Here is a 121,896-nt window from a genome sequence, read left to right on the forward strand (position 1 = left end):
GAAATTGAGCTCAGGTGCATCCTGTTTACATTTATCATCCTTGAGATGTTTCTACAACTTGATTGGAGTCCAACTGTGGTAAATTCAATTGATTGGACATGATTTGGAAAGGGACACACCTGTCTATATAAGGTCCCACAGTTGACAGTGCATGTCAGAGCAAAATCCAAGCCATGAGGTCGATCGAATTGTCCATAGAGCAGGAATGTATCGAGGCACAGATCTGGGGAAGGATAGCAAAAAAATTCTGCAGCATTGAAGGTCCCCAAGAACACAGTAGCCTCCATCATTCTTAAATGGAAGAAGTTTGGAACCACAAAGACTCTACCTAGAGCTGGCTGCCCGGCAAAACTGAGCAATCGGTGGAAAAGGGCCTTGGTCAGGGAGGTGACGAAGAACCCGATGGTCACTCTGACAGAGCTCTAGAGTTCCTCTGTGGAGAACCTTCCAGAAGGACAACCATCTCTGCAGCATTCCACCAATCAGGCCTTTATGGTAGAGTGGCCAGACGGAAGCCACTCCTCAGTAAAAGGCACGTGACACCCCGCTTGGAGTTTGCCAAAAGGCACCTAAAGGACTCTCAGACAATGAGAAACAAGATTCTCTGGTCTGATGAAACCAAGATTGAACTATTTGGCCTGAATGCCATGCGTCACGTCTGGAGGAAACCTGGCACCATCCCTACGGTGAAGCATGGTGGTGGCAGCATCATGCTGTGGGGATGTTTTTCAGCGGCAGGGACTGGGAGACTAGTCAGGATCGAGGGAAAGATTAACAGAGCAAAGTACAGAGATCCTTGTTGAAAACCTGCTTCAGTGCATTCAGGACCTCAGACTGGGGCAAAGGTTCACCTTCCAACAGGACAACGACCCTAAGCACACAGCCAAGACAACGCAGGAGTGGCTTCTGTCACGGTTCAGACAGACGACCAGAGGACCACAATTGCGTCACACCAGAAAGTTTATTAAAACTTAAGGGAAATGGGAAGTAGGGAGTGAATGAAGGCTCCAGGGGTAACAGGGATCCCGTCCAATGTGCTGGGTCTGTGCCCCCCCCCAGTGGCAGCGATGCGTCCTATGAAGCCGGTGGTGGGTGGTCCAGAAGTCCTGGGGGGGGGAGACACAGACACAACAGGGCGGAATGAAACAAGGCAGCAGTACAGTTCAAGGGAAATCCAAAATACGTAGTAGCAAGGCAGAAGGCTGGTCAGAGTTACCGGGATTGAAGAGTAGTCAGGAGTCGTTATAGCAGAAGCAGGTCTGGATCTCCTGGGGCAGAAGAGTATCCAAAAATCAGGCAGGTCCGGGGTCACAAAACCAGGGTGAGCCAGAAGCGCGAGCAAACAGGTTCCGGGTGTGAGCTTTGCAGACGATCTGACACCGGAGAGCTGAAAGACAGGGCCTTAAATACTGGGAGAGGTAGTGGGTAATGCAGCGCAGCTGGCAGAGTAATTAGAGCAGAGCAGAGCAGGGACAGGTGGAGCTAGTTAGGCTGAGTAGAGAGAGTGGTGAGCAGAGTGGAAGAAAATTAAGGTGGTAACCCGGTGGAGTGAGAGGCTCATGACAGAACCCCCCCCCCAAGGGACGGCCCCAGAAGTCCCAAGAGCAACACCACGCCGGGCGGGAGGAGGGGAGCCGGAGGAGGGCTAGAACTCCTCCGAACGGTCCGAGTGAACGTCCTCATCCTCGGAGGAAGCCGGAGGGCCGTGGTCGGGAGATGGGACAGGTCCCGAGACAGGATCAGGCACAGGACAGGAAGCCGAGCGGGCAGGACGGTTAGGGACCCCTCTGGGGCGGCCCCTACGGATTGCAGGTTGATCAGGATGCCGTTGGTGGAAAGCGGTGATGAGAGTCCTATCCACAATCCGACTAGCTGGCACCCAGGTCCTTTCCTCAGGTCCATAGCCCTCCCAGTCAATGAGGTACTGGAGACCCCTACCCCTCCGTCTGGACCGAAGCAGGCGGCGGACGGTGTAAACCAGACCACCATCGACGAGCCGTGGAGGAGGAGGACAAGGCGCAGCAGGGACCAGCGGACTCTCATGGATGGGCTTAATCTTAGACACATGGAAAGTGGGGTGCACCCTCAGGGAATTAGGCAGTTGGAGCCGGACAGCAGTTGGGCTAATCCCTCTTATGATAGGGAATGGGCCAATGAACCGAGGTGCCAGCTTCTGCGACTCCACCCTGAGTGGCAGGTTCTTCGATGACAACCACACCCTTTGACCAACATGGTAGGTGGGAGCAGGAATTCTCCGACGGTTGGCCCCGGTAGTGTAGCTGGCAACGGATCTGAGGAGTGTGGCTCGGGCTTGTGACCAGGTGCGGCGACATCGACGGGCAAAAGCAAGTGCAGATGGGCAAGTAACCTCCTCTTCCTGGCTGGCAAATAGAGGAGGCTGGTATCCATAAACACATTGGAAAGGGGACATACCGATGGCAGAGCAGGTCAGAGAATTGTGTGCGTACTCCACCCATGTCAATTGCTGCGACCAGGAGTGGGGGTTGCGTGAAGTCATGCATCGCAGTGCCTTCTCGAGCTCCTGATTAGCCCGCTCTGACTGCCCATTGGATTGGGGATGGAATCCGGAAGTCAGACTGACTGTGGCTCCCAGCAGGTGACAGAACTCCTTCCAAAAAGCGGAGGAGAATTGTGGACCACGGTCAGAAACTACATCCTTTGGCAGTCCGTGGATCCGGAAGACGTGTTCCAGGACCACCTGGGCGGTCTCCTTGGCGGTTGGGAGCTTGGGGAGGGGAATGAAGTGTGCCATCTTGCTGAAACGGTCAACTATGGTGAGAATGACGGTCATGCCACTTGAAGGGGGCAGCCCCGTGACAAAGTCAAGGGCGATGTGAGACCAGGGACGTCTGGGCACAGGCAGGGGCTGCAGCAATCCGGCTGGGGGCTGGCAGGACGACTTGTGTTGGTTGCAGATGGGGCAGGCTTGGACGAATTCCCGTACATCCTTTCTCAGAGAGGGCCACCAGAACCTCTGGGCGAGCAGGTTGTAAGTGCGGGTGGAGCCAGGGTGACAAGCTAGGCGGGAGTCATGTCCCCACTGAACGACCTGGGACCTCAGGTCTTCGGGGACAAAAAGGCGGTCAGCTGGGCAAGTGCTGGGACCTGGCTGGTTACGGAGAGCCTCCAGCACCTGTTCCTCAACAGCCCAGGTCAGAGCTGCAACGATGCAGGGACTTGGCAGAATCGACACAGGGTCCTTGGAGGGGGTGTCATCCTTCTGGAATTGACGGGAGAGGGCGTCTGGCTTGGTGTTGCGTGATCCAGGCCGGTATGACAGAGTGAAATTAAACCTGGTGAAGAACAGGGCCCAGCGGGACTGCCTGGAGTTCAACCGTTTGGCCGTGCGGATGTACTCCAAGTTCTTATGATCGGTCCAAACGAGAAATGGAATGGTGGACCCCTCCAGCCAGTGACGCCACTCCTCCAAGGCAAGCTTCACAGCCAGCAGCTCACGGTTCCCTATGTCGTAATTGCACTCAGAGGGGGACAACCGACGTGAGAAAAAGGCACAGGGATGGAGCTTCCTATCCTCCGCAGCCCACTGAGAAATCACAGCACCAACTCCCACATCCGAGGCGTCCACCTCCACAATGAATTGCCGGTCCACATCAGGCATCTGGAGGATGGGAGCGGAGGTGAACCTCACCTTGAGGGTACTGAAGGCTTTGTCGGCTGCTGGGGTCCAGGTGAAGGGTTGCTTGGTGCTGGTTAGAGCAGTGAGAGGGGCAGCAACGGTACTGTAGTTCCGGATAAACTTTCTATAGAAGTTAGCAAACCCCAGAAACTGTTGCAGCTTCTTTCTGTTCTCCGGAACTGGCCATGAAGTGACTGCTGATACTTTGGCAGGATCCATTTGGATACTTCCCTCTGCCACTATGTACCCCAGGAAGGCCACTGTCTTGACGTGAAACTCACATTTCTCTGCCTTGGCGTAGAGGGAATTCTCCAGAAGACGATGAAGGACTTGCTGGACATGGCGGGTGTGTTCAGACAGGTTTCTGGAGTAGATTAAGATGTCATCCAGGTAAACGAAGACAAACTTGTTTAACATGTCCCGCAGTACATCATTCACTAGAGCCTGGAACACAGCAGGAGCATTGGTGAGGCCAAAAGGCATAACCAGATACTCGTAGTGGCCTGTTGGTGTATTGAATGCGGTTTTCCATTCATCTCCCTCCCGGATCCGCACTAGGTGGTAAGCGTTTCTGAGATCCAACTTGGTAAAAACAGTGGCTCCCTGGAGCAACTCAAAAGCAGAGGTGAGCAGAGGCAGAGGGTAACGGTTTTTCACTGTGATGTCGTTGAGTCCCCTGTAGTCGATGCAGGGGCGAAGAGATCCGTCCTTCTTCCCCACAAAGAAGAAGCCAGCACCAGCAGGAGATGAAGATGAACGGATTAATCCTGCGGACAGAGAGCCATTGATGTAGTCCTCCATGGACTTTCTTTCAGGAGCAGACAACGAATAAAGACGACCCTTTGGAGGGGCTGTTCCAGGGAGGAGGTCGATGGCACAGTCGTACGGTCGGTGAGGGGGCAGAGATGTGGCTCTTGCTTTGTTAAACACCTCTCTGAGACCATGGTAGCATTCTGGGACATTGGAGAGGTCAGGAGCGGAGTTAGTAGGTACTGGCCGAGGGGGTAGTGCGGCAGCAAGCAGGCAGGTTCGGTGGCAGTCCTCTCCCCACTCCCTGATCACCCCGGTCACCCAGTCGAGCTGAGGGTTGTGCCGGCGGAGCCATGGGTAACCCAGGATGAGGGGTTGGCCTGGAGAGGGGAGCAGGTGAAACTGGATAGTTTCTTGATGGTTTCCGGACAGACCCATCGAGACCGGGGCCGTGACATGAGTGACCGATCCGAGTAAGTGTCCGTCCAGTGCCCGGGCAGGAATAGGAGGTGTCAAACGGAGGTTCTCCAGTCCCAGTTGGCGTGCCAGCTTGATGTCCATTATGTTGGCTTCGGCGCCAGAATCCACCAGAGCAGCCAGGGTGTGAGTTGAGTCAGAGAGGCGGAGGTGAACTTGCAGCAGGGGTTTGCGGTCGGAGGACTGGATGGTCATTGAACTCAACCGGACTCCCCCTATGCCCGGTGAGCTTCGGCCCTTTAAAGGGCAGGTTACCACACGATGTCCATCACCTCCACAATAGAGGCAGAGGTTTGAGGTGAAGCGGCGCTGGCGCTCTGCAGGAGTGAGAGAGGCTCGCCCAATCTCCATAGGCTCAGACTGATCAAGCTGACCTGGGTGAGTGGCAGTAGATGACAGGAGCCCAGTCGGATCTCTCCGAATGCCGGTAGTAGGTGGACCTTGGCGCCCCCTCTCACGACGACGGGTCTGTATCCTTCTGTCGATCCTGACAGTCAGTGCGATGGCTTCATCAAGAGTGGAAGGCAGTTCATGGGAGGCCAACTCGTCCTTGATATAGTCAGCCAAACTATGGAAGAACGCGTCCACCAACGATGGTGTGTTCCAAGAACTTCGTCTAGCCAGGGTTCGGAAGTCGATGGAATGGTCTGCGACTGTACGTCTGCCTTGTCGAATACTGAACAGTTCACGAGACGCCTCTGCGGTTGGTGAATCCAGGTCAAACACCTTCAGCATCTCCTCAGCAAACAGGTCGAAGGTTGCACATGCGGGGGTTTGACGTTCGAACTCTGCTGTTCCCCAGAGTCGAGCTCGGCCCGTCAGGTGAGTGATGGCATACCCAACTTTAGCCCCCTCCGTGGCGAAGGTCCTTGGCTGCAAGGAGAACTGAAGTCGGCAGCTAGTCAGGAATGGCCGGACCTGGGTTGAATCGCCGTTGAACCGCTCGGGGTTTCCAATCTTGGGTTCCGGAGCAGCGGCTGCAATGACCGGGGCAGGTAACTCGGGGGCAGGGCTGGTGGGCAGACTGGCTGGGGTAAGGTTGGTGAGGAGTTGAATGATCATGGCGAGTTGTTGTTGCTGCTGCTGGAACTGCTGCTCATGCTCATCGGTTTCCATGTCGGGGAAAGTGTGCGCTGAGTCCATAATGGTCAGATCGTACTGTCACGGTTCAGACAGACGACCAGAGGACCACAATTGCGTCACACCAGAAAGTTTATTAAAACTTAAGGGAAATGGGAAGTAGGGAGTGAATGAAGGCTCCAGGGGTAACAGGGATCCCGTCCAATGTGCTGGGTCTGTGCCCCCCCCAGTGGCAGCGATGCGTCCTATGAAGCCGGTGGTGGGTGGTCCAGAAGTCCTGGGGGGGGGAGACACAGACACAACAGGGCGGAATGAAACAAGGCAGCAGTACAGTTCAAGGGAAATCCAAAATACGTAGTAGCAAGGCAGAAGGCTGGTCAGAGTTACCGGGATTGAAGAGTAGTCAGGAGTCGTTATAGCAGAAGCAGGTCTGGATCTCCTGGGGCAGAAGAGTATCCAAAAATCAGGCAGGTCCGGGGTCACAAAACCAGGGTGAGCCAGAAGCGCGAGCAAACAGGTTCCGGGTGTGAGCTTTGCAGACGATCTGACACCGGAGAGCTGAAAGACAGGGCCTTAAATACTGGGAGAGGTAGTGGGTAATGCAGCGCAGCTGGCAGAGTAATTAGAGCAGAGCAGAGCAGGGACAGGTGGAGCTAGTTAGGCTGAGTAGAGAGAGTGGTGAGCAGAGTGGAAGAAAATTAAGGTGGTAACCCGGTGGAGTGAGAGGCTCATGACAGCTTCGGGACAAGTCTCTGAATGTCCTTGAGCGGGCCAGCCAGAGCCCGGACTTGAACCCGATCGAACATCTCTGGAGAGACCTGAAAATAGCTGTACAGCGACGCTCCCCATCCAACCTGACAGAGCATGAGAGGATCTGTAGAGAAGAATGGGAGAAACTCCCCAAATACAAGTGACAAGCTTGTAGCATCATACCCAAGAAGATTCAAGGCTGTAATCGCTGCCAAAGGTGATTCAACAAAGTACTGAGTAAAGGGTCTGAATACTTATGTAAATGTGATATTTAAGTTTTTTATTTGTAATACATTTGCAAAAAAATCTAAAAACCTGTTTTTGCTTCGTCATTATGGAGTATTGTGTGTAGGTTAAGGCTGTAACGTAACAAAATGTGGAAAAAGTCAAGGGGTCTGAATACTTTGCGAACGCAAGTAACAAACACATCTCAACATCAACTGTTCAGAGGAGACTGCGTGAATCAGGCCTTCATGGTCGAATTGCTGCAAAGAAACCACTACTAAAGGACACCAATAAGAAGAAGAGACAAGTAATGATGGACTGTCGTTTCTCTTTGCTAATTTGAGCTGTTCTTGACATAATATGGACTTGGTCTTTTACCAAATAGGGTTATCTTCTGTATACCAACCCTACCTTGTCACAACACAACTGATTGGCTCAAACGCATTAAGAAGGAAATAAATTCCACAAATTAACTTTTAACAAGGCACACCTGTTAATTGAAATACATTCCAGGTGACTACCTCATGAAGCTGGTTGAGAGAATGTTTTATTGTCACATACACCGGATAGGTGCATATGTTGTAGCTGCTATGTTTGTTATATTTTGGATTGTAAACATACATTATTTTGTAGTTTTGGGGTTTGTTAAATTTCCACAATTATATCTCCATAAACTAAATGTTCAACATTATCTACTGTCTCATGATGTCCACAAATGACCACAGGTCCACGCTCACTGATACACTTTCCCTGTCTGTCAAATTTCAAAGCCACTTGTTACAGAAAGGGCTGTAGCACTGTAACACTGTATCCGGCTCAGAGTTACATCCAGCATCCAGCTCAGAGTTACATCCAGCATCCGGCTCAGTGTTACATCCAGCATCTGGCTCAGAGTTACATCCAGCATCAAGCTCAGAGTTACATCCAGCTCAGCGTTACATCCAGCACAAAGTAATATCCAGCATTCAACATCCGGCTGAGAGTTACATCCAGCATCTGGCTCAGAGATACATCCAGCATCCGGCAAAGAGTTACATCCAGCATCCAGCATCCAGCTCAGAGTTACATCCAGCATCCGGCTCAGAGTTACATCCAGCATTCGGCTGAGAGTTACATCCAGCATCCGGCTCAGAGTTACATCCAGCATACGGCTCAGAGTTACATAAGGCATCCAGCTCAGATGTCCCCTAATATGCCATGCCAAAATAAAAGTCCTGCATTTCCGATTTCAAAATAAAACTCCCTCGCTTTGTCATGCCAAAATAAAAGTCCTTTGATTTCCGATTTCAAAATAATATTACCTTGATTTATCATGCCCCCCAAAGTATGTTGATTTGTCATGCCAAAATAAGTCCTGCATTACCAATTTAAAAATAAGAGTCCCACGATTTGTCATGTATTTTTATTAATGTATATTTTATTTTATTTCAATAGTAATATAAAACCCCAGGGAGGAATGTCATAACATTAATTGTCAAGGCACAGATATACATTAAACACAATGTCATGCTGTTAACACACCCCTTTGTTAGTGTTATCACAACTCAGGTTAGGTTGCCTCTGACATTTACAGTGGCTTGCAAAAGTATTCACCACCCTTGGCATTTTGCCTATTTTGTTGCCTGACAACCTGGAATTAAAATAGTTTTTGGGGGGATTTGTATCATTTGATTTACACAACATGCCTACCACTTTGAAGATACAAAATATTTTTTATTGTGAAACAAACAAGAAATAAGACAAAAAAAACTGAAAACTTGAGCGTGCATAACTATTCACCCCCCTAAAGTCAATACTCTGTAGAGCCACCTTTTGCAGCAATTACAGCTGCAAGTCTCTTGGGGTATGTCTCTATAAGCTTGGCACATCTAGCCACTGGGATTTTTGCCTATTCTTCAAGGCAAAACTGCTCTAGCTCCTTCAAGTTGGATGGGTTCCGCTGGTGTACAGCAATCTTTAAGTCATACCACAGATTCTCAATTGGATTGAGGTCTGGGCTTTGACTAGGCCATTCCAAGACATTTAAATGTTTCCCCTTAAACCACTCAAGTGTTGCTTTAGCAGTATGCTTACGGTCATTGTCCTGCTGGAAGGTGAACCTCCGTCCCAGTCTCAAATTTCTGGAAGACAGAAACAGGTTTCCCTCAAGAATTTCCCTGTATTTAGTGCCATCCATCATTCCTTCAATTCTGACCAGTTTCCCAGTCCCTGCCGATGAAAAACATCCCCACAGCATGATGCTGCCACCACCATGCTTCACTGTGGGGATGGTGTTCTCGGGGTGATGAGAGGTGTTGGGTTTGGGCCAGACATAGCGTTTTCCTTGATGGCCAAAAAGCTAAATTTTAGTCTCATCTGACCAGAGTACCTTCTTCCATATGTTTGGGGAGTCTCCCACATGGCTTTTGGTGAACACCAAACGTGTTTGCTTATTTTTTTCTTTAAGCAATGGCTTTTTTTCTGGCCACTCTTCCGTAAAGCCCAGCTCTGTGGAGTGTACGGCTTATAAAGTGGTCCTATGGACAGATACTCCAATCTCCGCTGTGGAGCTTTGCAGCTCCTTCAGGGTTATCTTTGGTCTCTTTGTTGCCTCTCTGATTAATGCCCTTCTTGCCTGGTCCGTGAGTTTTGGTGGGCGGCCATCTTTTGGCAGGTTTGTTGTGGTGCCATTTTCTTTCAATTTTTTAATAATGGATTTAATGGTGCTCTGTGGGATGTTCAAAGTTTCTGATATTTTTTTATAACCCAACCCTGATCTGTACTTCTCCACAACTTTGTCCCTGACCTGTTTGGAGAGCACCAGGGTCTTCATGGTGCCGCTTGCTTGGTGGTGCCGCTTGCTTGGTGGTGCCCCTTGCTTAGTGGTGTTGCAGACTCTGGGGCCTTTCAGAACAGGTGTATATATACTGAGATCATATGACAGATCATGTGACACTTAGAGTGTACACAGGTGGACTTTATTTAACTAATTATGTGACTTCTGAAGGTAATTGGTTGCACCAGATCTTATTTAGGGTATTCATAGCAAAGGGGGTGAATACATATGCATGTACCACTTTTCCGTTTTTTTTTTTTTTTAAACAAGTTATTTTTTTCATTTCACTTCAACAATTTTGACTACTTTGTGTATGTCCATTACATGAACTCCAAATGAAAATCCATTTAAATAACAGGTTGTAATGCAACAAAATAGGAAAAACGCCAAGGGGGATGAATACTTTTGCAAGGCACTGTACGTCTGCATCTACAGCGCATTTGGAAACTATTCAGACCCCTTGACTTTTTTCACATTTTGTTACGCTACAGCCTTATTCTAAAATGGATGAAATCGTTTTTTTCCCTCATCAATCTACACACAATACCCCATAATGACAAAGCAACATTACCTGGTCAGATGAATCCCAAATCAAATCAAATCAAATTGTATTTGTCACATACATGTGTTTAGCAGATTTTATAGCGGGTGTAGCAAAATGTTTGTGCTTCTAGCTCCGACAGTGCAGTACTATCTAACAATTAATATCTAACAATTTCACAACATATACCTAATACACACAAAACTAGTAAGGAATGGAATCCCGGTTCCTGTTACGTCATGCTGATCACAGAGTCAGGATTTGGCGTAAGCAGCATGAGTCCATGAGTCCAGTGTCAACGGTATAGGCTAGTGGTGGTGGTGTAATGGTGTGGGGAATGTTTTCCTGGCACATGTAAGGCTCCTTGATACCAATTGAGCAACATTTGAATGCCACAGCGTATCTGAACATTGTTGCTGACCAAGTGCATCCCTTCATGGCTACAGGGTTTTCCGACCCGGTACTAGATGGGTGTATCTAAAAACTGGCCACTGAGTGTCAGTGTATGTATATTACATCATATGATTTTATTTTCATCAACAAGTACTATTATATAGAGGGAAAACCCTGCAGAGTACACAATTTATGATGTGGGAACTGGCAACTAGACCAAAATCAAAGGAAGAAAATATATGAATACATTTGCAATGCTTGTTATTTTGACCATTGCAACTGACAACACAGGAAAAAATACCACAACGTAGCACACACAGACATTTATGTAAATTATTAATGAGATCACAGAATGAAACAGCATGGTTATGGATATGTTTTTGGGGTGGTATTAACAATACATTCAGCTACAATTGTTTGTGCCAGACAAGACTAACCTAGAGACAGCAGTCAGAATATATTAAATCCTATCAGGAAAGGGTAACATAAAATATTTAGTCAACATGTAATTAATCATTAGTTTCAATCAAACAATCACTTTATTCACTGTTTTTGGTCTATCTTGTGAGTGATAGTGTTCTGGTGGTTTCACTTTGATAAACACCTGTCAAACAGACAGCCTCTTATGTAATTGTACCATTTGAAGCATTTGGGTCAGGCAGGATCCTGTCAGTGTGGAGACGGTTTTCGACACAATATGGACCATAGCTGCAGCCACCTCTTCCAGTTCAGCTTGAGTTAGTGTGGCATCCAGCTCACCCAAGCAAAGGAAGGGAAAAAGCAGTATGAGTCAACACATGTAAGACCTTCTGTTATGTGGGCAGCTTGTCTCTCCCTTTTCTGGTTCCCTTCCTCCTTGTTTTGTCCCCTCTTTATCTGTCGTATGTGGGTTTGTCCCCATTATGTTGGTGCGTCTGCCGGTGTGTGTCTGGAGTGGATCGGAGGGCGTGCTCATGATCTGCCTCTCCTGTGCAGCTGCGGGTTGTTTCCAGTGATTCCTGCCTACGCAGCTGCATCCTATTCTCTCATCAACCTGCACTACTAATTCCTGGGCATGGCTCTCCACCGGCGCCAGATCGTTGTTCTTACTAGAGCGGTAACTTAGCGCACCAGTAGAGTTTAATTGTCTTTGTCTTCAGCCTGGCTCTTTACTCTCCTTAACCTGTCGTTTGTTTTGTCTTCAGTTCAGACATTCCTGCCTGCCTGCCTGCCTGCCTGCCTCAGCCTCTCCTTCCTCCGGAGCCGACTAGCCCACTCTGTTCCTTTTCTTCAGTTGTTTTTTGGACTAAGACAAATTGTATTTTTATTAAAAGCATTTTTGTTTCTTCCACTCCCTTAGTCGTGTTTTGTTTCTCTGAGTGCTGGGTTTAACCATAGCCTAACAGAACGATCTGGCCATGGACCCAACAGAGAAACAGCACGGGGCAAACGAAGACAGCTTCCAACAAGCTATCCAGGCTCAAGGAACGTTGCTAGGACAGCATGACCAATTGATTCGGACTCTTTTGGAAAATAATCATCAACTGCTGAACCAGGTGACTCAGTTAACTACACAAGTCTCTAAATTGTCTGTTATCAGTTCTCCATCTCTCTCTGACCCTCAGTTTGATGCACCCCAAGTTGGTTCCTCCGACGTTATGCAGGCTTCGTTCCATCGGGAACCCCCTGTCACGTCGCCTGAACCGTTCAATGGAGAATTGGACAAGTGCCGGGGATTTTTGCTTCAGTGTGACTTGATTTTTCGGCAGAGACCACTGTCGTTTTCTACTGATTCCTCTAAGGTACATTATGTTCTGGGGCTGTTAAGAGGGAGAGCTCTGGTTTGGGCTGAGGCTGTGTGCTCAAATCAAACTTTGACTGGATTGACTTTTGCTGATTTTTCTGCTAAATTGAAGACTGTTTTTGACCATCCTGACCATGTGGGTAATTCCTCCAAGAGACTTTTTAATTTGAGGCAGGGTTCTAACAGTGTGACTGAGTACTCTATTGAGTTCTGGACTTTGGCAGCGGACTCCAAGTGGAACAATGTGGCACTTCAAGGAGCATTTCTAAACGGTTTGAATGAAGCCATTAAGGATGAACTGGCTGCTCGTGACGAGCCACATGATTTACATTATTTTGTTTCCCTGTCCATTAAGCTAGACAACCGGTTGCGGGAGAGGCGTCGGGAGAGAGGCGGTCGGCCACATCTAGGAGGACGAGTTCCCCAGCCTTCAACCACTCGAGTCTCGCCTCCCCGGAGCCGGCAGCTTCTTGTTCCTGATCCCATCCCAAGCACAGAGGAGGAACCAATGCAAGTGGGTCGAGCTCGACTACCTCCAGCAGAGCGGCAACGGCGCCTCCAGGCGGGTGAGTGCCTGTACTGTGGAGACGCCACACACATTCTGGCTACATGCCCTAAGCGACCAAAAGACAAGGCTCGCTCGTAACGATGGGTCTACTTGCGAGCCCAGAGTTAGATCCTGAACCCATCATTCCCCGATTACAAGTACCTGTAACCTTACGTTTCCAGAGTCATTCCCTGCCACTCTCAGCTCTCATAGACTCAGGTGCAGAAGACAACTTTATTAGCCACCAGTTCGTTACACAAGCTCGTATCCCCGTGGAGCCACTACCTACCCCCATTCGAGTCACAGCCCTTGATGGGCGCCTCCTCGCGGAGATAACTCATCAAACCACCCCCGTTTCCCTAGTGATTTCTGGCAATCATTGTGAAAGCATTCAGTTAAGAGTTATGTCTGGCTCAGCTACCCCCCTTATCCTTGGTTTCCCCTGGTTGGCTCTTCACAACCCACAAATGGATTGGACACATCACACCATTCTCAGTTGGAGCACTAACTGCCATTCGGAGTGCCTTAGGTCAGCGGTTCCCCCCACTAAGTGTAACCCAACTCATCCCTCAGCTCCTCCTGATCTGTCGTCTGTCCCCAAGGAATACCATGACTTAGCGGAGGTTTTCAGTAAGGACAAGGCTCTGTCTCTACCACCACATAGGCCTTATGATTGCCCTATTGAACTGCTTCCTGGTGCTCCCTTGCCCTCTAGTCGCTTATACAATCTGTCCCGACCGGAAAGAGAGGCAATGGAGCAGTATATTGGTGATACTCTGGCCTCGGGCATAATCCGTCCCTCGTCGTCTCCTTTGGGTGCAGGTTTCTTTTTCGTTGAAAAGAAAGACAAGTCGTTACGCCCCTGTATCGATTTCAGGGGTTTAAACAACATAACTGTCAAAAACAAGTATCCCCTTCCACTCATCAACTCAGCTTTTGAACCTCTGCATGGCGCCACGGTTTTCTCCAAGCTCGACCTCAGGAACGCTTATCACCTTGTCAGAATCCGAAAGGGAGATGAGTGGAAAACCGCTTTCAACACTCCACTGGGGCATTTTGAGTATTTGGTCATGCCCTTTGGGCTCTCTAACGCCCCTGCTGTATTCCAAGCCATGGTGAACCATGTTCTTAGGGATTTTTTTAACCGATTTGTCTTTGTATACCTGGATGATATTCTTATTTTTTCCAAGTCACCCGAGGAGCATGAGTCACACGTCCGTCAAGTCCTTCAACGGCTCTTGGAGAATAAGCTGTACGTCAAAGCAGAAAAGTGTGAGTTCCACAAACGGTCTACATCGTTCCTTGGTTTCATCATTGAGAGCGGGCCGGTGAAGGCGGACCCCGAGAAGATCCGGGCAGTGACGGAATGGCCCACACCCACCACCCGTAAGCAACTTCAACGATTTTTGGGCTTTGCTAACTTCTACCGTAGATTCATTAAGGGTTTTAGTAAAGTGGTGGCACCCCTTACTAGACTCACATCCCCAAAAGTCCCTTTTCTGTGGTCCCCTGAGGCGGAGCAGGCGGTAGGGGTTTTGAAGGAACTGTTTTCCACCTCCCCCGTGTTGATACACCCCAATACCTCTCTGCAGTTTATTGTGGAGGTGGACGCGTCTGACTCAGGTGTGGGAGCAGTCCTCTCCCAGCGCTCCCCCACTGACCAAAAGCTTCACCCCTGTGCTTTTTTCTCCAAGAAATTGTCACCCACAGAACGGAATTACGACGTTGGAAACCGGGAACTGCTGGCGGTCAAGCTTGCACTGGAAGAATGGCAGCACTGGCTGGATGGAGCTGAACTGCCGTTTGTGGTCTGGACAGACCACAAAAACTTGGCTTACATCCAAGCCACTAAGAGACTCAACTCACGCCAAGCCAGATGGGCCCTGTTTTTTAGTAGGTTTAACTTTATTCTTACATACAGACTGGGGTCAAGAAATGTTAAACCAGATGCTTTGTCCCGCCAGTTTGCTGACCCTTCGGAGACCAGCGAGCCTGAGGCAGTCCTACCTTCCTCATGCGTCGTGGCGGCAGTACAGTGGGAGATCGAGTCTCTTGTGAAGACTGCACTTGCCACGGACCCGGGACCGAGTGATGGACCTCCCAACCTACTCTTTGTTCCCGAGACGGTCCGGTCTCAGGTGTTGCAGTGGATTCACACCTCCCGTTTTGCTGGTCACCCTGGGATGAGACGCACGTTGACACTGCTTAAGAGACATTTTTGGTGGCCTTCAATGGAAACTGACGTTCGGGCTTTTGTGGCAGCCTGTTCAACCTGTGCTCGGGGCAAAGCCTCCCATCGGGCCCCTTCGGGGCTGCTGCTACCCCTCCCAGTTCCCAGCCGTCCCTGGTCCCACATAGCCATGGATTTTGTCACCGGCCTACCCAAGTCTGAAGGTAATGATACTATACTTACCATTGTGGACAGATTCTCTAAATCTGTTCACTATATAGCATTACCAAAATTACCGTCTGCCAGTGAGACAGCGGACCTCCTAGTCCAACATGTATTCCGTCCCCATGGAATACCTGTGGACATCGTATCTGATAGAGGCCCACAGTTTACTTCCCGTGTTTGGAAGGTTTTCTGTTCTGCTTTGGGTGCTTCCGTTAGTCTGTCCTCAGGGTTTCATCCCCAGACCAACGGTCAAACAGAAAGAGCCAATCAAGACCTCGAAGCAACCCTTCGTTGTGTGGCTGCTCAACATCCATCATCCTGGGCCAAACATCTGCCTTGGATAGAGTATGCCCACAACTCCCTCACCACCTCTGCCACCGGCCTTTCACCCTTCGAGGTAACCATGGGTTATCAACCCCCTCTGTTTCCTGCTCAGGAGAAGGAATTGGCTGTTCCTTCGGTTCAGGAGAACCTCCGCCGCTGCCAGAGAGTGTTGAGCGACGCTCGGGAAGCGTTGCTTCGGACCACCGACAGGAACACGACGACATCGGATAGGAGCAGGACTCCCGCACCTGTGTTTCATCCTGGTCAAGAAGTTTGGCTGTCATCAAGGAACGTACCTCTTCGTACCAAATCACGCAAGCTGTCTCCTCGGTACCTGGGTCCGTTTGTGGTGGAGTCCATCGTTAACCCCGCTGCGGTTCGTTTGAAGTTGCCTTCAGCCATGAAGATACACCCTACTTTCCACGTCTCCCAACTGAAACCTGTGTCCTCCAGCCTTTTGTGTCCGCCGGCAGATCCACCTCCACCTGTTCGCCTCATTGACGACCATCCGGCCTACACCGTCAGTAGGCTCCTGGACTCTCGGAGGCGGGGTAGGGGTCTCCAATACCTAGTCGATTGGGAAGGTTATGGACCTGAGGAGAGGTCTTGGGTCCCTAAGCGTTTTGTGTTGGATCCTCAGTTGATCACGGACTTCCATCACGACAACCCTGACAGGCCTGGTGGGTCGCCAGGTGGCGACCATTGAGGGGGGGGTACTGTTATGTGGGCAGCTTGTCTCTCCCTTTTCTGGTTCCCTTCCTCCTTGTTTTGTCCCCTCTTTATCTGTCGTATGTGGGTTTGTCCCCATTATGTTGGTGCGTCTGCCGGTGTGTGTCTGGAGTGGATCGGGGGGCGTGCTCAGGATCTGCCTCTCCTGTGCAGCTGCGGGTTGTTTCCAGTGATTCCTGCCTACGCAGCTGCATCCTATTCTCTCATCAACCTGCACTACTAATTCCTGGGCATGGCTCTCCACCAGCGCCAGATCGTTGTTCTTACTAGAGCGGTAACTTAGCTCACCAGTAGAGTTTAATTGTCTTTGTCTTCAGCCTGGCTCTTTACTCTCCTTAACCTGTCGTTTGTTTTGTCTTCAGTTCAGACATTCCTGCCTGCCTGCCTGCCTGCCTGCCTCAGCCTCTCCTTCCTCCGGAGCCGACTAGCCCACTCTGTTCATTTTCTTCAGTTGTTTTTTGGACTAAGACAAATTGTATTTTTATTAAAAGCATTTTTGTTTCTTCCACTCCCTTAGTCGTGTTTTGTTTCTCTGAGTGCTGGGTTTAACCATAGCCTAACACCTTCAGTGATACTGAGAGCGTCAACATGTTTTGCCATATTGTCCTGATTAAATAAAAGTTGTGGGTCTACTTTAAAGTTGGTAAAAGTAGTTAGACAAATGGAAAATTATCAACATGGGAACTACAATTGTGATAGCTGTAAAGTTATCTCGTACCCCAATATTGGAAAAATACATGTTGAATTGAGTGGGTAACTGCCCCGGCAGTGGTTTGGCAAAATATACACTACTGTTCAAAGGTTTGGGGTCACTTAGAAATGTCCTTGTTTTCGAAAGAAAAGCAATTTTTTTGTCCATTAAAAGAACATAAAATTGATCAGAAATACAGTGAAGACATTGTTAATGTTGTAAATGGCTATTGTAGCTGGAAACGGCAGATTTTTTATGGAATATCTACATAGGCGTACAGAGGCCCATTATCAGCAACCATCAGTCCTGTGTTCCACTGGCACATTGTGTTTGCTAATCCAAGTTTATCATTTTAAAAGGCTAATTGATCATTAGAAAACCCTTTTGCAATTATGTTAGCACAGCTGAAAACTGTTGTGCTGATTAAAGAAGCAACAAAACTGGCCTTCTTGAGACTAGTTGAGTATCTTGAGCATCAGCAATTGTGGGTTCGATTACAGGCTCAAAATGTCCAGAAACAAATAACTTTCTTCTGAAACTCGTCAGTCTATTCTTGTTCTGAGAAATGAAGGCTATTCCATGCGAGAGGCGACTCCGGGATGTTGACCTTCTAGGCAGAGTTGCAAAGATAAAGCCATATCTCAGACTGGCCAATAAAAAGAAAAGATTAAGATGGGCAGTCTGAGATATGGCTTTTTCTTTGCAACTCTGCCTAGAAGGTCAGCATCCCAGAGTCGCCTCTTCACTGTTGACATTGAGACTGGTGTTTTGCGGGTACTATTTAATGAAGCAGCCAGTTGAGGACCTGTGAGGCGCCTGTTTCTCAAACTAGACACTCTAATGTATTTGTCCTCTTGCTCAGTTGTGCACCGGGGCCTCCCACTCCTCTTTCTATTCTGGTTAGAGCCAGTGTTGTACTAGCTAGATAGCAGTGGCGGCTGGTGGGAGGAGCTATAGGAGGAGGGGCTCATTGCAATGGCGGGAATGGAATTAATGGAATGGTATCAAACACATAAAACATATGGAAACCACATGTATGACTCAATTCCATTGATTCCATTCCAGCAATTACAATGAGCCCGTCCTCCCACCAGCCTCCACTGCTAGATAGCTAGTGTGCATGTAGTGACGTAATACTAGTGGGCGCTGCATGTAGTGATGCAATACTAATGGGCATAGTACTGTTACCACTGAGGTAGAATAATAACAGGAGACTGCGTCCAAGATGTCTGCCCATTGTTTTCAAGGTAATCTACTCACGTTCGCATACACCGATTCATGGACCGTCCATATCCGGGTTGCATCTGGTTTATTGGACCAACATCACATGCGCACTAACACTCAGTGCGCACACAATGTCATCCAAAAACATGGCAGACATTGGATGAATATAAAATGTAAATATCTTCGTCTGTGAGTGATGAAAAAAAAATCGGCCTCAGCAACAATTATTTTAATAATTCAATGGATGTTTTGTGCACAAAGGTGATTACTACATTTTCAAATCTGACTCCTCTATGTGGCCGTATGGAAATTGTCTTTCTGGGCCGGGCGTTAGATAAACTGCAGTAATGAAGCAAAACTGTAGGAGCAGTCGAAACCGTGTTTCTAGACCAGAACTCTGGTCCCTTGACTGTTACAAGTACCCTCAATGGCAGTGGGTGCAGTGTGTAGTGCGTGCAGCATAGTTACTGCAGTCCACAGATATACACTGAACAAAAATATAAACTCAACATGTAAAGTGTTGGTTCCATGTTTCATGAGCTGAAATAAAAGATCCCAGAAATGTCCACAAAAAGCTTATTTATATCAAATTTTGTGCACAAATTTGTTTACATCCCTGTTAGTGAGCATTTCTCCTTTGCCAAGATAATCCATCCACCTGACAGGTGTGGCATATCAAGAAGCTGATTAAACAGCATGATCATTATACAGGTGCACCTTGTGCTTAGGACATTAAAAGGCCACTCTAAAATGTGCCGTTTTGTCACACAACACAATACCATGGATGTCTCAAGTTTTGAGGGAGCGTGCAATTGGGAATGGTGACCGCAGGAATGTCCACCAGAGCTGTTGCCAGATAATTGAATGTTCATTTCTCTACCCTAAGCTGCCTCCAATGTCGTTTTACAGAATTTGGCAGTATGTCCAACCGGCCTCACAACCGCAGACCACGTGTATGGCGTTGCGTGAGCGAGCGGTTTGCTGATGTCGACGTTGTGAACAGAGTGCCCCATGGTGGCGGCGGGGTTATGGTATGGGCAGGCATAAGCTTCGGACAACGAACATAACAGCATTTTATCGAAGGCAATTTGAATGCACAGAGATACTGTGACGAGTTCCTGAGGCCCATTGTGTGCCATTCATCCGCCACCATCACCTCATGTTTCAGCATGATAATGCACGGCCCCATGTCGCAAGGATCTGTATACAATTCCTGAAAGCTGATAATGTCCCAGTTCTTCCATGGCCTGCATACTCACCAGACATGTCACCCATTGAGCATGTTTGGGATGCTCTGGATCGAAGTGTACGACAGCGTGTTCCAGTTCCCGCCAATATCCAGCAACTTCGCACAGCCATTGAACAGGAGTGGGACAACATTCCACAGGCCACAATCAACAGCCTGATCAACTCTATGCGAAGGAGATGTGTCGCGCTGCATAAGGCAAATGGTGGTCACACCAGATACTGACTGGTTTTCTGATCCACACTCCTACCTTTTTTTAAAGGTATCTGTGACCAACAGATGCATATCTGTATTCCCAGTCATGTGAAATCCATAGATTAGGGCCTAATAAATGTATTTCAATTGACTGATTTCCTTACATGAACTGTAACTCAGTAAAATATTGTATTTATATTTTTGTTCAGTTGTCAACTTAGCAACTTTGTCGGTAGATTTAGTGAGTTTTCAGAACCCTCCAGCAACTTGTATTGGTAAAAGAGTATAGCAACAAATGTCGCTACTTTTTAAGGATGCCCCAGAAATTTTGTTTGATTTAGCAACTTCCCTGTTTGTGTATGTGCCTACTGGGCTGAGTCAGCATGTTCATTGATGTTATCCCCAGCGGCACCCCGGAACATATTCCAGTCCACGTGATCAAAACAGTCCTGGAGCATGGATTCTGATTGGTCAGACCAGCGTCGTACAGACCTGACTACTGGAACTTCCCTCTTGAGTCTTTGTTTGTAGGTGGGGAGGAGCAAAATGGAGTCATGGTCAGATTTGCCGAAAGGAGGACGGAAGAGGGCCTCATACCCTTGTCGAAAAGGCGTGTAGCAGTGGTCAAGTGTAGAATTTCGGCGAGTTGGACAGGTAATATGTTGATAGTAATTGGGGAGCACGGATCTCAAATTACTATTGTTAAAGTCCCCCGCGACAATGAACGCTGCCTCCGGGTACTCGGTCTCCAGTTTGTTCAAGGTCCAATGAACATCTTTGAGAGCATTTTTTGTGTCGGCCTGTGCCGGGTTGTACACAGCTGTGGCGATATTCCTTGACAACTCTCTCGGAAGGTAAAAAGGGTGACATTTAATGACCAAGTATTCCAAGTCGGGAGAGCAGAAGGTGCAAGTTCCTGTATGTTTCCCCCATCGCACCACTTGTTATTGGTCATAAAGCAGACGCCACCACCTTTGTTCTTGCCAGAGAGAGCCCACTTCCTATCCACTCGATGAACTGTAAACCCTGCTGGTTGTGATTTGATTTGATTTGATAATCCGTTTGGATGTCAGAGGAAAGCCAAGTCTCAGAAAAACAGAATAGGTCAGTCGTCACTAGTTCCCACAGCCACAAAGTCATAAACCCTGCCTATTTCTACAATTTGCCTAAACCTACACGCCTTAAGACAAAAAAGCGAATTTTTGTTGTTTTGAATATTTACAATATAGTCAATTTTGACTTTGTGGCTGTGCTATCTAGTGGATACCCGAGATGTCTCGTTCATTCAACTTCCGCATCTAGTTCAACATCCACTCAAGGTCAGGGACCATAGAATTAGGAATTAGAATACTACACTGAACAAAAAATATAAACGCAACATTCAGCAATTTCCCCAGATTTTACTGAGTTACAGTTCATATAAGGAAATCTGTCAATTGAATCTATGGATTTCACATGACTGGAAATAAAGATATGCATCTGTTGGTCACAGATACCTTAAAAAAAAGTAGGGGCGTGGATCAGAAAACCAGTCAGTATCTGGTGTGACCATCATTTGCCTCATGCAGCGTGACACATTTCTTCGCAAAGAGTTGATCAGTCTGTTGATTTTGGCCAATGGAATGTTGTCCCACTCATTTTCAATGGCTGTGTGAAGTTGCTGGATATTGTTCGGGAACTGGAACACGCTGTCGTAAACGTTGATCCAGAGCATCCCAAACATGCTCAATGGGTGACATGTTTAGTGAGTATGCAGGCCATGGGAGAACTGGGACTTTTTCAGCTTCCAGGAATTGTGTACAGATCCATGCGACATGGGGCCGTGCGTTATCATGTTGAAAAATTAGGTGAAGGCGGAGGATGAATGGCACGACAATGGGCCTCAGGATCTCGTCACGGTATCTCTGTGCATTCAAATTGCCATCGATAAAATGATATTGTGTTCGTTGTACGTAGCTTATGCCTGCCCCACCACCACCATGGGGCACTCTGTTCACAACGTTGACATCAGCAAACCGCTTGCCCACATGACGCCATGCACGCTGTCCACCGAACTGCAATCCGGTCAAGACCCTGGTGAGGATGACGAGCACGCAGATGAGCTTCCCTGAGATGGTTTCTGACAGTTTGTACAGAGATTCTACGGTTGTGCAAACCCACAGTTTTATCAGCTGTCCAGGTGGCTGGTCTCAGACGATACCACAGGTGAAGAAGCCGGATGTGGAGGTCCTGGGCTGGCGGCGTTACACATGGTCTGCGGTTGTGAGGCCGGTTGGACGTACTGCCAAATTCTCTAAAACGACGTTGGAGGGGGCTTATGGTAGAGAAATTAACATTCAATTCTCTGGCAACAGCTCTGGTGGACATTCCTGCAGTCAGCATGCCAATTGCATGCTCCCTCAATTGCATGCTCCCTCAAAACATGAGACATCTGTGGCATTGTGTTGTGTGACAAAACTGCACATTTTAGAGTGGACTTCATTGTCCCCAGCACAAGGTGCAGCTGTGTAATGATGTTGTTTATCTTCTCCTTTATCTTGGCAAAGGAGAAATGCTCACTAACAGGGATGTAAACACATTTCTGCACAACATTTGAGAAAATAAGCTTTTTGTGCATATGGAAGATTTCTGGGATCTATTATTTCAGCACATGAGACCAACACTTTACATGTTGTGTTTATATTAATTTTTTGTACAGAATGGACATGAACCTTCTTACGATGTTCCAAAGGTCAGCCATGTTGGTCAGGGAGTTGGTCAACCATGGTTTGCCAGTGCTGTGATAAGATAGTGTAAAACAATGAATGTGAATAATCTGTGCTGTATGTGTGTTGGCTAGCTAGCCAGACAGTTTTAGAGGAATGATTCCATTCATTTTTCTAATTAACTGCCAATATGTGTGACGAGTACTTAGGATACGAAGAGGCAGGACGCAGACACAGGAATCAACAATGTAAAGGTTTACTTGACACTGAGCAAGAGAACAACAAAGAGCGAGTACACGACATGACACTAACAATCACACACAACACTGAACAGTCCAGGGCTATATAGGGGTGGTGATGAGATGATGAGGTGCAGGTGTGCTGGAGGTGATTAGGGTGCGTTGGGTTTCCATTCCGGTGTTGCCGAGGTGGTGCGCTCAGACGGGTGGCTCAGTAGACCGGCGAATCAGAGCGCCGGAGGGGAGCAACAGGCGGTGACAATATGCCAACATTCCATTCAAACAATGTAATCAATCCACAGCCATACACTGGCTCAAATCAGTTGATGATAGTGTAACCCTTGTTATTTTGGTGCTTTGAGAGATACAGTCCATATCCTTCCGCCCCCTCTCTGACCTCTGATACTAATGCACCTAGGTTCTAGGTTATGCAAATGAGTTGTGCATGTGTTTCAGGCATGCTGCTAAGACACAGAGTCGCATCCTTGCTTCTTGCTTATCGTACATTACTGTGCTTCTAAAACATCATATAGTGCTGGTGCCAGCTGCTGCTGCTGATGTAACGGAGCTGAATCGTTTGTCGTGTGTTGCTGCTGGATTCGTTGAGCTGACCTATCTGCATGTGATCTCGACACTGAATTCTGCTTTGCTCTTTGCCATTGAGCTGAGGACTGAAAGTGACTGACAGTGAATTAACTCTATTCCTCCTTAATATTAGGGGGCCTCCGCGAGGTATCTCTAACGTGTGCACACAATTTTTTTCCATTTATTTCAACAGTTCCGGTACTGCTCAGGGTTATTCATTGTTGAATGAAATGTATGTGTTGTATCCCCTGTATGTTTGGATGTCAATTTTCTAAGTCCTATTCCCTAAAGAATATTCAAACTCTGCTGAGTTGAGGAACGAGCAGACCTTATTATAAGAACATCTTTAGATATTGAAGGGTCACAATAGGACTTAGACAAGTTGTAAATGCAACAAGTACTGATATTGTATCATAATACGTCCCCACAGTGACCGTACGTACATACCCCAACCAGAAGCCATTGATTACAGGAAACATCCACACTGAGCTAAAGGGTAGAGCTGCCGCTTTCAAGGAGCGGGACTCTAACCCGGACGCTTATAAGAAATCCCGCTATGCCCTCCGACGAACCATCAAACAGGCAAAGAGTCAATACAGGACTAAGATTGAATCGTACTACACTGGCTCTGACGCTCGTCGGATAAGGCAGGGCTTGAAAACTATTACAGACCACAAAGGGAAGCACAGCCGCGAGCTGCCCAGTAACACAAGACTTCCAGACGAGTTAAACCCCTTCTATGCTCGCTTCGAGGCAAGCAACACTGAAGCATGCATGAGAGCACCAGCTGTTCCGGATGACTATGTGATCACGCTCTCCGTAGCCGATGTGGGTAAGACTTTTAAGCAGGTCAACATTCACAAGGCCGCAGGGCCAGACGGATCACCAGGACGTGTACTCCGAGCATGTGCTGACCAACTGGCAAGTGTCTTCACTGACATTTTCAACATGTCCCTGACTGAGTCTGTAACACCAACATGTTTCAAGCAGACCACCATAGTCCCCGTGCCCTAGGACACTAAGATAACCTGCCTAAATGACTACCGACCCGTAGCACTGACGTCTGTAGCCATGAAGTGCTTTGAAAGGCTGGTCATGGCTCACATCAACACCATTATCCCAGAAACCCTAGACCCACTCCAATTTGCATACCGCCACAACAGATCTACAGATGATGCAATCTCTATTGCACTCCACACTGCCCTTTCCCACCTGGACAAGAGGAACACCTACATGAGAATGCTATTCATTGACTACAGCTCAGCATTCAACACCATAGTGCCCTCAAAGCTCATCTCACGAACCTAAGGATCCTGGGACTAAACACCTCCCTCTGCAACTGGATCCTGGACTTCTTGACGGGCCGCCCCCAGGTGGTAAGGGTAGGTAACAACACATCTGCCACACTGATCCTCAACACAGGGGCCCCTCAGGGGTGCGTGCTCAGTCCCCTCCTGTACTCCCTGTTCACCCATGACTGGATGGCCAGGCACGACTCCAACACCATCATTAAGTTTGCCGACGACACAACAGTGGTAGGCCTGATCACCGACAACGATGAGACAGCCTATAGGGAGGAGGTCAGAGACCTGGCCGTGTGGTGCCAGGACAACAACCTCTCCCTCAACGTGACTAAGACAAAGGAGATGATTGTGGACTACAGGAAAAAAAAGAGGACTGAGCACGCCCCCATTCTCATCGACGGGGCTGTAGTGGAACAGGTTGAGAGCTTCAAGTTCCTTGGTGTCCACATCACCAACGAACTATCATGGTCCAAACACACCAAGACAGTCGTGAAGAGGGCACGACAAAGCCTATTCCCCCCCAGGAGACTGAAAAGATTTGGCATGGGTCCTCAGATCCTCAAAAAATTATACAGCTGCACCATCGAGAGCATCCTGACTGGTTGCATCACCGCCTGGTATGGCAACTGCTTGGCCTCCGACCGCAAGGCACTACAGAGGGTAGTGCGTACGGCCCAGTACATCACTGGGGCCAAGCTTCCTGCTGTAACAGTGTTGCTTCCGTCCCTCTCCCCGCCCCTACCTGGGCTTGAACCAGGGACCCTCTGCAAACATCGAAAACAGTCACCCTCGAAGCACCGTTACCCGTCGCTCCACAAAAGCCGCGGCCCTTGCAGAGCAAGGGAAACAACTACTTCAATGTCTCAGAGGGAGTGACGTCACCGATTGAAATGCTACTAGCGCGCACCGCTAACTAGCTAGCCATTTCACACCGGTTACACTCACCCCCCTTTTGACCTCCTCCTTTTCCGCAGCAACCAGGGATCCGGGTCAACAGCATCAATGTAACAGTCTTGCTTCCGTCCCTCTCCTCGCCCATACCTGGGCTTGAACCAGGGACCCTCTGCACACATCGACAACAGTCACCCTCGAAGCACCGTTACCCGTCACTCCACAAAAGCCGCGGCCCTTGCAGAGCAAGGGGAACAACTACTTCAATGTCTCAGAGGGAGTGACGTCACCGATTGAAATGCTACTAGCGCGCACCGCTAACTAGCTAGCCATTTCACACCGGTTACACTGCCATCCAGGACCTCTATACCAGGCGGTGTCAGAGGAAGGCCCTCAAAATTGTCAAAGACTCCAGCCACCCTAGTCATAGACTTTTCTCTCTGCTACCACACGGCAAGCGGTACCGGAGTGCCAAGTCTAGGTCCAAAAGACTTCTCAACAGCTTCTACCCCCAAGCCATAAGACTCCTGAACAGCTAATCATGGCTACCCAGACTATTCTGGGCTACCCACCCCCCACCCCATCTTTTTACGCTGCTGCTACTCTGTTAATTATTTATGCATAGTCACTTTAACTCTACCCACATGTACATATTACTTCAACTACCTCAACTAGCCGGTGCCCCCGCACATTGACTCTGCACCGGTACCCCCCAGTATATATAGCCTCCCTACTGTTATTTTATTTTACTTCTGCTCTTTTTTTCTCAACACTTTTTTGTTGTTGTTTTATTTTACTGGTTTTATTAAAAATAAATGCACTGTTGGTTAAGGTCTGTAAGTAAGCATTTCACTGTAATGTCTGCACCTGTTGTATTCGGCGCATGTGGCCAATAAAATTTGATTTGATTTGATTTGAATAGCACTCACAGCTTTCGAAGAAAACAACATCTGAGACATTTCAAATCAAATCAAATTGTATTGGTCACATACGCCGAATACAACAGGTGCAGACATTACAGTGAAATGCTTACTTACAGCCCTTAACCTGTTGGTTAATAAAATATTTTAAAAATAAAACAACAACAAAAAAAAAGTGTTGAGAAAAAAAAGTGCAGAAGTAAAATAAAGTGACAGTAGGGAGGCTATATATACAGGGGGGGTACCGTTGCAGAGTCAATGTGCGGGGGCACCGGCTAGTTGAGGTAGTTGAGGTCATATGTACATGTGGGTAGAGTTAAAGTGACTATGCATAAGTAATTAACAGAGTAGCAGCAGCGTAAAAAGGATGGGGTGGGGGGGGCAGTGCAAATAGTCCGGGTAGCCATGATTAGCTGTTCAGGAGTCTTATGGCTTGGGGGTAGAAGCTGTTGAGAAGTCTTTTGGACCTAGACTTGGCACTCCGGTACCGCTTGCCGTGCGATAGCAGAGAGAACAGTCTATGACTAGGGTGGCTGGAGTCTTTGACAATTTTGAGGGCCTTCCTCTGACACCGCCTGGTATAGAGGTCCTGGATGGCAGGAAGCTTTGCCCCAGTGATGTACTGGGCCGTACGCACTACCCTCTGTAGTGCCTTGCGGTCGGAGGCCAAGCAGTTGCCATACCAGGCGGTGATGCAACCAGTCAGGATGCTCTCGATGGTGCAGCTGTAGAATTTTTTGAGGATCTGAGGACCCATGCCAAATCTTTTCAGTCTCCTGAGGGGGAATAGGCTTTGTCGTGCCCTCTTCACGACTGTCTTGGTGTGTTTGGACCATGATAGTTCGTTGGTGATGTGGACACCAAGGAACTTGAAGCTCTCAACCTGTTCCACTACAGCCCCGTCGATGAGAATGGGGGCGTGCTCAGTCCTCTTTTTTTTCCTGTAGTCCACAATCATCTCCTTTGTCTTGGTCACGTTGAGGGAGAGGTTGTTGTCCTGGCACCACACGGCCAGATCTCTGACCTCCTCCCTATAGGCTGTCTCATCGTTGTCGGTGATCAGGCCTACCACTGTTGTGTCGTCGGCAAACTTAATGATGGTGTTGTAGTCGTGCCTGGCCATGCAGTCATGGGTGAACAGAGAGTACAGGAGGGGACTGAGCACGCACCCCTGAGGGGCCCCCGTGTTGAGGATCAGTGTGGCAGATGTGTTGTTACCTACCCTTACCACCTGGGGGCGGCCCGTCAGGAAGTCAAGGATCCAGTTGCAGAGGGAGGTGTTTAGTCCCAGGATCCTTAGCTTAGTGATGAGCTTAGAGGGCACTATGGTGTTGAATGCTGAGCTGTAGTCAATGAATAGCATTCTCACGTAGGTGTTCCTCTTGTCCAGGTGGGAAAGGGCAGTGTGGAGTGCAATAGAGATTGCATCATCTGTGGATCTGTTGGGGCGGTATGCAAATTGGAGTGGGTCTAGGGTTTCTGGGATAATGCTGTTGATGTGAGCCATGACCAGCTTTTCAAAGCACTTCATGGCTACAGACGTCAGTGCTACGGGTCGGTAGTCATTTAGGCAGGTTATCTTAGAGTCCTTGGGCACAGGGACTATGGTGGTCTGCTTGAAACATGTTGGTATTACAGACTCAGTCAGGGACATGTTGAAAATGTCAGTGAAGACACTTGCCAGTTGGTCAGCACATGCTCGGAGTACACGTCCTGGTAATCCGTCTGGCCCTGCGGCCTTGTGAATGTTGACCTGCTTAAAAGTCTTACTCTCATCAGCTACGGAGAGCGTGATCACATAGTCATCCGGAACAGCTGGTGCTCTCATGCATGCTTCAGTGTTGCTTGCCTCGAAGCGAGCATAGAAGTGGTTTAGCTCGTCTGGTAGGCTTGTGTCACTGGGCAGCTCGTGGCTGTGCTTCCCTTTGTAGTCTGTAATAGTTTTCAAGCCCTGCCACATCCGACGAGCGTCAGAGCCAGTGTAGTACGATTCAATCTTAGTCCTGTATTGACTCTTTGCCTGTTTGATGGTTCGTCGGAGGTCATAGCGGGATTTCTTATAAGCGTTTATGGTCTGTTTACATATATTTTAGAGGCTATTATACATAATTGTTTTATAAAACCTGTATAAACTGTATTTATAATTGTATGACAATAGTTTATGTTTATATAATTCAATTACACCATTTCTGATATATCACGTCTTACTTTTATTTTCCTGCACAAGAAAACTCAGGAAATGCATCACCTATGCCTCTACTGCCATTCATTCCAATTAGACTGGTTTGGGATTTTTCCCTGACCAAAATGGCTCCCATTTTCGTCCCATTTGGAACCTTTAGGGATTATGACATAGTCCCTCTATTAATTTAATAGCATCTCTATGTCCGAGACATCCAGGTGCTCTGTGTTAGGTGGTCGTCCTCAGTATTATCACAGAGGTTCTAAACCCAGAGGCGCAACATTGCGAGACTTCCGGGAACGCTTGCGAAGCCAGAACAAACCCGGCCGGGGTTTGGGGTTTGAGAAGTCAATGAGAAAAGTGAAAACATATTCCTTAGTTGTTTAATTTTCTCGAAATCTAAAGGCACAACCTAGATTAGAGCCAATGTCCTAAATAGCTGAACGTGTTATTACTCCAACCTCGTGAAAGTGACAAACTGAACCGTTTTAAATTTTCGTCAAAAACAACTTTATATCGAAGGAGTACCGTTGATTTCACGCCGTGCACATGCGCAGTTCGATGCAAGAGCCCGTTAGACCCGATGACGTGTTTCTGCGCATGAGTTTAGCTAGCCAACGTCGCCTACAAGTGTGATCGGGATTTCTATTGGAGAAGCAGTTTTAGCCTATCTTTATATTGTACTGGATTTGGTATTATAGCTGCCTCACGTATCTGCGGTAGGTTACATTGTTGCCATGGTGAGGGATTTATTTTTGAGCACTGTTGTCACTGCGTCATCACTGATTGCTGCGTGTTGACTGGTCTGCTAATGCTAGCTACAGTTGGTTTGAAGTCTGGAGTATTTTATAAAAGTAATATTTGTCATAAAACTGTAAAACCGATACTAGCTATTGTGTTTGCATAAATATGTGTTAATTTAGGCTAGCGAACGTTAGCTGTATTTTAGGAACAATACCGTTAGTTATCAGTCGTCAATGAATGCATCGATATATTTTTCTAGCTAACGTTAGCTAACAACCACCTTTTCTCTAAACTTACAACAGCAGGTCATGGTCGGCGTGTAACTGTATTTTCTAACTGGCATTACATTTGTTGCTTACATGATAACGTTACTTTCTGAAATGTGAATTCAGTGAAAAACCTATCCGAGTAGCTAACTAGCCCAATTGTGAATATCTGTGTTGGTCGCGCAACAGCCACAGGTGTTCAGTGATGTGCGAGGGTCCCTCCATGATATCTGGGCCCATACCCCCAGATCCCTCCCTTTTTCCCGAATACTACAAACGTCCTGCCTCTGGTAAGATAGCTAAAATGTACAGCTTTTTAAAATCCCAATAATTGTTGTTAAAACACGTCACCCAGTGTCTTCCTTACACTCCCATTCTTCTGTGGATGAATCTTATCCCAGCCAGGGGTCGTCTGGAGGGGAACGCTCATGGGACTCCAGCCCTTCTCTCTGGTCCCCTGGCACCAGACCCTGTGTTGTACCCAGGCTGCTACAGCTCCCGTGCCACCCGGCACCCCCGCATCGGCCCTAACGCCACACACATTCTGGAGAAGGGCCAGAGAGGGGTGATGGGGGCCTTGCTAAGACTGGAGGGGGTCTCCCTCAGTCCCAACCCCACTAAGCACAGTAAGTCCAACGCCTACTGTTTCGTGGTAACCACAGGTCAATGCCATCTGCCACTTTCCTTGCCAATTTCAAAGCCACATTTGTGGTTGGAGTGCATGGACAGTTTCTCATTGTAGTACATTGCATACAAGGGTGGTGACTGTCTTTTATATACAGGAAAATAAATAAAAAAGTTTCAACAGACACAATATAAGACTGTGTTCCCTTTCTCTAATTCCCTGTATTCTCTGTCTGTCCCACAGAGCAGCTGGTGCGTGACTACGGAAAGGAGAACGTGCGTCGGCTGAGGGAGATCCAGAGACGCTGCAGAGAGCAGGAGGCACAGAGGGAACACTCCCGTCCCGTCCCGGTCAAAGCCCTGTGGAGCTCCCCTAAATACCAGGACATCCCCTCCAGGGTCATGGCCCAGCTACAGGTGAGGGGGACTGGGAGATAGGCAGCCGTTTGTTTAGTGCACTGGGGGCTTCCACACCAAGCATAGACCTGTGCCAGTTAGTTCAAATTATAAGGATGTCCAGACTCCAGGGATGCTGGGCCTTCCTCTTATAACAAACCAGGGCACCACCATTAGCGTGGTATTTTTATTTTTGTCATAATGTGGGATCGATCCTACGTGGCTGTAGTGATGACCATGTCACAACCCACAATCTCTTTACATCCTCTCTCTCTTCCTTCTGCAGGAGACCAGCCCTCCTATGAAGCCGGAGTGTCAGAACTTTTTGAAGGCACATTCTATCTGTGGCTCTGCTGGCCCCCCGAGACCAAAGCGTGCCCTCTCACCCTCCACAAGACCAAGCCGTGCCCCATCGCCGTCCCCCTCACCTCGCTCAGCCTCCCAAAACCATACAGGGAACCAGAGTTTACAGGTGAGATAGGTACAGTGAGGGAAAAAAGTATTTGATCCCCTGCTGATTTTGTACGTTTGCCCACTGACAAAGAAATGATCAGTCTATAATTTTAATGGTAGGTTTATTTGAACACTGAGAGACAGAATAACAACAAAAAAATCCAGAAAAACGCATGTCAAAAATGTTATAAATTGATTTGCATTTTAATGAGGGAAATAAGTATTTGACCCCCTCTCAATCAGAAAGATTTCTGGCTCCCAGGTGTCTTTTATACAGGTAACGAGCTGAGATTAGGAGCACACTCTTAAAGGGAGTGCTCATAATCTCAGCTTGTTACCTGTATAAAAGACACCTATCCACAGAAGCAATCAATCAATCAGATTCCAAACTCTCCACCATGGCCAAGACCAAAGAGCTCTCCAAGGATGTCAGGGACAAGATTGTAGACCTACACAAGGCTGGAATGGGCTACAAGACCATCGCCAAGCAGCTTGGTGAGAAGGTGACAACAGTTGGTGCGATTATTCGCAAATGGAAGAAACACAAAAGAACTGTCAATCTCCCTCGCACTGGGGCTCCATGCAAGATCTCACCTCGTGGAGTTGCAATGATCATGAGAATGGTGAGGAATCAGCCCAGAACTACACGGGAGGATCTTGTCAATGATCTCAAGGCAGCTGGGACCATAGTCACCAATAAAACAATTGGTAACACACTACGCCGTGAAGGACTGAAATCCTGCAGCGCCTGCAAGGTCCCCCTGCTCAAGAAAGCACAAATACATGCCCGTCTGAAGTTTGCCAATGAACATCTGAATGATTCAGAGGAGAAGTGTTGTGGTCAGATGAGACCAAAATCGAGCTCTTTGGCATCAACTCAACTCGCCGTGTTTGGAGGAGGAGGAATGCTGCCTATGACCCCAAGAACACCATACCCACCGTCAAACATGGAGGTGGAAACATTATGCTTTGGGGGTGTTTTTCTGCTAAGGGGACAGGACAACTTCACTGTATCAAAGGGACGATGGATGGGGCCATGTACCGTCAAATCTTGGGTGAGAACCTCCTTCCCTCAGCCAGGGCATTGAAAATGGGTCGTGGATGGGTATTCCAGCATGACAATGACCCAAAACACACGGCCAAGGCAACAAAGGAGTGGCTCAAGAAGAAGCACATTAAGGTCCTGGAGTGGCCTAGAGAGTCTCCAGACCTTAATCCCATAGAAAATATGTGGAGGGAGCTGAAGGTTCGAGTTGCCAAATGTCAGCCTCGAAACCTTAATGACTTGGAGAAGATCTGCAAAGAGGAGTGGGACAAAATCCCTCCTGAGATGTGGGCTAACTACAAGAAACGTCTGACCTCTGGGATTTCCATCAAGGGTTTTGCCACCAAGTACTAAGTCATGTTTTGCAGAGGGGTCAAATACTTATTTCCCTCATTCAAATGCAAATCCATTTATAACATTTTTTGTTGTTATTCTGTCTCTCACTGTTCAAATAAACCTACCATTAAAATTATAGACTGATAATTTATTTGTCAGTGGTCAAACGTACAAAATCAGCAGGGGGTCAAAAAAATGTTGCCCTCACTGTACCTTAAAATAGCCCAAACTGACTGAATTAAGGATGGACTCCACTGAAATGTAAACATATATTTATCCAATGAGTGTATATTTTAGCTGTGTATTTGCACATCTACCCCCAAACCTTGCCCTCTATGGTTGGAACCTCCACAGCTGAAGGTTTTTAATAACAAAGAGACACCTTTTTATTCAACGTCCAATTACCTCCAAATGTGGCTGAGCAGAATATCTCTTCTGTACTCTGTCTGTTTCTGCCAAGGAACAATATTAAAAATAAATGTGGTATGATTCTTTCATGATGTGCTATCCTCTGAGCCCAAATGCATACTTAATGAATTAGTATATTCAGTTGCAGGTGCAGGGCAGGATGGTGGACTTTGTGAGCCACAACGCGCAGGCTGCAGGGAAGACAGTCCTCCGTCGCTCCCAGTCATTGACCAACCTGAGGAACAGTCAGCCCCTGCCCAGCGCCGTCAAGGGACAGGTGCCTCAGTAGTAAGTACACTGAACCAATATACATTATCCTCCTCTAACTGCACATAACAACAAGTCTATCTTGCATTCAAAAGTGGAAGTCACTGGAAGTAGCAAATATTCACTCCAGATCCAATAATTCTGCCTCATAGTTACAAAGCATACTTTTTTCTGACACTATGAATCATTCTCTCTCTCTCTCCCTCTCCCTCTGTCTATCAGCCTTGAGGAGCGGAAGGAGCAGTGGCGAAGGGAGGAGGAGGAGAAGAGGAGGAACATTCCTGATCCATCCATCCCAGCTGGTCACACCCTGATGCCAGAGAGGGAGAGACAGGAGACCCTGGAGTCACTCAAAGAGAGTAGGGATTTTACCACAAACACTTTTACATTATTTGTCTTATGCCTAGTCTTTTTCAAGTTGCTTAGTATGTATACATCAGCTCAAATAATGGTATTTACTATTGAAAAGATGGTGTGTATTTCTGTTGAACCTTCAGATCAAGATGGATGCTCTTTTCTCTTTTGTCTCTCTCTCTTCTTCCAGCCCATCGGTCTCTGGTGAGTGAGCTGCTGTCTCTTCCAGTCAGAGCCGACTCTCTGGGTGTCCGTTCCCGTCGTGCTCAGCTGGACCGCAGGCTCTCTGAGGTGGAGGAGGCCATCAAGATCTTCTCCAGGGACAAAGTCTACGTCAAGACAGACTCCTAACACAAGAGGAGGCCTGCCTGGATCTTATTCACTAGGCAAGATCGTGGGAGAAAACATTCTGAAAGCCTGGGAGACACTATTTGAACTTGTCCTATGAAGGCTATTTTTATTTTTTGTTCTCTCCTTTACGTGCCTACTGAAAGTGATCCTGCAGTCTAAGAGGCTGCTGGGAAATAGCCTAGACTCTAGAGCTATTATTAATGTAATCTATAAAGAGGGAGATTGTAAAATGAAGTGATTTATTTATCCTGTGACACTAAGCAGGATGCATTCACTAGCGCTTGACTTCCAATGGCCTACTACTGAATGTATTATAATAACATTTATTGTATATAGCGCTTTACATTACAAACAAGAATCTCAAAGTTGCTTTGAAAATAAAAACAAATGTAGGGATCTGACAGTTCATGGTTGATGGTCTTTCACAGCTTCAGATGTAGAGGCATTTGGGAAAGGCAGTCAGTAGCAGTAGCTTGAGCAGAGGGAGCATCGATGATACAGACAGGCAGGGAGAAAACTTCAGTCAGATACTTTTCTTAGGAGGGCAATTAGGCAGCCCTACTGTAAACCAAGCACTTCTGTTGGCAGAGAATGTACTTCACTGTAGTGGTGTGTGTGTAATGCCCATTTTAGCTGACTCAGAATCATATAAACTTGGAACTGGCTGAAATGTGATGTCCAAACTGGGTTGATTGTCTTGTTTTTGTCATTTTGTGTTTCATTAAACTTTGAGGGTGTTTTTATAGTGCCTCGTCATATGAATGTGAGGACCAGAGACTCTTCTATCGCGCAACCAATTGTGTCTGACCTTAATTTGTAAGTCATTTTCTACGTGTGTACCATATTCGCATAACACTACCGCTCACTGGTCTACTTTCAACCAAAAATGGCTATTTATCTCTTGCGATTTCTGTGATGTGTAACTCAGGCCCTGCCCCCTCGTAGTGGAGTTCATTGTTCGTCTACTCTCCTGCTAATATTAATAGCTAGCAGGCTGCAGAGGCTGTTTTAGCTAGCTACATTACCTCTTGCAAGAAAGTAAAATAAGAATACAATATACTTTAGAAAAAAGCTAGAATACAGAGATGAGTAAAAGGAAAGCGCCACAGGAATCCCCAAACGAGGGAATAACAGACTTTCTTACAGGTAAATCAAGCGGCGTGCTAGCTACCAGCTAACGACACCTGGCTAGCACATATGAATAGGTTAGCTAGCTAGCTTAATTTGCAACCAAATATCGCAAACAATGGGTCAAGCAGATGGACATAATATGAATAGCTTGTTACTAACTAGTATATAAAACACGAATGCAAATGTATTTCAATCTTTAAAACGCTAACCCCTAGTGTTGTGTAGTCCTCGTAACGTTGAGTTAGCTAATAGCTGTGTCAAACTCGTCACATTTAATCCCCTTTTGCACAGCCTGTTATGGTGAGGTAAAACGTCAGCATCTGTGATGCTCATGGACCATGGTTAATAGCCTGTTAATCCCTCCAATATTCTCTGTTAGTTTATGTTTCTTCAATATGCGAAGTCTGAGTCAGTATGATTCTATATTTGTTTCTTACTCTTCCAGAATTGGCCAACTATGAGAGGAATGTCAACAGAGCTATCCACAAGTACAACGTCTACAGGTAAGACATGGTAGTAGTGTAGTGAAGGATGCTAGTGTCCCTTCACAACAGGCATCTGAATAAGTCATTTGTCTGGCTCCTTCAGCCCCACGTTTACAGTGAAGAACTTTATCTGTGTTGTGCAACTGTTTTTCAGGAAAGCCGCTTCAGTGATCTCCAAGTACCCCCAGAAGATCAAAAATGGGGAGGAGGCCAAGAAACTGGTGAGGGCATAGGTGTCTCAGACAGTACAGTGCTGTTATAGCAGTAGTTGATTGACTTGGAAGCTCATCTGATGTTAGCCCAAGATGTAATCAAATCAAATGTTATTTGTCACATACACGTGTTTAGCAGATGTTATTGATGGGTGTAGCAAAATGCTTGTGCTTCTAGCTCCGACAGTGCAGTAATATCTAACAATTTCACAACATATACCCAATACACACAAATCTAAGTAAGGAATGGAATTAAGAATATATACATGTATGGACGAGCAATGACAGAGCGGCATGGACTAAGATACAGTAGAATATTATAGAATACAGTATATACATATGAGATGAGTAATGCAAGATATGTAAACATTATTAAAGTGACTAGTGTTCCATTTCTTAAAGTGGCCAGTGATTTCTATAGGAAGCAGCAGCCTCTAATGTGCAAGTGATGGCTATTTAACAGTCTGATGGCCTTGAGATAGAAGCTGTTTTTCAATTATCTCGGTCCCAGCTTTGATGCACCTGTCCTAACCTCGCCTTCTGGATGATAGCGGGGTGAACAGGCAGTGGCTCGGGTGTCCTTGATGATCTTTTTGGCCTTCCTGTGACATCGGGTGCTGTAGGTATCCTGGAGGGCGGGTAGTTTGCCCCCGGTAATGCGTTCGGCAGACCACACCCCTCTCTGGAGAGCCCTGCGGTTGTGGGTGGTGGAGTTGCCGTACCAGGCAGTGATACAGCCCGACAGTATGCTCTCAATTGTGCATCTGTAAAAGTTACTACCGTTACTCCTTAAGGTCCAAGGACCTTCCTTGTATGTTATTTTCAGAGGTAGACTGGCTCTGGCAGCCAAAACAGCCAAGTACTCCATCTAAACGTGAATCGATTCTCAAAACCGATATAGTTATATAAACATAAAGCCCTCTACTTTCATATCACATCAAAATAATTTCACAAATGCAAAATATACACTTACTGTACACTTTTTTTAACCGGCAGCCAACCGTATTTTTCAGTGACCACACGTTTCTGGAGGCTTTCTTCTGTTACGCACAGGTGTTCGGAGTACGCTAGATAGCTAATTAGCACAGGTGGTCCCTCTGTCTTCCGTCTGTCTTCCGTAAACACGCGCTGTAATATGGAAATAGGGTGTTGTGGGAACACTTACCCAATAAAGGTGTGTATCAATTTAACCTTTAGTTATTTTTTTAAACATTTCATGCCTTTATGAAAGATAAGGTCCTTATGCTTCCAAAACTGTACAGCAAGCGGCGCGTGTTAATGTTCAGACCGAGCGTTGGGGCTCTTAACAAAACTCCTGTACAGAAGACGCCTTCGTCCAATTACTTTTATGTCATGATCAAGGGTTAATCTGATGCCAGCCAATGCTCACCTGTAAAGTAGTATAACAATACATCATTATACATCCATTATACATTATATTGTGTTAATCTATTTTAAATAGGAGGGAGTTGGAAAAGAGATCGCTAAGAAGATAGATGAGTTTTTACAAACAGGAACACTCAAGAAGTTGGAAAAGGTGAGTGTTTGAGGAATTACATATTATCCTTCATGCATAGACAGTGAACTCTGTGTTAAAGGTGCAGTCTGTCACTTCTTTGTCCACTGTAACCACAATGCAAAATGCACAAACAAAATATGATAATTATATTGTTATTTCCACTCAGTTTGATGCAGGCTAATGGATTGTGTTTATCTTCCCAGATTCGTAATGATGACACCAGCTCATCCATCAACTTCCTTACCAGAGTTACTGGTATTGGGTATGTCTTCTGCTTTGTTTGTTAAACCCAATCCCTGACCCCTTTTTCTAGCCCTGGGGTGGCAAACTCTTCTCGCAGAGAACTACCGTTCCACAGGATTTTGTTCCAGCCTTTATCAAACACACATAACCAGTTGTTAACTCTTCTCCCTCCTTCTCCAGTCCGGCTGCTGCCAGAAAGTTTTTTGATGAGGGAGTGAAGACCCTGGAAGGTTTGTCGAACTTTTAAAGCTATTTTTTACATTAAGAAGAATATACCAGAATAGCCTGCAGTGCATATGGTGAAGGGGTTGAGTATATACAGTGGGGGAAAAAAGTATTTAGTCAGCCACCAATTGTGCAAGTTCTCCCACTTAAAAAGATGAGAGGCCTGTAATTTTCATCATAGGTACACATCAACTATGACGGACAAATTGAGAGAAAAAAAATCCAGAAAATCACATTGTAGGATTTTTAATGAATTTATTTGCAAATTATGGTGGAAAATAAGTATTTGGTCACCTACAAACAAGCAAGATTTCTGGCTCTCACAGACCTGTAACTTCTTCTTTAAGAGGTTCCTTTGTCCTCCACTCGTTACCTGTATTAATGGCACCTGTTTGAACTTGTTATCAGTATAAAAGACACCTGTCCACAACCTCAAACAGTCACACTCCAAACTCTACTATGGCCAAGACCAAAGAGCTGTCAAAGGACACCAGAAACAAAATTGTAGACCTGTACCAGGCTGGGAAGACTGAATCTGCAATAGGTAAGCAGCTTGGTTTGAAGAAATCAACTGTGGGAGCAATTATTAGGAAATGGAAGACATACAAGACCATTGATAATCTCCCTCGATCTGGGGCTCCACGCAAGATCTCACCCCGTGGGGTCAAAATGATCACAAGAACGGTGAGCAAAAATCCCAGAACCACACGGCGGGACCTAGTGAATGACCTGCAGAGAGCTGGGACCAAAGTAACAAAGCCTACCATCAGTAACACTCTACGCCGCCAGGGACTCAAATCCTGCAGTGCCAGACGGGTCCCCCTGCTTAAGCCAGTACATGTCCAGGCCCGTCTGAAGTTTGCTAGAGTGCATTTGGATGATCCAGAAGAGGATTGGGAGAATGTCATATGGTCAGATGAAACCAAAATATAACTTTTTGGTAAAAACCCAACTCGTTGTGTTTGGAGGACAAAGAATGCTGAGTTGCATCCAAAGAACACCATACCTACTGTGAAGCATGGGGGTGTAAACATCATGCTTTGGGGCTGTTTTTCTGCAAAGGGACCAGGACGACTGATCCGTGTAAAGGAAAGAATGAATGGGGCCATGTATCGTGAGATTTTGAGTGAAAACCTCCTTCCATCAGCAAGGGCATTGAAGATGAAACGTGGCTGGGTCTTTCAGCATGACAATGATCCCAAACACACCGCCCGGGCAACGAAGGAGTGGCTTCGTAAGAAGCATTTCAAGGTCCTGGAGTGGCCTAGCCAGTCTCCAGATCTCAACCCCATAGAAAATCTTTGGAGGGAGTTGAAAGTCCGTGTTGCCCAGCGACAGCCCCAAAACATCACTGCTCTAGAGGAGATCTGCATGGAGGAATGGGCCAAAATACCAGCAACAGTGTGTGAAAACCTTGTGAAGACTTACAGAAAACGTTTGACCTGTGTCATTGCCAACAAAGGGTATATAACAAAGTATTGAGAAACTTTTGTTATTGACCAAATACTTATTTTCCACCATAATTTGCAAATAAATTCATTAAAAATCCTACAATGTGATTTTCTGGAATTGTTTTCTCAATTTGTCTGTCATAGTTGACGTGTACCTATGATGAAAATTACAGGCCTCTCTCATCTTTTTAAGTGGGAGAACTTGCACAATTGGTGGCTGACTAAATACTTTTTCCCCCCACTGTATGGGAATGCCATACAATTTCAAAAGTAACTTCAATTATTATTATTAGACTAGAGTGCGCTCCAAAAGTGTTGGGACAGTGACACATTTTTTGTTGTTTTTCTCTGTAATGGATTTGAAATTATACAATGACTATGAGGTTAAAGTGCTGACTGTTAGCTTTAATTTTAATTTTCATCCATATCGGGTTACAGATGCACAAATATCATACTCCCAAGACATGCTAACCTCTCACCACGGGGAGGTTATCAATTTTGGGGGGAATTATATTTATGCCTCTTTTTCAACGATTCATTCACGATTCATTCAGGATTATCAGTAATCATGGTAGCATCCACATTAATGTAGAAGTGTTTAGAAATATATTCTATTCCATATCGGTTCACCTCAAATTAAAGCTGACAGTCTGCACTTTAACCTCAGTCATTGTATCATTTCAAATCCAAAGTAATGGAGTACACATACAAAACAAGGAATGTGTCACTGTCCCAATACTTTTGGTGCTCACTGTATATTAACAATGTTGTGCTTTTAGATCTGAAGAAAATTGAACACAAGCTCAATCATCATCAGCAGATTGGACTCAAGTAAGTGTGAATTTCCTGTCAGTGGTTCAATCTTCCTGCACCAATGTAAGTGTTTTGCTAATGTTGTATGAGCATCATTGGTTGGTGTCTCATACATTCCAATTTAAGTTTCCTGTTCATGCTTGATGGCATGTGTGTGACGCTGCTCTGTGTCTGCTGTAGGTACTTTGAGGAGTTTGAGAAGAGGATTCCACGAGCTGAGATGACGAAGATGGAGGTGGGTGAAATTACTGTTGTGAAAACATTTTATGCCACTTTTTAAAAGTGGTTAGAATGGCGTTTATTTACTCTTACTACTGTCTTACACTTTGTGTGTGTTTGTCCAGACCTTCATTCTGCAGGAGCTGGAGTTGCTGGATACTGAGTACATCGGGACCATCTGTGGAAGCTACAGGAGAGGTGAGTCCTGACATGTAGTGGTGTACTTGGAGGTTTTTAGTATTAGTAATAACTGTGTGTACTGTTTAGATGTGCATGTTTCATGTATGATCAAGGAAGTGATTGCACTGGGAAGAAAAATAAACTAGATTTATTTTTTTGGTCATTTTCTCATTATTTATCTGTTCCTGCATTCTCTTCTGCAGGTGCTGAATCCAGTGGGGATATTGATATCTTGTTGACCCACCCAAACTACACCTCTGTGGATGAGAAACAGGTAACCACCAAACTCCACAATGCCTACTGCTGCTTTGGTACTGTAATGATTAATATACACACACTAAGGTACAGTTGACTCCTTTATAAGTGCACATTGGATAAGTGCAATCTCCATTTAAGTGCTTTACAGTTCACCAGTCCATATTTGAATACATTCTTGATATTTGCTATGTATATCTTCATGCTTTGGTTTAGTGCATGCATTCATGACAGCCCAAGGGCATTGCATTCAACAGAAGACGACCTTTTATGACTTTCATATGCTCATCCCATCCTTCCTTTGTTCTTCCTCTTCAAGCCCAAACTTCTCCATGCCGTGGTGGAACATTTTGAGTCCATTGGGTTCATTACAGACACACTGTCCAAAGGAGACACCAAATTCATGGTGAGGACTGCGTGTGGCTAGCTAGCTGCAGGGAATATTGCTTTATCTGTTTCTTTAACAGTGAAAGTAACTAAGATGTTTTATGTCTTCATTTGTAATGTAATTTGTACAGCAAGTGTCTGTACTGCTTTCACTTAACTAAATTGGAAGCAAGCGTTCAAGCACATGGCTCACTGCTTATTTATGTGATAGTTACTCTCTCTAGTCACATTAGTCAGAATGTTTATCAATTCAACCTATATTTTACCTGGTCCACGACCTGGTCATTGATTTGATGGTTGCTGTCTCTAGGGAGTCTGCCAGCTGCAACAAAATGATGAAGACGGGGAGGAATATCTTCACAGGCGCATTGATATCAGGTGGGTATCTAGTGTCCTCTTGACACCGCCTGATATAGAGGTCCTAGATGGCAGGAAGCTCGGCCCCAGTGACGTACTGGGTTGTACGCACTACCCTCTGTAGCGCTTTGCGGTCAGATGCCAAGCAGTTGCCATACCAAGCGATGATGCAGCCAGTCAAGATGCTTTCAATGGTGCAGCTGTATAACTTTTTGAGGATCTGAAGGCACATGCCAAATCTTTTCAGCCTCCTGAGGGGGAAGAGGCGTTGTTGTGCCCTCTTCACAACTGTTGTTGTGTGTGGACCATGATAGGTCCTTAGTGATGTGGACTCCGAGGAACTTGAAGCTCACGACCCGCTCCACTACAGCCCTGTCGATGTGAATGGGGGTGTGCTCGGCCCTCCGTTTCCTGTAGTCCACAATCAGCTCCTTTGTCTTGCTGACTTTGAGGGAGAGGTTGTTGTTCTGGCACCACACTGCCAGGTTTCTGACATCCTCCCTATAGGCTGTCTCATCGTCGTCGGTGGTCAGGCCTACCACCATTGTGTCGTCGTCAAACTTAATGATTGTGTCGCTATAACAGAAATAAAATGTCCCTTATCTTACTGCAGGTTAATTCCTAAGGACCAGTATTACTGTGGTGTGCTGTATTTCACTGGCAGTGACATCTTCAATAAGAACATGAGAACTCACGCTCTGGAGAAAGGCTTCACTCTCAACGAGTACACCATCCGGCCAGTGGGGGTCACTGGTGAGTCACACTGAAATAGCAGCAGTCCAAAATCAACCCCTTGCCGCAACTGCTAAAGACATTCTGTTTGGTTCTGAAAGGACCGGATGGATTGGTGTAAGCTGAGGAAACTCATATTGCTTACACACAGCGAATCCTTCAGATCCAAGTGTCTAGAGATTGATTTTGGATTAGGCACCTGTATCTTATTTACTGAAATTCATAAATGTATCTATCTCTGTCATTAACTGGTGGGTTAGCCAACTGTGTAAAGTGACTTAAACTGCAAGGTTAGTTCATGTCTGTTTCTCTGTGGTTGTAGGTATGGCCGGAGAGCCTCTGATGGTGGACAGTGAGAAGGACATCTTTGACTACATCCAGTGGAAATACAAAGAGCCCAAAGAGCGCAGCGAGTGAAAGGAGGGGTTAAAAATACACTTTTTATCCTCACATGATTTAACTTCAAAGGCTGAAAATGGTGTATGTGTTTCTGTGTGTTTTAGGGATTCTATATATTTTGGTGTCTGTTTTCCCAGGAGGGAAAAATAGGACAAAACCATGAGGTTTCTCCCAGTCCCACTGACTTTTTATACCAGGTAATAGATATTGAAGTGAACTCTATCAGTGTTTTTGAAATCACTAGTAAATGCAATCATGCATTGAGAACGAAATATGCTTTAGATTGACAAATCATTTAGAGCTTCAAATAGACTTGCAAACACTCATCATATGCATGATGTGTTCTTTGATTGCCAGAGATTTCTACAGTCTCTGACAATGCCAAGAGTAAGACATCATTATTTATTTACAGTGCTGTCACTCAGCAGAAACATGCAAATATATTTGTATTGATGGTGCTGAGGTAGTAACTTATGTGTCTCAAACAGCAACACAGTGTGTCAGTCTTTCTGCTTTGTGGCTGTCTTGTTTGGCTAGCTAGGCAACAATGTTGCCTTGACTTCAGAAACAGACTGGCTAAAGCATAGGGCTGCTGCCAGATCTTGTTGGTATGCCTGACTAGTCACTCCTGCAGCATCTGTGTACATTGTTGTTTCCCTTACTCACTGTCCAGTTTTATATTTATGGTCTGTGGAAGACATTTATCATGCTTTTGAGATAAAGTTAAGATTTCAATATGTGGCATTTCTAAATAGATTTTTGTGTTTCTCATTCTGCTGGAGTTGACCTAGTATTTTATATCAAACCTACCTTGCACATCCAGTTGTTTCTCCATTTGTAACTCACCCATCAAAAATCACAATATGCCTTTTTAAATTATTTGTTCTGGTCTAATTCCTCAAATGGAAAAGCAGAAGAATCTGTGCGCGCTCAGATAGTAGTTCATATGGTGCTCTTCGATGTCCCAGGTTTGTGGCATTGATGAATAAATCATTTTACTTCAAGTCAAATGTTTATACACTACATGGCCAAAAGTATGTGGATACCTGCTTGTTGAACATCTCATTCCAAAATCATGGGCATTAAGAGTGGAGACTGCTATAACAGCCTCCACTCTTCTGGGAAGGCTTTCCACTAGATGTTGGAACATTTCTGCGGGGACTTCCATTCAGCCACAAGAGCATTAGTGATGTCGAGCGATTAGGCCTGGCTCGCTAAATGTGTTTAAATTGTAAAGAAAGACAATAGTTGGACTATAAGAAATGTTTTATTCAATGGGGCTAGGCAAAGCAAAATACTTAATTTCACCTATACAACAATATAGCCTATTAACGTACAGTATGGTTTACAATATCATAAACAATAGTATTTTACACGTTCCGAATTACATTTTATATATTCATACGGTTTAAGAGGGCACTTTTGTCATGACGACAAGGTGAAGGTGCTCTACTCAAACGGCACAACATAATCATTTAGATTGACCACAGCATACTACAACCATATCGTATAATTGAGGGATGTCTCCTTTCATATTTGGAAAAGGACAAAGTAGTAGAAGTAGAAACTGATGCTGCTGCTGCAGCATTGATCATCTTCACAGTGGGAATCCAGTTGACGTGGGTGTCTTAATAGGTCAGCTGGTGAACCTACAGTAGTACATAAATGAAAAGCACATCTGATGTTAGAATATCACTTCTTCAGGTCACCTATACCATCAAGGTTCTTAATTTTTTGGTTGTGTTTAATTCATTCAGGTGTTTTAGTGTCATATAAAGATTAAATCTATTGTTGGGCTGGAACAACCAATGCAGGTTGTCCTATCACATTGAGGCCTTAGTCCTATGCTGTAATTATCACTGGGTTGTCAAATCAGTGGAGGCTGGTGACTTGAAAAATTGAGGAGGATGGGAGACCCATGGTATAGGCATTCCGCACAGAGACGTCAAAGTGTGTTTCAAAAATCGCTTGAGTAATTATTTTAACCTAAAGCATTTAATAAAGACATTTCTAATACAATATTATGGGGAATGGGAATGAGAGGGCTACTTACACAGTGATCACAGCAGTGATTGAATGAGGGTATGAGGCATGAGCTGAGGTGTTCAGAGGCTTGACTTCTGTGCAGGACAGGATTTGACTGGGAAGACAAATAACACAACACACTACACAGACAAAAGAGCTAAGAATGAGTTAGTCCAAGCAAGGAGTAAAATCATTGATGTGTAATAATGTGATTTTGTTTGTGTATATGATTGACTCTACATACAGTAATGAGAGAAAATTGATAGGGGTACTTGCAGTGCTTGGAGAGAAAACATTCAATGTGCCAGTGGATGAGTGGGCACATGAGACGTGGCTTCAGTTCATGTCAGGAGAGAGTTGACAATGGTAGTGGAGTGGAGTGGTCATCACCTCTTAATCAGGGAACTGGAGGGGACTTGGCTGTAAATACAAATAGCATATACTTCCATTACAGCTGCGCCATCGTAGGCTTGAACAACAAGTTTCTCCATGAAGTTAAACACAGACTGCGCATCTCACCCACTTGACACATCATAGTAGCCCAAGAAATGTTCCTGAATAAAGCCCACATACCTGACAATAACTGACAACTGCAAGCAGACTGGTGGCACCATAGGTCCCAGAGCGGGGGGCAATTTTTACCCCCTGGGGCCCTGAGTTTTTCCTTATCTGGGGGGGGGGTCAAACTGCAGCAACCTTATACTTTTTCATTTGAATTATATTTAGACTAGATTAGGAGGGGGAGACAACTGATAGACAATGGAACTCGCAGGGCTGAGTTTGCTTTATGCATGTTTGCATCATGCAGGCCTATGCAACTGTAGGCTTATACAAAATTAACTCACATCTGTCATCACTATTATGTTGATTGATTAATTCCAGTTAATAATTTTGGATTGAAAACGTATAGGCAGCCTAGCCAGCCCAATTTTGAATATAAACCAAATGTGATCACATTCACATTTTCTCCTGACACACATGGACTATAAATACATAACGTTACCAATTAGTTACCCTGACCAAATGGACAGCGCACATAGGTTGTATGCAGCTGCTCTTATTAGTAGCCTACAGTTGATCTGACTGGAAAATTGTCTCGTTTTCATCCCATACAGCATGTCAGATCTCTGTTTAGGTGTAGCCTAGGCTGCTGCAACATTTATGTAATGGGTTTTTGCTTGTGTCTGTCCGGAGTGATTGTGTTTTTTGTATTTGTATTTATTATGGATCCCCATAATAAAGCTACTCTTCCTGGGGTCCAGCAAAATTAAGTCAGTAAAACATTAACTGTTATCATTTTTGCTAAATAAATACAGGAGGAAAGTGGAAAGCCTACTTGAGCGCGCGCGAAAAATGCGCTGCGTCAACCTCTCTCTTTAATCTAACTTTTAATGGATGATGCGATGGAAGCTATTGAATTGATTTCGACATCCCAGAAAAAGACAGAAGACAGTAGAAAGTTCCATATGTTCAGCAAGTAAAGCATCGTAACGTGCAATTACCGCTGCAAGCGCCTTGTAGTTGCACTTGTTAGCGGAACTTTCCTCTCGTAGTGTCCTCTAAAAGCCTGTTCTTGCATGCACAAATATGCAGTGGTGTTGATAAACCGCTTGAGAACATCCCTGTTTCTTCTTACTTTCTTGTTGTGTTGCGCAGTTTGAATACGCAGACCTTCGTCATGATCGATGCGGCTTTTTCCCAAAAGCTTGAATCTGATGTGAATCTCATGTACAGTTGAAGTCGGAAGTTTACATACACCTTAGCCAAATGCATTTAAACTCAGTTTTTCACAATTCCTGACATTTAATCCTAGTAAAAATTCCCTGTTTTAGGGAAGTTAGGATCACCACTTTATTTTAAGAATGTGAAATATCAGAATACTAGTAGAGAGAATGATTTATTTCAGCTTTTATTTATTTCATCACATTCCCAGTGGGTAAAAAGTATACATACACGCAATTAGTATTTGGTAGCATTGCCTTTAAATTGTTTAACTTGGGTAAAACGTTTTGGGTAGCCTTCCACAAGCTTCACACAATAATTTGGGTGAATTTTGGCCCATTCCTCCTGACAGAGCTGGTGTAACTGAGTCAGGTTTGTAGGCCTCCTTGATCGCACACGCTTTTTCAGTTCTGCCCACAAATGTTCTATAGCATTGAGGTCAGGGCTTTGTGATGGCCACTCCAAAACCTTGACTTTGTTGTCCTTAAGCCATTTTGCCACAACTTTGGAAGTATGCTTGGGGTCATTGTCCATTTGGAAGACCCATTTGCGACCAAGCTTAACTTCCTGACTGATGTCTTGAGATGTTGCTTCAATATATCCACATAATTTTCCTTCCTCATGATGCCATCTATTTTGTGAAGTGCACCAGTCCCTCCTGCAGCAAAGCACCCCCACAGCATGATGCTGCCACCCCTGTGCTTCACGGTAGGGATGGTGTTCTTCGGCTTGCAAGCGTTCCCCTTTTTCCTCCAAACATAACGATGGTCATTATGGCCTAACAGTTCTATTTTTGTTTCATCAGACCAGAGGACATTTCTCTAAAAAGTACGATCTTTGTCCCCATGTGCAGTTGCAAACCGTAGTCTGGCTTTTTTATGGCGGTTTTGGAGCAGTGGCTTCTTCCTTGCTGAGCGGCTTTTCAGGTTATGTTGATATATAACTCGTTTTACTGTGGATATAGATACATTTGTACCTGTTTCCTCCAGCATCTGCACAAGGTCCTTTGCTGTTGTTCTGGGATTGATTTGCACTTTTCCCACCAAAGTACGTTCATCTCTAGGAGACAGAACGCGTCTCCTTCCTGAGCGGTATGATGGCTGCGTGGTCCCATGGTGTTTATACTTGCGTACTATTGTTTGTACAGATAAACGTGGTACCTTCAGGCGTTTGGAAATTGCTCCAAAGGATGAACCAGACTTGTGGAGGTCTACAATTTTATTTCTGAGGTCTTGGCTGATTTCTTTTCATTTTCCCATGATGTCAAGCAGTGAGGCACTGAGTTTGAAGGTAGGCCTTGAAATACATCCACAGGGTACACCTCCAATTGACTCAAATGATGTCAATTAGCCTATCAGAAGCTTCCAAAGCCATGACATCATTTTCTGACGTTTTCCAAGCTGTTTAAAGGCACAGTCAATTTAGTTTATGCAAACTTCTGACCCACTAGAATTGTGATACAGTGAATTATAAGTGAAATAATCTGTCTGTAAACAATTGTTGGAAAAATTATTTGTGTCATGCACAAAGTAGATGTCCTAACCGACTTGCCAAAACTATAGTTTGTTAACAAGACATTTGTGGAGTGGTTGAAAAACTAGTTTTAATGACTCCAACCTAAATGTATGTAAACTTCCGACTTCAACTGTATATGCTCCCTGCTTTTTTTTTGGCGTTTAGCTGAACGATCGATGTTCTTCATGTCACTGTACCCCTCTTTCGCCCAAGGCTGACTTTCCAAAAAGCAGGCAATGCCAGCAATACAGGTGGCTTGATGAAAGGCTCCCTGTTAACCAGCTATACTTTTGATACCAATTTCATCCTTCTTCATGAAACTGATCTCAAGCAGAGGTCGACCCTCAGTTTTAATTCGCACCTTTTCCGTGTACCCCAGAGAATGAAAGGGGTTCTTCAACAAAAAGTCTACAAAATTTGACTCTAGCTAGCTACTGCTACTTGCTACTGAAGTCAGCAAGGCAAATTGAAATAAATTGCACTAACTGGTGTGGGGATCTATTTTCTTACAACTAGATGTGATGCCTAGCTTAGAAAGAATACATTAATTATTAAACATAATAGGTTTGTGCTGTACTGATATAGATTGTTTAACATAACAAGCTGTGATTAATGTGAGGAACCGTTAGGGGGTAGGCCGAGATAGACTTGTGACTCACACAAACACTGCCTCTTTGTTAAACCGCTCAAGGACATGTGTACTGCAACAGAAACAACTAACACCTGGCAACAGGGATGCGCCAAGAGTCTGGGACCAGCCTGTGCGCCATCGATAGGTTGGGTAAGTTTAAACCACACCCAGCCTCTACTCTGACAGGCCCAGCCTGGAGCAGGAACTATCTCTGTCAGAGTATTAAAGAAGAACCTTGGGTTGAAAAAGTTAGTTCTCTGTCTGCCCTGCGTGGTGTTTCAGTGGGCCCGTATATACGAACATCATATTTACCATTCAAGTGTTTGCATTCATTAAAATACTAGTCTATTTTAGAAGACGTGTATTGACCTCTTTTTGTTCCTATACCAGATTTGAATTGACGCAATTTAACACTATTTTTTTTATTTTTCTTAAGTTTGATTTGGTTTTTAACCTTATGGTCCACTTAGGAGCCTACAACAAGTCACAGTAAAACATTTAAATTTTTAACCATAACATTTTAACCATTTTTTTGTATACAATCTACATTAACAATCTAAATGGACCAAAAAGAGACAATAGAAAAAACTGTCAATGACAATGTGAGAAAATGATGGTAACTAGTCTGGCCCTAATTCAGGTTAATTGTTTGTTATTTTTCGACCCCCCACCCCCACACACACAGGCTGTGCTGGCTCACAGAAAGAGTGGGTCATCGTCATTTTGGTCAAGGCTCTCTATGGCAGGTTCAGCAACTGAGGGAGCTGACTTAAACGAGTAAGCAGCTGATGTGCCAAAAAGCTGCAAAACATTATCAGGCAGCTGGTGCTCATAGCAAGCCTCACCAGACAGCTTCAGTCCATATCGAATGTACAGGATGGAGTTAAGGGTCTGCAAGGACATCCGATTTCTAAGTTTGCTTTTTACCACACTCATCTGGCTGAATCCTCTCTCGACTTCAGCATTCAAGTGTGGCAAGGACAACACAGACACAGCAGCCATGGCAAGTTTCTTGAAACTGGTTGATATCAGCTGCATCCCTGAACTTCCAAATCTCACTCCAGAAGCCCAGTGTGTTTTTTGTCTCATTCCATTTACTAAGATGGATGGCACGCCATTGCTGGACAATCTTGTCTATCTCTGCAGGGGAGTAGCCAAGGAGCTTGGCTATTTTTTATATTTCTCCAAGGCTCTTATTGTGCTTTAGAGTTTCCTCCACATTGAAAACGGACATGTACTGCAATGCTTCGATGTTGTCCAGCAGTCTCACCCTCAACTCATTAGTGAGGGAGATGGTGAAGGCTACACACCGCTTTCAGACATTGTTTTCATCCTCAGGCGCAAGGTGGAGCTCAGCTGCCTTTGACTCAAAAAGGTAACCAAGGTACGGTTTGGGACCGATGTATCCATCTATTGGCCCTTTGAGTACATCAACATTTGCCAGTGGATTCAGCACCCTGCTGCTCACAGACTTGATCAGGCTAACCAAGCTGTCAAGTAGCTTAAGAGGATCTACTTGCTCTCCCTCAAAAGCTTGATGGCCAACTGTACCTCAACCAGCACTGACTTCAAAAAATGTTTGTTTTGAGGATCACTGTACATGGAGTATAAAACCTAAGCCATGAATCAGTGTTCACTGGACTTGGTGACTGTGAAATGCAGCCTAAGCTCCTCCCACTGGTCCAAAATGCGTGAAACAGCGGGTTCAATGGAGAGCCAACGTGTGGCACACACCTTAGTTATCTGTAAAGGTTTCTCCCCACAGTTGATGGTCTCATTTATGGCCTTGTAGGCCTCCCTGCGCTTTGGAGACACTGAAAACCAGTTATAAGTCTCTCGTACCAAGTACTCCACACTACGGGGGATGGTGTCATTGGAAGCATGACTTACAGCAAGCTGCAGAGAGTGGCACACACAGCGAATAAGAACCAGATATTTGAGGCCATACTCCTCCTTCAGCACATTATGGACCCCATTGTTAATCCCCATCATAACAGAGGCATTGTCAGTCCATATCCCCAGGAGTTTCTCTTTTTTAAGACAACACTTCGAGGAAAGCCACAACAGCACAGGCTATAGATTTGGCATCTCCTCCCTCCAACTCAACAAGCTCCAGAAATGTTGATACAATTGTCTGCTTGGTGTCACTAAAGTACCTTATCACAACCCCCAGGTACTTAGAAACACTTACATCCGTGGACTCATCGAGGAGGAGGCTGAAACGCTGGTCACCCACATCTGCGACCAACTTTTTCAGAAAGTATGGTGCTAGAACACCATTAATCATTTCTGTGCACTTTGTCCTGTGCATTTTGAAGTGGGTAGCAGCAGTGGAGTCTGAGAAAGCAGCTCTACATGCTTCTCCAATGTGATCACATGCCAGCATGGAACAGTGTTCAGCGATAGCTAATGCCATGTTGGCCTCAGCCTTTTTTGCAGAGTCAATTTTTTTTAAACCATAAATGGCAGCTTGTTTTGGATGGAACTGTTATAAAGCTTTGCCTTTTGAGTATGTTTTCATGTTGTCATGTGTTTTTTTACATCACTAAGTTTGGCGTAGAAATAAGCCTTACAATACAGGCAGTATGCCCGTGTATCATCTCCAACAAACAGCTTCAACCAGCCTTTGAATTCAGGGTTTGATTCCCACTCCTTTCTGTATTTTTGAGTGTACAGTTTAGACTGAGACATGATGAGCTAGCCTGCTAGATGTTTAGCTTATGTCACAGAGAGGCACACACACAGTGGACAATGTAAGTGACTGAGGCTGTGTGAGTCAAATGCAGTGATTTATTTTTGTGCAGTGATTTATTTTAGACAAAGAACATTTTACATTTACATCCTGCCCTGAATGTAAGCCTCCGAGGAGCCTCCACTGATATGAATATATGATAATCACTGGAAGTTTTTTGGGTCAATAGTGACCTTCAGGCTATATGGATGTCATATTTTACAATTTATGTCTCCCCTTTTCATGGTCATGGCTAGAAGGGATCCAGTTTTTTTCAAATTAACGTCATATTTGACATTTCATAGCAGATTAGGAGAATTTAGGCAGCAGGTTATGAGAATTAGGTTACAGTTAGGAAAAGGGTTAGGGTTAGCTAAAATGCAATAAAAAATATTTGGGAACAATTTGACAAAAGCTGGATCCCTTTTAGCCAGGACCCCTTTTTCATAGGCCTAGATTACATGGTTGCATTCAAGACAAGGTCGTTTTTTATTGATCTGTTGTCAGTAGAGTAGGCCTAGGCTACCATCGTATTAAAAAATATTCTGCTAATTTCTCCAGTCATATAAAGTGTAGTAGAATTGTATGAAATGTTTATCAAAGGCCACATTTTTCCCATGCAAAGGAAACGTCTCTGATATAGCCTATAAACCTATGCCACTACGCGCTTGTTAATAGCCTAAATGATCACTATCCAATCTACTCATCACAAATGCGATGATCGAGGCATGTAATCCTTTGTTATAACGGTTAATTTTTATGGTGATAAATAGCTTCCCCAAAATGTTAAACTCACGTGACACATGCTAATTGCTAGACTACAAGCTATCTAACTAGCTTAGCATAGCAGCTCAACTAAACTCGAAATCGATCAGACTTCATTTACCAGTGATGAAATGATCGTAGCAGACCAGTTACTGAGAGCTGTCTGGGTTCAGGTCTTGACGGGCAAAACGTTTTTTTCGCTTTTCTGACAATTCTTGAGTGTTATCTCATTGGTGTAACCAATGGTATTTCATGGTTGCGGGGAATCTGTAAACATATTTTTTCCCCCGTTCTTTCCTGCCTTGTTAGAGCAGCCAGATACTCTACAGAAAATGACCGTGCTGATGAATCAACTAGTTTTAGGCACTGTTATCATGCAGTTTGGGGTAGCCACTCGGCTGTTGTTGTCAGAAGAATTAATGCGGTGGTCTTCCAACATGGCCGCCTGGAGGCGTCGTACGTCAACTGCAAGCCATCTATAGCCCCTTTAGTACGGTCATTTAATAGAATCTCTATGCCTCTGCGGATTTGTCTGAGCTGTGCTGCTAAGCAGCCAGTTAGCAGCAGCACCCAGTAGGTCATGGCTAGAAGGCCAGCTTTTGTAAATTTAACGTCAGATTGGACTTTTCGTAGCAGGCAGCAAGCTAATATCAAAGACAGTACACTCAAATATATGTATAAGTTACCCCTTCTGTCTGTGGTACAGTAGGGTTTAGAAACTGTGATAATATTGTTGTTTACAACGGTTTCCACGGAAACCGACGACGCGTGGGAACCGCAAAGCATGATGGGTTGAAATAAAATGCAATGAGAAACACCAACGAAAGCTGCGAGAGATTGACCAATAACTACACCGAATGCATAACGGGGTAGCCAATAGGATATAGGTGCCATCGGGTCAGGTCAGTTACACACCCACATTACTTTTTGTCAACCTCTACTTAGCGGGAGTTGTAGCTGTGAAACCAAGCGTCCATATAGCGGAGAAAACCGGCGTTGGATATTTAGGTAAAACTTAGCTTGGCTATTATGAGATATCGATCGTTATCTTTTGATTGATCATAGGGGAGGAGGTAGTCTATTATTAATTTGGTATCTGAATTGATAAGTAACGTTACAGTTGAAACCGCTATTTGCGTCTGTGAGTGGCACAAAATGGTCATTGACGTTGATTCATCCGCTAGCTAGCTAACGTTAGATTGTCAGACAGCTATCAACTTACATTTTGACATCTAGCTAATATCATGACATACGTATTTGTTAGCGAAATAAGTTAGCACCTGTCTTACACTTAAAGGAAAGCATTGCTGTTTGCACTGAATTGTAAGTTAACGTTAGCTAGTTAACAGTAGCTAGCTAATTTTAACTTGAGTCTTGACTCATTTGGGAAAATGGTGTTAGCTAGCTACTGTAAAACTAGATTTATCAAAGCAAAGGTCAATGTTATCTTTTTTTCCTGAGTGATCATGTGGAAAATTTCACTAACGTTCTTTGGAGAAGATAAGGATTCTAGTTAGCTAGGCAATTAACTTTAGAAGCGTATCCATAGAAACTGCGCAGTAGCGGTGATGGAAATTGTTACGCAACGTAGATAAAATAATAGTTCGCCGGGATGCCATGTACCCATTATTATGTAATTGGTATTTGCACGGCAGCAAGACAAGTGCTGCTTGGTGTGTTAAGCTCTGATCTGAAGATGCTGCTTTAGCTACTAGTGGATGATGAGTCTTAATATGCCAAGCTCTTTCTAGAAGAAGTGAGTACGGTTAAATGCAGGGTGAGCCCAAGTTGATCCTCCCATGCCATTAATACGGTGATGTGTTTTGGGCTCCTAGGGCAACCATGTCTGACAGAAAAGCAGTCATAAAAAATGCCGACATGTCGGAGGAGATGCAGCAGGACGCAGTCGAGTGCGCCACGCAGGCTCTGGAGAAGTACAACATCGAGAAAGACATCGCTGCATACATCAAGAAGGTAGCTACCCAGACGACAGTTCAATGACTAACATGGTCTGTGGTCCATGGAAGTCACTGATGAACTTCACTAACAGCGTGGTGCCGAGACCAGGCTTTGTGGAATCTAGCTCCTAATGCATCGATTTGCCCAAGGTCAATACTTATAAAAATGTAAATTATTAAACGCCCACCGTGTACCTGTTTGGCCTCTGTGGTTGCGTGCCTTTGTTTGCTGTCGTTTTCAATAAACTATAATGAAATACCACCACGAACTGTTTCCTTGTTGAGATTCAACGAGCGCATTTGCACTAAGTTGCTATCTTATAGCAACAGCATGAGCTAACAGTCGGTGGTTGTATTTGATTAATGTTTATTGAAAAAGTATGGGTTTCAGCATTTTTTAAATTTATATAGGCACGGTTTACTCTACAAATTTAGGTACAAGGTTTACGTTTTTAAGTATTGACCTTGGGCGAATCGACAGTCGGAGCTAGATTCCACAAAGCCTGGATGAAGTTCATCAATCTTTCTTCACTGTCGAGTTTAGTCCGCTAGGTCTGTGGCTGAATGACTCTCTGCCTATTCCCCATGCAGAACAGTCAGTGTGACACTTACCATAAATTACACTGTGGGCTGCGGGGGATTGATTTATGATGTTGCTATCAGTTGTCCACAATTGTTAAAATCTTGTGTTTGATGCTCAAACGATCTGTTGAATTGCATACATGGGGAAAGGGATGTTATCCCTGGCTTTGGTATGAAATTCAGTTAAAATAGTCAGACCTTCATACTAAATGTTAGCTGCCTGACAAGTTACTGGTTTACTATAAATCAATGGCAAACTGTATGAAATGTACTACAGTGGTGCTGAAAAAACACTATACTGAACAAAAATATAAATGCAACAACTTCAATGATTTTACTGAGTTACAGTTCATATAAGGAAGTCGGTCAATTGAAATAACTGAATTGGGCCCTAATCTATGGATTTCACAACTGGGCAGGGGCATTGCAGGGGCATTGCACATTGCCTCAACTTGAGACATCTGTGGCATTGTATTGTGTAACACAACTGCACATTTTAGTGGCATTTTATTGTCCCCAGCACAAGGTGCACCTGTGTAATGATCATGCTGTTTAATCAGCTTATTGATATGCCACACCTGTCAGGTGGATGGATTATCTTGGCAAAGGAGAAATGCTCACTAACAGGTATTGTGAACAAATGTCTGTACAACATTTGAGAAATTAGCATTTTGTGCATGTGGAACATTTCTGTGATCTTTATTTCAGCTAATGATACATTGGACCGACCAACACTATTTTTGTAGAGTATATTTAGGGAGGGAACCAAACCATTACCTATTTTAATGGTTCCCTCAATGAATGCTATGTCTGGTTAATCACTGCATTCCTGTCTCTGCCCCGCCCAGGAGTTTGACAAGAAGTACAACCCCACCTGGCATTGCATCGTAGGGAGGAACTTTGGCAGCTACGTGACCCATGAGACCAAGCATTTCATCTACTTCTACTTGGGCCAGGTGGCCATCCTGCTTTTCAAGTCTGGCTAAGGGGCCAGCCGCCCCAGCCCCTTCAACATCAACTGACCATTAAATACGGACTTGACAGAAAGGCTGTATCATTCCTGGTCAACTGGGACTGCCTTTTTCTGTGCTGCTTTCTACTATTTTGTTCATTGTTGAAGAAAAAATACATGGCCATGTGAGAAATTAAACACTTTGTATTTATTTTTGTTTTCTATTACAGTAGATTTGATGTTGTCATTTTTAAAAATTAATTAAAGTGATATCGTTTGGCTTTCTGGGTTTACCTGTTGGAGTAGTTTGTTATTTTAGCTACTTATGTTCACACTCCTTTTTTGGCTATGAAGCATGTCACAAGGTCCATCATCCAAATTGGTATATGGCAGCAGGCCTTTTTTTGTCTGATGACCAGAAACTACATGTGAAAATAGATTATCATCCCACTCACTTAACCATAAATTACACTAGCTCAGGTAAATGTCACACGAAGAGGTAAAGGGCTCTTGGCTAATCTTCTTCCATCAAATCATTTTCATACATCTGCCACCAGGGCTCTAAAGGCGACCAAAAAAATATCCCATATACTTGTTAAGCTTTGCGCTGTACGGGTTTCGAGTATAGAAAGAGTGAGGACTCGATAGCGTCATGGTTGCACCATAACAGCGAGAATCGATTGTAGCCCACCAGATCAAAAGATATGTCCCATACCGGCGCAACATTTTTATTTCCCTACCGCGGGACCGCATTTTACATTCATAAAGTAGTAGGCAGTTCTAAAAGTACTCGCGAGTTAACCATTTTGTTTACACGCAGCCATGTTACCTCACTGTCAACTATCAGTATATCCAAATATTAGGGGCACCGAAAGCAAGGAAAATGTATGGCTTCTGGAGATCAATGATCATGGCGATGAATGACAGATCTCTTGCATGTAGTCATCACGTCTTTGAATAACGTATTAATAGGCCGTTTTTTCCTACAATGTAGAAACCTAATATTCCATAAGTTTCAATGACGGTATTTGTATCAACATTTTAGCTCTTAAACTTGTTTCGAGGGCACGTGCTATAATTAATATAGGCGGCACCTACATTTCAATGGGTGCTACCAATATATATATATATTTTTAATTCAGAGCAGTATTCCACAAGACAATGAGTCCGTTCTAGCTATCATTAACAGCGAACATGTTTATAGCTGTGACAACTTCAATTGAAAAAGATGGACCTGGTTTCTAGGTCTGGCCCAGAGAGCCTACAAATCTCGTTCTATGGTCTGGCCCAAACTAAACTACTTCTGTCCTTTTACAACCAAAGCGAGATGGAAACTTAGTTGCTATTTTTACAGTGTTTAGCATTATGTACCTGTCCCAACATACTTACATTTTAGTAATTTAGCAGACGCTCTTATCCAGAGCGATTTACAGTTAGTGAGTGCATACATTTTCATACTGGCCCCCCGTGGGGAACGAACCCACAACCCTGGCGTTGCAAGCGCCATGCTCTTACCAACTGAGCTAGAGATCCTCCTATGGGAGGTTACACAATGTATGTAGTCAAACTGTTCCATTGTAAATATTTTTAGCGACAAATGGCTAAAAGCTCTTTAATCTATATCAGTGAAGACATGTAGTGTAGGGGTGGATGAGAACCAACTGGAAACTGATATTTGGCAAACATAATCCAGGGTTAGGTAGGTAATACAACAGACTTCAATGGCAGCAACCAAACACCTGATGCTTCCTGAATGCCTTGGTGACAACCCAGCCTGCCACAGAACCCCATTGAGAGTTTTGAATTACAGGGGTGCTGCTGGGCTCTACCAGGACACCGCCAAAAGATTCAGAACATTTCAAATCCTGCCTCAAAACTTCCAACAATAGCCCATCAATACACAATCACATACAGCCAGAGGGTGGGATAGGACTGTGGTGGTACTCTTTATTAAAACATTTAGAAAACCAGTTTGTGAGGGTAGACCCCGTTGGAGAGGCAGAAAGAGGAGCGCAGGTAGCCCTTCAGCTGGGGAACCTTCTTAATGAGGGGCAGCAGCTGAGAGTCTACAGTCTTCTGGTCCTCTTTCCTCTGCTCTGTCAACTGGTACTTCTGTAGCGGGGGAAGAGAAGAGAGAGAGGTAAGAGATAGACTTTAGCTTGTTGCCTACCAATGAAAAGCATGTTCTAGTCACAACCTAGTTTTTTTTTGCCACAACCAAAGAGGAAAGAGTAGTCATCCATTTATTGAACAAAAGACCCCCTCCCAAGTGAAATATTTGAGCAGTCAGTATAAACTGACTGCATTCTCCAAATAACATTCTAAGGAATGAGGGATTAGGATTTATACATGTGTTGCGCATCTAGTACAGGGGTCGGCAACAGGCGGTCCGCAGGCCAAAACCAGTTCGCATGTAAAAATACTAAAATCACCAGGAACCAAGCTAAAAATGTGTTATATTTAGGAAATCTGTTCACCAAGTATTCCCACAAATACCATTTTTTTTATAAACAAATGTGACTGTCTCAATGTAATCAAGGTATGAAATTGTTATTTTCAAATACAATCTCCTTTTTGGGCTTAGTTGTGGTCAATTTGCAGTGTACAAATTATTATCACTATGTTACGACCCGTCGACCATCCGCTCTGACAAATCGGCCCGCATCTGAATCTAGTTGCCTACCCCGATTTAGTATGTGCACACTGCTTGTACGCTACCAGTCCAATGACAACTCAAGTCACCCCTCACTACTACTCCCTCCCACTAGTCTGTAAATCCCAGAAGGGTTTGCAAGTGTGTATAGGTTGTGTATAGGTTGTGTATGTCTAGTAGTGTGGGATTTACCTCTTTCTCTGTGTCAAAGATCTCTCCCTCCTGGTGGCGGGGTCTCCTCAGTCTCTTCTTCTTGAAGTAGGCGTCTGACAGAGTCTTGGGGATCTTCATGCCAGAGATGTCGACCTTGGTTGCTGTAGCGATGACAAACTTTTGGTGTGCCCTGCGAAGGGGGACACGATTCAGGGCCAGGGGACCTAGAGGATGGAGAGAGCAAGAGGGGGATTGAGTTACAACTGAAATGGCAAGAAGAGCATACTTTTCAAAACATCACATCAAGGTAGGATGGATACCTGATGAGGTACTGCAGCTGCACAGACATGAATGTGAAATAAAATCTCACTGGACATTCTGAAATTAACTACTTTATGCAACACTTGTTTTGCCAATTCACCGTGACAAGAATATTTCAAAGAAACCACTGGTTGTTCTTACCAGTTACAAGCAGGAGACCACTAGAGAGCTGCTTCAGGAACACAACACGCTGAAGGGAGAGAGAGAAGAGCCAGTCACTGGATTGCACAGGACATCTACCACATGTACATGCTACAGTAGTGATCACCAACCCTGATCCTGAAACTACAGGATATACAGGCTTTAGTTCCAGCCTAGCGCAAACACACCGGATTCTTTCTTACTGGTAAAACCAAGGGGTAAAGGAATAGTGCCACAGCTGAAACCATCAAACCTTTCTATTAGAATATAGAGCTGATCCATTTATCACCCTCGACTTTGTTACAGTAACAAAACAAAAATAGTACAAACAATTGTACTAGGCCAATGCCAATTTAAATGTATAGGGAAACGCATTACATAAATCTTTAAACAATCTGTTCATCAACTTGAGTTTAATGAAATCTTCCACTTTACACATTTATGTGCTCCCAATACAATGCTGCAAGTGTCCTCTGGCAATTGAGCCGCACTTCAAAGCTGACACCATAGCAGCAGGACCTGCTGGGTGAATTCAGTGTGTGGGCGCAGTCCTGTGTGTGGGAACTACTGTAGTATGCCAGCAGTATGCCTGTGTGAGGCTTGTATATGTGTGTGTTTCTATGTGTGGGCAAGAGGTGAACTGATTTGTCAGTGTGGGAGTATCAGGCAGCTTATCACATGTAGGGCAAAAAATGGCTGCAGTGCATCAAGGGTGTTTAAATTCATATGCACAGCACACAATCTCTGCAATATTATAGGTTGCAAAATAATTATACAGCGAGTAAGCCTGAGCGTGTGAAAGCAATAGATATTTATGATTGAGAGCAGTGTCATGTGTGGCCATGAGGGTCCTCACCTTCCTGCACTGGCATCCAGTTATCAGGACAAGGACAGTTTAAGGTGGTGTGGCTGGAGTGAGGTTATGGTATGATCCAACTCCATTACACATGAGTGTGTGCGCATGCATGAGTATTAATGCATGCGATCTCACCTTTCCGCGGTGGCGTCCAGTGAGCAGTACAAGCACGGTTCCTGGGGTGATGGTGGCACGCAGGTTCCTCTTGTGCTGGCTGAAGGGCTTCTTCCCATGGTTCTTCAGTTTACGGGCCACATCCTCTGTGGGGTAGTAACGGGGCTTTGGGCAAACATGAGTCAAGGGATCAAACACACGACTTCACAAGTGTATAATTATTGAACGCCACATCTCACTACCAGACCTTACTGTATGTAGTATATCGAACTAATGAAAAGTAAAAATCAGCATTTTTATGTATACAACAGATAAAAGCTGTGTCTCACACCGGCATCTTCATCTGCTGAATGTGGTTGTGAACTATAAAATCCAGCGATGGTTACAACGATCCATGAGAAACTTTATGCCAACCACAATTTGGGAAACAATGTTTGAGTCTGAGCGAAAGACTCACCATCTTGCGCATCTTGACAACACGAGTGCCTCCATTTTTGTCACCGCCGACAGTCTTGGTGATGGTGGATGGGGTCTTGACCTTCAGCTTCTTCTCAATCTAAAACAAGCAGTCACCGACATCACATGTTGAAGCTTTCAGTACACTACACAAATAAATTATACGACATTAACCATCATCTAGTTTTTAATAAACCCTGAACCTGTTTGTATTTATTAGGGATCCCCATTAGCTGCTACCAAGGCAGCATGTACTCTTCCTGGGGTCCAAACAAGTCTAACAGTTCCAATCTAGAGAACAAAAGTGACGGCTTCCCCCAGTCTGTGTGCCTCCCCTCTCTCACCTTGGTCTCAGTGGTCTTGGTCTTCCTCTTGTACATGGCCCTGCGGGAATACATGGCGGAGCGGGAGTAGCGACCGATGCCCCTGGCCAGGACAGGGTTCCGGCTGCAGTGAGCCTTCTTGGCCACCTTCTTCTTGTCTCCCTCTGCCATCTGGGGAGAGATGGGGAGCAGAATAGGTTAAACCCATGGAGAATTCTACAATAGAGCAATATTTATAGTATTGAATTACAGGATAGTTGTAACTCCATGGTTGAACATGCATCACTGGTGGATCATGAATGACTAATGCTGGTTAGTTAACTACTTTCAATATGGTGCTGAAACAGAGGGTGACAGGTTAGGAGAGCTAACATTAAACTAGCTAGCTAATTTTCTAACTAAGCACATTGTGGCTTCAGATATTCAAGAACGGGTAACCAAAATGGTTGGCTGTAAACTATGGTCAAATTATTCAAATTACTGAGCAAAACCAGCAGGCCCCATCACTGGGTGATAGTCTGCCACTACACCACTAGCATGCCATGAACATTTAGCTACCTGGATGCACATCTGCAACTTGGTAACATAACAGCACACATCAAAGTGTGCAGATAAAAACAGACATTTCAACAGCTAAGTTATTTTCACAGAATTGACAAAACACCTTAAATGACTGGAGAAAGAGTACACGCAAGCATGGTCAAATTCCGGCATGACAAGTCGTAGCTAACGTTAAATTAGCCATGCCATTCACCTTAAGTTAGCAACCAAGCCGGCTAGCCTTTACGTTTTAGTCGTTTTCAGTAATTCTCTACAATATGCCATTACACACGGGAAGTCATATTCTCTAATAAAAGTAATTACCGTCGCCAGTAAATATAAATTAGACAAAATCTGAAATCTGCTCAAGAATTACGACGCGTTGAGATATCATGTAGCAGACCGTGGGCATACGCTTACGAAACATAACGCTATTTATTTACAAGTCATCACACATAAAACACAATCATATTCAAACATAAAGACTCTTAAGGACATAACCAATCACCCCACATATATTGGATGTGATTATTTCGTGCATTTTGTATAGATGAACACCGATTTTATTTACGCAGTAGTGCAGTGAGAAGCCATTCTTACCTTTACTAGGAAAAAAAGACCGACATCCGGGGAAGTTACGTATATAAGCACGTTGCATTTGACGTTGACGTAAACGACGGAAACAAATCTTGGCCCTTGTAGTCCTTTGAGAAACAACTAATTTATCAATAAAATAAAACAATTTATAATCAATAAACATTGTAAATGAAATCCATGAATGCTGTATTTGTCTGATAAGATGAGTAATGTTCATATTTGTAATTTATGGACAAATCTACATTATTTCCAGCACTCATCATCAAGTAATGAGGAGTTCAATGTGTCAAATCGGAGGGCCTGTTGTCTGGACCTATGGCAGTCTCTATGGTGGTGCCACAGGGTTCAATTCTTGGGCTGACTCTTTTCTCCGTGTATATCAATGATGTCGCTCTTGCTGCTGGTGACTCTCAGATCCACCTCTACGCAGACGACACCATTTTGTATACATCTGGCCCTTCATTGGACACTGTGTTAACAAACCTCCAAACAAGCTTTAATGCCATACAACACTCCTTCAGTAGCCTCCAACTGCTCTTAAACACTAGTAAAACTAAATGCATGCTCTTCAATCGAACGCTGCTGGCACCCGCCCACCCGACTAGAATCACCACTCTCGACGGGTCTGACCTAGAGTATGTGGACAACTACAAATACCTAGGTGTCTGGTTAGACTGTAAACTCTCCTTCCAGACTCACATTAAGAATCTCCAATCCAAAGTTAAATCTAGAATCGGCTTCCTATTTCGCAACAAAGCCTCCTTCACTCATGCTGCCAAACATGCCCTCGTAAAACTGACTATTCTACCGATCCTTGACTTCGGCGATGTCATTTACAAAATAGCCTCCAACACTCTACTCAGCAAATTGGATGTAGTCTATCACAGTGCCATCCGTTTTGTCTCCAAAGCCCCATACACTACCCACCACTGTGACCTGTACGCTCTTGTTGGCTGGTCCTCACTACATGTTCGTCGTCAAACCCACTGGCTCCAGGCCATCTATAAATCACTGCTAGGCAAATCCCCGCCTTATTTTAGCTCATTGGTCACCATAGCAGCACCCACCCGTAGTCTGCGCTCCAGCAGGTATATCTCACTGGTCATTCCCAAAGCCAACACCTCCTTTGGCCGCCATTCCTTCCAGTTATCTGCTGTCAATGACTGGAACGAATTGCAAAAATCTCTGAAGCTGGAGACTCTTATCTCCCTCACTAACTTTAAGCATCAGTTGTCAGAGCACCTTACCGATCACTGCACCTGTACACAGCCCATCTGAAATTAGCCCACCCAACTACCTCATCCCTATATTGTTATTTATTTTGCTCTTTTGCACCCCAGTATCTCTATTTGCACATAATCTCTTGCACATCTAGCATTCCAGTGTTAATACTAATTGTAATTATTTTGCACTATAGCCTATTTATTGCCTTACCTCCATAACTTGCTACATTTGCACACACTGTATATATATTTTCTGTTGTATTTTTTGACTTTGTTTTTTTACCCCATATGTAACTCTGTGTTGTTGTTTTTATCGCACTGCTTTGCTTTATCTTGGCCAGGTCGCAGTTGTAAATTAGAACTTGTTCTCAACTGGCTTACCTGGTTAAATAAAGGTGAAATAAAATAAATAAATAAAAATGATGAGTTGTCTATGAAAATATTTTTTATCTCTATAGTCTCATAGGACCAGTTTCCAGGACCAAGATTACGGTGGCGTTCCAGGTCACCTTCGTTGCAGACACACTGCACATTGCTATATTGATGTGGATCCTGAGATACATTACATGACCAAAAGTATGTGGACACCTGCTCATCAAATATCTCATTCCAAAATCATGGGCATTAATATGGAGTTGGTCCCCCCATTGCTGCTATAACAGCCTCCACTCTTATGGGAAGGCTTTCCACTAGATCTTGGAACATTGCTGCGGGGACTTGCTTCCATTCAGCTACAAGAGCATTAGTGAGATCGGGCACTGATGTTGGGCAATTAGGCCTGGCTCGCAGTCGGCGTTCCAATTAATCCCAAAGGTGTTTGATGGGGTTGAGGTCAGGGCTCTGTGCAGGCCAGTCAAGTTATTCCACACCAATCTCGACAAACCATTTCTGTATGGACCTCACTTTGTGCACGGGGGTATTGTCATGCTGAAACAGGAAAGGGCCTTCCCCAAACTCCCGACCCCCCGTCTCAGCCTCCAGTATCTATGCTGCAATAGTCTATGTGCCAGGGGGCTAGGGTCAGTCTGTTATATCTGGTGTTATTCTCCTGTCTTATCTGGTGTCCTGTGTGAATTTAAGTACGCTCCCTCTAATTCTCTCCCTTTCCCTCCCCTCCCGGCGGACCTGAGCCCTAGGACCATGCCTCAGGACTACCTGGCCTGATGACTCCTTGCTGTCCCCAGTCCACCTGGTCGTGCTGCTGCACCAGTTTCAACTCTGCTATTTCAACCTCTAAATGCCCAGCTATGAAAAGCCAAGTGACATTTACTCCTGATGTACTGACCTGTTGCAACCACTGTTTGACCCTGCTGGTCATCTATGAACGTTTTAACATCTTGGAGAAAAATCTGGCCTTAATGGCCATGTACTGTTATAATCTCCACCCGGCACAGCCAGAAGGGGACTGGCCACCCCTCAGAGCCTGGTTCCTCTCTAGGTTTCTACCTTTCTAGGGAGTTTTTCCAAGCCACCATGCTTCTACATCTGCATTGCTTGCTGTTTGGGGTTTTAGGCTGGGTTTCTGTATAGCACTTTGTGATGCCTGCTGATGTAAAAATGGCTTTATAAATACATTTGATTGATTGCCACAAAGTTGGAAGTACAGAATCGTCTAGAATGTCATTGTGTGCTGTAGCGTTAATATTTCCCTTCACTGGAACTAAGGGGCCTAGCCCGAACCATGAAAAACAACCCCAGACCATTATTCCTCCTCCACCAAATTTACAGCTGACACTATGCAAACCATTTCTGTATGGACCAGGTAGCCTTCTCTTGGCATCCGCCAAACCCAGATTCGTCCGTTGGACTGCCAGATGGTGAAGCGTGATTCATTACTCCAGAGAACGCGTTTCCACTGCTCCAGAGTCGAATGGCGGCAAGCTTTACACCACTTCAGCTGACGCTTGGCATTGCACATGGTGATCTTAGGCTTGTGTGCAGCTGCTCGGCCATGGAAACCCATTTCATGAAGCTTCCTACCAACAGTTATTGTGCTGACGTTGCTTCCAGAGGTAGTTTGGAACTCGGTAGGGAGTGTTGCGACCAAGGACAGACCATTTTTATGCGCTACAGCACTCGGCGGTCCCATTCTGTGAGCTGGTGTGGCCTACCACTTCGCGGCTGAGCCGTTGTTGCTCTTAGATGTTTCCACTTCACAATAACAGCACTTAGTTGTCCGGGGAAGCTCTAGCAGGGCAGAAATTTGACGAACTGACTTGTTGGAAAGGTGGCATCCTATGACGGTGCCTCATTGAAAGTCACTGAGCTTTTCAGTAAGGCCATTCTACCGCCAATGTTTGTCTATGGAGATTGCATTTGACCTCGATTTTATACACCCGTCAGCAACTGGTGTGACTTAAATAGCCAAATCCACTAATTTGAAGGAGTGTCCACATACACAAAAGTATGTAGACTTCAGGCCTCAGACAGTGAAATAGGCCTAGTAACTACTACACGATACTCCATGAAGAATCACCAACAACAATCTCACACATGACAATTTGTGAATCCAAACTTTGAGATTATATTTCACTTTAATCATAAAAAATATATATCTTTACAGGCAACCTGACAGCGTATACATGTCTTACATATACACACAGTATTTAGGGCAATGGTGATCCCTGCAAAGGAGTGATAATTCAGGCAAGGAGAGAAATTCTGGATAAAAGAGGCAGTTACTGCTCTCTTTCCACAGAAAGCAACATTGGTTACCTCAACTCAAACACTCATCTCAACTGTTCATATGCTACAGCGAGAGGTAAATAGTATGCCCTTTACAAAAACAGGAGTTAGCTCTTCAGATTCACAAGGCCTCTTTAAGCAGATACAGACAGTATGGTTGCCATACATGAACGTTTAGAAAAGGTAACAGGAATATGAAGCATCCAAGAAAGGAGGGAGTTTATCAGACATTTGTGTTACTAAACATACAAATACCCTTTTCTTCTGTGTTCAGAGAAACAGCAGCCATTTTCTGGAGTAATTATGAGGAGATCTTGGTCTTTTTTTTTAGCGTAGATGCTGGAGTCGTCTAATTTGAAGCATGGATCAAACATTCTTTTCTTTTTTTACATTGGAAAGTGGATATTCTTACATTTCAAGTCAATACTAAGAATGCACTCTGGTGTTTCAACTCTACATTGGACAACAACCTAAAGGTCTTATTCGAGTGTGTATATGGCATTACATTTTACATTTCTCTATTGAGTATGTAGGGGTGTGGTGTGTGTTTCGAGTGTGGATGGTATTGCAAGTACACTTTTGAGTGTGGATGGTATAGTATGTACCCTTCTGAGTGTGGATGGTTTGCTCGGTTCCTCAGTGAGTGTTCTCTATGATGATGGCGATACCCTGACCACCACCGATGCAGGCTGATCCCACAGCATACTTTCCCCCAATCCGCCTAAGGAGGGAGAGAGAGAGAGAGAAAAAACACAAATGAAAATCACTCATCTGTGACATAACATGAATTGCTCAGCCATTGAATTGTGTTATTTATTGGTTTGGCTCCTGGATGCCGATTGTCTGAAAGCTGTGGTATAGCAGACAATATACCATGGGTATGACGCAAAACTACTTGTTTATTGTTCTAATTTACATTTTAGTCATTTAGCAGACGCTCTTATCCAGAGCAACTTACAATTAGTGAGTGCATACATCTTTTCATACTGGTCCCCCGTGGGAATCGAACCCACAACCCTGGCGTTGCAAGCGCCATGCTCTACCAACTGAGCTACACGGGACTAATTACATTGGTAAGCTGTTTATGATAGCAATAAGGCACCTCAGGGGTTTATGGTATTTGGCCAATATACCACCGCTAAGGGCTGTATCCAGGCACTCCCTGTTGCGTCATGCTTAAGAAGAGCCCTTAGCCGTGGTATATTGGCCATATACACCACACCCCCCTCAGGCCTTATTGGTTAATTAAAAACCTCTTGCCTGTTCCCTTACATAGTACAAACAAATTGTTAAAGATTTGATTAGACAGTTAGTTCAACTACATATTTACAGAGCGATAAGAAGTGATCTGAGTAGTAAGAAGACTACTGGTGTGGTGGGGTTACCTGAGCTCGTGGACCAGGTGAGCAGTGATGCGTGCTCCAGAGGCTCCCAGGGGGTGGCCGATGGCAATAGCCCCTCCATCAGCATTACTCTTCTCTGGGTCCAGACCTAATGCCTTGGCAACCGCCAGGTACTGAGCAGCAAAAGCCTCATTCACCTGAGAGACAGCAAATGTGACAGAGAGAGCGAGAAGGACAGGCGAAATCAGAGCAGGAGAAAGAGAGGGAGAGACAAAGGGAGGAAGTAAATTCTACAGGGTGCGCTACAAAAATGAGATAGAGTAAAGCAAAACAGAGCAACCAAATAGCCACGATTTTCTGCATCAGTTCCTACTTCCTATTATTGAACTTGAAAACAGATGGGCATACCTCCACCAGATCCATGTCTTGGAGGGTGAGACCGGCTTTCTTCAGGGCTTCAGTGATGGCTGGGACTGGGCCTGAGGGGGGAGAATGACAGAACCTTACCAACAGAAACCACTTGATGGCCATGCTAGAAAGGCCTATATTTGGCTGTATATGTTTTCATCAAGTACATGAGCCATTTGTTGCCAGTCACCCACCGATTCCCATAATGCTTGGGTCACAGCCTGAGACGTGATATGCCACTATTCTTGCCAATGGGGTGAGCTTGTGCTCCTTCACAGCTTCCTCACTGGCTATCACCACGGCAGCAGCTCCGTCAGACACACCCTGTGGAATAGGAAAATAACATGAAGAATAGTACATTCAAAACTAGTACACAGGATTTACGCTTAGCACAATACAGCACACTAAAATGATCTGCACTCCATTTACAACCAGTGTGCTTGGGGATAGACTGAATGTGATACTCTGTTGGCAAGAGTTGGTAGGAATTGGATGAAAGGGCTTGGACCCAGATTGTATCAGTCTTGTTTAGTACTCACTGATGCGTTGGCGGCGGTCACCGTTCCTCCCTTCTTGAAGACAGGGGGTAGCCTAGCCATCTGCTCCAGGGTGGTCTGGGGCCGAGGGTGCTCGTCCTGGGTCATGGGTACTTTGCCCTTCTTTGCCTTCACTTCGATGGGCGCGATCTCTGCCGTGTAGTGGCCCGCCTCGTGGGCTAAGGTTAAGAGAGCACACAGACAAAGTCAGGGATGTGGTCAGCGTTCAGATAGAAATCTGGAAAAACAGTTCATTGTCATGACAAGTTGCAGATGTACAGTTGAAGTCGGAAGTTTACATACACTTAGGTTGGAGTCATTAAAACTTGTTATTCAACCACTCCACAAATTTCTTTTTTAACAAACTATAGTTTTGGCAAGTCGGTTAGGACATCTACTTTGTGCATGACAAAAGTAATTTTTCCAACAATTGTTTACAGACAGATTATTTCACTGTATCACAATTCCAGTGGGTCAGAAATTTGCATACACTAAGTTGACTGTGCCTTTAAACAGCTTGGAAATTTTCAGAAAATGATGTCATTGCTTTAAAAGCTTCTGATAGGCTATTGGAGGTGTACCTGTGGATGCATTTCAAGGCCTACTTTCAAACTCTGTGCCTCTTTGCTTGACATCATGGGAAAATCAAAAGAAAATCAGCCAAGACTCAGAAGAAAAAAATTGTAGACTTCCACAAGTCTGGTTCATCCTTGGGAGCAATTTCCAAACACCTGAAGGTACCACGTTCATCTGTACAAACAATAGTACACAAGTATAAACACCAAGCCGTCATACCGCTCAGGAAGGAGACGCGTTCTGTCTCCTAGAGATGAACATACTTAGGTGCGAAAAGTGCAAATCAATCCCAGAACAACAGTAAAGGACCTTGTGAAGATGCTGGAGGAAACAGGTACAAAAGTATCTATATCCACAGTAAAATGCGTCCTATATCGACATAACCTGAAAGGCCACTCAGCAAGGAAGAAGCCACTGCTCCAAAACCACCATAAAAAAGCCAGACTGCGGTTTGCAAATGCACATCGGGACAAAGATCGTACTTTTTGGAGAAATGTCCTCTGGTCGGATGAAACAAAAATAGAACTGTTTGGCCATAATGACCATCGTTATGTTTGGAGGAAAAAGAAGAACACCATTCCAACCATGAAGCACGGGGGTGGCAGCATCATGCTGTTGGGATGCTTTGCTGCAGGAGGGACTGGTGCACTTCACAAAATAGATGGCATCATGAGGAAGGAAAATTATGTGGATATATTGAAGCAACATCTCAAGACATCAGTCAGGAAGTTAAAGCTTGGTTGCAAATGGGTCTTCCAAATGGACAATGACCCCAAGCATACTTCCAAAGTTGTGGCAAAATGGCTTAAGGACAACAAAGTCAAGGAATTGGAGTGACCATCACAAAGCCTTGACCTCAATCCTATAGAAAATGTGTGGGCAGAACTGAAAAAGCGTGTGCGATCAAGGAGGCCTACAAACCTGACTCAGTTACACCAGCTCTGTTAGGAGGAATGGGCCAAAATTCACCCAACTAATTGTGGGATGCTTGTGGAAAGCTACCCGAAACGTTTGACCCATTTACACAATTTAAAGGCAACGCTACCAAATACTAATTGAGTGTATGTAAACTTCTGACCCACTGGGAATGTGATGAAAGAAATAAAAGCTGAAATAAATCATTTTCTCTACTATTATTCTGACATTTCGCATTCTTAAAATAAAGTGGTGATCCTAACTGACCTAAGACAGGGAATTTTTTACTAGGATTAAATGTCAGGAATTGTGAAAAACAGAGTTTAAATGTATTTGGCTAGGTGTATGTAAACTTCAACTGTATTTCTGGTTTTCTGAGGACAGATAATCTGGAATTCCTTATTAAATCAGGACAGAGTCTGCATGCCTTAAGTAAGGATCGTAAACATGTGAACGTAGTTATGGTAAGTGTTGACCTCTGACCTGCCTTCCACCTCTGCTGTGTCTGGTGTGCGTATTTGTCACAGTCGTCTCTGCTGATCTCATATTTCACTGCCAGGTTCTCTGCTGTGATGCCCATTGGGATCTTAATGTGCAGGTCAGTAAGCCCCGCCCACAGAGTGTCCTCTAGCTAAGTCAAAGAAGACAGAACACGTTAGCTTAGTCCTTGGCATTGGTTTAGAGTAGCTGTTAACAGGCTCTTGCGGTCAAAAATGACAAACTATACAGATTTTGTACTTACCTCTCCTCATTTATTAATTCAATACCTTGAGGTCGAGTCCGAACTTGGTTCCGAAGCGGACGTTGCGGACAGCATACGGCGCCTGGCTCATGCTCTCCGAGCCTCCACACAGTACCACCTCTGAATCCTTCAGACAGATTTCCTACAGAGACAGACACACACAGGGTCTTAAAGGGGACAAACGCACAAGGCTGCTAATGTTCCTAAGCGATCAGCAGAGGCAGAAACCATGCACCTACGATTGACCTACAAACCCTCAAACAACAAAAGTGTATGTGACACTGCAGCAAAAAGGACTTTACTGAGGTCTCTGTGACTCAAAACTTTGCATGTTAATAATGATTTATTTTTCTACTGTACAGTGGGCACGAGTCCAGTTCAGACAGAGATACTTTAAAAAATGCTCAGTGGTGAGTAACAGTATAGACTATGTAGAGTTTCAGTGTCTAAAGTATGTCTAATGTACCTGATATCCATTGATAATGGACTGAAAGCCGGACCCACAGAGGCGGTTCACGGTGAGAGCAGGCACTGGAATGGGCACCCCACACCTCAGGCCCACGTGACGGGCGATGTATGGAGCATCTGCAGAGCTCTGGAGAGAAAGAAAGAGAATCAGCCATATGTCTGCTCACACATTTCCCTCCTAGAGTTTATCCTTGCCTCTGCTTGCTCTTTGGAGTTTTAGACCCACCTGCATGACATTTCCAAAGATGACACTGTTGACAAGCTCAGGTGCCACTCCCCCAGCAGCGAGGGCAGCCTTGGAGGCATGCTCTGCTAGGTCTGTTGCACTGTGGTCCTTCAGCACCCCACCGTAGGTGCCAAACGGGGTCCGCTTAGCAGACACAATAAACACATCTGGATGGAGAGAAAGAGGAGTCTGGGTGTGAGATGACTAATCCAGCTTTACTGCAGCTTTCAGTTGTTGACATGGTCTGAGTGACAAAACAATAAAAATATTGGACTTGAAAAAAGGCTGTTTGATAGAGTCCTATCATAAAACTCCACTACAGTGTCATTGCAATTCTCATGCAACTATGAGTAGTGCCACTGTAACCTTTACCCTACATTCATTTCCAACTCACCTAGCCTTTAGAAATGCAACGATACAGAGGCAACTGTCAGTTGTTGAATATGTGGAGGGCAGACACTTGACAACAAAAACATTCGTTTACATGTAGAGACAGACTGACAGCTGTCATTCATTCATTCATAATAATAATGATCACAGCTGGGGAGGATAAACGGTGACAATTCTAAAGGGGAACACAATGTTTAAATTCACAACTGTAGGCTATACTCAGTAGTGAGCAACTAGCCATGAACAATGGTTTGAACTTTATCGACTGTCTGGAGCTGCTAGTTATTATTTCGCAGACAGACATTCTATCAACGTTACTACGCAGACACCTTTCCAGAGCAATAAAAACATGTTGGCAGAAAACTAAAGCATGCATTTCGTGGCGCGTGGTTTATGCATAATAACATAGTATTACTTACTTCTGAGCAGTGACATAATGTTGATTCCTCCTTACGTCCACGAAGGTCAGTGTATCTATTTGAACGCGGTGTCAACTTAAGGGGCTTTTATAACAAACTCTGGCAATATTGGGTCGTCACTATTTGCCACAGCCACAAAGTAATAAACCCCGCCCATTTCTAAAATGTATCTTCTTAAATGGTGATTTAAAACCTAACCTTAACCACACTGCTAACCGTTTGACTAACCCTAACCTTAAATTAAGACAAAAAAACACATTTTTGTTTTCATGATTTTTTTTAACGATATAGCCGATTTTGACTTTGAGGCTGTGGTAACTAGTGGAAATTTGACCTTTTGCCTAAATAATGTGTATCTAATCATTGAGATAACAACATTCGACAAAATAACTCTGATCAACATTTTTCAATACGTGCTCACAGGGTACTGTAAGGAAATGTTAAATGGTTACTTGTACAATATTTATTCAGTTATGTAGCTATGTCTATTTGAAAACTTGTCTAATGTTATTAACAAATTGTATCTCTGATGTAACCAGTGCAATGTGCAACCTGGTCTCAGAGCATTTCGTATGATTCTTTATGTAAATCCAGGACTCTCCATTTAGAATGATATGTTACTTTTGTATGGTATGTATTAATTTGTGGATGTCCATCACCTATTTTGTATGATATATTACGAATTTGCAAATGTACAATATTTTACAGTTTTTCAAAACGTACAATATGTTACGAATTTGCTAAACGTACAATAAGTTACAAATTTGCAATATTGTACAATATGTTACGAATTTGCAAAACGTATGACATGTTCCGAGTTCTAGCAAGGTGGCTAGAGTTTAGGGTTGGGGTTAAGTTTAAGAGTTAGGTTAAAGGGTTAAGGTTAGGGTTAGGGGAAGGGTTAGCTAAAAGGGTTAAGGTTAGGGTTAGGTGAAGGGTTAGCTAACATGCTAAGTAGTTCCAAAGTAGCTCAAAAGTAGTAAGTAGTGTAAAAGTTGCTGATTAGCAAAAATGCAAAAGTTATCTGTGTTGCTAGACGTTCACGTTATACGCCCACGCATCCACCCCGACCAACCACCTACGTAACCATCGGTCTTATGTAACCAGACTAAACGTAACATATCATGCAAAATTAAGTATCTTTCGTTTACGTACAGAATACGACATGCTCCGAGACCAGGTTGCAACGTAAAATGAACGAGGCGAGCGCGAACAACGGGATCGAAAGTGTCCATGTGAAGCTCGAGCTAAATTTACGTCTGTTTCAAGCTGCACTCGGTCCTGCGGCTGTCAAGGGGACAGCAATGATAAAATGTGTTGATACATGTGAATAACTTTTGTCTGATTTTATTGAATATATATATATATCGATCATGTCCCTGGCTGTATCGCGTGCCCTGTGTAGGGTATTGTCCCGACAGACTGCAGCGCCAACTAACGTTAGGTGAGTTGTCACATGCAATGCTGGTTAGCATAGGCGAGCTAGCTAACGTTAGCTACAGCAGTTTAACATGTTTTATTCTCTCTTCATGTGGTGGTTGATGCATGATTTTCTCATACAGCAGTATGCTAAAACCTGAGCAGGTTAGCTAACTACGTTATCTATTCACTGCAGTGGCATTCCACAAGGTTCGATTTTGGGTCCGCTACTGTTCAGTTTATATATGTTACCTATTGGCAGCTTTATCAGAAAGCACAGCATTGATTTTCACTACTACGCAGACAATACACAGCTTTACATTTTGGTGTCACCAGAGGATTTTAACTCCACTGATAAATTATTAGACTGTATTAGTGATTTCAATACTTGGATGGCTCACAACTTCCTCCAGCTAAATCAATACAAGACCGAGGTACTTATTGTTGGAGCCAAAGCACAGAGAGAAAATCTAGCTGCACATTTTAATTCATGGGCAATAAATATTAAACACCAGGTACAAAACCTAGGTGTTATTTTAGATTCTGATCTAAATTTCGAATCACACATTAGGAATGTGACCAAAATAGCTTTTTATCACCTGAGGAACATTGCCACGGTGTGGCCGTTTCTCTCTCAGGCTGATACAGAGAGACTCATCCATGCTTTTATTACAAGAAGGCTTGACTACTGTAATGCTCTCCTGGCTGGTCTACACAAGAAAGCCATTGGTCAACTGCAAAACATACACGGGTACTGACCAAGACCAGACAGAGAGCACACATTACACCGGTTTTAAGGTCTCTGCACTGGCTGCCTGTGAGTTTTATAATTCATTTTAAGATTCTTCTATTGTTTTTTAAAAATCATTCCACGATTGTGCACCCTAATACGTCAGACATGATTTTAAGTTATGTACCCAGTAGGTCCCTCAGGTCCTCTGGCACTGTCCTTTTAACTATCCCAAAGCCTAGGACCAAGAGACAGGCAGCCTTTAGTTATTATGCCCTCAGCCTCTGGAATAGCCTGCCTGAGAACCTGAGGGGGCCTGAAAATGTAGACATAAAAGAGATCTTAAAACGCATATTTTTTGCTTTGCTTTTCATCAGGGTGCTTTTTAGTTGTTCAGTTTGTCATTATAATTTTTTTTAAAATCTTGTTTGTTGTGTAGTAAATATTTCAGCTTTTATTTTCATTGTTTTTTTTTGTTCTTTCCTGTAAAGCACACTGCATTGCATTCCATGTCTGAAATGTGCTGTAAAAAGCTTGATTTGATCCGTTACAGTGGCTAGATTGAGCTAACTGGTAGTTCTACCCTTGGTATAATAATTATAATAATATAATAATAATAATAATAATTAATAATTAATAATTAATAATTGGTCATTTAGCAGACGCTCTTATCCAGAGCGACTTACAGGAGCAATTAGGGTTAAGTGCCTTGCTCAAGGGCACATCGACAGATTTTTCACCTAGTCGGCTCGGGGATTAGAACCAGCGACCTTTCGGTTACTGGCACAACGCTCTTAACCACTAAGCTACCTGCTGCCCTTATGTATGTTGTACTGCACAGCTCTTTGATGGGAGTGGATGGTCATGTCAGACAAGGTCCTTGGTTTGCATCCGTACTCACATTGAAGACATCTGCGCCACTAAGGTAAGTTGAAGATCCTTTTGTCTATAAAGGGTTTGTTCTCTGGTGCACTTTCACTCTCTTTGCAGTTTGCTATAGGCACCATTTGTTATAAATGTACTACAAGCAAAACTCTCACTCATTCTGCCTGTATGTGCTCTAACAGAGCGGAGCCCAAGAAGAAGAAGAAAGTGGACCCTCGTAGAGAGCAGATGGTGAGAGAGAGACTGAAGAAGAAATTGAAGAAGCTGGAGAGAGTTCCTCCTGAGCTCATTCCCATAGAAGACTTCACAACCCCAGCCAAATGCATGGACGAGACCAGGTATGGCACCTTTAGTGTTTGAATTAATGGAGTGGCTGACATTCCCATACAGAATTTGGGCACCACCATGAGTTAGTAGGGTCTGCCCACCATAGTATTGAAGTGGGCACCTCCTTAAACTTTGAATATTCACTGTTGCTTCACCCCCAACAGTCAATAGTGGCTTAGTTTGAACCCTACTTACCATAGTGATATCCAGCAATAGTCATAGAAACACACCATACCTCAGGACTAAATCAGCTGATGGAATGAAATTGAGCATACTGTCAATATATATGATGCTGTGCTTAACATATTGGTATGTTGAGTGACACACTATTAGTGCAATCCAAATGCATTTCTCTGTCCCAATGTACACCTGAACAGGTCCCTACTCTATTTGTTAATTTTCCCTAGGGTACGTGGTGCTCCTCAGCTTCCCTTTGAGGAGAGTGAACGTCGGGCTCTACTACTGAAGGAGTGGTCCCGCTACAAACAGGTAAATGTGATCTTGTAAGCCAATGTTGGTTTAAACTCATATCACTACAGCCGTATTTGGAAGTAGTAAACAGTGAGCAGACATTAACAGTACCTTCTTTGTAGACATTTTGATATACCCAGTTTATGTGCCACATTGACTTCTTTCTGACCTGTCCCTCTACGAGCAGACCCAGCACCGGGCAGAGATGGAGGCAGTAGGCCTGGCTGTGGAAGCCCAGACGGAGGCTCTGGAGGAGCTGAGGCTGGAGTCAGAGGAGCTCTACCATGCAGCACTGAGGCCAGACCCCCTGCTCTTCCCCTTCACCCACCAGGGACCCAGCTACACACCGCCCAAGGCCCAGTATGAGGCACCTGAAGGCAAATACAACAACATCACCAAAGTCTACACCCAGTGAGAGGGTGGCAGTATTAACATTGTGGGCGTAACATGTGTTTACATGGTTATTACATCCCCTTGTCTTTACATGATTTGGACAGACTACATATTTGACGAGCATGTTAATGAAAATAGATCAGACATGAAAGCTTGCTCAGAACAACGTCCCGGCCACCAATAGTGGATGGATGTCTCATTCAAAGTGTAAGGGTAATTCAACCGCTTACCGACCAGAGGACCATGACATATTCATCGTATTGACTACTGCCCTATCATGGATACATGAGTTTCAATTCACACTCATGAAGTGATTCACATTCTGCTGTATTGTTACATTCATAAACATCATAGGTTTAAATACAACCTGTAAGTAAAACATACCAGAGGGTTGATAAGCATTTTAATGTATATACACTGTAGATGAGGTATCCTGTGAAATAATAAAGGCAAAGAGCCCGGGTAATGGTGTTACAGAAACACTGGCCTCCATTTCAATAGGTAGAGAAACATACAGGCGCTCATTTGAGTCTCCTTCCACACAATGCCGAGACAGTATTACAAAAAAGTCAGACCACTGGTGCGGGCCAGAATACTGTATGGTATGGCGCTCTTACCCTTTTGCCAATATAGTAACTCTTTTAGCTGTTCACCAAAATACACTCACTGGCCAGTTTTTTAGGTACACCACCCCGTTCATGAAAATGGATCGGTCCTACAGACAGTGAGTCACCTGGCTGTGGCTTGTTGTATAAAGCAGGCATCGAGGCATTCAGTTACTGTTCGATTGAACGTTAGAATGGGCAAACGAGTGATCTAAGCGACTTTGAGCGTGGTATGATTGTCGGTGCCAGGCGTGCTACTGTGCTTTTCACTCACGACAGTGTCTTGGGTTTACCGAGAATGGTGCGATAAACAAAAAAACATACAGTCAGCGGCAGTCCTGTGGGCAAAAACAGCTCGTTAATGAGAGAGGTCGAAGAAGACAGCAAGAATCGTGCAAGCTAACAGGCGGTCCACAAACTGACATAACGGCGCAGTGCAACAGTAGTATGCAGAACGGCATCTCAGAACACACAACTCGTCGATCCTTGTCACGGATGGGCTATTGTATCAGACAACCACACCGGGTTCCACTCCTATCAGCTAAAAACAAGAAGCGCCTCCAGTTGGCACGCGGTTACCAACACTTAAATTGAGCAGTGGAAAACATCGCCTGGAACATGACAGCGAGTTCAGTTTACTTGAGTGGCCTGCGCAGTCCCCAATAGAGCATCTTTGGGATGAGCTGGAATGTGCAGCAACTGCGTGATGCCATCGTGTCAGCATGGACCAACATCCCTGTGGAACGTTTCAGACACCTTGTAGAATGCCCCAAAGAATTCAGGCTGTTCTGGAGGCAAAGGGGGGTCCTAATAAACTGTCCAGTGAGTGGATATTATTGCTCAGTATACAGACACACACTTGTTATTGATCTCGATGTAGAACGTTGTGACTTTCTAGCAGTAGAGGTACACTGTCCTAATACCATTGAATTACATTGGACACCTCTGGAAAGAAACCATTTATGACAGAGTGGTCCTGGAGAGCAGGCTTTTCCCCAGCCAACTGAACCAATAGTGTTTAAAACAAAAAGCCTTCACACCCTCTGCAGGGGGCATATTCAGCAAAGTTACAGAACATTCAGATGTAATAAATTGTGTAGAACAGACATTGTCATGAACAATTACGACTTTTACCAGCTATATACATAAAAATTCTAGCTGCAATGTCAATAGATTAGTCTGAATAAGCCCCAGGGCCATGGTTTACTAGCCACAACTCTACTGTGATTTAGTTTACGTAGCTAAACAGATCTTAGATGCTACATTGAGGTTGGTTTGGCCATGTTTAGGGCCATGGCAGTGTTAATTCTGGGGATGATTAGGACTGGGAGTCCTGGGGCTTCCCCTGGTGCAGTGGCATGTGCCAGTCTCTGGGTGGATCTCGTCTCAGGTCCCACACAGGGGTGAACTTTCTCTGCTCTGCCATCCGGTTCCTCTCACTATGCTGTAATTACTCCTGGGGTAGGGGGAGGACAAGAGAGAGAGGACAGAGAGTTGGTTAGGGGACAGTGCAAGAGAGATCTTTCACAATTTAGATATATTACACATGTAGCCTTCCTGTTCATAAGCAAACGCCAATATTTCTGGAAGTTGATGGCATTTGCCCTGTAAATACACGATTGCTGGTTGCTGTGCTGCTTAGGCCGTTTCCCCCTAGCAGAAAAAGTGATGATTGAGTGCTCAACTGTACCTTGGTCTCTGGACTTGAGTTATTTCCCCACTCTGGACATGTGTAGTAGTCTTCCTTCCATTGCCTGCAGTAGGGGGATGTGCCAATGGTATAGTAGTTATGGAAACGGTTCCACAGGCTTTTACAGTGTCTGGATTCACTCCAGTAGTCATCACAGGTCCGGGGTGGTTAGGGAGATCATAATTACAGGTAATTAGTAGGCTTGGGTGGCATACCGTATACCGGGGTATTTTGAAATAGCAATGGAAAGGTTTTTCAATGCCGTCAAAACCATTTATTTTATGTTTTTTAAAATTATAAATGTCAATATTTGTAGATACTTTTTAAGTAAATATCTGCAGTCAACCTGTGCAATATGTTAGGAGATAAAGAAGATCGCGTTCATTTCACCTGTCGCATTTTTCATTATGAATCTTACTGTTCGTCCCCAGTCACCTGGTGTTTGTCTACAAGAGACCGGAGCCTTGTGAGTCACTCATACTGCTTTCACTATATGTTGCCTGTAAAAACAATTGGGCAATGTTTCTATCAAACAGCCCTATTTTTTTTATCTCTTTCTTGTCGGCATTTGCCTTTTATATAGCCATAGTTTTTGCCAGGAAGGAGGAAGAGACATTCAATTTTAAAAGGACCCTGTTGTTTCGACCGTTGTCATGGTAACTTGACAGCTGCATGTTCTAAATTCCTCCTTTTAAATTCAGACCTTCCACTACTTTCCTTTCTTCACATTCACAACAGTAAGTTAGCAGCTTGCCATAGCCTACTTGTAAATAATTACCTTGTATTTTCCTGTTATGGTGAATAAAAAGTTGGCTACTCAAAACATTGTCAGATAGCCTATGTTCTGGTAATTATATAAGCTGGCTGGACAAAAATACATTATTAATTTGTTCATGCAGGTCCTATGAAACATAAGACTAATACAAATTATTTTCAAAATAATAGAATAACATACACTATACAGTACCAGTCAAAAGTTGAGACACCTACTCATTCAAGGGTTTGTCTTTATTTTTAAAAACTATTTTCTACATTGTAGAATAATAGTGTAGACATCAAACCTATGAACACATGGAATCATGTAGTAACCAAAAAAGTGTTAAACAAATCAAAATTGATTTTAGATTCTTCAAAGTAGCCACCCTTTGCCAAGAGTGCCTGGATGACAGCTTTGCACATTCTCTCAACCAGCTTCACCTGGAATGCTTTTCCAACAGTCTTGAAGGAGTTCCCACATATGCTGAGCACTTGTTACTGCTTTTCCTTCACTCACCTGGAATGCATTTCAATTAACACGTGTGACTTGTAAAAGTTAATTTGTGGAATTTCTTTCCTTCTTAATGCATTTGAGCCAATCAGTTGTGTTGTGACAAGGTAGGGGCGGTATACAGAAGATAGCCCTATTTGGTAAAAGACCAAGTCCATATTATGGCAAGAACACCTCAAATAAGCAAAGAGAAATTACAGTCCATCATTACTTTAAGTCATGAAGGTCAGTCAATCCGGAAAATTTCAAGAACTTTGAAAGTTTCTTCGAGTGCAGTCGCAAAAAACATCAAGCGCTATGATGAAACTGGCTCTCATGAGGACCGCCATAGGAAAGGAAGACCCAGAGTTACCTCTGCTGCAGAGGATACATTCATTAGAGTTGCCAGCCTCAGAAAATGCTTCACAGAGTTCAAGTAACAGACATCTCAACATCAACTGTTCAGAGGAGACTGCGTGAATCAGGCCTTCATGGTCGAATTGCTGCAAAGAAACCTCTACTAAAAGGACACAAATAATCAGAAGAGACTTGCTTGGGCCAAGAAACACGAACAATGGACATTAGATCGGTGGAAATCTGTCCTTTGGTCTGATGAGTCCAAATTTGAGATTTTTGGTTCCTACCGCCGTGTCTTTGTGGGACGCAGAGTAGGTGAACGGATGATCTCCGCATGTGTGGTGATGTGGGGGTGAAGCATGGAGGAGGTGGTGTGGGGGTGCTTTGCTGGTGACTCTGTCAGTGATTTATCTAGAATTATAGGCACACTTAACCAGCATGGCTACCACAGCATTCTGCAGCGATACGCCATCCCATCTGGTTTGCACATAGTGGGACTATCATTTGTTTTTCAACAGGACAATGACCCATCACACCTCCAGGCTGTGTAAGGGCTATTTGACCAAGAAGGAGAGTGATGGAGTGCTGCATCAGATGACCTGGCCTCCACAATCACCCGACCTCAACCCAATTGAGATGGTTTGGGATGAGTTGGACCGCAGAGTGAAGGAAAAGCAGCCAACAAGTGCTCGGCATATGTGGGAACTCCTTCAAGACTGTTGGAAAAGCATTCCAGGTGAAGCTGGTTGAGAGAATGCCAAGAGAGTGCAAAGCTGTCATCAAGGCAAAGGGTGGCTACTTTGAAGAATCTCAGATATAAAATATATTTTGATTTGTTTAACACTTTTTGGGTTACTACATGATTCCATATGTGTTAATAAAGAAAAACCCTTGAATGAGTAGGTGTGTCCAAACTTTTGACTGGTACTGTATTTACAAAAGTATGTGGACACCAATGTTCCCTCTCATTTTTTTCATCACTGAGCAAATTTCAGGTCTGCTGAGCGCAAACTTGAACGTCGCAATAATTTAAATGAGTACTTGCGAAAAACTGGACCAAAGCTATTGTACTTACGCATAATCAATGAATATGGTACAGTAAGGGAAAATAAAATAAAGGACGCTCTTCCCCTCTGCTCTCAAAACAATGCACTCTATGTAGCAGGTAGAATGTCACATTGACACAATGCTGATGGCAAAGCAACGTGACGCTTATAGTGGAGCTGAAGTATAACGCCTCATTCAAAACAACTGGGAACTCGGAAATCTCCAACTTCCGACTTCATTGCGTTGTAGACAACTGTACATCACTGGGGCCAAGCTTCCTGCCATCCAGGACCTCTATACCAGGCGGTGTCAAAGACTCCAGCCACCCTAGTCACAGACTGTGCTCTCTGCTACTGCACGACAAGCGGTACCGGAGCGCCAAGTCTAGGTCCAAAAGGCTTCTTAACAGCTTCTACCCCCAAGCCATAAGACATTACATTTACGTCATTTAGCAGACGCTCTTATCCAGATATCCTGAACAGCTAATCAAATGGCTACCCGGACTATTTGCATTGTCCCCCCCACCCACCCCCTCTTTTACGCTGCTGCCACTCTCTGTGTATTATCTATGCATAGTCACTTTACCTCTACCTACATGTACATATTACCTGAATTACCTCGACTAACCTGTGCCCCCGCACATTGACTCTGTACCGGTACCCCCTGTATATAGCCTCGCTACTGTTATTTTACTGCTGCTCTTTAATTATGTTTTTTATTTATCTATTTTTTACTTAACACTTATTTTTCTTAAAACTGCATTGTTGGTTAAGGGCTTGTAAGTAAGCATTTTACTGTAAGGTCTACAAATGTTATATTCGACGCATGTGACAAATACAATTTGATTAGATTTTTGATTTGATCTATGGGATTTTACATGTACTTGTTAGCATTGCTAACCTTCGGATTACAGATGATCAGTGGGGTTTGAAAATAGCGCCCCTTGTGTTCAGTGCCAGTATTACCGAACATCCCGGTATGGCACATGGTCGGTATGAAGGTATGACAATCTGGATACCACCCAAGCCTAGTAAATAGACATACAAGCGTATGATGTCATTGAGGTTAAAAATGTACAGTAGGAATCTATTAATGTGGGCAGAAGTCTTTCTTCAAGCATTCCTCAACACTTCCTCAATTTGAGAGCAGTATCTTATTGTGTGTGTTAGAGCTGTGTTTTGCCATTTGATAATGGAAATACTAGCTGGCTTTCAGTTTCAGCATTATCTGAAGCATTCAAGTAGAAAATCACACAATGGTGAGGTCTTGATCATCCACTAAACAACACCTAACAAAGTTCCAATATGCTAGATACTAGCTAGTTCTCAAACTCGCGGCGGCATTCTGCCTTCTCCCTACATTTTTCAGCCATTAGCGTCGCCCTCAACTACATCATGTAAACTACAATCCTGATGCTGGGTTTTAACGTTTAGAAACGTCAATAATCACTACTTGCAATACAGCTATCGAAACTTATGGCCCTTATATTTCATCAGTGAGAAAGTATCCTTAAAATAAAAAAGATACACTTACTGTAGCAGTTTTGCACAGATCCATACAGCTATGGGTGTCTCCATCCAATGAAACTACACTTCCGCTACACTTCCCGAGTTACACTTACACACAGGTGTTTGGAGCATGCTAGATAAATAATTAACATAGGTGTTCGCCTCTTGCCTTCCAACAAGCACTGCAACATGAGATATGGCCGTGTGGGAACACTAACCCTATCGAGGTGTGTATCAATTTAACCTTTTGTTTTTAGAAAAGTAAGTCCTTATGCTTCCCAAAACCCTACCGCAAGCGATTGTCGTATCGCGTAAGTGCTGGCAATTATTGCTGATAAACAAAGGAGTCCGCTCATACTGAACTTGGATCATAAGGTTTATTCATATCACAAGCTTCAGCATAAGTGACAGATGTCATGACATCCGGAGAGCGACGGCCCGGATTGCAATGGTCGCTCTGCCCTCTCTTGGTCTAGCCCCTACTTATAAACAATGCAAAAAGATGGGTGCTCCCTCTTCTGGCCAATCACCAGTCTCCCCTGGGGCGTCACCCTCCAAACGGCTACATTTGACCTAACATAAACAACATTCCATTTCTTCAAGAAAAACATTTAACAAAGGCATAATCCCAATACACGACACAATGCATGTTAATGTTCAGACCGAGCGTCGGGGATCTTAACAAAACACCCCCTTACAGAAGACTCGTTGGTCCAATGACTCTTACGCTTCGAACACACCGACTGCGTCATTGCGTTTTGGTACACCAGAAGTCCATTCACTTCCAAGGGGGGGCTGCGTTTGCCTTGCAGAGGTAGTTGCAGTGCGTTCTGTGTGGTGCATACATTGGATTTATCGAACGTATGCGTCAAACTGTATGCGTAAAACGGGTTGACAGAAATGGTAGCAGAAGGTGAATGTTTAACTTTTGTTGCACACATATCTAGATGATTCTGCGTACTATTTTGCCCAATGTTGCAGTTGGTGTGTTCAAAGCGTTACGCTTCCAACACACCGACTGCATTATTGCGTTTTGGTACACCAGAGGTCCATTCATTTCCAATGGAACGCTGCGTTCGCCTTGCGTTCTGTGTGGTGCATACATTGGATTTATCGAACATATGCATCAAACTGTATGCATTAACGGGTTGACAGAAATTGTAGCAGAAGGTTAATGTTACGCTTTGAACTGCGACATTGAGCAAAATAGTATGCAGCAGCATCATCTAGATATGTGTGCAACAAAAGCTCAACATTCACCTTCTGCTACCATTTCTGTCAACCCGTTTACACATACAGTTTGACGCATACGTTCGATAAATCCAATGTATGCACCACACAGAACGTACTGCAACTGCCTCTGCAACGCAATGCTGCAAGTCAAACACAGCGTTCCATTGGAAATGAATGGACTTCTGGTGTACCAAAACGCAAAGCACAGTCGGTGTGTTCGAAGCGTTGTGTAATGTAATTTGGAACTGAGAGTCATGATCAAGGGCTACTTGCTAGCTAGCTAACGTTAGTATTTAAGTTGACAGCAGAGCACATTGTTGTGTAACGCTAGTTAGCTACAAATTAGTTACACTGGTGACTAGGGCCTTTAGTGAAGTACGGTGACCTTACTTTTTCATAAACAATACATGAATTTGTTACATTACCCTCCACATTGCTCCAGAATGTGCCATCGCGTCCGTTGTTTTTCCTTTTGAGAAGGGGACGTAAACAGCCCATCAAGCACTGTGAATACGCAGAAGTCCAATTAGATCCCACTTCCTACATTGAATGAACTCAGGAAAACAAGAAGCTTAGATGGGATGTAAAGAATTTTGCAAGGAAAATTATTCACGTTTATATTCAAGTTGTTCTTCTATCTCTTTGTGTTTTATTCTTGAGTCCGTACACTTATGAATTACAATATGTAGCTATTTCAATACCTACTTGATACACTTTAACTGTGGGCTCTATAAGCCAATATAATGGAAGAATCATTCCACACACAAATTATTTAAAGACAAAAATAAACAGATAGAGTGCACTTTATTTCAGAGTTGATAAATAAACAATGGAAATGGCACTTATCTGCCACTCATCACTCTTAAAGTTCGAGTCCAACAGGTTCCAATGTCAGAGGAGCGTTTCCAAATTAGTTTGATACATATTCAAAGAAATATCAAACCTACTCCATCATCAACATTAACAAGGGTAATTCCGTTAATGATATGTTTATGATATGTATCATATTGTAGCGAAAGGAAAGGGTTGCTGGCTTTGGCTGGGCTCATCCCAGCAACCCTGTACTCTAACCACAGTCCAATAGCATTCAGTTTTTCTGAGGTGCTTTTAACATGCTTACCATGGACAAGACCATTACAATATGATCAAAGGAAAGTAAAACCTTGATGATTCCTGCCAAGGGAAAGAAGAAAATGAACCCAGGCTCTTTTCATGACCTGCCTTTATTGGTTGTTTATGGTGTGTGTGAGTATGTATGTAGAGTCTGCAGTCAGTCAGTCTCTGCAGTTGAATACTGTAGTGCCTCAAGGCTTTCTGCCACCTTTCTTGCGTAGTGACTTTCCCTCGCCAGAGAAGGCGATGAATTCTGAATCCTCCTGAAAATATGCAACAAGACTAGATTCAGCGTACTGCATTCAAATCTGGCACATACAATTTGAACCATCTAAATATGGCTTTTATGCCTTTCTGGAATGTCAGTATTTGCAAGAAAGGGATGAAGCTGTTTATTACATTTTCCTTCTTTGACCATCATACTTACATCCTCTGTTGTTTTCCTGGGCTGAGGCCTGGAGTTTCTGATGAAGGTGATCCTGCCGACCTTGTACTCATAGTTAGGAATCCCTCTGTATGGGGACAGAGATGGGTTAAAGGTTAAGGTCAGCGCTGATTTCATCATAGCATGTCACATGTAGATCTGCAAATACAAAAGTGACAGGATATTGGGAAAGGGCTAGGGGTTGTATTTGGGCTGATCATAGCTCCCAACCTTTTAATGTCACTGGGATCGATGGGGACAGGGCTGGGCTCGATGCCTTTCTTTTTGCCATCCAGACGATTGCCTGAACCAGTGAAAGCCTATAGAGAGAAGTATTCATAGACTGAGGACTGTGCATGAGCTACACATAAATGAAAGTGAACCATATGGGTATGAACTGCAGTAAGAATAAAATCCATAAGCATAAACTCACTCTGAATCTCATGTCCATGTCAGTCCAAGTACTGGGGTCTCCTTCCTCCTCCTGTTGTGCGGAAAGAGTGATTAGAGTTAATCAAAAACATATAGTATAAACACTGAGACCAGATTAGAAATATTCAACATGTGTGGTTCTTACGGTGGGCTCCTCTGGTGCTTTGTAACACCTCTCTGGTTCTTTGTAACCCAGCGGAGCATCAAAGTCCACCTGAGAGACAACAACAGGTATGGCTGAGTGAAGTAGACCTATTAGGTACCATAATCTAAGTTACAGTGTTGTGTCTCCACTTATGGTACGATAGATAGTACAGAAGACCTTACATTCATATCACATTCAATGATAGATACTGCCTTGTCTGGCTTAGTCTCCATCACTCGCAGTTCATAGATCTGAAATCAGTAAAGAGGAAAAACAGAGGTTAGAAAGATAACAGGTCAGGCACAACTGTATGCCACACATAGGTGGCCGGTGGCACCTCAATTGGGGAGGACGGGCTCATATTAATGGTTGGAACAGAATAAATGGAATGGTAATGAACACATCAAACACATGGTTTCCATGTGTTTGATACCATTCCATTCACTCGATTCCAGCCATTATTATGAGCCGTCCTCCCCTCAGCAGCCTCCTGTGATGCCACACCTTACATTTAGAAGCAACATTCTGGTGGCAAGTCAAATTCCATTACAGTTTTGCCTTGTGCATGAACTGTATGTAAATACATAATCCAGTCATCATTACAAGTATGTGGACACCCCTTCAAATGAGTGGATTTGGCTATTTCAGTCACACCCGTTGCTGACAAGTGTATAACGTCGGCCGAGCAGCCACACACAAGCCTAAGATCACCATTCGCAATGCCGAACGTCGGCTGAAGTGGTGTAAAGCTCGCCGCCATTGGACTCTGCAGCAGTGGAAACACGTTCTCTGGAGTGATGAATCACGCTTCACCATCTGGCAGTCTGACAGACGAATCTGGGTTTGGCGGATGCCAGGAGAACACTACCTGCCCGAATGCATAGTGCCAACTGTAAAGTTTGGTGGATGAGGAATAATGGTCTGGTGCTGTTTTTCATGGATCGGGCTAGGCCCCTTAGTTCCAGTGAAGGGACATCTTAACGCTACAGCATACAATGACATTCTAGACGATTCTGTTGTTCCAACTTTGTGGCAACAGTTTGGGGAAGGCCCTTTCCTGCTTCTGCATGACAATGCCCCCGTGCACAAAGCGAGGTCCATACAGAAATGGTTTGTCGAGATCGGTGTGGAAGAACTTGACTGGCCTGCACAGAGCCCTGACCTCAACCCCATCAAACACCTTTGGGATGAATTGGAACGCCGACTGTGAGCCAGGCCCAATCGCCCAACTTCAGTGCCCAACCTCACTAATGCTCTTGTGGCTGAATGGAAGCAAGTCCCCGCAGCAATGTTCCAACATCTAGTGGAAAGCCTTCCTAGAAGAGTGGAGGCTGTTATAGCAGCAAAGGGGGGACCAACTCCATATTAATGTCCATGACTTTGGAATGATATGTTCGACGAGCAGGTGTCCACATACCTTTGGCCATGTAGTGTACCAATAACTTTAAAACAGTTACCTTTTCATTGTAGTTAATTGCTATAACATCTCCTGTGGTTAAGCAGGCAAAGTTTCTCAAGGCATTTTCCAACCTATGAGACAGTGAAGCAGAATGTGAGAATCATTTCAATCTATTTTTAATGGCACTTAAATGTGCAGAGGTGAGTAATTAAAGGTCTACAACTGTACATACACTGCTTTGGGGTTAGTGATATCCAGGAAGTCTGGGCTCTGTGGCTGGAACTTGGAGTATGTGGCCACCATGAGGTTAACACTCTCCACCTGGACCAGGCCCCCTTCCTCCAGCAGGAGATTCTGCATCATCTACACGGGAAACACACAGACAGCCATGTCACTACAGAAACACTACACACAAAGACCACAGAGAGGTGGCTATAGGTGAGTGAAGATTTTAATTAGGGATGGGCATTTGAAATGTTTTTATTGTTCCAGTACTCTAATATTTAAAATATATATATATATATATAGATATTTAAACAAGGCCCACACTGGAAAAAAAATATGCAAATCTATCTATATAGCAACAGTGCGCAACAATGCCTAATTTATCATAACCATTACATATAACAAATCCTAATTGCCAAATTGCCCCATATACACTGAGTGTACAAAACATTAGGAAAACCTGCTCTTTCCATGACAGACTGACCAGGTGAAAGCTATGGTCACTTGTTAAATCCACTTCAAATCTGTGTAGATGAAGGGGAGGAGACAGGTAAAGAAGGATTTTTAAGCGTTTAGACAATTGAGACACGGATTGTGTATGTGTGCCATTCAGAGGGTGAATGGGCAAGACAAAATATTTAAGTGCCTTTGAACGGGGTATGGTAGTAGGTGCCAGGCGCACCAGTTTGAGTGTCAAGAACTGCAAAACTGCTGGGTTTTTCACGCTCAACAGTTTCCCGGGTGTATCAATGGTCCACTACCCAAAGGACATCCAGCGAACTTGACAACTGTGGGAAGCATTGGAGTCAACAGGGGCTAGCATTCCTGTGGAACTCCTTCGACACCATGTAGAGTCCATGCCCCGACGAATTGAGGGGGGTGCAACTCAATATTAGGAAGAGCCATTTAAGATTCATTTATTGAAACCGTAATATCAACTGCTTATATTACATAATGGAACACAATCTTTAAAAAGGCAGTAATCTCAGCAGTGGCGCTTGCTTGTAGAAGCCTATGGCTGTGCAATGGCATAGCCTTGTTTTGTTAATTTAGCAGACAAGACGCTCTTAATTCCGGAGCCCTTATCACAGTCAAGACACACCTATGTTAAAGTAAAAAACATGTAATATAACAGCATATTTTTTCAAAATGAAAAAAGTTGCCAGTGCGAAGTGATGGAACATAGAACAAAAATATATGTCATGGCTGTCTCGACCCCAAGAATTACCAAAAGACTGTCTGTCCAGAAAAGCACAGAGAGTCCGGAGAGACAAGGCTTTTTCAGGGTCCCAGCCCCCAGAGACAGATGACCAGCCGCAGGATATAGGAATTAAACCGCTACAAGCACCGGTTTTTGGTGCATCATCGGCTGTAAGTGACAACAACGAAAGTGATCACTGCATAGTAAGTGCTCTACCTTCGAACAACATAGCTATCTACAGCTAACTTTTTGTCAATGCAATAGGCCATGCAGCTACAGGTGAACTTGTTAGATTTTTTGTTTTATTATCCCAGTATTAAATCATTACACTCTTCATAGACTTATCAGTTAGGGTTTGTGTTGCACCAGTCCTACATGCTCACATTTGTCGGCTAAATTTAATAATATCTTCAGTTGATCATAGTGACAATTGTAGCCTAGATCATTTATACAATTTTTTCCCCCTTGACAATGAAGTATCTGATAAAAACCCATTTTATGTGGCACATGCAACTGTGTTGCATAATGTATGATGACAGTCTCAGATATTAAAACCCTATTTTCCTTTTATTTAAGGTCACTGTTACAGCTACTTCTGGTACAAAGTCACAATATCCAGTGGTCCTTTGGAAAGAATTGGTACATGTCTTCAAGGTAATCAGCCTAGAGCAATACCAAAGTATTTGATGCAAGAACTGCGGAAAACATGTGCGCCTCACAAAATACTTCATCCAACATCAAGGGGCCCATGTCCAGTTTGACATTGCACAGAAAGTCAGCAGGACCATAACGAGAGAAGACAGACCTCATGCAGCGATTTGATAAAGACTGAGCTGAAGTAAGAGTCTGGAAAGCACTCAATCTCAAGTAGATCTGAGGACATCAACCATATAGTAAGTGTGCTTCTTGATCAGAAGGCGTTTGGTTTGACACCTGGCAGGTTCTACCCAAGCTTCCAGAACTTCCAAATAAACCTGTTGCACAAATTGGACTATGAGGCACTAGTGTAGTGGATCAGATTCACCAACCAACCTGACCTTACACCATGAGAAGAATAAACTGGGGTTGTGTAAAGTTAATGGTAGTACACTCTGCTACTTATTTCATCCAAAAAAGGCAACTACAAGTTAATTTACAATAAAGTCATACAATCCACTGAGAATTGATGTTTCCAAATCTGGATTATGTATTGAAGTCAAGTGAAGGAGAAAAGTGAAAGATAAAAAAAATCCACTTTATTAACAAGTAACTATGGGTGACAGGTCACATCTTGGCCCACTCTATACTATAGATAACTGAAAATGAGTATTAGAACAAATCTCTTTGCTCTTTAATTCTTTTTTATTGTTATTTTTTACTTAACACGTATTTTTCTTAACCGCATTGTTGGTTAACGGCTTGTAAGTAAGCATTTCACTGTAAGCTCTACACCTGTTGTACTTGGCGCATGTTGTAAATAAAATTTGATTTGATCTTGAAGCTAAATTATTTATTTAGTGTGTGTATGGCATACATTGTACTATTCCATACAGCTCAATGGTAAAAGGGCCTGTTTCCACAAAAATAATATCCTAGACTACATAACGTAAGTCTTTTGAAGTGTTAAGCAGATGAGACAATACCTACAGTATTAATCAACACAGCATGTAAAACTCCTCATGTATACACAGTCATGTTTGCAAAAGCCCCAAGTTGTCCTAACACTGAATCATCATCATAATAGTCATCACTCAAGTGTTCATCATCCCCAAAAACCTCAGTGATGATATACATTAGGGCTATTGCATGTCAGTAATGGAGACTTATCTCCCTCACTAACTTTAAGCATCAGTTGTCAGAGCAGCTTACCGATCACTGCACCTGTACACAGCCCATCTGTAATTAGCCCACCCAACTACCTCATCCCCATATTGTTATTTATTTTGCTAATTTGCACCCCAGTATCTCTATTTGCACATCATCTTCTGCACATATATCACTCCTGTTAATACTAAATTGTAATTATTTTGCACTTTGGCCTATTTATTGCCTTACCTCCATAACTTACTACATTTGCACACACTGTATATACAGTGGGGAGAACAAGTATTTGATACACTGCCGATTTTGCAGGTTTTCCTACTTACAAAGCATGTAGAGGTCTGTAATTTTTATCATAGGTACACTTCAACTGTGAGAGACGGAATCTAAAACAAAAATCCAGAAAATCACATTGTATGATTTTTAAGTAATTAATTTGCATTTTATTGCATGACATAAGTATTTGATACATCAGAAAAGCAGAACTTAATATTTGGTACAGAAACCTTTGTTTGCAATTACAGAGATCATACGTTTCCTGTACGTCTTGACCAGGTTTGCACACACTGCAGCAGGGATTTTGGCCGACTCCTCCATACAGACCTTCTCCAGATCCTTCAGGTTTCGGGGCTGTCGCTGGGCAATACGGACTTTCAGCTCCCTCCAAAGATTTTCTATTGGGTTCAGGTCTGGAGACTGGCTAGGCCACTCCAGGACCTTGAGATGCTTCTTACGGAGCCACTCCTTAGTTGCCCTGGCTGTGTGTTTCGGGTCGTTGTCATGCTGGAAGACCCAGCCACGACCCATCTTCAATGCTCTTACTGAGGGAAGGAGGTTGTTGGCCAAGATCTCGCGATACATGGCCCCATCCATCCTCCCCTCAATACGGTGCAGTCGTCCTGTCCCCTTTGCAGAAAAGCATCCCCAAAGAATGATGTTTCCACCTCCATGCTTCACGGTTTGGATGGTGTTCTTGGGGTTGTACTCATCCTTCTTCTTCCTCCAAACACGGCGAGTGGTTTAGACCAAAAAGCTCTATTTTTGTCTCATCAGACCACATGACCTTCTCCCATTCCTCCTCTGGATCATCCAGATGGTCATTGGCAAACTTCAGACGGGCCTGGACATGCGCTGGCTTGAGCAGGGGGACCTTGCGTGCGCTGCAGGATTTTAATCCATGACGGCGTAGTGTATTACTAATGGTTTTCTTTGAGACTGTGGTCCCAGCTCTCTTCAGGTCATTGACCAGGTCCTGCCGTGTAGTTCTGGGCTGATCCCTCACCTTCCTCATGATCATTGATGCCCCACGAGGTGAGATCTTGCATGGAGCCCCAGACCGAGGGTGATTGACCGTCATCTTGAACTTCTTCCATTTTCTAATAATTGCGCCAACAGTTGTTGCCTTCTCACCAAGCTGCTTGCCTATTGTCCTGTAGCCCATCCCAGCCTTGTACAGGTCTACAATTTTATCCCTGATGTCCTTACACAGCTCTCTGGTCTTGGCCATTGTGGAGAGGTTGGAGTCTGTTTGATTGAGTGTGTGGACAGGTGTCTTTTATACAGGTAACGAGTTCAAACAGGTACAGTTAATACAGGTAATGAGTGGAGAACAGGAGGGCTTCTTAAAGAAAAACTAACAGGTCTGTGAGAGCCGGAATTCTTACTGGTTGGTAGGTGATCAAATACTTATGTCATGCAATAAAATGCAAATTAATTACTTAAAAATCATACAATGTGATTTTCTGGATTTTTGTTTTAGATTCCGTCTCTCACAGTTGAAGTGTACCTATGATAAAAATTACAGACCTATACATGCTTTGTAAGTAGGAAAACCTGCAAAATTGGCAGTGTATCAAATACTTGTTCTCCCCACTGTAGATTTTCTATTTTTCTATTGTGTTATTGACTGTACGGTTTTGTTTACCCCATATGTAACTCTGTGTTGTTGTTGTTTGTATCGCACTGCTTTGCTTTATCTGGGCCAGGTCGCAGTTGTAAATGAGAACTTGTTCTCAACTGGCCTACCTGGTTAAATAAAGGTTAAATAAATAAAATAAAAAGAGCAGAAAAAATGTCAAATCCAAAAAAAATAAGGGAATTGTGCTCAGAATATTGTCGATGATTTTGTCAGGGTTACCCTCATTGTTTGATGTGCAGTAAACAAAGACACTCCCATGAACACCTGTGTGTGCCATCTCAAGTGCAATGTAATTTAATATCTCACTCAGGTATTGCCTATGCTCTTCACTAACCAGCCTATGTCCTTGGTTGTAATTGTTGTCCTGCATGCCTCCCCAAAGGACTTAAATTGCCCTTACATACAGTGCCTTCGGAAAGTATTCAGACCTCTTGACTTTTTCCACATTTTGTTACGTTACAGCCTTATTCTAAAATTGATTAAAAGTTTGTTTCCCCCCCTCAATCTACACACAATACCCCATAAGGACAAAGCAAAAACAGGTTTCAGACATTTTTGCAAAACAAAAACAAACAACTGAAATATCACATTTACATAAGTATTTAGACCCTTTACTCAGTACTTTGTTGAAGAACATTTGGCAGCGATTACAGCCTCGAGTCTTCTTGGGTATGACGCTACAAGCTTAGCACACCTGTATTTGGGGAGTTTCTCCCATTCTTCTCTGCAGATCCTCTCAAGCTCTGTCAGGTTGGATGGGGAGCGTCGCTGCACAGCTATTTTCAGGTCTCTCCATTGATGTTCGATTGGGTTCAAGTCTGGACTCTGGCTGGGTCACTCAAGGACATTGAGACTTGTCCCGAAGCCACTGCTGCGTTGTCTTGGCTGTGTGCTTAGGGTTGTTGTCCTGTTGGAAGGTGAACCGTCGCCCCAGTCTGAGGTCCTGAGCGCTCTGGAGCAGGTTTTCATCAAGTATCTCTCTGTACTTTGCTCCGTTCATCTTCCCCTCGATCCGGACTAGTCTCCCAGTCCCTGCCGCTGAAAAACATCCCCACAGCATGATGCTGCCACCACCATGCTTCACTATGGTATTGGCCAGGTGATGAGTGGTGCCTGGTTTCCTCCAGATGTGACGCTTGGCATTCAGGCCAAAGAGTTCAATCTTGGTTTCATCAGACCAGATAATCTTGTTTCTCATGGTCTGAGAGTTCTTTAGGTGCCTTTTGGCAAACTCCAAGCGGCTGTCATGTGCCTTTTACTGAGGAGTGGCTTCCGTCTGGCCACTCTACCATAAAGGCCTGATTGGTGCAGTGCTGTAGAGATGGTTGTTCTTCTGGAAGGTTCTCCCATCTCCACAGAGGAACTCTGGAGCTCTGTCAGAGAGACCATCGGGTTCTTGGTCACTTCCCTGACCAAGGCTCTTTTCCCCTCAATTGCTAAGTTTGGCCAGGCGGCCAGCTCTAGGAAGAGTCTTGGTGGTTCCAAACTTCTTCTGTTTAAGAATGATGGAGGCAATTGGTGTTCTTTGTTCTAGGACCTTCAATGCTGCAGAATTGTTTTGGTACCCTTCCCCAGATCTGTACCTCGACACAATCCTGTCTCGGAGAGCTACGGACAATTCCTTCGACTTCATGGCTTGGTTTTTGCTCTGACATGCACTGTCAACTGTGGAACCTTTATATAGACAGGTGTGTGCCTTTCCAAATCATGTCCAATCAATTGAATTTACCACAGGTGGACTCCAATCAAGTTGTAGAAACATCTCAAGGATGATTAATGGAAACAGGATGCACCTGAGCTCAATTTCCTAGTCTCATAGCAAAGGTTCTGAATACTTATGTAAATAAGGTATCTGTTTTTTATATTTAATACATTTGCAGAAAATTCTAAAAACCTGTTTTCACTTTGTCATTATGGGGTATTGTGTGTAGATTGATTTTTTAAATGTTTTATCCATTTTGGAATAAGGCTGTAATGTAACAAAATGTGGAAAAACTGAAGGGGTCTGAATACTTTCTGAATGCACTGTACATCCTTGCAGTTGCATGAGGTAGCACAATTGTTACAGCAGTCATGTTTGGGTGATATTGGTTGCATGACTTCATCAAAGAGCTCTAACAGTTTCCCAGTGTGTCCTCTGCTCCTGCTGGATGCACCGATTTCTCCCCAAGGAACTGCTGAAAAACCTTGTTGTACAGTAAAAAACAGTCTTCAATTCTCTTACAGTATATGACAGTCCTTGGGGTCTCAGGCCCATTTACTCCAACTCCGTGAGCAACCATGAAAACGTCTCTACAGGGTCAGACGACACCTTAACTGCCAGTCTGGTGTTGTCCTTGTCAGGACTTTTCACCACCTCAACACATTGCTGCATGCCCAGGTGCTTCATTATGCTCTTCCTTTTAGCCTTGGAAGCTGTAGCTGTGATGGCCAACACAGGAACTGGTAGGAGTGACCGCAGCTCGCCAACCATTCCACACCACTTCTGAAAAGCAGCCTCCTTCCCCTGTGCCTTACCCCTTTATAGGAAATGGGATCCAAACAAGAAGATATGCATTAGTTGTCATAATAAAGGACTAAATAATTCTGGTTCAATGTCAAGTTAAATGTAAAGAGTGGCCTTTGTGTTAATTTAATGGAGTCATTTTAATGTTTTTAAGTGATATATACTATAACACACAGAAACACAACTGATCAAATTAGCAGGTTTCATGCATCAGACACTCGTTTTACAAGTAAAATAATACCAGGGCATATCAAATCATATAAAGGGCAATTAACATGTACACAGAAGGCAATAAAACACATGGCATGCCCCCCACCCCACATAGCTGCAACCACACACCCCTCCCCTTTCCCTCCCTTCTCTCCCCACATAGCTGCAACCCCCCCCTCCCCTCCCCACATAGCTGTACCTCCACCCCCCCCTCTCCCCCACACTCTCTCCCGATATCTCAGACAGTTTTAGTCAACTTAGACAAAAAGATGCTCAAAACACATTTTAGTTACACACAAATAACTCACCATTGAACCACGGTGTGGACCTCATCGACAGCCATTCCAATGAGACGCTTGCGAAACAATGACGTCTGAAGTAGGCATCACCATTTCTCTGATCCAACAAAAGTTTCAGGAGTCCCGAAGACAATCGTGTATTCAAATCAAATCAAATTTTATTTACCACATGCGCCGAATACAACAGGTGTAGACATTACCGTGAAATGCTTACTTACAGCCCTTAACCAACAATGCATTTATTTTTTAATAAAAAAGTAAAATAAACCAACAAAAAAGTGTTGAGAAAAAAAGAGCAGAAGTAAAATAAAATAACAGTAGGGAGGCTATATACAGGGGGGTACCGGTGCAGAGTCAATGTGCGGGGGCACCGGCCAGTTGAGGTAATATGTACATGTGGGCAGAGCTAAAGTGACCATGCATAAATAACTAACAGAGTAGCAGCAGCGTAAAAAGATGGGGTGGGGGTGGGGGGGCAGTGCAGATAGTCTGGGTAGCCATGATTAGATGTTCAGGAGTCTTATGGCTTGGGGGTAGAAGCTGTTGAGAAGCCTTTTGGACCTAGACTTGGCGCTCCGGTACCGCTTGCCGTGCGGTAGCAGAGAGAACAGTCTATGACTAGGGTGGCTGAGTATTTGACAATTTTGAGGGCCTTCCTCTGACACCGCCTGGTATAGAGGTCCTGGATGGCAGGAAGCTTGGCCCCAGTGATGTACTGGGCCGTACGAACTACCCTCTGTAGTGCCTTGCGGTCGGAGGCCGAGCAGTTGCCATACCAGGCGGTGATGCAACCAGTCAGGATGCTCTCGATGGTGCAGCTGTATAACTTTTTGAGGATCTGAGGACCCATGCCAAATCTTTTCAGTCTCCTGAGGGGGAATAGGCTTTGTTGTGCATTCTTCACGACTGTCTTGGTGTGTTTGGACCATGATAGTTCGTTGGTGATGTGGTCACCAAGGAACTTGAAGCTCTCAACCTGTTCCACTACAGCCCCGTCAATGAGAATGGGGGCGTGCTTCACCCATCGCAATGTTTTCGTCCTCCATCTCACTTTGACCCGCGTATGCCGTGGTGATTCCTTGAGATCAGAACACGAACCTGATCCTCGGTTATTGACATCAGAGGAGGAACTACTATTACCATCGATTTTTCCACTTTCAATAAATCGCAGACTGTCGGACACACTTGATACACTAAACCTTTACCATAGCCGGTACGTAGACACACCAAAACATCTCTGCCTTCATCGACTCGATTTTGTGTATAGAGCACACTTCTGGCAAAACAGAATCACATTTTTCTATTTTCTGCAATGTTGCAAACTAGCTAGCATACGGAACAACTTCCTACAAAATGTGTCCTACCCGGTCATGTGGGGGAGGGTTCTTGAAATGTAACATCCAATCAAAATCTCAGCGGACCATTCAAACTGTTTTTGCAATACAAAATTCTCCAGAACCCCAAGGGAGGTGTGACAATGATGTGATTTTGGAAGTATGGCAACGAGAGACTATAGCCTAGGCTAACTAATTCTAAATGGCACTCCTAGTTAGCAAAGTAGCCTAAGCGGAAAATATACGGGACACAATTATTTCAAAACTGCTGCTCGTTGTTGGAACACATTTTCCTACTTCAATCAACCAGTCCATTTTGAATTTGTGATAAAACTGACGCCATTTGGCAAGTAATGTAGCTTGTGTGTCCCATCGGTTAGATACGTTTTTATAGGCATTTATTTCTGTAGGCCTAAAGGGAGCTTGTGTGCACTCTCAGCACGTGTGTGTAGAAGGAATGGTTGGAACGCAATTGAGTGAAAGAGACAAGGAGGGGAAAGGGAATTTAGGGAGAAGAACTGTATGATGCTTGGCTTGGTTTCTTTTTTGTTGTGCCCCGCAAATGCACAAATGGAACACTAGAGTCAAAGCAAATTAAAGTTGTCTTCAAGACATTTCATGTTTTTAGGGGCGAAAAAATGTCACTTGCCTGTTCGGGCAGCCACAAAGCACATTCCACCAAATAGTTTTACAGTATTTGAAAAAAAAAAAGATTGGTTAAAGATCGAGTTTTAAAGTTCGAGTACTCATGCCCATCCCTAACATAACATACACCGTGTGTCCCCAATTTAAAGCATCCTTTTAAAAAAACTATTATATACAGTATCAGTCAAAGGTTTGGACACACCTACTCATTGTAGAATAATAGTGAAGACATCAAAACTATGAAATAACACATATGGAATCATGTAGTAACCAAAAAAGTGTTAAACAAATCAAAATATACTTTATATTTGAGATTCTTCAGAGTAGCCACCCTTTGCCTTGATGACAGCTATGCACACTCTTGGCATTCTCTCAACCAGCTTCACCTGCACTTAAAGCATCCTTTGATAGAAAACTGAAATATCGCACAAGATATATAAAAAAATAAGTGTTGAAATAAAACAACCCTGCTCACCCAGTGTGGCAGGTAGCAAATCCCCTCATCTGCTACAAACTCCAGGACACCACAGTGTGTCATTCTGTCGGAGTTCTTGTTGGTCAGTTTGAACAACATGGGGTAGGTGATGTTAAGTCTGCCTTTGGGGTAAAGAGTGAAAGGTAAAAATATGTAATCTGTTGGGTATAAAACTCAGGTTCTGAAAAATGGCATTTGTAGATCATCAGAGTTTAAATCTGGATAAAGTAGGAGTATACTTACTTAGTTGGTCAAGTGCAGATGGCGGCATTATAACTACAATGAGAAAACAGCAATATGAGCACTGAAAAACACTTACAGAGCAGGATAAGAAAGAATCAATTGACTGTAACTGCAATCTCTAGTCACTTGTGTACAGGGAACTGGGGCAACGCTTAGGTGTCAAACTCCATTCATTCCTGGTATAGTTATGATATATTTGAATGTATGCAATTTATAGAACTGCCATCACATAGATTAATTACTTTTTCCTCCTTTCTCCACATCAGACCGGTCGTTGGGACCCGCCAGCATGGACACAGAGTAGCAGCGGTATTGAGTGGAGAAGCGGTTTTGGAAAGCCCGTGGGATTGGGTGGTCAAACATGTTGAAGGAAAACTGTTGCAGATATTTTGAAAAACAAAAGGTAGTTAGTTCAGGTAAAAATAAGCTATTTTTAGACATTTGGCCAGCCAACGTTACCCTGATTAATTTCAAATCCTACTTTTTTTATTTCAAACATCATCATCATACCTACTAGCTACCCTACTTCATGTAAAACTAGCTGAGAAGTGACACCATATAACTTTTTTTTAGCTGTACGATTCACAAGTAAAGTTGCTGAGCAAGGTAGATATTCATTTTGTCAGAATGATAGTGCATATTTCCTTTGAGTTGAATGGCTAACTAGCTGCTAACTACTTCCTACTACCTAGCTAACAGTTAAAGTAGCTAACTAGTGAATTCCGATACGATGCACTGGTTATGTTATCATTTGTCATAAGCAACAGTCAAAACCAGTGTTGTCGAGTACTTACCATGATGAAAATTAGCACTCCAAACTTTATATATCAAAATGTATAGAATAAAGCTATACTAAATAGCTTATTTCTTCTACGACAAACTGGCTGCTGAAACGCCAATGTTGTCTTCCGCTTAGCCTCGACGACAGCAGGAAGTGACGAATATCCCAAAACAAAGCATGAACACCAATCAGAATCCCAACACCAATATTCTATCCTATGTGATTGGTTCAAAGCGCTGATGCCTACCTGCATGCAATTTCCATTGGTCAGTTTTACAGAAAGCCTCAAAGTGGAGTTTTATTGGCTGTTTAACATTCGGCAGCTGAGGTGCGAATTGGCGCCATAATTCCAACAAGGACATTTTGGGCATACAACGAAAAAGCTCCTGGCTGCATTGAACAATAATAAAGTCCCTGTAAAGTTATTTTATATTTTGCTGTTTTTATACAACCTCACGAAGATATTGTGAAATGTTTATTACGGACATAAGAAAGGAATTCTACGACGTTGTTGTCAACCAGGTAAGAACTTCTGACACTGAATTTAGTTTCCTGCTAACTAACGCGTTATCTAACAGCAGAGACGGGTGAAAATAGGAATACCACCGACTATTTTTCAGTCAACTAACGTTAATTATTCGCCTGCTATTTTTGCAAAATAAAATAAGACGTTAACGCTACTTTTACAAACTTCTGTGACTTTACTATTGATCTGTTCCTCCGTTACTTTTAGAGAGTTGCCCTCCTGGTGTCATCTGATATCGATGCACTCTGCGCCTGTAAGATATTACAGGTAAGTCAAGGGCCCTATCTTTTGCTGTCAAATAAGTTAACTGTTTTAATTCATATGTTTTCTTACTGCCTCTTCCACCCCAATCTACCCAGGCACTGTTTCACTGTGACCAGGTCCAGTACACCTTGGTGCCAGTGACAGGGTGGCAAGACCTTGGTACTGCCTTCCTAGAGCACAAGGAGCAGGTAATGTGAGACCCCTGTCCAGAACTGATAACCCGGGAACTCATCTTATGATGTCTAACATGACTATCAAGACTCCAAACATCCATGAAGGTGTGTGTTATTTGCTCTCATTTCAGTTCCGCTATTTTGTCCTGATCAACTGTGGGGCCAATGTTGATCTCCTGGAGACCCTTCAGCCAGAGGAAGACTCCATCTTCTTCATCTGTGACACACACAGACCTGTGGACGTAGTCAATGTCTACAATGACACCCAGGTGAGCAGTCAGTGTCTGTCCTAAATGACACCCTTTTCCCTACATAGTGCAAAAGTAGCACGCTATATCGGGAATAGGGTGCCATTTTGGACATAGTCAATCAATATTTGTAATTGAGTACACTGGTCCATCACTAGCCCAGCTTCTAGACCAATATTGTATTCTCTCTCTAGCCGTATAAAACTAGCTCACCGTGCGACTTATTTACGACCTTTGTCTGTGCCTGTTTGATACTTTTCCCACGTCGGGGGGTATATCCGTGAGCGGTTCTGATTCGGAATGAGTCACTTGCATCGCCGTGCTATGCCCAGGAAATAATTAAATCCAATTGTTAGATGCTACCGCCCCCCTCCAAATCAAAACCAAATATGGATGTCAGCGTTTGTGCGCACATGCTCCGTTCTACTTCCTATCTGCGTCGGCATGGTGCCCGTATTGCCAGGCTGATTCTCTAGGACAAACAGGTGTGAAACACAGACAGGTGTGCGTGCAAAGCGAGAACACAACATGGAATCCATGTTTGGTTTTGATTTGGAGGTGAGTGGTAGCATCTAACAATTGGATTTAATAGTTTATTGTGCACTGCTCGGTCATGTAAGGGACAACATTTTAAGAAGAACTGTCTACCAACTATGGATATACATTCCGACGTGGAACATGTGCTGCTACAGTCATGTGATCGTGAGTTATCTGGAACGCATTCACTATGCAATACAATTATACCTTCTCTTAAGTTAAATTATTAATAAAGAGGTCTGTTTGGGCTAGTCCTTCACAAGGGGTTGCTTCACTTTGGCAGCAGTTGGGTGACTTCAGAGGAGAAAAGTCCTTCAGGATACTGCCCTTGAGATGATAACGAGCACAGAAGTTGCTGTCCATATGAAGAGCCAGCATCAATCAGTGTTCTAAACTCAATCTCCCACAATTCTCTCCCTAGGTGAAGCTGATGATAAAACAGGATGATGATCTTGGAGTGCCCTCCTACGATGACATCTTCCGCGATGAAGAGGTGGAAGGCGGCGATGACTCTGGGAATGAAAGTGACGGAGGCTCTGAGCCTTCTGGGAAACGGAGGCGATACGATGAGGTATGCTATGCTGTAGAGCTGGGACGATAAACCGAAAATTATCAACACCGACCACACCGATCACTTAGTGCCTTGCAAAAGTATTCATCCCCCTTGGTGTTTTTCCTATTTTGTTGCATTACAACCTGTAATTTAAATTGATTTTTATTTGGATTTCATGTAATGGACATATACAAAATTGTCCAAATTGGTGAAGTGAAATGAAAAAAACAACTTGTTTCAAGAAATTCAAAACAATAAATAGAGGAAAAGTGGTGCGTGCATTTGGTTTCACCCCCTTTGCTATGAAGTCCCTAAATAAGATCTGGTGCAACCAATTACCTTCAGAAGTCACATAATTAGTTAAATAAAGTCCACCTGTGTGCAATCTAAGTGTCACATGATCTGTCACATGATCTCAGAATATATACACCTGTTCTGAAAGGCCCCAGAGTCTGCAACACCACTAAGCAAGGGGCACCACCAAGCAAGCGGCACCATGAAGACCAAGGAGCTCTCCAAACAGGTCAGGGACAAAGTTGTGGAGGAGTACAGTATGAAAAAAAAAATATGTATGCACTCGCTCTAGATAAGAGCGTCTGCTAAATGACTAAAATGTGAAGTACAGATCAGGGTTGGTTTATAAAAAAAAATCAGAAACTTTGAACATCCCACAGAGCACCATTTTTCAATCCATTATTAAAAAATGGAAATAATATGGCACCACAACAAACCTGCCAAGAGAGGGCCGCCCACCAAAACTCACAGACCAGGCAAGGATGACATTAATCAGAGAGAACAAAGAGACCAAAGATAACCCTGAAGGAGCTGCAAAGCTCCACAGCGGAGATTGGAGTATCTGTCCATAGGACCACTTTAAGCCGCACACTCCACAGAGCTGGGCTTTACGGAAGAGTGGCCAGAAAAAAGCCATTGCTTAAAGAAAAAATAAGCATATGAAAGAAGGTACTTTGGTCAGATGAGACTAAAATTGAGCTTTTTGGCCATCAAGGGAAACGGTATGTCTGGCGCAAACCCAACACCTCTCATCACCCCGAGAACACCATCCCCACAGTGAAGTATGGTGGCGGCAGCATCATGCTGTGGGGATGTTTCTCATCGGCAGGGACTGGGAAACTGGTCAGAATTGAAGGAATGATGGATGGCGCTAAATACAGGGAAATTCTTGAGGGAAACCTGTTTCAGTCTTCCAGAGATTTGAGAGTGGGACGGAGGTTCAGCTTCCAGCAGGACAATGACCCTAAGCATACTGCTAAAGCAACACTTGAGTGGTTTAAGGGGAAACATTTAAATGACTTGGAATGGCCTAGTCAAGGCCCAGACCTCAATCCAATTGAGAATCTGTGGTATGACTTAAAGATTGCTGTACATCAGCGGAACCCATCCAACTTGAAGGAGCTGGAGCAGTTTTGCATTGAAGAATGGGCAAAAATCCCATTGGCTAGATGTGCGAAGCTTATAGAGACATATCCCAAGAGACTTGCAGCTGTAATTGCTGCAAAAGGTGGCTCTACAAAGTACTGACTTTGGGGGGTGAATAGTTATGCACGCTCAAGTTTTTTTTTTTTTTTTTTTTGGTCTTATAAATATTTTGCATCTTCAAAGTGTAAATATTGTTGTGTAAATCAAATTATACAAACCCAAAAAAAATCAATTTTAATTCCAGGTTGTAAGGCAACAAAATAGGAAAAACAACCCAACCGAGCCGCACTGCTTCTTGACACAATGCCCGCTTAACCCGGAAGCCAGCCGCACCAATGTGTCGGAGGAAACACCGTAACAGTGTGCACTGTGCCTGGTCCGCCACAGGAGTCGCTAGTGCGCGATGGGACAAGAACATCCCTGCCGGCCAAACCCTCCCCTAACCTGGACGACGCTGGGCCAATTGTGCGCAACCCCATGGGTCTCCCGGTCGCAGCCGGCTGCGACAGAGCCTGGACTCGAACCAGGATCTCTAGTGGCACAGGATCTCTTAGACCACTGCACCACTCGGGAGGCCCTAATGGGACAATTGTTGACTACAACCATTAAACTAGTAGTAGTTTGAAGGATAATAAATTAATAAAATGGTGCACATTATTGTTATAAACTTATTGTTCTATTTATCGTTATTGCATCAATTAAATCCATATTGCGATAAATTGCCTTATGTCCATATCGACCAGCTCTACTATGCGGTATTGATGTCATCCCACCTCTACTTAAACAACCCTTTTTCTGCTTCTTATTAACGTTTATTTTGCCCAGTGTAATTTTATTTGCATATGACAATGTTGATTTCCACAAAAAGTAGACGAAGCCGATCGAGTTTGCAGTGATGTATTGTTATTTATACCAACATGTTCCCATGTTTTAGGGGGAAGTGGAGAGGAGGATTGAGCGACAGAGAGCGACGAGAGAGTGGGAGGCAAGGAGGTGACGTTTCTCTAGGGTTGTAAAGCCCCCATGCGGTCTTTGACATTTTATTTTTAAATCATCACTGTATGGTTAATAAATCACTGTTTATTTAATGAAAATGACTCCCTGAGTCTCCTTTGGCCCTTGAAATGCTCTGTCTGATCGAGTGGGCGTTAGCAAGCAAATTTGAAGATATTTACATACACAGGCCTGATTGGCTGATAGGATAGTCTAGAGCCCACCGCCCTTACCCAGATGAACAGTCATTGGTCTATTATTATCAGATCACATTGTCATGATGTGGGCCAAAAGTTCCATCCCACCTGAACAGGCTGAAATTCCAGGCATTATTTTCAAACTGCTCGTACACAAAAAGGGCATTATAATTTTCACAATTTCAGTGTTATTTCAACCTCAGTGTGGCCTTTTTGTAATTTTTTTACAGCAGGAAAATAACCGCACTGCCCCTTTTCTTTAAAGGTTTAAACAGTCTTATCACATTGTGACTTTTGAAACGTTTCATTTCAGACGTGAGATCCTGTTTGACTATGAGCAATATGAATACCATGGGACTTCGGTGAGTATGGATTATATATTGATTATGTTGAAACTTGGTACATACATACATACATACATACATACATACATACATACAGTACTAGTCAAAAGTTTGGACACACCTACTCATTCCAGGGGTTTTCTTTATTTTTACTATTTCCTACACTAGAAAATAGTGAAGACATTTAGTCCCCTGTAGCTCAGTTGGTAGAGCATGGCGCTTGCAACGCCAGGGTTGTGAGTTCGTTTCCCACGGGGGGGCCAGTATGAAAATGTATGCACTCACTAACTGTAAGTCGCTCTGGATAAGAGCGTCTGCTAAATGACTAAAATGTAAATGTAAAGACATCAATACTATGAAATAACACATATGGAATCATGTAGTAACCAAAAAAGTGTTAAACAAATGAAAATATATTTTATATTTGAGATTCTTCAAATAGCCAAACTTTGCTTTGATGACAGCTTTGCACACGCTTGGCATTCTCTCAACCAGCTTCATGAGGTAATCACCTGGAATGCATTTCAATTAACAGGTGTGCCTTCTTAAAAGTTAATTTGTGGAATTTATTTCCGTCTTAATGCATTTGAGCCAATCAGTTGTGTTGTGACAAGGTATGGGTGGTATACAGAAGATAGCCCTATTTGGTAAAAGACCCAAGTCCATATTATGGCAAGAACAGCTCAAATAAGCAAAGAGAAACAACAGTCTGTCATTACTTCAAGACATGAAGGTCAGTCAATACGAAACATTTCAAGAACTTTTAAAGTTTCTTCAAGTGCAGTCGCAAAAACCATGAAGCGCAATGATGAAACTGGCTCTCATGAGGACTGCCACAGGAATGGAAGACTCAGAGTTACCTCTGCTGCAGAGGATAAATTCATTAGAGAAATTGCAGCCCAAATAAATGCTTCCCAGAGTTCAAGTAACAGACACATCTCAACATCAACTGTTCAGAGGAGACTGTGAATCAGGCCTTCATGGTCGAATTCCTGCAAAGAAACCACTACTAAAGGACACCAATAAGAAGAAGAGACCTGCTTGGGCCAAGAAACACGAGCAATGGACATTAGACCTGTGGAAATGTGTCTTTTGGTCTGGCGTCCAAATTTGAGATTTTTGGTTCAAACCGCCGTGTCTTTGTGAGACGCGGTCTGGGTGAACGGATGATCTCCGCATGTGTATTTCCCACCGTAAAGCATGGACGAGGAGGTGTTATGGTGTGGGGGTGCTTTGCTGATGACACTGTCTGTATTTTATTTCGAATTCAAGGCACACTTAACCAGCATGGCTACCACAGCATTCTGCAGCGATACGCCATCCCATCTGGTTTGGGCTTAGTGGGACTATCATTTGTTTTTCAACAGGACAATGACCCAAAACACACCTCCAGGCTGTGTAAGGGCTATTTTACCAAGAAGGAGAGTGATGGAGTGCTGCATCAGATGACCTGGCCTCCACAATCCCCCGACCTCAACCCAATATGGTTTGGGATGAGTCGGACAGCAGAGTGAAGTAAAAGCAGCCAACAAGTGCTCAGCATATGTGGGAACTCCTTCAAGACTGTTGGAAATGTATTCCAGGTGAAGCTGTTTGAGAGAATACCAAGACTGTGCCAAGCTGTCATCAAGGCAAAGGCTGGCTATCTGAAGAATCTCAAATATAAAATATATTTTGATTTGTTTAACACTTTTTTGGTTACTACATGATTCCATATGTGTTATTTCATAGTGATGTCTTCACTATTATTCTACAATTTAAAAAATAGTAAAGATAAAGAAAAACCCTTGAATGAGCAGGAGACCAAACACCTTAGCCAAATTCATTTAAACTCAGTTGTTCACAATTCCTGACATTTAATCCTAGTAAGAATTCCCTGTCTTAGGTCAGTTTGGATCACCACTTTATTTTAACAATGTGAAATGTCAGAATAATAGTAGAGAGAGATTTATTTCAGCTTTTATGTCTTTCATCACATTCCCAGTGGGTCAGAAGTTTACATACACTCAATTAGTATTTGGTAGCATTGCTTTTACAGTGTTTAACTTGGGTCAAACGTTTCGGGTAGCCTTCTACAAGCTTCCCACAATAAGTTGGGTGCATTTTGGCCCATTCCTCCTGACAGAGCTGGTGTAACTGAGTCAGATTTGTAGGCCTCCTTGCTCGCACACGCTTTTTCAGTTCTGCCCACACATTTTCTATAGGATTGAGGTCAGGGCTTTGTGATGGCCACTCCAATACCTTGACTTTGTTGTCCTTATGCTATTTTGCCACAACTTTGGAAGTATGCTTGGGGTCATTGTCCATTTGGAAGACCCATTTGCCACCAAGCTTTAACTTCCTGACTGATGTCTTCAGATGTTGCTTCAATATATCCACATTTTCCTTCCTCATGATGCCATCTATTTTGTGAAGTGCACCAGTCCCTTCTGCAGCAAAGCACCCCCACAGCGTGATGCTGCCACCCCCGTGCTTCACGCTTGGGATGGTGTTCTTCGGCTTGCAAGTCCCCCCTTTTTCCTCCAAACATAACGATGGTCATTATGGCCAAACAGTCCTATTTCTGTTTCAACAGACCAGAGTACATTTCTCCAAAAAGTACGATCTTTGTCCCCATGTGCAGTTGCAAACCGTAGTCTGGCTTTTTTATGGCGGTTTTGGAGCAGTGGCTTCTTCCTTGCTAGCAGCCTTTCAGGTTATGTCGATATAGGACTCGTCTTACTGTGGATATAGATACTTTTGTACCTGTTTCCTCTAGCATCTTCACAGTGAGGAATCAGCCCAGAACTACACGGGAGGATCTTGTCAATGATCTCAAGGCAGCTGAGACCATAGTCACCAAGAAAACAATTGGTAACACACTACACCGTGAAGGACTGAAATCCTGCAGCGCCCGCAAGGTCCCCCTTCTCAAGAAAGCACAAATACAGGGCCGACTGAAGTTAGCCAATGAACATCTGAATGATTCAGAGGAGAAGTGTTGTGGTCAGATGAGACCAAAATCTAGCTATTTTGCATCAACTCAACTCGCCGTGTTTGGAGGAGGAGGAATGCTGCCTATGACCCCAAGAACACCATCCCCACCGACAAACATGGAGGTGGAAACATTATGCTTTGGGGGTGTTTTTCTGCTAAGGGGACAGGACAACTTCACCGCATCAAAGGGACGATGGACGGGGCCATGTACCGTCAAATCTTGGGTGAGAACCTCCTTCCGTCAGCCAGGGCATTGAAAATGGGTCGTGGATGGGTATTCCAGCATGACAATGATCCAAAACACACGGCCAAGGCAACAAAGGAGTGGCTCAAGAAGAAGCACATTAAGGTCCTGGAGTGGCCTAGCCAGTCTCCAGACCTTGATCCCATAGAAAATCTGTGGAAGGAGCTGAAGGTTCGAGTTGCCAAACGTCAGCCTTGAAACCTTAATGACTTTGAGAAGATCTGCAAAGAGGAGTGGGATAAAATCCATCCTGAGATGTGTGTAAACCTGGTGGCCAACTATAAGAAACGTCTGACCTCTGTGATTGCCAACAAGGGTTTTGCCACCAAGTACTAAGTCATGTTTTGCAGAGGGGTCAAATACTTATTTCCCTCATTAAAATGCAAATCAATTTATAACATTTTTGACATGTGTTTTTCTGGATTTTTTTGTTTTTATTCTGTCTCTCACTGTTCAAATAAACCTAACATTAAAATGATAGACTGATCATGTCTTTGTCAGTGGGCAAACGTACAAAATCAGCAGGGGATCAAATACTTTTTTTCCCCTCACTGTACATACATACACACACATATATATATATATATATATATATATATATATATATATATATATATATATATATATATATATATATATATATATATATATACTAAAATTGTCATGACATTTTTACCATCATTTACCAGGCTGCAATGGTGATATTTGACCTGGCTTGGGTGCTGACTAAGGACACTAAAGATATGCTGTGGTAAGTTATATGATCAAGGTTTTTTGTAAAATTATATCAATATAATTATTTATTTGCATGAGCAGACTATGGCACTACAATTATGTTAACCGTTTAATGTTGGACAGGTGGGCCATCATTGGGCTGACTGACCAGTGGGTTCATGATAAAATCACTCAGTAAGAATATTTATCTCCAACTCTCTTCTATGACACTTCCAATCTGATGCAACATCTAGGATGCCTAGGAAGTTTTTGAAAAATCCAAAGCTGGGTTGTGTTACACTAACACTAACCTCCTTGTATTGTTCCTGTGCCTCCCAGTATGAAGTATGTAACAGACATCGCTACTCTGCAGCGCCACGTCTCACGTCACAACCACCGGAACGAGGATGAGGAGAATTCTCTCTCCATCGACTGCATGAGGATCTCCTTTGAGTACGAGTATCCTTTACCTTCACTGGCCAAAGGACCAGGGGAGCTCAGACATGTGCATGACAACTAGTTGAGGCCTGATTTTCTGAGACCTTTGGTTCAGCTATTTTGTTGCTGTGGTATTTTCTAGGGCTGTGACGATACCAGTATCGTTAGTATCGTGGCAAGGAAAGAAAACACGAAGCGGATTTAACTTCTTTAGGATAACATCCCTAATGTTGGAAACAAACATCATTATGTTGTCATCCGAGTCACATTTTATTTATTTTCCAAGGTATAGCACACACTATTTTACGTGCTGCAGGTTTTTGCCATGGTTTTGCAACGATACTAGCGAGTATCGCAATACTGGTATCGTCCCGCCCCTAGTTTTTAATTTAGGTCAGAAGTGTTTTAGTGTTATTAGTAAGCTTTGCCACGTTCTTGTGGCTGTATATGCTGTCCTGCCTGTCACCCGCTCATCCCTCTACTCTCTGTCATACCTTTCTCTGTGTGTTAACCCCTTGACGCCCTGTCTCAGTCTGCGTCTGGCCCTGTACCAGCACTGGTCTCTGTTTGAGAGTATCTGTAACTCCTCTTACACTTCCTGCAACTTCAAGCTCTGGTCCATGCATGGCCAGAAGAAACTCCAGGAGTTCCTCGCTGACATGGGGTATACTATCCCCAAGTTATGGCTGTCAATTAGAATAGGATCTCCATCAAATGATCTCGCATTCTTGAATACAAATTACGAATCAATCAGTTACTGTAAATTACAATTAGTCAGTAGCCTCTGAAGGACAAATGTCACTTCATCAAAAGTGATGGACAGCAGTTTGTCATTTGATTTGATGATAATGGATTGTTTGAAGGCATCATCAAAGATGGTTTCTGTTTGTGTTGTCCAGCCTGCCCCTGAAGCAGGTGAAGCAGAAGTTCAACTCCATGGACATGTCAGTCAAAGAAAACCTGCGAGAAGTCATAGAAGAATCCTCCAACAAATACGGGTAAGAGTGTTTGTGTATTCTAGTGCATCAATATATCTGTTAATAATCCCCATTATTAATCACTGTGGGTTCCTCCATCTGACTCTGTATATGATTAATAAAATATGCCCCTCTCCTAATATGCCCAATAGACTCTTGGCGGCAGTAAGAAAGCCATCGCCATCTGCGCCCATTCAACAAAGCCTAGATTCACATTTTTATTACTTCTAAATAAAATATTTTTTTGGGGTCCTCATACGCGTACAATGATCTTTTTAGGTTCTTGCTTGAACAGTCGCTAAGATTATATTTGGTTGTGATCTTTGCAAAATAACTATTTTTGATGCAGCAGTTATTAGCTAGAATGCTAATGCTCATTGATTTATGTTGTAGCAAAAGCTAGCCAAAGAGGCATTTTACTGGTTGAAGTAAAAAAAAATTATAATGCAGTTGATTTATGATGATAACATTATATTAAGCAGGACATTCATACGAGCCTTAAAATCCAATTATAATCCAAAAGTAGTGTGAAATGCATTCATAATTAACATGTAAATAGAGGCTTTTGCTGGCGTTCTATAAGAACTCCCCCTTGTTCTGCCACTAACTTGCGCACATCGCCCTCGTGCAGCAATGTTTGTAATCACAGAAAGGGGTCTATAGCCCTAATTTAATGCTGTTTTCTCTGTCCCTTCAGTATGAAGGACATCCGTATCCAGACTTTCGGCGTTCACTTTGGCTTTAAGAACCGTTTCCTGGCCAGTGATGTGGTGCACGCTGCTTCCGCCCTGCTGGAGAACACTGAGAAGGACGAGAGCCCCGGCGACAACTTCATCAAGGCCCTCGACTGCCTCTCCAGGTACATGCACGTACATGCGCACACACACTCTCCATAAGAAAAGCCTTTGACTGCCTGTCATGGTGGAGGAGGAGTACTGCACAATCCCAGAAAGCTGGGGGGTTCTTTTATTCCTTGTTGAGATCATGATACAATGTATAATTATTAACAGAGAGCACAGAAAGTATTGGGACCTCACGGTGCTCTCCCCATGTGTGTATTCACTAGGAACCAAACAGGATCAAACATGAGAGGGACTAGGGTTGGGCGATATTACGATAGTATCGTCTATCGATGACGATTGACGACCTCGTGATGAGACAGACGATGGTTTAGCCTATTTGAACTTGACTAGCGCCGCGCATCAGGCCTAAAGAACGAGTGTCGGACAGTGCAGCACACGAGTGACATTCCGAGTAATCTGCCTATTCCTGTTTGCTATAGCCTATTTCAATAAATAGCCTATGTTGTATAGGGCAGCAGAACACAAGAGGGTAATGTAGGTTAGACAGAATTCCACCAAAGCAGCACAACATGTCCAGTCAGAAAATATAGTTTTTCGATCTGTCGGATGCACGGACCTTATAGCTTAAACTTGTCTAGCTGTTTAAAGAAAAACGTAGGCTATATTCCCTTGTCTCTCCATTCAATATGACTCTGGGCAAGGCCAGGGGTTCTCAAACTTTTTTGGGCCGGGGACCACTTTTGTGATAGCAAATTCATCAGGGACCCCCTAATTTTTCATAATTGATTCGATTTATATAGCGCTTTTCTACCAACCTGAAGTACTCAAAGTGCTTTACTTGGTAGGGGGGAATCTCACCTCATCCACCACTAATGTGCGGCACCCACCTGGGAATGAGGGGGATGATTAGGTGGCCATGATGGAATGAGGCCAGGTTGGGAATTTAGCCATGACACCGGGGTTAACACCCCTACTCTTACGATAAGTGCCATGGGATTTTTTATGGCCACAGAGAGTCAGAACACCCGTTTTAACGTCCCATCTTAAAGACTGCATCCTACGCAGGGCAATGTCCCCTTCACTGCCCTGGGGCATTGGAATCGCCTTAGACCGAAGGGAAGAGTGCCCTCTACTGGCTCCTCCACCACTTCCAGCAGCATCTGGTCTCCCATCCATTATGAGTACATAATCATGATAAGACAAAGGTTGACATCGCCCAACCCTAAGAGGGACCTATTTGAATTTGTCCAATAGAAACACATTTTAGTTGCAGAACTTTTTCTGTTGCAACACGTTTTGCTAAGGTGTGCACTAATGAATACACCCCAGGTGATGGAACGATCCCACCCTGTTTTCTCTCCACTCTGTAGGAGTAACCTGGAGCGTCTCCATGGTGGCATTGACCTGGCTAAGAAGAAGCTGATGGCCATCCAACAGACTGTAGCCAGCTGCATCTGCACCAACCTCATACTGTCACAGGGACCCTTCCTCTACTGCTACCTCTTGGAGGTGTGTGTGTTAGTGTTGTACGGTATACCGGTACTCACTGTAATATCACGGTACCAAAATGTCATGATACTTATGATGCCAACATTTTAGAATACCGTAGTACCACTTCATATGATATTACCAAGTGTTTTGGCCCTACCGTTTAAGAACCCGATGGCACCTGTTATAAAATGTTTATAAATTCTGTAAAACAATTAAATAAGCAACAGCAACTAGGCTCTTGTATGCGCTGGTCCAATAATGTCCACTTCACTTTCATTTGCATATCATGTGGCAGCAGTAATCAGCCAGCCGTATCCCCTCCAGCCATCACTCACCTGTTTCTCTCCGTACGCTCTTCCTGCGCATCTAATCCACCATCAGTTTTTTAAAATATAATTTATGTGATGACAAGGGGAATGCAGTCCCTGATATGTTTTTTATTGTTACATTGGAGCAGCGCCTAATGTAAGCCTAATCTATCAAAAATCTATTTCTGGTCCTTACATTCTGTTTGGTGCCTAACGTTGTTAATGTTGGGAGCAATGTGTTTGTTGGAGAGAGAGTGGTGTGTGTTTGAGGGAGAGAGAGTGGTGTGTGTTTGAGGGAGAGAGAGTGGTGTGTGTTTGAGGGAGAGAGAGTGTGTGTGTTTGAGGGAGAGAGTGTGTGTGTGTGTTTGAGGGAGAGAGAGTGGTGTGTGTGTTTGAGGGAGAGAGAGTGGTGTGTGTTTGAGGGAGAGAGAGTGTGTGTGTGTTTGAGGGAGAGAGAGTGGTGTGTGTGTTTGAGGGAGAGAGAGTGGTGTGTGTTTGAGGGAGAGAGAGTGGTGTGTGTTTGAGGGAGAGAGAGTGTGTGTGTTTGAGGGAGAGAGAGTGTGTGTGTTTGAGGGAGAGAGAGTGGTGTGTGTTTGAGGGAGAGAGAGTGGTGTGTGTTTGAGGGAGAGAGAGTGGTGTGTGTTTGAGGGAGAGCGAGTGTGTGTGTTTGAGGGAGAGCGAGTGTGTGTGTGTGTGTTTGAGGGAGGGAGAGAGAGTGGTGTGTGTTTGAGGGAGAGAGAGTGTGTGTGTTTGAGGGAGAGAGAGTGTGTGTGTTTGAGGGAGAGAGTGTGTGTGTGTGTGTGTTTGAGGGAGAGAGAGGGGTGTGTGTTTGAGGGAGAGAGAGGGGTGTGTGTTTGAGGGAGAGAGAGTGGTGTGTGTTTGAGGGAGAGAGAGTGTGTGTTTGAGGGAGAGAGAGTGTGTGTGTGTGTGTGTGTGTGTTAACTGAAGAGTAAAGGTTTCATACAGTGTTTTCCCCTTACTGCCATAATGACATGCAGATTATTATGCATGTCTATTCCTTCCTCCCATTCCTCCAGCCAAATCACAGGTAGGCTTTTGCAAATATTAGCAAATTAGCCATTCTATACAGTATTCTATTATACAGTGTGAAGTTAAATGTTGTATTGAGTAGAAATGTGAATATCAGTGACAGGTTTTTTGTGTAGCACATGCACATAACATTTAGAAAACAGGAACAAGTGTTGTGGGACGGGGTGAACCGGACACTAGCCTCTCTGAATTGGCCTGGTATCGTGATATTTGGCCTGGTATCGTATCATTTGTAAAATGTTGGTATTGTGACAACACTAGTGTGTGGTATGTCCTCCCTATAACCCTCCATCTCTGTGCAGGGAACTCCTGATGTGAAGCTGTTCTCCAAGCCCATGGCCTTGACTCTGCTCTGCAAGTACCTGCTCAAAGCCTTTGTACGCTCTGTGAGTACCTCACTATTTCACTTACCCATTATCCAAGGCCCTGTCTAGCTCTATTGCCCCTGGTCTTCAATTAGTTTCAAACAAAAATGAGTGTTTAGATGTTCGTTTATGGTCTTTTGCATCTCTCTTGCTTATGTCTACCTATGCCTGTTCGTAGACGAGGAATAAGCGCTGTAAGCTGCTGCCCTTGATCATAGCTGCTCCCATGGATGTGGAGAAGGGAACTGTCATCGTTCTGGGCATCCCACCTGAGTCTGAGACATCCGACAAGAAGAAGTGAGTTCATAACGTGTCTGTGTGCAAGCACTTGAATGTTCTTTGTGTTTTGGGGAAAAACTAAAACTCATGCTAATTTTAATCTTCCTTTTGTTCTCGCTCTCTCTCCCTCTTATTTCTTTGTCTCTCCCTCTCCAATAGTTTCTTTGGCCGTGCATTTGAGAAGGCAGCAGAGAGCACCAGCTCCAGAACTCTCCACGACCACTTCGACACCTCTAGTAAGTAAAATATTATTGTAATTGTATATGTTGGCCACAAGAGGGCAGACATGACACAGTACAGATGGACCCTGTTAGCAGTACAGTGGTTTCGTACACACGTTTCAATACTTTATTTGGATCTCATACAGGTGCTTTCTCAAGTCATTGTTACAGCTTTAATCATTACATCATCAGCAGGTGTTCCAAAAAAAAATCCCTCTCACCTGCTAACCATAACAGCTATTATTTATATATTATATGTATTATTTATTATTATTATATTATTATTATAACAGCTCAAATTGAGCAATACACACACACTCACACACTCATCCTTACCTGTGTTTTGCATTTGCAGTCATTGAGCTAAAGATGGAGGACAGGACTAAGTTTCTGGATGCCCTCATCACCCTGTTGTCCTAAGGAGTGGGCTAACTAAGACACACTGATGTTTGGGTAAAGGTCCTGAAATGTGAAATGTAGATGCTGGAAGAGACTGTATGACATTAGAACTAGGTTCATGCCCAATGTGATGGAGAATCTATATTTTGTGGTTTACCTCTTTTGGTCAATGAAGAGTATTTTCCAATGTTGTCTTTTCAGCCCAGGACACTTTGTGATGCCTATATGTATATTGTACAGTTTTTAAAATGTTTTTTGTAAATGTATTGTTTGAGGGTTTTGGTGTTTTTAATCTCATATACATTTATTTTTCTGTTGTCTTCGTTTCATGTAACACATTTATTAAATGATATTTTATCGACGTATAATTATTGAAGTTACCATCTACTAAGAGAAGGAAGGATACATTTGAAACATCGGTAGGAATAAGGGTGTGTAATGACATTGAACTTTGGCACAGAATGTCATATGGACCATAGAAACCGTATGATGGCTTAACTATCTCCCCTAGTATACAAATCTGGAGCATAGGTTAACACACAGACCTTGGCCCGTATATAAATACACTTTCATGGATGGATGGGTGGGATCCATTCCTTTCCCTGGGCTAATTGAGCCGCTTATCTCTCAAATCATTATGAGGTCATGACCCACAGAGCAGATGGTTCTGGGGGTTTCACAGGAAAGGCTGTTCTGCTCGCCACGGTGAAAGCGAAACGTGCCAGAAGGAGCATCGCACTGACTGAGCTAGGGGGGGAAAGGGATCCTCACCATAGCAGATGTGCTGTGTATGTCATGTTATTTTATTGCCTTGAGCACAAATGTGGATGTGTAACAATGAATTCCTGCTGATTGAATGTTTGTATGCACATGGTCACGTCATGTATGTTATCATTTACTAACTGGAAAATAGTCCGATTTAATTTGCTATTAAGATAAAGCTCATACTGTTAACTGGACTGGTGAGAGAGACCTTATGATGTATAGTTCTAATGTTTACTATTTAATGTCCTCTAAACACACACACAACATACCCCACCAATTACTGGGTGGGTCCCGTTTATTTTCTAGTGATGTTATTAACTAAAGTGAGCTGACGGAGCCAAATGATTATCTCCTAAACTCCTAAGTAAAGTAAACAATCTTTCTCTAGTTTGTAAGAATTAGAACTTGGCCACTGGGATTTTGAACTTTGCAGCCGTAACATCCCTGGTCAGGGTTTGGTTACGCTATTCCACTATTGTCGTGGAAATTCTAATCAATAATGAGGAGAGACGAGGTCAATCAGGATTTTACTTTTGTCAAAACTTATAAGGCAACCGGTCACACCACCCACACGTGAATGGAGTGAGTGCTCTGCAATATTGAGGCTGGTCGACCCAACACTCTTGAGTGTTGGGCCGAGAGCTCTGACAAACAGAGATAAACAGACGTCTCATATAGTGGACCTAAAAATGCTTAGTCATGGCTGGTTCCACCCCTCCACATAAACTCTGAAGAAAACAAGCTACCTTGTGTTCTTCTCGTGGCTGTGTGTTTCGGTTCATAGCGCACAAACAAGTGATAACGCCAGTTCCGTTACTCCTCTCTGTTCAAGCCAGCCTCTGTTCACCTCTATCTCCCCACAGCTGTGCCCTTGGAAGATAGTAAAAGAACTGGATGGGCTGAAGAACTGTGGTCACTCTCAGAGGCTCTTTGTCTTATGCCTTGTGACCAGGTTACTCAGAAGCAAAGAGAAATTGAAACAATACAGGTCCATCTGTTCCTCAAGTTTATCTCCATCCCATGTCCTTGACTACACGCCTAGACCAGCTGCGGGGAGTGAACGTGGAAGAGATTAACCATCCTTTCTCAGAAGCACAGCATTGGCACTAAAGAAATGTCTTTACTATTGCTAAGTATATTCATTGTTAACTACAGTGAGGGAAAAAAGTATTTGATCCCCTGCTGATTTTGTACGTTTGCACACTGACAAAGACCTGATCAGTCTATAATTTTAATGGTAGGTTTATTTGAACAGTGAGAGACAGAATAACAACAAACAAAATCCAGAAAGACGCATGTCAAAAATGTCATAAATTGATTTGCATTTTAATGAGGGAAATAAGTATTTGACCCCTCTGCAAAACATGATTTAGTACTTGGTGGCAAAACCCTTGTTGGCAATCACAGAGGTCAGACGTTTCTTGTAGTTGGCCACCAGGTTTGCACACATCTCAGGAGGGATTTTGTTCCACTCCTCTTTGCAGATCTTCTCCAAGTCATTAAGGTTTTGAGGCTGACGTTTGGCAACTCGAACCTTCAGCTCCCTCCACAGATTTTCTATGGGATTAAGGTCTGGAGACTGGCTAGGCCACTCCAGGACCTTAATGTGCTTCTTCTTGAGCCACTCCTTTGTTGCCTTGGCCGTGTGTTTTGGGTCATTGTCATGCTGGAACACCCATCCACGACCTATTTTCAATGCCCTGGCTGAGGGAAGGAGGTTCTCACCCAAGATTTTACAGTACATGGCCCCGTCCATCGTCCCTTTGATGCAGTGAAGTTGTCCTGTCCCCTTAGCAGAAAAACACCCCCAAAGCATAATGTTTCCCCCTCCATGTTTGACGGTGGGGATGGTGTTCTTGGGGTCATAGGCAGCATTCCTCCTCCAAACACGACGAGTTGAGTTGATGCCAAAGAGCTCGATTTTGGTCTCATCTGACCACCACACTTTCACCCAGTTCTCCTCTGAATCATTCAGATGTTCATTGGCAAACTTCAGACGGCCCTGTATATGTGCTTTCTTGAGCAGGGGGACCTTGCGGGCGCTGCAGGATTTCAGTCCTTCACGGCATAGTGTGTTACCAATGTTTTTCTTGGTGACTATGGTCCCAGCTGCTTTGAGATCATTGACAAGATCCTCCCGTGTAGTTCTGGGCTCATTCCTCACCGTTCTCATGATCATTGCAACTCCACGAGGTGAGATCTTGCATGGAGCCCCAGGCCGAGGGAGATTGACAGTTCTTTTGTGTTTCTTCCATTTGCGAATAATCGCACCAACTGTTGTCACCTTCTCACCAAGCTGCTTGGCGATGTTCTTGTAGCCCATTCCAGCCTTGTGTAGGTCTACAATCTTGTCCCTGACATCCTTGGAGAGCTCTTTGGTCTTGGCCATGGTGGAGAGTTTGGAATCTGATTGATTGATTGCTTCTGTGGATAGGTGTCTTTTATACAGGTAACAAACTGAGATTAGGAGCACTCCCTTTAAGAGTGTGCTCCTAATCTCAGCTCGTTACCTGTATAAAAGACACCTGTGAGCCAGAAATCTTTCTGATTGAGAGGGGGTCAAATACTTATTTCCCTCATTAAAATGCAAATCAATGTATAACATTTTTGACATGCGTTTTTCTGGATTTTTTTGTTGTTATTCTGTCTCTCACTGTTCAAAAAAACCTACCATTACAATTATAGACGGATCATTTTTTTGTCAGTGGGCAAACGTACAAAATCAGCAGGGGATCAAATACTTTTTTCCCCTCACTGTATTAATATTAAACAAATCAGGTAAATACGTGATTTTTCTCTCACACTGTTCCTTTACATTGTGAACTTATTCCTTATCAAGGAATGTTCTGGCATCTGAGGTTGTCCTGTCTGCCATTTCACCAAAAGGCAGCATGTTTGTGCCCCATCTCAACCCCCAATATCACCCTTTTACCCTCACAGCCTCACCCCTAGTACCCCCACCCTCTACCCCAACCATACAGAGGTCACATCTTTCAGATGCCAGTGAATTCCAGTCAATTATGGTGTCTGTCCCCCCGCTGGCTTTTCTCTCAACCAAACCACTTCACCCCTCAAACCCCACCCTATTCCTCGGTCCCCTCTTCCACCCTTCCAACCCCCAGTGGTGGGGGGCCTCTGGCCTTTCTGCTGCTCTGCCCCGGAGGAATGCAACACTACCCCCTGGTCATGTCACCACTACACGAATACACACACATACACACGTGTGGCAGGAGAGGGGTAGCGTGTGAGACAGAGGATATTAGAGGGCCTCACAGTCACACACTCATGTTGCCTTTACTCCTTGGAGTTAAGCTACTTTGTTCACAGAAGGAGCCCAGTGACTACTTTACCCAAGAGCACTGTGTCAATATAAGTATATCTCTTTATCTCTATCTATTCGTACAGTACTGGATATTTGTTAATTAGTTAGAAAGATTTAGAGATTTGAAAGTTCTAGGGAAAACATTTTCCAACTTTCTTAATTTTACTTTCAAACAAATCCACTTTCAGAGTGAAGGAAATTAGTTGTGATCTCTTCTGCAGGTTACTCTAATTAAAAATGGGGTCAATAAACTTACAGTGGCTGTGAAGCATTCAGGCACATACATATAGCATGTCTCAATGACTTCTCGCACAGTAACCCTCTTTCTATCTAAAGCCTTTTCATTTGTTTTCTTCCTCCCTTTCTTCCTCTCCCTAACAATCCCAGATTCCTGATAGGATTAGCCAGACTGGACGACCGGGAACAAAAGCCCACAGCTGACTCCCACTGCCTGACGCCTGTCTCACAGAGACGCTGCTGAGGAGAGTGAGTGGGCTACACACAGACATACGTTGCCCTCCCCAGTCATGGATTCACTGTGCCATCATCAGTAGCTCCCCAAAGCATCAGCTGGGGTCTAAAGATGCCCCTCCCACTGTGACCTTTAACCCAAGTGACCACTAACCTCTGTGACCTCTCACAGTTGTAGGGTCAGCCCATAGAATTAGAAATTAGAATACTAGGATCTCTATGGGTCAACCTCTGAAGCTGGCATCACTGTGTTCTTTCTAAAAGCACTCTTGAAAAAGATTTGAGTAGAAATGTTGATGTGCATTTTTCTTATTTTTTCAATGGTAGTGTAGCAATGAACCTGACTACAGTGTATGCATGTATTCTTTCCTGCCTTAAAATATAGATACCATCGAACTGCAGACCACGTTGAGAACAAAGGACCTGCCACTACTTTCTGAACGTCTAACCACATACCCACCGAATGCGAAGACACACACTCACACACGCAGCATGGAGAGGCCAGTGTCTCAGATGAGTGGGCAGCCTCACGGATGGCCAGACCTGGGGCAAATTAAAGCTTTTCATGAGAAGGGACTCGCACTGCACTTCCTTTAAACCTCACAGAGAGGGAAGGGCGTTTTCTTACACTACCCTAGTTTCCCTGGACACCAGAGAGACAGAGGGTGTCCAGCCCTGAGGGTCTGAATCATGCTGTTTGTGCTACTTAGTACAAAGATAAACTTTGAGAATGGAAGAATATACTCACACACTCATAAGAATTAGATAAACTAGTTTGTTGTTATTTTTCACAAGCTGTTCTGTTGTGAGCATCAATCAACCGAGCAAATCCACAGCAGTGCCTGGAATAGCAACACTTGAGTTTCCTGCAAGACGCAATTAGTGTCAAAACAATGCTCTCCTCAGGATCCTGTGTGTGTGTTGTAACTTCTTTGTTTATTTACTCTTGTACTGACTGATTGCCATTTCCTATTTAAATATGTGGGCCAACAGGCACAGCTGATTCTAAAACCAGCCTCATCCATTAATTACAAAGACCTTGGGTTGACTAGACAGGGTGGATAGAGAACCCCTGGCATGGCACACACTCACACCTTAGGGGTTAGGGGCATCTTTTCTTAGGACACTCACTGTTTCTCCAAATTATGGGTTGTAGGTAATTCTTGGGTTATGGTTTGGTTTATTTGGTTGTTCAATACAATCCCCCCTTAGCTGAAAAGTTAAGACAGGCATACAAGCAGAGAGAGACTGACAACAGTGTTTTCACTGAGCCACGATACCCATGATAAATCAGAAATGTCTCTTAATCTGTCTTTTGACATTCCACAACCTGCAGGCCCTCTCCTTCATCTCAGCCTAGAGCTGTCTTCTGTTTGGCCCGGCCTGTGTGTGCGTGCGTGTGTGCATGGCATGTTGTTAAGTCTGGAACGTGTTTTGGGGTTTTACACTTGTGGTTTCTTGGATGTGTTATCTGTTCTGTGGCATGTTTGAGTAATTAAGGGGTTTGTTGTATTTGTGTTGTGGGCGGCCTGATATTGTATTGGTGCACTATACAGTAGGCAAACTGGTGTTTCGAATCTGTTAATCTAGTCTGGATGATTGGTGGAGGTGTAAAATGGCATAAAACACCCAATCTCAATCTCTTCAGTGCATTTGGAAAGTATTCAGACCCCTTCACTTTTTCCACATTTTGTTACGTTACAGCCTTATTCTAAAATTGATTAAATTAATGTTTTCCCTCATGAATCTATACACAATACCTCATAATGACAAAGCAAAAACAGTTTTTATTAAATGTTTGCAAAAAACCCTTTACTTAGTACTTTGTTGAAGCACCTTTGGCAGCGATTACAGCCTCGTCTTCTTGGGTATGATGCTACAAGCTTGGCACACCTGTATTTGGGGAGTTTCTCCCATTCTTCTCTGCAGATCCTCTCAAGCTCTGTCAAGTTGGATGGGGAGCGTTGCTGCACAGCCTTATTCTACAGCCTTATTCTAAAATGGATTTTAATATATATATACAGTGAGGGAAACAAGTATTTGATCCCCTGCTGATTTTGTATGTTTGCCCACTGACAAAGACATGATCAGTCTATAATTTTAATGGTAGGTTTATTTGAACAGTGAGAGACAGAATAACAACAATAAAATCCAGAGAAACGCATGTCAAAAATGTTATAAATTGATTTTCATTTTAATGAGGGAAATAAGTATTTGACCCCTCTGCAAAACATGACTTAGTACTTGGTGGCAAAACCCTTGTTGGCAATCAGAGGTCAGACGTTTCTTGTAGTTGGCCACATCTCAGGAGGGATTTTGTCCCAATCCTCTTTGCAGATCTTCTCCAAGTCATTAAGGTTTCGAGCCTGACGTTTGGCAACTCGAACCTTCAGCTCCCTCCACAGATGTTCTATGGGATTAAGGTCTGGAGACTGGCTAGGCCACTCCAGGACCTTAATGTGCTTCTTCTTGAGCCACTCCTTTGTTGCCTTGGCCGTGTGTTTTGGGTCATTGTCATGCTGGAATACCCATCCACGACCCATTTTCAATGCCCTGGCTGAGGGAAGGAGGTTCTCGCCCAAGATTTGACGATACATGGCCCCGTCCATCGTCCCTTTGATGCGGTGATGTTGTCCGGTCCCCTTAGCAGAAAAACACCCCCAAAGCATAATGTTTCCACCTCCGTGTTTGACGGTGGGGATGGTGTTCTTGGGGTCATAGGCAGCATTCCTTCTCCTCCAAACACGGCGAGTTGAGTTGATGCCAAAGAGCTTGATTTTGGTCTCATCTGACCACAACACTTTCACACAGTTCTCCTCTGAATCATTCAGATGTTCATTGGCAAACTTCAGACGGCCCTGTATATGTGGTTTCTTGAGCAGGAGGACCTTGCGGGCGCTGCAGGATTTCAGTTCTTCACGGCGTAGTGTGTTACCAATTGTTTTCTTGGTAACTATGGTCCCAGTTGCCTTGAGATCATTGACAAGATCCTCCTGTGTAGTTCTGGGCTGATTCCTCACTGTTCTCATGATCATTGCAACTCCACGAGGTGAGATCTTGCATGGAGCGCCAGGCCGAGGGAGATTGACAGTTCTTTTGTGTTTCTTCCATTTGCGAATAATTGCACCAACTGTTGTCACCTTCTCACCAAGCTGCTTGGCGATGGTCTTGTAGCCCATTCCAGCCTTGTGTAGGTCTACAATCTTGTCCCTGACATCCTTGGAGAGCTCTTTGGTCTTGGCCATGGTGGAGAGTTTGGAATCTGATTGA

The 121,896-nt window shown here is 43.9% G+C and overlaps 9 protein-coding genes across 11 annotated transcripts; 5 read left to right on the forward strand and 4 right to left on the reverse strand.

Moving 5' to 3' along the window:
- The first annotated feature begins 29,225 nt into the window (after positions 1-29,225).
- enkd1 (enkurin domain containing 1) lies at positions 29,226-34,688 on the forward strand. Of its 3 annotated transcripts, none has more exons than XM_084181308.1 (8): positions 29,226-29,368; positions 29,849-29,949; positions 30,061-30,285; positions 30,528-30,700; positions 30,966-31,151; positions 33,064-33,209; positions 33,411-33,547; positions 33,733-34,688. In XM_084181308.1, the coding sequence occupies exons 2-8, from the start codon at positions 29,865-29,867 to the stop codon at positions 33,891-33,893; spliced, it is 1,113 nt and encodes a 370-aa protein (XP_084037434.1). In that variant the 5' UTR covers positions 29,226-29,368; positions 29,849-29,864; the 3' UTR covers positions 33,894-34,688. The 3 variants fall into 3 exon arrangements, with proteins under 3 accessions (XP_084037434.1, XP_084037436.1, XP_084037435.1); XM_084181310.1 differs by having other exon boundaries at positions 29,279-29,368; positions 33,070-33,209; XM_084181309.1 differs by lacking the exon at positions 29,226-29,368 and adding an exon at positions 29,407-29,503.
- Positions 34,689-34,839: 151 nt separating this feature from the next.
- Positions 34,840-43,505, forward strand: LOC311145121 (DNA polymerase beta-like). Its single transcript, XM_084181313.1, has 14 exons — positions 34,840-35,039; positions 35,470-35,527; positions 35,664-35,730; positions 37,184-37,258; positions 37,444-37,502; positions 37,664-37,713; positions 39,939-39,990; positions 40,153-40,207; positions 40,317-40,389; positions 40,575-40,645; positions 40,946-41,032; positions 41,324-41,391; positions 41,984-42,123; positions 42,425-43,505. Exons 1-14 carry the CDS (start codon positions 34,979-34,981, stop codon positions 42,517-42,519), a joined length of 1,011 nt encoding a protein of 336 aa, XP_084037439.1. The 5' UTR covers positions 34,840-34,978; the 3' UTR covers positions 42,520-43,505.
- Positions 43,506-52,805: 9,300 nt separating this feature from the next.
- On the forward strand, positions 52,806-55,663 carry LOC311145128 (dynein light chain 1, cytoplasmic). Its single transcript, XM_084181321.1, has 3 exons — positions 52,806-52,898; positions 53,726-53,864; positions 55,279-55,663. The coding sequence occupies exons 2-3, from the start codon at positions 53,733-53,735 to the stop codon at positions 55,414-55,416; spliced, it is 270 nt and encodes an 89-aa protein (XP_084037447.1). The 5' UTR covers positions 52,806-52,898; positions 53,726-53,732; the 3' UTR covers positions 55,417-55,663.
- A 1,646-nt stretch (positions 55,664-57,309) lies between these two features.
- Positions 57,310-61,558, reverse strand: LOC311145129 (large ribosomal subunit protein eL6-like). The gene is made up of 7 exons (XM_084181322.1): positions 61,540-61,558; positions 60,421-60,570; positions 60,078-60,176; positions 59,642-59,785; positions 58,651-58,699; positions 58,228-58,412; positions 57,310-57,494 (listed from the first exon to the last, which is right to left on the reverse strand). The coding sequence occupies exons 2-7, from the start codon at positions 60,568-60,570 to the stop codon at positions 57,342-57,344; spliced, it is 780 nt and encodes a 259-aa protein (XP_084037448.1). The 5' UTR covers positions 61,540-61,558; the 3' UTR covers positions 57,310-57,341.
- Positions 61,559-65,274: 3,716 nt separating this feature from the next.
- Positions 65,275-71,597, reverse strand: LOC311145114 (3-ketoacyl-CoA thiolase, mitochondrial-like). Its single transcript, XM_084181305.1, has 10 exons — positions 71,468-71,597; positions 70,659-70,825; positions 70,431-70,559; positions 69,990-70,106; positions 69,706-69,853; positions 67,735-67,910; positions 67,390-67,519; positions 67,196-67,266; positions 66,830-66,984; positions 65,275-66,165 (listed from the first exon to the last, which is right to left on the reverse strand). Exons 1-10 carry the CDS (start codon positions 71,481-71,483, stop codon positions 66,081-66,083), a joined length of 1,194 nt encoding a protein of 397 aa, XP_084037431.1. The 5' UTR covers positions 71,484-71,597; the 3' UTR covers positions 65,275-66,080.
- Positions 71,598-72,716: 1,119 nt separating this feature from the next.
- mrpl40 (mitochondrial ribosomal protein L40) lies at positions 72,717-76,172 on the forward strand. Its single transcript, XM_084181320.1, has 5 exons — positions 72,717-72,911; positions 74,458-74,541; positions 74,684-74,839; positions 75,236-75,317; positions 75,487-76,172. The coding sequence occupies exons 1-5, from the start codon at positions 72,841-72,843 to the stop codon at positions 75,712-75,714; spliced, it is 621 nt and encodes a 206-aa protein (XP_084037446.1). The 5' UTR covers positions 72,717-72,840; the 3' UTR covers positions 75,715-76,172.
- A 1,344-nt stretch (positions 76,173-77,516) lies between these two features.
- On the reverse strand, positions 77,517-78,155 carry LOC311144361 (synaptic plasticity regulator PANTS-like; the record flags this gene model as incomplete). Its single annotated transcript, XM_084180387.1, has 2 exons — positions 77,517-77,747; positions 77,988-78,155. Coding segments are annotated over 2 exons (300 nt in total), but the record flags the coding sequence as incomplete, so codon positions are not given.
- A 6,010-nt stretch (positions 78,156-84,165) lies between these two features.
- LOC311145125 (ubiquitin recognition factor in ER-associated degradation protein 1-like) lies at positions 84,166-98,676 on the reverse strand. Its single transcript, XM_084181318.1, has 12 exons — positions 98,542-98,676; positions 97,990-98,122; positions 97,748-97,780; positions 97,505-97,626; positions 87,124-87,254; positions 86,950-87,022; positions 85,675-85,743; positions 85,493-85,561; positions 85,349-85,399; positions 85,147-85,235; positions 84,919-85,003; positions 84,166-84,754 (listed from the first exon to the last, which is right to left on the reverse strand). The coding sequence occupies exons 1-12, from the start codon at positions 98,542-98,544 to the stop codon at positions 84,683-84,685; spliced, it is 930 nt and encodes a 309-aa protein (XP_084037444.1). The 5' UTR covers positions 98,545-98,676; the 3' UTR covers positions 84,166-84,682.
- Positions 98,677-98,868: 192 nt separating this feature from the next.
- cdc45 (CDC45 cell division cycle 45 homolog) lies at positions 98,869-115,026 on the forward strand. The gene is made up of 18 exons (XM_084181304.1): positions 98,869-99,050; positions 99,262-99,321; positions 99,414-99,506; positions 99,623-99,760; positions 100,698-100,847; positions 103,204-103,262; positions 103,773-103,821; positions 107,713-107,774; positions 107,882-107,932; positions 108,077-108,196; positions 108,708-108,839; positions 109,075-109,173; positions 109,850-110,011; positions 111,326-111,464; positions 113,107-113,190; positions 113,348-113,466; positions 113,608-113,684; positions 114,025-115,026. Exons 1-18 carry the CDS (start codon positions 99,000-99,002, stop codon positions 114,087-114,089), a joined length of 1,710 nt encoding a protein of 569 aa, XP_084037430.1. The 5' UTR covers positions 98,869-98,999; the 3' UTR covers positions 114,090-115,026.
- Positions 115,027-121,896: the final 6,870 nt, after the last annotated feature.

This window comes from Coregonus lavaretus (genome assembly GCF_964263955.1).
Source record: "Coregonus lavaretus genome assembly, chromosome: 17".
Classification (NCBI taxonomy): Eukaryota; Metazoa; Chordata; class Actinopteri; order Salmoniformes; family Salmonidae; genus Coregonus; species Coregonus lavaretus.

Excerpts from the sequence above, each read along its gene's own strand:
- enkd1 (XM_084181308.1), top strand. The coding sequence starts at position 29,865 with ATGTGCGAGGGTCCCTCCATGATATCTGGGCCCATACCCCCAGATCCC. Across the intron at positions 29,950-30,060 it reads CTACAAACGTCCTGCCTCTG|CCAGGGGTCGTCTGGAGGGG; the intron begins GTAAGATAGCTA and ends ATCTTATCCCAG. Across the intron at positions 33,548-33,732 it reads CCTGGAGTCACTCAAAGAGA|CCCATCGGTCTCTGGTGAGT; the intron begins GTAGGGATTTTA and ends CTCTTCTTCCAG.
- LOC311145121 (XM_084181313.1), top strand. The coding sequence starts at position 34,979 with ATGAGTAAAAGGAAAGCGCCACAGGAATCCCCAAACGAGGGAATAACA. Across the intron at positions 37,259-37,443 it reads CACTCAAGAAGTTGGAAAAG|ATTCGTAATGATGACACCAG; the intron begins GTGAGTGTTTGA and ends TTATCTTCCCAG. Across the intron at positions 42,124-42,424 it reads CCGGCCAGTGGGGGTCACTG|GTATGGCCGGAGAGCCTCTG; the intron begins GTGAGTCACACT and ends CTGTGGTTGTAG.
- LOC311145128 (XM_084181321.1), top strand. The coding sequence starts at position 53,733 with ATGTCTGACAGAAAAGCAGTCATAAAAAATGCCGACATGTCGGAGGAG. Across the intron at positions 53,865-55,278 it reads TCGCTGCATACATCAAGAAG|GAGTTTGACAAGAAGTACAA; the intron begins GTAGCTACCCAG and ends TGCCCCGCCCAG.
- LOC311145129 (XM_084181322.1), bottom strand. The coding sequence starts at position 60,570 with ATGGCAGAGGGAGACAAGAAGAAGGTGGCCAAGAAGGCTCACTGCAGC. Across the intron at positions 58,700-59,641 it reads CTGGACGCCACCGCGGAAAG|CGTGTTGTGTTCCTGAAGCA; the intron begins GTGAGATCGCAT and ends CTCTCCCTTCAG. Across the intron at positions 57,495-58,227 it reads TCTTTGACACAGAGAAAGAG|AAGTACCAGTTGACAGAGCA; the intron begins GTAAATCCCACA and ends CCCCCGCTACAG.
- LOC311145114 (XM_084181305.1), bottom strand. Across the intron at positions 69,854-69,989 it reads AGTTCGGACTCGACCTCAAG|CTAGAGGACACTCTGTGGGC; the intron begins GTATTGAATTAA and ends TCTTTGACTTAG. Across the intron at positions 67,520-67,734 it reads TGACCGCCGCCAACGCATCA|GGTGTGTCTGACGGAGCTGC; the intron begins GTGAGTACTAAA and ends CCTATTCCACAG.
- mrpl40 (XM_084181320.1), top strand. The coding sequence starts at position 72,841 with ATGTCCCTGGCTGTATCGCGTGCCCTGTGTAGGGTATTGTCCCGACAG. Across the intron at positions 72,912-74,457 it reads GCAGCGCCAACTAACGTTAG|CTCTTTGATGGGAGTGGATG; the intron begins GTGAGTTGTCAC and ends TGTACTGCACAG. Across the intron at positions 74,840-75,235 it reads AAATGCATGGACGAGACCAG|GGTACGTGGTGCTCCTCAGC; the intron begins GTATGGCACCTT and ends AATTTTCCCTAG.
- LOC311145125 (XM_084181318.1), bottom strand. Across the intron at positions 87,255-97,504 it reads TTTGCTACCTGCCACACTGG|ATGATGCAGAATCTCCTGCT; the intron begins GTGAGCAGGGTT and ends TTTCCCGTGTAG. Across the intron at positions 85,744-86,949 it reads CAATTAACTACAATGAAAAG|ATCTATGAACTGCGAGTGAT; the intron begins GTAACTGTTTTA and ends TACTGATTTCAG.
- cdc45 (XM_084181304.1), top strand. The coding sequence starts at position 99,000 with ATGTTTATTACGGACATAAGAAAGGAATTCTACGACGTTGTTGTCAAC. Across the intron at positions 99,322-99,413 it reads GCGCCTGTAAGATATTACAG|GCACTGTTTCACTGTGACCA; the intron begins GTAAGTCAAGGG and ends CAATCTACCCAG. Across the intron at positions 107,775-107,881 it reads GACACTAAAGATATGCTGTG|GTGGGCCATCATTGGGCTGA; the intron begins GTAAGTTATATG and ends AATGTTGGACAG.